The sequence below is a fragment of the Paroedura picta genome, chromosome 5 (genome assembly GCF_049243985.1).
Source record: "Paroedura picta isolate Pp20150507F chromosome 5, Ppicta_v3.0, whole genome shotgun sequence".
Lineage (NCBI taxonomy): Eukaryota > Metazoa > Chordata > Lepidosauria > Squamata > Gekkonidae > Paroedura > Paroedura picta.
The window spans coordinates 89,806,659-89,928,554 of record NC_135373.1 but is presented as its reverse complement, the minus strand read 5'-3'; the positions used below and the strand labels follow the sequence as shown (position 1 = coordinate 89,928,554).

At 41.9% G+C, this 121,896-nt stretch overlaps 1 protein-coding gene across 2 annotated transcripts; it reads left to right on the top strand.

Moving 5' to 3' along the window:
• The first annotated feature begins 20,921 nt into the window (after positions 1-20,921).
• On the top strand, positions 20,922-63,504 carry RASSF9 (Ras association domain family member 9). 2 transcript variants are annotated; one of them, XM_077338965.1, is made up of 2 exons: positions 20,922-21,159; positions 58,911-63,504. In XM_077338965.1, the coding sequence occupies exons 1-2, from the start codon at positions 21,113-21,115 to the stop codon at positions 60,175-60,177; spliced, it is 1,314 nt and encodes a 437-aa protein (XP_077195080.1). In that variant the 5' UTR covers positions 20,922-21,112; the 3' UTR covers positions 60,178-63,504. The 2 variants fall into 2 exon arrangements, with proteins under 2 accessions (XP_077195080.1, XP_077195081.1); XM_077338966.1 differs by lacking the exon at positions 20,922-21,159 and adding an exon at positions 21,561-21,716.
• The last annotated feature ends 58,392 nt before the right edge of the window (positions 63,505-121,896 follow it).

Genomic DNA, 121,896 nt, shown 5'->3' with positions numbered 1-121,896 from the left:
TAGTTGATCTGACAGTAGTTTCACATCTTGTGTAATGAGACCCTTGGGTGGTTCTTCCTTCACTTAATTTGGAGGAAGCCTTCTTTGGCTGAAGAAAGGCTTCTTGAAGGGTGTTTGGATCCACACCATTCGCGAGGTGAGAAAACAGTTGTTTTGTGTTGTAACAAGCTCATGTAGATGTATTTCTGGTTCATTCAAAGCCCCTCCTCTTCCATATTTGCAGACAAATATATTCCCTTTATGATGACCATTTGTAGCAAAATCAGTTTTGTAACTGCATATACTTTCAGATTAAGTTTCTTGTGTTTGGATGGGAGGGCCAGGTATGTTGCTACCCGGAAACAGCATATTCTGTATATCTTCATGTCTGCCAAAAGGCAGACAGGGGTTCTGCAAGATCAATGCAAATCAGTAGGCCTGGCTGACTGAACTAGTTGGTACAGAAACAATATGCTCCCTCTTCCCAATTCCCACAGGTCATGGGGAAGCCTCTCATCTACACACATGGGAAGGAGGGGTAAAGAGTGCAAATCCAGTGAGAGACTCATGTGGTACAAAGCTGTTAGGCTGGAGGATGAAAGCATTCCCACAGCACAACCCTCTGTAGATTCTCACGTGTTTAGTGGATAAGAAACTAGCAAGAAGTATTAAGCAAAATATAAAGTTTGAGTTACCTGTGAAGGAAGAAGAACATGGAAACAACCAGAAATTCTGCCTGAAATCAATATGGTTTGCTTTCGCAGGACAGTGTGAAGATCAAAGCCTTAATTTCACTGACTTTTTCAAAACATCAGCATGCACATCTCAAATGACTCATTCAGTAATGGGCAATACTTGCTCGGAATCTGTTCAAAATTTAGGCACGTTTGCTACATAACTGTTTTGCAAAATTGTGATTTATTATTTCATTACTCATTAGTCAGGAAGGGTGATTAGTCACACAATGTGCATGTTATTTCTTGAATGCTCTTGATTAGATAAAGTGTTGCTGTTATAACTGAAAATAAGATAATGACAAGTCATTACAATGGAGATGAATGTCATCCTTGCCTTCTACCTGGTTTTAATAACCCACCTGTGCCAAGGTAGGGAAGAGTCAGAGTCTTTAAATAATACTCACTGGATACATTTCACAATGTCAGAGAGTGCAAAGATGTTCCAGCCTGCTTGAAGCATTGTGAGAGGTTACTTACTTGCAGATAAGTTACTTACTTGCAGATAACCACTGGAACTCATAGAATTGTATATAAATTGCATAGATGACAGGCTTCTGCTTTAGTAGTTATGAAAAGCATAATGCTAGGTAATACTGGTCACAAAAAAGACACACCTGATCTTGTTTGCACAGATGTTGCACACACAATCACTAGCATGTACATATGTTTTGCAACTCATGATCACTTTGGGTCTCTAGAAGAGAAAAGCTAACCTTGATACTTTGTAAACCTTTCCTTTCTTTATATTCCCAACCTTGTTTGGCTTGGCAAGGAAGGGAGAGTAGTTCATTCAGTCTCCCAAACATCACATCTTTCATGTAAGCAAGTCCATGGTGTTAATAAACCTTTCTCTGGCTCTCAAACCATCACAGCCAGATAGCCCAGCCAGATTTCAGAAGCTAAGCATTGCTGACCTTGGATAGTATTTGGAAGGGAGTTTCAAGAATTTGGATGAAGTTCTTTCCAAGGAACTCTAGGGATGATGCAGAATCAGGAAATGGTAAAACCATCTCCCAGCATCACTTGGCAGGCTGCCAAACATTTCTTGGATCTCTTGGCTACACTGCACACACCATATGATAACAAACTGGCTTTTTATGGTCACTTATTACTGAGCTGGTTATGACCAATATGTCTGGCAAGGTGAGGTGATGAGACTGAAATATATGACCATGCCTCTTTAAAAGTTTTAAATCCATAGAGTCATAGAGTTGGAAGGGGTCATCCAGGCCATCTAGTCCTACCCCCTGCTCAATACAGGGTCAGCCTAAAGCATCCTGAATACGTATCCAGCTGCTGCTTGAAGATCCTTATATACTATGCATGCTCACCCCTGAACAAGGGAATGTTGCATTTAAGGGATATTTGAGCTCAACATATCTGAGAAACACTTGTGCTACGTATAGTGGGAGTATTACATGTGAGCCCTTTGGAAATCCTGCCTTTCAACCACAACTGTCATCTTAATCAGAAATACAGTGTGATATTGTGGTTAAGAGTACCAGCATAATATCTGGGAGACCTGGGCCCATCATGCACACATTGGATAATGCACTTTCAATGCATTTTAGATTATCCTGTTTTACACAGGAAAATCTAGCTGCAAAGGCACATTATCATCATCATCATTATCATCATCATTATTAATTACTTCGATTTATTTCCTGCCACTCCCAATGGCTCGTGGTGGGTTACAATGTCTTAAAACTCCCATTAAAAGACTTTAAACCATCACAACATGGCGGCACAATAACAAAATCCCCTTCCTACCCCCCATTCCTAAAAGGTGCATTATCCATTGTGTGCTCAAATCCCTTTGTCCGGTCACACTCTCTCAGCTGCCCTAAGCTACATCACAAGGTTGTTGCGCAGATAACATGGAGGAAAGGCGAATGATGTAAGTGTCCCCAATTTGGAAAAAGGTGAGTTACAAATGGATTAAATGTATACACATACACACACTCTCTAGTTTGTTCACCAGTAAGAACCCAAAGAACCATGTAACCTCAGCCTCCTCTCCATTTTATCTTCACAATAACAATGAGCTTGTGAGGGGCATGTTAGTCTGAGAGTCACAGGCCCAAGGTCATTCAGCAAGCTTCCATGCCAGGATAGGAATTCGAACCCAGATCTCCCAGATCCTAGCCTGATAACTACTTGCCAAAGGAAGATTGAAAGGTGCTGGGAATGCTCACTATGCATGCTTAAAGACTGAGGCTTGGCACTGAAAGCAGGTTCTAGCCCTAAGGCATAGTTTAAAAAACTCTTCCCCCCACCCCCCATCTCAGAAGGGCAGGGCAAAAATCACAGAGTATGCTAGGTTTCATTGCAGGTGACATGAAGCATAAAACTTTCACTGAATTTAGTGAGCCTGCTATAGCTGCCAGCATTTTTTAGCCATTACACCCTAGTTCCAAACTCAGTTCATACTATTGCCAGCTTTCCCCCTAGAAAACTGTGCCAAGAGGCCTTATCCTCTGCTAAGGTTGTCAACCACCAGGTGGGGCCCAGAGATCTCCAGACTACATGAAAGTCATCTATGTATGTAAAATGTTTATTCCACTTGTCCTGGGTGCCAATTTGGAAGTTGGACTTCATGGCATGATACCCTACTGAGGTCCCTCCCCTCCCTAAACCCCACTCTTCTAGGTTCCGCCATCAAATCTCCAGGTGTTTCTGAACACACTGTTGGCAGCCTTGTCCCACATGCTGCTGACACTGTCCAGGAGTCCCTTTCCCAACCCCACTTCTCTGCACAAGACCATGAAGGTGAAGAAAACTTCCTCAGGCATGCAGGCAGTTAGCCCTATCTTTGTGCCAGTAAGTAACCTGCTGCACAATTTGTGCCAAGGCTAGTTACAGTCTAACCAGTTTGTGGGTCAGGCCCAGCTATTATTAGGCCTGAGATTGGATGCAGGGTAGGTTTACTACAGCCTCCCCATTCCATCCCTACACCTTGAAGTCTCATCCTTACATTCATTCATAAAAAACAGGAAGAAGCATGTAAAAATCCCTCCAATGACTCAAAGGAAATGCCGAGGCAGTCTTTTTTTTAAAGATTGGAGAGTTTTGAGAGTGTTTATGGAACTGAACCATGTACCCATTAATGAGAGCTGTTACTGCAAATACAATCTGGCAAAGGGAGCATAGACTTTCCTGAGGAAGCCTGACTTTGTTCCTGAGTTTACTTTACTGAGACCCACCTTTCCCAAGACAACTTGCACTCCAGTACAAATACCCAAGTGCTTAAAGTATGCATACTATCATAATTATGAGAAGTCCATTTGGAATGGTATATTGCTTTTCCTGCTGGGTATATCCCCGGCCATAACTGGCCTGCCTAACCTGTACCCTGTCCAGGGGAGAGCTAAATGCCTCATTTTTCAAAAGAAGTGCAATCATCATAATAGCCACTTATGGTTGCCAACACCTGGCCTTGAAGGATGTTCTGTACCCTTAATAACTACACTTAAGAGAGAGATCCAGCAAGCCCTCAAGCACTGAGATGGGAGAGCAGTGCCTGGTAAACACTTCCATGTCAGGGGATTATTAGAAGCACAGGAACTTTCTTTAAGGGAATTTTGCAGCCAGTTAGTAAACAAACTTACCACACTGAACGTTTACATTTAACTCTTAATATTTTGTGATTCCTTTGTGGGAATATTTTGTCTTGAATCAATAATTTTTCAGATTCAATTATGATACAGTGGTGTTGGATTTTTATTATAAATATGTTACAAGTCCTGGCACCTTGAATGATGAAATTTGAATTTCACAATCATTCTCTGGAAACTTCCAGCTCAGTTTTCACCAGGTTCAAATAAATCCCTTGGTACACTGAGGTAAATAAAAAGGTTTTTTTTTTCCTTTGGGGTAGATCAGGGAGGACAGTAATGTTCTAAATTTTGTTATTACTGCAGGATATTATCAATTTATGAATATATTAAAACTAAGAAGAAGAAGAGTTGGTTCTTATATGTCGCTTTTCCCTACCCGAAGGAGGCTCAAAGCGGCTTACAGTCGCCTTCCCATTCCTCTCCCCACACAGACACCCTGTGAGGTGGGTGAGGCTGAGAGAGCCCTGATATCACTGCCCGGTCAGAACAGTTTTATCAGTGTCGTGGCGAGCCCAAGGTCACCCAGATGGTTGCATGTGGGGGAGCGCAGAATCGAACCTGGCCAGATTAGAAGTCCGCACTCTTAACCACTACACCAAACTGGCTCTCAGATAATAGTATTCCCCAGAGAATATGGAAGTTGGCTATTTTCCCTTGGAAACTATGATTGTTCACCCTTTCCAAACTAGCTGGTTATATCTCGGCAATCTTACTGTTACTTAAATAAGTACTAACATCATTACTTCTGCAGCCTTTTAAATTATTATCATTTCTCAGGCTAATTGTATGAAGAAATATGTTACCTTTTTGCAATATCTCCCTCTGACGGCTTCTCTGGCATTGACCACCACACTGTGCACACTGGTTGCAGACGGTATGGCTCAGATTCAAGCACTAGAACAAAAGACATAATTACTTCATGAATTAAATACTCATTGAAATCTCTTGGGTTTGAACCACTGGCGCTACAACCAACAGACCGGAAAGCGAATTCCTGGAATCTTGTCCACTTTCATTTATATCTCTCAAGTATGTGTTAACAATCTTGCTATGCAATGCCAAATGCAAATAGAGGTTCTCCCTTTTTCTTAATTACATATTTGGGAGAGTATGTAGTTAATGCACTTGCTATGAACTATTCCACTGTTTAACAGCTGTAAATAATGAAATAAGTGACTAGTTATGTCTATCACATATCAGCACAGATTCCATTTGTTCAAGGTCAAATTTGAGTGAGTCTCTGCAAGAAACAAGTAGGAAAAGTACAGGAGTGAATGGGGAAGAGAAAACAACTGAATAAACATGTCTGAAAGATGTTGGTGTTTTATTTATTTATTTTAAATCTCCTTTTGTAACCCAATATCACATTGGACTTGTGGCCTTGACATGGAACATAGGTGCAACAAGGTGAAATAGTTTCAGTCTAACAGTATTATCCTAAGCAGAGTTACAGAGTAGCTTATACCCTGTCAGGCCACTAGGACCTTGGAAGAACTTTGCTCAGGCCTGTGCTGTATGCAGTAATCCCCAACCCCTGGTCTGGAGACCAGTATCGGTCCTTGGATCAGTCGGTACCGGGCCGTGGCTCTGTCTAAGAAGTTAGGTGCTTCAGCCCACCAACGTCGACCCAACTTTGCAGAAGTCCAGGTCACAAAGCTCCCCTTCTTCATTCCTGCTCTGACTAGGACTCCCTCTGACTAGGACTCCGCCTTATTCCCAGGGCAGCCCACACAACTCCAGGCAACGTTTCTGCCCACTGCCTTCAATGACCACGATGAAAAGAAATAGTGGCCAGTTTGCTCCCCTGTCCTCATCCGTTTGCCCAGTCAGAGGAGCCATAATGACCGCCATACAATGACAGGTCCTCTAGTTAGAACACCCCCCCCCCCGGGCCTCAGTAAAATTGTCAAGCATTGACTGGTGCCCGGTGATAAAAAGGTTGGGGACCACTGCTTATGGTATCTGCAGTAAAGGCTGCCTTCCTCCAGGTGGGAGCAACACAAAAATAGCACTGAGAGTACAAATTCAGATGTGTGGTAATCAAAGATACATTATCAGAAACATGGACTCCACAATAATTGATTATACAAATATGAAGTCCCATGAAAAGCGAAGACTGGCAAACACAAATGCTCTGAAACACTTTGGAAAATATAATATTGTTTAAATATAAATCCACATTTGGCTCTATGGCTTGATAGATATCTCGGGTAATTCAGTCTGTTTCAAATCCCTTTTTCAATTAGTCACAAGAGAGCCAAACAGGCTTCTTACTGTTTCTGATGGACTTGGGCTTTGCACAAGAGTGATGTTACCGCATGCTTCACAGGGTTGACTCTATGGCATCACATGCCTGCTAAGTTCCCCCGTCCCCATCTCTAACCTCCCCAGGCTTTGCACCCAGACTTCCAGAAATTCCGTTATCTGGTGTTGGTAATCCTGCCTGAAGTATTTACCCACTATGATATGAACCTGCCATGATTCTAAGGTGAACTAGCAGTGCCTTGTACTATGAATCTGCATTGTCTGAGGCCAGGCCATATGGAAGTTTACTGCAGATCTATTTCAAAAACAGATTTTAATGCTCTGTGCCCCCCTCCCCTGCAGCTGAAGTTCATATCATGTCAAGGCCTTCTGACATAATTTGAAAAATGTGTTAGTTCTAGAAGGCTTTGGAAATTATTTCAAATGTTATCCTGAGTTTCATCGCGAACAATTAGATTTTAGTGCTGGTTTTGTTTAGGGTATTTGATAGGATCATTTATTGTAGTTATTGATAGCTGAATTGTATATTTTTTTTAGAATGGAAGTAGAAAAAATAAACTTTTATCATACCACATAAATAATTTATTTTCTGGTTAACTTTAGAATCACAGAATTATAGAATCCTAGAGTTAGAAGGAACCTCCAGGGTCATCTAGTCCAACCCTCTGCAGAATGCTGGAAATTCACAACTATCTGCCCACCCACAGTGACCCCAATTCCATGTCTAGATGATGCCCCCACATCATATTGTTGATCCACTGATCCAGTTGATCCAGGAGTGAGGAATCAGTGAGGTGCCCCCCACCATGAACATGGGAACAACCAATAACCTTCTGGTTTATGAACATCCACACTTTCATTGGTTACAGTAGCCCTTGGTGCAGCATGGAGCAATAGATCCTGGCATTGGTCGACCCACCTGACAGTCAATGTACCAACCACATTCCAGCCTGCCTGCTGGGGTATATGGTGGGATGGCAGAATGCATGGGGGCAATCCTCTGTGTGCTTCCACTGCCACGTAACTTGCATTGACACCCCCAAGCTAAGCATGTCTGTCCACTGCAAGCATGCCCACAAAATCCCTTAAGAGGATTCCAAAGATGGGGGAAATGATTATGTAGGCTCAAATAGGCATACATTCCTATCAGAATGGATCCCATGCTGATACCATTTCAAGAGGCAGGCAAGGAATTTGTTTAATTCCTGCCAAAGCTCCCACTCCCTATGTTTGTGTGAAAGACAGATACCTGGAGGGTCTTCATCATCCACAAAGCTGGAAGCAAGAGAGGAGGTGCCAGGGGCCTGATCAATAGCCCAGACAATCCAAAGACTACCCCAGGATTTCCCAACCATGGTACCAGTGTAACATGTGGTACCATGAAGGCCCCTCAATGTTATCATAGTGTTTGGGGGTTCAAAATGGTGGCTGGGGAGAGCCCTGTGAAAGACTAAAGTTTTTAATTTTTTTTTAATTCTACCCTTATCTGGGTAGGTTGACCTGACCACTCCCAAAGAGGCCAATGATGGGCCTGGAGGGCATAGGAAGAGGAGGGAGCCTGGCCATTTAAACCTTTTCCCACTGAGGCTCCTCTTCTGGAGGGGCATGGCTAACTGGCATCACTTCCTGGTACCTTGAAGCCTGGAAAATATTTCAATAATACCACCATGGTCAAAAGGTTGAAAAAAGCTAGTCTGCCCATTCATGAGTGGCCCTGCACTTGAGCATCTTGGTCAGCAACCCTAGAACAAGGGTTCTGAGAACAGCACCCTCTGAATCGTCCTCTAAGGAAGATTCACTTGGGTTTTCCCTACTGTACATGGTGAATGACATCTTCTAGGCCTTCTTCAGTATTTTATGATCTTCTTAGTGGGCTCCAGACTCATGGGACATCCTTCCTCCAGGCTGCTAGAGCTTCCTAGCTAGAGGCAGCCTTTTCGACTTCTACCAATGTGTTGGTTCTCCAATTCTGGTTCTCAAGTTAGCTTCCCCCCCCCCCCCCCCCCGATTTACATGTAAGGAGATCACAGAAGGGAATGACTGGCTTCCAAAGCTGTTTTTAAAAATTATGCATTGTTTTCAGGAAGGTAGTCTGAAGAATCTGGGACTTTTTGATTTAGAAAAGAGATGCCTAAGGAGGAATATTTAGAGGTTTATAAAATTATGCACTAGGTAGAAAGTGTTGATGAAGAGATTTTTTTTCTCTCTCTCAAAATACTAGAACTCGAGGGCATCCAATGCACCTGATGGGTTTAAACTGTCTCTGAGCCAGAGACTGTTTAAAATGTGGAATTTGCTACCAGTGGACGTAGTGATGGCCACAGGAATAATCAGTTTTACAAGAGGATTAGATAGATTCATGGATGATGCCTATCAATGGCTATTAATGGTGGCTGAGGGAAACCACCATATTTTGGGTCCCCAATCCTCTGACTCCCAGGTTTCAGGAAACAACATCAGGGGAAGGTCTCAGCCTCTATGCCCTGTTGTTGGTCATCGAGAAAAACTACTTGGCCACTGTGTGAGTCAGGATGTTGGACCAGATGATGAATTGTCTGATCCATCAGGGCTCTTCTTATGCTCTTATACTGAGCAGTGACACAATATTGTTGTTCACAGCCCTAGATAAACTTGCCTGGCCCCAAGCAGGGCCCGGGCCTTTTCGGCTCTGGCCCCCACCTGGTGGAATGAGCTCCTGAGAGAGCTGAAGGCCCTGCGGGAACTTTTAGCATTCCGCAGAGCCTGCAAAATGGAGCTCTTCCACAAGGTTTATGGCTGAGGCCACGGTTTGAGAGAAAGATCTCCCCCCCCCCGCCCCCAGCATTAAAGGCAGCAGTACACTAAGGGCAGTTATTAGCATCGGGTCAAGGCTCCCTCTCACCACTCCCCCATTTTGCGATGTTCATGGGGGGATGGATAGTTGATTACACCACCATGTTTCTCCTTATGTTGAAAATTGTATGTCCTATTTTTAATTTTAATGGGGTTTTATTGGGGTTTTTAATGGACTATTGTAACCCACCACAAGCCAGCTCTGGGAGTGGCATGGAATAAAAATCTAAATAATAATAATAAGAAGAAAAATAACAACAACAACAACAAATATATTTGAAATGGAACAGAGTTTTTATGCTATTTCCAAGATGTATACATTTTTATTGTAGAAAATATATATCATGCTTTCTACTCAAATGTGTACTCCAGGCAGCTTGCAATAAGAAAATACAATGACCAAATATAAACCAAACACAAGTAAAAATGTTATTGTGCAAACAAAACATTCTATCTGTCAAAAAAAATCTGGCATTATGTCACAGAATAAGGGAAAACGGGGAGTGTTCAGTTTGTGATGACTGATGATAATGTGCATATATTTACTCAGCGAAAGTTATTTTTAATGCCTCTTTTGTAACACTTAATACCTGGATATATTCAATTGGCATCCATTGGCACAATCAGGTGCAGTAACTTATCCAACCTAGCTGCCATTCATAGGTCTATTCAGAAATTATTTATTTGTTTTTACATTTATACCCTGCCCTTCCCCAGAGGCTCAGGGCGGCTCTGTTGCTCAATGGGACTTATTTTCAAGAAAATGTCATTAGGACAGCAGTCACGGTGTATCTAAACACACAACTGACAACATCCAATATGTCTAGAATGTTGTTAGAGCTTTAGATACATTAATTCTTACTTTTATAGCAGGTTAGCATTAGCTCAATGTTGAAGTGGAGATTGTTTCTTACTGAGGCCTAGTTTTCACTGATATACTTGAGTCTTGGCTGTACTACGTTATAGTGCAGAAACGGTACAGTCAGTATAATAAGAACCTGCATGTTTTTCCCCCATTCAATAAGCAGGTAACTTCTGGGACTATTTAAGGTCAAGAAATTAATATGAGTATGGTAAATGTTTCTTCTGCATTAGGTGTCCCCAACATCTTTGAGACTGTGCGCAGCTTTTGGAATTTTGAGAATGTCTACCACAGAAAGTGGAGCTAAACCTAAAATGGCTGCCACAGGAAGCAGAAAGAGTTTTACAAAAGAATTGCAGTAGTAACAAAGCAAACTGAGTAAATAAATTAACAAAGGAACTCATTGGGGAGGAAAGGAAGGTAGAAGGATGAATAAATATAAGGAAAGTTGAAAGGAGAAAGAGAATCACAAACCTGTCCCCCCCCCCTCCAGTCCTTTAGTTGCTGTAACTGCTATTGTAGACATGGAAAACCCTCTCAATTGACTCAGGGCAGTCTAGGATGCCAGTCTCCATGTGGGAAATAGGGTCCTTTGAAATTACAGATAATTTCCTGACTGCAAAGATCAGTTCATCTGGAGAAAATGGATGCTTGGGAGAGTAGAATATTGTACCCTACTGATGGTACAGTACTGACGGGAGGGTATTGTACCCTACTGATGTCCCTGTCCTCCACAGATACCACCCTCAAATCTCTAGTAGTTTTCCATCCTCGAGTTGGTAACACTATTCCCAGTCACTGTCAGAAACCTGGCCACTCTAGGGCAACCAATAATAAGCCACATCTTATAATGGTCCAGCTCACTTACTGAAAACCTCAGCAGGTACCAGAGGAAGAACCAATAGGTGCCATGGTGACATGGTTGGCGATCCCTGCCTTGCAAGTAAGTCCTGATTCAGAATCGTTTTCCTATTTGCCGATAAAAGTGGAGGACTTGGCTACTAACCTCCATCAGCTCTTTCAGGTAACACTGTGCAGTAGGAACTGACTAATTGTAAAAATGTAAGATAAGCTGTAAGTAATGTTATCATTCATCTTCGTAACGAGAGAAACAAAGTGCCATAAAGGAAAACTGCCTGTTGAACCACTCTGCTTATATATATATATAAGGCAGACAAAGAACAAGTGGGGAGCTAATGTGTCTTGGAGAAATTCCCAGCTCTAGAATGAGGTTTCTGTGCCAAAAAAGACTGGCAAGCATTTCAGGTGGTTGCGAAATATTTGTCACCGTTTAACAGACAGGAAATGTCCTCTGGTTGAATTTAAGCCCTAGTCTTGCTATTCCAATAGAAAGATTTTTGTAGAAATACAAAGTGGGAAGCTTTGAGCAATTGCTAAATATAGGAAATATATTTGGTTCTAAATATATTTGGTTCTATATTTTAAAAAAGAAACTAATCACCTTGCTCTAACCTTTATTTTGGTAGTCACAAAATTTATTATCATGGTGCTGGTAGAAAGTATGTAGGGCATTCCCAGGACTTCAGTAATAGGTAATCCATGGAATGAGTTTGAACATTTTTCCCTGGGGGTAGTGAGGAACAACATGGCTAAGTGCTCATTTCTGTCAGATGTCTCAGACAAGAGACCTTTTCATGCAGAAGTTACATTCCTGCCTCCTTCTCCAGATCTCCATATGTATTTACTTAAAAATATATATATTAATGACCTTTTCTTATAAATATTGGACATTAAGTTCAGCCATGAATTAACATATTTTAAAAGAAATCTGAAATATTTTAAAGCATAATAATGTAATTTGCCAGAGTTGTATAACAACCACAATTCCGATTAACATGCTTCAGCAACATACAAAATCTTAATGAAATGTTTAATTATTGAAATGGCCTGGGCTGTTCCACAGCTATAGTGCCACCCTTTCACCCCACCACTGTGGTTCCACCCTTCTCCACACATGCTGGAATACAACAGAGTCCAGTAGCACCTTTAAGACCAACAAAGATTTATTCAGGGCGTGAGCTTTCGAGTACAAGCACACTTTGTCACTTGAAAGCACGCCCTGAATAAATCTCTGTTGGTCTTAAAGGTGCTACTGGACTCTGACTATTGTGCTACTTCAGACCAACACGGCTACCCATTTGAATCTATCATGCTGGAATAAAGTTTCCCAAAAGAAGTAATTAACAGCAAATCTTCTCTATGGAACTAAGTTGCGTGTGAAAGACCCAGTACAGATCTCAACTACAGACACACTCATAAGAACTGCGAAGATTGATTTCTCCATTATGTTCAAGTAAATAGGACTGTAACCTTCCTCTCAGGATTGTTGTAAAGACAAATTATGATTTTCCCCCCAATCACAAATCTGTGGCATCATTTTGGATTAGCTGAACACCAACACCTTAAACAGAACTTACTCATGTGTTACATCTCTTGGTTGCTTCAACAGTGAAACGTTCACGTGTAGTGGTTAGGAAAGTGGACTTCTGGGTGACCTTGGGCTCGCCACAGCACTGAAAAATGTTCTGACTGAGCACTAATATCAAGGCTCTCTCAGCCTCCCCTACCTCACAGGGTGTCTGTTGTGGGGAGAGGAAAGGGAATGCGATTGTAAGCCACTTTGAGACTCCTTCTGGTAGACAAAAGTGGCATATAAGAACCAACTCATCTTCTCCATATGATAGGTCATTTTGTATGAGTAATATACAATGCAGTCTTTAGCAGAGTTATACCCTTCTAAATGAGCCTCTTGTGGTGCAGAGTGGTAAGGCAGCCATCTGAAAACTTTGCCCATGAGGCTGGGAGTTCAATCCCAGCAGCCGGCTCAAGGTTGACTCAGCCTTCCATCCTTCCGAGGTCGGTAAAATGAGTACCCAGCTTGCTGCTGGGGGGTAAATGGTAATGACTGGGGAAGGCACTGGCAAACCACCCTGTATTGAGTCTGCCATGAAAACGCTAGAGGGCGTCACCCCAAGGGTCAGACATGACTCGGTGCTTGCACAGGGGATACCTTTACCCTTCTAAACCTGTTGACTACAGTGGATTTAGAAGGGTGTAACTCTGCTAAGGATGGCACTGTTAATTATAAACTTACATGATGCTGCACACACATTTCTTTGAATTCACTTTCAAAACAAAGCCTCCTTTGAATCCTGTAGGAGAGACTATAAGCAGCAACCGTGGCACAGTGGTCTCACAGAAAATTGACCCGTGTCTGAGGTCTGCATCACATATTGCATAATTTATCATGGAAGGCACTTTGGTTTGATGTGAAGTTCATGGTTAGATAATCATAATTGGATATATTTCTGCACACTAGTTATGCTATTTCCTATATGGAAATGTTTGCAATTTGTGAAGCAGTTCTCTGAGCTAACGAGGCAAAATGTACTTCATGACCCTCCTTTCATGTCAGCAAAGCAACAACAGGAAAAGAAATGATGGAATCTAATTTAAAGCAGTTTTCAGAGTTCAAGTGCTAAGGACGTCTATAAAAGTGACTATAATAATACCTACCAATAAAGCAAAAATTGGTCAAAGCTGAGACAGCTGCCTCCCATTATAATTTTTAGGCTGCTGTTTTTTGCACAAAGAAACAGAAAAAATGTCTTACTTCTGTGTGGTTCAGAACACCCAGTTTCCACAAGGATCCACAAAGGCAGTTTCAGGCCATGTTGGTACCCAGCAGGGAACGGAGGTCAGTAAGGCTGCCAAAGGTGATGAGAACAGAGGCTTAGACAGGCTGTGCCAGGCCTTTTCACTCCAAAGCTGCCCTAACTGTCATGTCAAACTCATAACTTGCTTTTGAGTGTTGAGCTTTTCCTCCTTTACTTCCCTGGCTGCCTATACTCTGGATGAGTTGCACAATGCTGGCTACCAGTTGCACACAACCCGCAAAGACTTGCAGTGAACAACTCATCCCCTGTTTTGCCCTCCCCACCAGCCTCGTTTTAAAGATTCTCGCGGTCCATAGCACCAGAGCCAGTTTAAGGATTTGTGGGGTCTTAGCAAAGCACAACTGGCACAGTTCTTTATGCTGTAACAGCATGGCACGCTTTCCAGGGACAGATGGAACTTTGTAAGCAACTGACAGCTTTTTTAAATTCTTGCAATCCACAAGTCGCATAAGTCTGGTCCCTCCCCACCCCCCAAAAAACAGGCTTTGGCAGAAAAAAAAACCTGACTGCCAAAATATATCGTGCCTTTTAAATTTTTTATTAATTTAAAAAATGGCCATGTTTCTGGAGGCCATGGCTGACTGGTTAAAGCAGAGTCTCCTGAAGCTGAACCCTTCAAAGATCTGTGTCTGGGGTTAGGAGAGGAAGCGTGCTTGCCCCGCCTGAATAGCATGTAGCTTACTGCAGCATAGACTGCCAAGAATCTGAGGAAATACTTGATGCCTCCCTCTCTATGGTGGTGCAAGTCACCAAAGTAGCTCAGTAGGTGTTTTTCCATCTATGCCACGCCAGGCCACTAGCATCCTGATGGTGATGATGTTAGCCATTCAGTTGAGTCTGACTCTTAGCAATCCTATGGCACAACTACAGCTTCAGTTTCCGATCTTGCATCACTTCTTTTAGTTATGTAATGTTCTGGCCAGTGTCCGTTTTGATCATATCTAAATACCATGTTGTCAGCTTGGTTTCCTTTTTCCACTGACTTTCCTAGCACAAATGCTTTCTCCAATGAGTTGGATCGCATGATATGGCCAAAGTAAGTGAGACGGAGTTTCATGATATTGCCTACCAGTGATAGATCGGGCTTTATGGGCTGTCGTATTTCCTTGTTAGTGGCTTTTGCCATCCATGCAACCCCAAGAAGCTTTCTCCAACACCAATGTTCAAAAGAATCGATTCTTCTCTTGTCTGATTTTTCATCATCTAACGTTCACGACCATAAGTGGCTATTGGAAATATGATAAGATCCACCTAATCTACATTTGGTAGTCAGGGTTATGTCCTTGCTTTTCCATGGTTGGTTCAAGCTTGTCATTGATGAGAGACACAGAACAAGCTGACATTTTATTTCCATACTGCAATCACCAGTCTCATCAATTTGTGATCCAAGAAAAATGAATTCTTGAACGCATCAGATCTCTTCACCACCAGTTGTTATTGTGACATGTCTGTTTTTTGCAGTGGTTATTATTTTTGTCTTTTTGGGGTTTAAGAAAAGGCTAAATTTCTTGCTTACTTAATTGACCTTTGTAATCAACTGTTCTAGCATCCTACCTGGCTCTAGATCACTTAGACAGTCATTCATGCAATGGTTACTTCCAAACTGGACTGTACATGCTGCCCTTCTGGGCCATGCACCAGTTACCACTTAATTACAACCCTGACCATGAAGCTGAGACCAAAATGAAAGGCAAGTTCTGAATCAAAGTCCAGTCCAGGAGTCTAGGCCAAGGGAGACAGTTCACCAAGGAGACAGGGCAGGGAGCATAGCCGACACCAGTCTAGGGTTGTTGGCCAGATAGTGACAAAGCCGGACCATGATCAAGTAGCTGGGAACAGAGTTGTAAACCAGACAAGAATTAAGAGCCAGGAGTTGAGTCAAGGAACAAACCAAGGTCAGGAGCCAGGAATGTAGTCAAAAATCAGGCCAAAGACAGGAGTCAGTCAGTCAGAGTTTCGCTGTAGCCAATTAGAACACTGAGCATCTGGGAAGACAGGCTGGAAATGCACATGTTGCATCCATAGAGGACCTTGCCTCCTAAAGTGCACAAGAGCCGCCCTCAGCCAGAGGTGTAGCAGCTGGACCTAATCCCCATCGGAAGAAGGAGTTGCAACTGGCCCCCATCTAGCCTGACAGCAAACTGACAGGCTTGCCAACTTCCTGGCAGTTGTCATGTTGGCCCAATGACACCATCGCTGCTGCTCTAGTGAGTCCTTAGGGCTGGATGGGGTCATGTCCCAGGGTTGGATGTATGCTGGCACATAGGGCTGTGTATTGGCCTGGCTACGGCCAAGTTGTTCATCTTCCAGGGGAACAGGCTGCCCTTGATCCTTAAGAGCAAGGTCTTCAGGTGGCGCCAGGAGAGCACTTAATCTTAGCAGCACCCCTGGGTGGACTACATTCTCCAGAGTGCCCCTGGAGGTTTTGTCAGGAGTGTAACTGGGGTGGGCATAACACTGTAATTCACTCTATGCAGGCCTTTCCTTCCCTGTGGTCCAAAACACAGCTGCCAGTCCTCACTAGAACACTGTGGAGGGTGAAATAAAGAGGACTGCAGTTGGGGAAGATCAGTCACATGCTCACATTTTTGTGGGGTTTCACAAGGCATAATACTCTCCCGCATACTCGTCTGGAACTTTGGGCTGTGTGTCATCAGTATGCTGATGATACCCAACTCTATCGCTTGATGGATGGCTACCCCGACTCCCCTCCGGTTTGGAAGCAGTGAAACTCTGGCTCAGGCAAAGCCACCTGAAACTCAACCCCTCCAAGATGGAAGACCGTTGTTTGGTAGGATAGGGCCGGTCCAGGAAGCATGCTTACCCATCCTAGATGGAGTGCAATTGAAAATCTTGCACCCAAGCCAGGAATTTGGGCATGACTTTCAATGCCTCCCTTTCTATGGAAGTGCAAGTCACCAGAGTAGCCCAGCTGGCAGTTTTCCATCTGTGCTACTAGCACCCTATCTGTCCCAGGAACACCAATGGTGATCCATGCAATGGTCATCTCCAGACTGGATTTCTGTAGATCTGTGCAGGCCTTCCCTTGTTCTTGGCCCAGAAATTGCAGCTAGTCTAAAATGCAGCAGCTAGGATTCTCACTAGAACATCTCAGAGAGCCCACATCCAGCCAGTGCTGAGGCAGCAGCTTTGGTTACCAGTTGTTTACCGGGTCAAGTTCAAGGTTTTGGTGTTGACCTTCAAGACCATTTGTTTTCTGTGCCCAATATATTTGAGTGACCATTTAACTCCCTATACCCTGCAGAAGACATTGTGCTCTGCTAGTGCAAATAGGCTAGTGATCCCTGGACCACCTGAAGCTCATCTGGCTTCAACCAGGGCCAGGGCCTTTTCTGTCCTGGCCCCTACCTATTGGAAAAGGAGAAAAAGATCTATAGCCCCTCCTCTACCATAGGACATCTTTCCTGGATATATGGCAGAAAGGAGGTAGGTTGAGGGTGGGTTGGAGAGCATTGGGATAGATTTTAATGTTATTTTTATCATGCATTTTACTGTTATGAATTATTATTGTTGTGAGACACTGCAAGTTAACTGGCCAAGAGCAGAGGCATGTAAATTGAATAAATAAACAAAAAAAGGTGCTGGTTTTGACCTTTAAGGCCATTTGTGTTTTGAGCCTGGCATACCCAAGGAACCACCTCTCCAAATACGTCCCCGAAGAGTATTACATTCAGCAGGTTCCAACAAGCTGGTGGTTCCTTGCCCACAAGAGATGTATCTAGCCTTGACCAGGGCCACTTCAGTCCTGGCCCCTTCCTGATGGAATGAGCTCCTGGGCCATGTCGGAGTTTACTCAGTTCTGCAGGTCCTGCAAAATGGAGCACTTGGTTGAGGGACTTGGTTTTTCAGGCATTTAGAAAGATGTGTCTTGGCTGTTCCTGGCTCTAGGATCTGGATTTAAGTATCTACAGATTTGGCTAGATTGGGACTTGAATGTATTGAGAAATACACAGATCCTAGTTTATTTATACACAAATCCACATATTCATAAGTAATGAAAGTAGAAGTGCATGTGCATTTTTAGACGGGGGTATGAAGGTGAAATCAGCTATACTTTGTCTTGGTGCACTTTTATCCTAGCCTTGAGCATTGATTTAGAGTGGGACAAAAATGGCGAAAGCAATGGAATACATGGAGGTAATATGTAGGAGGAGTCCAGTTTTAGTTCCCCTCTATTCTATTTATGCTGTTTGAAAGCATTTCTTCAGAGAGATAGGAAGGGGAAACTTTCATACCTTCATAATGGAAAGGACTAGCGACTTACTTTTTTAAATAAAAAAAGAAAGCTAGGATTTCAGTGAACTTGATATACAGATTGTTCTAATGACAATCAATTGCTGCATTTTAAAGTGACATATCATCTACAGATTGCCCTTGCCTACCTACAAATTCCAAATGGGCTGCTGTGTTAGTCTGATTAAAATAAAAGAGAGATTGAGAGAGAAGTATTTGAATTTTCACAAAAGCTCTTTAGGACTTATGACCTTTTGACCCTGCTGTTCCTTTACCTTTGCATGCCTGTGCATATTGTTGCTGAGCAGGGAGACTTACCCATTCCATGAAAAGTACACATACAGACTTGTGTTTGGTAAAGGCCACAGCTTTTATTAACATAACACACATGAGCAAAGGCAAACAAACACCTAGGCCCGCTCCCTTCCTAACTTGCAGCCTAACTTGAAAGGGGAAAAACCCCTTTGGCAGGCTCGCCCACGGGATCTGAGCAACTAGCCTGTTGACCACCCCGTCTCCATCATTCCTGCTGGTCCACTGGGAAGGTGAACCACAGCAGATGCCCATGTGTGGGGCGTCAGCCTCAATCGGGGTCCTTCCCATTCACCTCCTCAAATGTGGCAGCAGCCTCCCCATCCCAGAAGAAGCTGCTGCTCTGGCACATGAGAGGACTCTTAAGGAGGCTCCTGTGACTAGGCAAAGCCTGGCCTACCAGCAAGGGCTTAGCCCCAAAGGTCCTCTTAGTCACCTAGCATCAAAGTTGTGCAACTCCTGGCTAATTTTCAGTTCCTACTAAGTTGCTCTTTTGGAGTCCTGCCCAGCTGCAATCACTTAGGAGGCATTTATGAGAAGGCAAAAGAGGGAGGGCTAAATATAAATCCTCCCAAAACAAACAAACAAACAAAACCCCAAAACCCTCCAAGCCTAGCAATTATGGAGAACTTTCCGAGCAACTAAGTAAGGGAGAGATGGACCGGAACCAATGGGATGAAATTAATTCAAAAGAAATTCAGTCTAAACATCTGGAAAAAGTTCCTGACAGAGCCGTTTCTCAACGAGATCTGAACACAATGGAAAAATGGGCAAATGAGAACAAGATGCAGTTTAATAAAGATAAGTGTAAAGTTCTGCATCTGGGTCAGAAAAATGAAAAGCATGCCTACTGGATGGGGGATATGCTTCTAGGTAACACTGTGTGTGAACGAGACCTTGGGGTACTTGTGGATTGTAAACTACACATGAGCAGGCAGTGTGATGCAGCGGTAAAAAAGGCAAATGCCATTTTGGGCTGTATCAACAGAGGCATCACATCAAAATCACAAGATGTCATAGTCCCATTGTATACGGCGCTGGTCAGACCACACCTGGAGTACTGTGTGCAGTTCTGGAGGCCTCACTTCAAGAAGGACGTCGATAAAATTGAAAGGGTACAGAGGAGAGCGACGAAGATGATCTGGGGCCAAGGGACCAAGCCCTATGAAGATAGGTTGAGGGACTTGGGAATGTTCAGCCTGGAGAAAAGGAGGTTGAGAGGGGACATGATAGCCCTCTTTAAGTATTTGAAAGGTTGTCACTTGGAGGAGGGCAGGATGCTGTTTCTGCTGGCTGCAGAGGAGAGGACATGCAGTAATGGGTTTAAACTTCAAGTACAACGATATAGGCTGGATATTAGGAAAAAAAATTTTCACAGTCAGAGTAGTTCCTCAGTGGAATAGGCTGCCTAAAGAGGTGGTGAACTCCCCCTCACTGGTAGTCTTCAAACAAAAGTTGGATACATACTTTTCTTGGATGCTTTAGGATGCTTTGGGCTGATCCTGCATTGAGCAGGGGGTTTGACTAGATGGCCTGTATGGCCCCTTCCAACTCTATGATTCTATGATAAGGGTGGGAGCAACAAAACTTTAAAATCTCCTGCACCACTGCCCTCCCCCAGCCGCCTTGCTGACTCAGGTGCCCAGTGCTTCCCCCCAAATGTAAGGTGACCAGATTGTCCCACTTTTGGAGGGACATCTGGGGGTACCTGGCAAATTGTACTTATGTTGAAATTAAATATATATATATTACAATACTATTTTTGTGTTCTATACAACTTTTTGTTGCTCCATATAGACCAAATTTTTACTCAAGATCCCCCCCCCCCCCCCCCGTCAATGGTGTTCCGCTTTCCCAATCCGGTCACCTTACCCAAACGTCCCAATGACCACCTGGGGGAGGCACGTGCAATCACTCTCTTTCCTGCTCTGGGGCCCTCATGTGTGTGTGTGTGTGTGGGGGGGGGGGGCGGTGGCACTTGTATGTGCTGGTTTCTAGTCCACATTGCCACTCTCAAATATTTCAGGCGCCACAACACTAGTTTTTGTTTTCGCCGGCGCTTCTCAATGTGCAGCGAACAGAAGGGGGTGTAGCAAGTGGCTTGCCCGATATGGTGGCAGGCTGTGGCCTCCTTTACTGGACCTTGTAAACTTCCAGCAAAAGTCATGCCCACCATCTCTTCTCCCTCTGCTGATCCCTCGCAAGAGTCTCTCCCTTACTTAGTCGCTGGGAAAGTTCTCCACAATCGCTAGGCTTGGAGGGTTTTGGGGGGGGGGGGGATTGTTTTTTATTCGTTTGTTTTGGGAAGATTTGTTTTTAGCCCTCCCCCTTTTGCCTGCTCATAAACGCCTCCTTCGAGGTTGCAGCTGGGCAGGACTCCAAAAGAGCAACTCGGCAGGAGCTGAAAGTTAGCTGCGAGTTGCACAACTTCAACGCTGGGTGACTATTAACAAGCTTGAGTAGCAGCGACTCCGGCAACAGCGGCGAGACGGGGACTTACTTCAGCCTGCCCGGTGGGAAGGTTGTTGATGTTTGCCTTCAGTCCGGGGACTTGCCATGGCCCCCTTTGGAAGGAACCTCTTGAAGACCCGGCACAAAACTAGGTAAGCTGGGGGAGTCGTGTGTGTGTGTTTGTGTTTGGAGGGGTTCTCCAACCACCTTACTGCTTCCTCCAAGGCTTGGGAGATGACTAATGCGGGGGAGCGTTCCTAAAAGCTCATATTTATGTGTCTCTCTTCTCCCCTTCTTACCTGCCTCTGTTTGAGAAACCTGAAGTCATTTTCTTGGACATTAAAAAAAGAAACAAAACTTTCTGTCATCTCCCCCCCCCCCCCCTTGAGGAAACACGTTTCACTTCCAGCAGGCTGACTGCGAAAGAAAATGACTGACATTCCAGCGTAGAAGGTTTCGTGGCTAGGAGTGGGGAATAATTATATTTTCAAAAGCTACAGCGCCCCTTATCTGAAAAGCAAATGAAATTTACTGCACACATACGGGCCGTCTCGGTGCAAAACAGCGGGGACCGGGTTAAGAGAAAGAGTGCTCGACACAGTGAAGTGGCTTGACTGGCGCTGCCTTTTCTCAACTTTCCCAGAAGTTTGGTTGCTGCAGCAAAGCTTCCAGGGATCAGATCTTCTACAGGCGACATTCCCTTTCCACCGTAAGTTTTCTAGGCTAAAGGGAAATGTGTATGTGTAGGAGGATATCTTTTCTATGGGTGCTGGATTTTGAACTGATATTCTGAATTTGGGTATTTTTGAAAGTTCTGCTTGGTTGCTTTTTCAGGGCAGTAGTAGGAGTCACTGCCCCCCCCCAGCGGCTCCCTCCCCCCACAATTGTGCTTATGCTTGCGTCTACGTGATCCCTACCAATATTGGCAGGAGAAAATTATATACTTTGGATTTGTGTAATTATTTTTAACTGGTAGTGTGCCTTTGCAACTTAAGTGTAAGCTTCCTTGGAGGGAACATGATATTTTCCGTCTCTTAGGAAATTGCAGTGTCTCATACATAGTGCTTGAATTTGATATGGATGGCTAAAGTGACTTTAGGAGGTCTCTTTTGTTACATCAGCATGTGTCCTACTGATTTCTGGCATTGTGGTTACAGGTGTTTTCAGCCCTTTCAGAAGAGTCAACTTTTAGCTCATAGCCTCCCAAAGCAAAAGCTCAGTCCTTGCCGTTGCTTTTACTGTAGTGGTTATGAGCATCTTGAGAACTTATCTTAAGAACTATGGTCATGCTTGCAAATAAAAGCCAAATAATCTCTACTCAGGCCACAAAAACACATCTGAAGACCAAAGGATGTTCTTTGTGGCAAATTTATTTTAATGATTGCAGAATTATAACCAACTGAACTAATACCCAGAGGTGTTGGTAGAGAAAGACCCAATAAGATTTGAAGGCCTAGACCCAGATATATCCCCAACATGCCCCTCCCAAAAAGTCTTTTTTACTTTGAGAATATTGGTTGTGCTTTGCATATCTATGATCCAAAACTGCTGGAGAAGAAAAGCAATGGACTGCATCCCCTAAACAGCAATTAAACTGCCTGGAAAAAGAGTGTTAATCGGAAAATCCACTATGGATTTAGCTTGTTCTTACTGGTGCAGTATGGTAATTGAAGTGGTGGAGAGCAAGCCCTGGCACAGGAACAAAGGGGATAAACTGGAAAACAGACAAAGCTATCCTTCATTACAGCCTTGGAACCAAAGGGACAATTGTGTAGTTTGCTCCTGGTGGAGATTTGTGTGCGGTAACTCAACGGCTGTCAAAAGAAATGGAAAATGGATATTGTAGGTCAGAATTCTGCAATGAGATAGGAATAATTATCTTGTGCTTTCTCTGAATGCCTGCTATTTTTGCCAGTGTATCTCAAATTGTGCCCTTATAAGATCTGTCAGTCAAACTTCTAATGGGTACAAAGAGCAGGCCCTACAATTTTGGTTCTCTGTTCCTAGCTCTGTTGCTTAGACTCCACAGTAACAGTCCAAATTAGGCTTTTATAAAGTTTGAGACAAACAAACAACATGGTCATTTGTAATGAAGGCCTGCTTGCTTCTGAAGCTGGAAAGCTCAAGAAACCGCTTTATAGTATCAAGTAACAATTTCTAGTAATGAATAAGAAATACAGTTTGATGTGACCTACAGTGATACAGAAAATCCACAAGGGTCCTTCAGAATGATCTTCCCAAGAACCCTCTTACTATGACAGGCTTAATTTCATTGAAGCTTGCATTGCTAATTCTGTTAAGTCTCAGTACATGGAGATAATTAATTCTAAGTAAAACACGCTGGGATCCGTTCAAGTGGATAGCAGGTTGGAGCCAGCCAACTTTTCATCAGCTGGTGAAAAAGGATTGGAAAGATGGGGGACGTTTTGACTACCCAAAAGGCTGTGTCGAAGAGCATGGGATTTGCATGGACAAAAGTCATTTAGGTCTGAGTTGCAGAAAGAAGTTGAGCTGGGAGAGTCTGAGTGAAAGAACTGGCTGAATCCAACCCATATAAGAGGCTTAACTGGATTGGAACAAAATATCTATCTTTTTCAGCATTTGGTTACTGTTCAGATTGCAGTGGCCAGCCACATGCTCAAGGCAGAAAGGCAGTGGCTTTTCCTCTTGTGAGCCCTCAACATCTGGAATTCAGAAGGAACCTGTAACCATGGGTGGCTTCATTTAGTTTTCATGGTTAATACATAATGCTGCGGTTATACATAGTGTGTGTGGGTATATGAATAAAGGATCAGTGGAGTATTGTTCCCCTTGGAGCTGGCTTGCACATAAGGGCACATCAGCATGTACTTTATGGATGGTTCACATCATTTCTCTAGAGAGTTAAAAGCTAGATGGGTGCAGTTGTCATTTAGGTTGCCAGTTCTGCCTTGGGAAATTCCCAGAGATTTGTGGGCAGTGCCTGGGATGCTGGAGTTCAGCAAGGGTGCTCAACAGGGATGTGATGGCACACAGTCAGCCTTTCAAAGCTGTCATTTCCTCTAGGGGTATTGATCTCTAGAGTCAGGAGTTCAGTTGTAATTTTGGAAGAACTTCAGAAGCCCTTCTTGCGATTGGTAAACCAACTTGTGGCAGTCACTGGTCTTATGCATCTCTCTCTCTCTCTCTTTTTTGTGAGTACACATTGGCATTTGTTTCTTGGTCCACTTTTGGAATACACATGAGGTTGCGATGGCCCATGGTTAGAGCTCTCTTCTTGAAAGTGAGGTACATTTGATGGGTCTGTTGATCAATGTCAGTACATTTCTGTGTCCAAGGGGCCAATATGTTAGGCTATTTCACCTTGCCCAGCAGCATGTGACATAACCAAATTGCACGATCCCTCTGGCTTTATCTTCTTAAAATGCATTCCTTGCCACTAAGGCATTACTAATCCTCTATACCCCTGGTCATCTTCTGATGAACACTGTAATTTGGTTGATCATAGACTGTATTCTTGGATGATCATAGACTGTATTCTTCTTTTGCATGGGCTAATCAGTTAGGAATGTTTGGCTATAGAGGAGTATCCTCCTTATTGCAGGAGACTGCACTAGAAAATATCATCTTTATGGGACTCTTTAAAGCTTTGCTCATGCGTATAAAGCTAAACACTGCAGAAGGTAAATTGGTTCAGATGATCAAACAACCCTAAATATAGTACATTTGTTGAACTTTAGGAAGCCAGTAAAGGAAATTCCACAGGAAAAAAGTGCGTAAAGTATATGGGTGCCTTTCCACAGCTTCCACAAGCGAAGTTTCACATGCACAAAGAAAAAGAATCTGTGCTATCTATATATCTATCTATCTTAAACCTTTTTTGTATGTTTATAATGGTGATACACATGCCTTTTAGGAACAAAATAGCCACTTTCTTTGGGACTAAACCAGGGCATTTAAAACATCATGGGGAGAGGTCCAGAGTGCTCTGCTGGAATTTTGGGAGGGGAGCAGGGGCCCTTCAGTCGCTGTTGCTTGAGCCTGGTCTCAACCTGGCGGAAGAGCTCCTTTTTGCAGGCACTGCGGAACTGTTTAAGCTCCATCAGGGCCCTGAGCATTACCATTACCAAAGGAAAGAATGAGCAGGAGCTCATTCCACCAGGTGGGGGCCCAAGGCCAGGCGGGCTTCTTTAGGGCTTTACGGTTGGAGGTGGCGGAGCGTAGATCTCTTTGAGGGGCATAGGCAGGGAGGCGGTCCCTCAGAACACATATGTTCTTGAAGATAATTACCCAGAAGTGACACATTCTTCCAAATTCTACTGTCTCTGGGCTCTGCCCTGAAAACTCTTGGCATTTGCCATGACAATGTTGGAAACCAAACTTAAAGAAATGGAACTGGCATCTAGGGTTTGTGTGAAAATGGTAGAACCTGTAGAACGAACGGATTCATTGGAAATTCTTTTGGGTCTTCTTTGGACTAGAGAGTAATCTTTAATTCATGGCTGCTATGAAGATAGTGATGGTAAGGTAATTATGGTTGAATCCCCTCTCCTTGATGTTTTATTATGGCAGCTTTTTATGTTCAATAGGAGTGGGCTGGAGGAAAAGGAATTGCAAGCCACCATTGCTTTGGGCACGTCGCGTGAAAGGCAACATTTGCATTTACTGAAAAGAGCAATAGTCATTATCATAATCTTACCATCATTATGACTATTACTATTTTTATTATGCATATGGCACCATCATTGTGCAGAGCAGTTCAGAGCACCATTCTCAATGGGGGGGGGGGGTAGCACGTTTGATGACAGCCACAGACTGAAAAATGTAAGAAGGGGAGATCAAAGGGTTTGGGGGTGGGGTGGTAACTGAACCAATGAAATACCCTCTTTTCACATATGATATAAGTTTTACCATTACCAAAGGAAAGAAAAAGAAATGTGATCTTTTTGTTCGTATGTGAATGAATACATTTGGTTTCTAGAAATCGGTCTCGTGTGTGTATGTATGTATTTATATATACACATACATACATACATACATACATACATACATACATACATACATACATACATACATACATACATACATACATACATACATACATAGGGCCAATCAGGGTGCAGCCAGCAAAGCTTGGCCCTGCCCCTGTAGCTCCTGCCCTTCGCTACTGGACTCTAGCTTCTTTGCTCTCAGACGGGCCTCAGTGCCTGGAGCCAGCAGTAGCTAAGGGGCGAGGGCCCTGGGCAAAGGGTCGTGGTGGAAGGCTTGCTAACGAGGGCCTCTTGGCTTGCTAAGCAGGGCCTGCTAACGAGGGCCTCCCGGCCTACTGACTGCCTGCTAAGGAGCTCAGGCCAGTCCCCACCTGCTCCACTTGATCTGGCCACAAGCTGTGGCCCAAAGCCACCTTACGCTGCCTGGCTAGGGCCCAGGGGAGGAGGCACTTTCAAGGCCCGATCTTAGGAACGGGATTTGAAGCTTGTGTGTGTATGTGCACATACATACATACGTACGTACGTACATTGAGTATAGATATCTCACTCTTAGCTTAGGCCTTTACAGGGGGCCCAAGAACTTGAGAAGAGCTCTAATAGAGTTGTGGCTGAGAATTGCTGCTTTAGAGTTATATGATTGGTCCTTGCTCCAAGGAGTTTGCAATGTAATATTTAAACAAGACATACAACAACATTCGTTAAAATAAATACCAACACCATACCTTGAGATCTCTGGCAAATATAGTTTTGTTAAGTAGGTATGGGTTTCTCACAGAGAGATCTCAGCAACTTAATCAAATGGCAGTTCACAGGAATCATTGAGGAAAACTAATGAGAAATCAGTATAAATTTGTAGTGTAAATATATCCTTACATCCCACGGAGACATGTTGTTATAGAACAAGTCTAACTCTAAATCAATGTTGCTTATGCAAGGCAGTATTTTATTTACATAGGGTTTGCTGACTTATGTACTTTCCATTTGGGTCAGGAAAATCATGCAGAGGGATCCCCCAGCATGGTGCTCACAGACATGGTTCCTGGTGTCCACCAAGTTTTTATAAAGTGGCCCTTCTGAGTGGTCACTAGTGATCCAGTTGGTTGGGTAAATTAAATAAGATTGTTTCAGTGGCAGCTGCCACCACAATGTTGGTTTTATCTCACATGCCTCTTTCCCAGTGTACCTTTTAAAAATTATCCTCCTTTCTCCCCTACAGTTGGGCTGTGTATCTGTTTGTGGCTCTGTCTTTTGCAGTAGCCAATTTGTGGTTGTCCGTAACATCCTGTACGTCCAAAGGTGCTCACAGGCTAAAAAAGTTTTGGGGCCCTGATTTATGTTATGATTCCACTCTGAATATGGCTCCTTTACAACTAGCTTTTAGAGAAAAATAAATGTTGGGACTTCAGTTCATGGAACTCCTATTCTCATGTCTGTCTAAGAGACAAACCAGACTGATGACCCAACCTGAGCTATGCTCAGACATTAGGAGAAAGCTCTCTTTCATTCCAGATGACTTATTTCCAAGTAAAAATACATCTAAATGGATTGTGTGACCCTGAAGCTAACTAGAGGAATGTAATGTAAACTGAAAATATTTATCAAATCAGCTAGACTTCCTAAACATAGACATAATAACTATGGCTGAGGGAACAGAAGTTTGCAGAAAATAATTTTGACAAGGATTATATAACCCAATAATGTCTAGTGTTTGTTTTTTAATCCACAAGGAAATAGTTTTAAGTCTGGTAAAAAAAGGCAGATCTTTTCTACTCTTTTGAAAATACTTCCACCATGGTCTGGAAGTCTATTAATTCTAGATAAAAGACACTACAGTCAAATATTCTTATACATTATAATAGACAAGAGGACATAATGTGTTCTTCGTATAAACTGGAAAACTTTATCCAGACTACTATAACTGAGTCTGCAGAATGCACTATGAAGTTAGGTTGGGGATTCTTACTCATAATGTGGGGCATAGAATCTTAGGACTGTATTTATTTATTTGGAATTAAAGTACAAAATGCGGCTGCTAGCGTCCTCACAAGTGGACCTTGGAGGGCCCACATCCAGCCTGTGCTGAGGCAGCTGCATTGGCTACCAGTTGCTTTCCGGATTTGGTTAAAGGTTTTGGTATTAATCTTTAAGGCCATGTGCGGTCTGGGACCCACATATTTGAGAGACCGCCTCTTGCCCCATGTCCCCTGCAGGGTTTACGCTCTGCGGGTTTGAATTTGTTGGTCATACCCAGCCTCCTGGGAAGTGCGTCTGGCCTCAACTAGGGCCAGGGCCTTCTCGGTCCTGGCCCCACTTGGTGGAATGAGCTCCTGGAAGAGCTATAGGCCCTGCAGGAGCTTTCAACATTCCGCAGGGCCTGCAAGATGGAGCTCTTCTGCGAGGTTTATGGTTGAAGCCGGCGTGCTAGGAAGAGCTGGACCCCACTGGGTCAATCTCAGGCAGGGTATTGATCAATGACCCCTTGCCCTCATGGTGGAGAGTGGGAATGTTTGGTATTAGTCCACCATCATGGACATCGTGGGAACTGTGTGGTATTCGGGTTGTAATTTTATTGGGGTTTTATTGTAGGTTTTATTGTTGTTACCCGCTACTGGGAGTGGTGGGATATAAATCTAATAAATAAACAAACAAACAAACAAACAAATAAATAAATAAATGTGCTCTCCCATGGAAGTTGCTCACACCTATGATTGATTTTGGCATAACCAGACCACAACTTTATTTAAGAACAAACCAGAAGAAGAAGAGTTGGTTCTTGTATGCTGCTTTTCTCTACCCGAAGGAGGCTCAAAGCTGTTTACGGTCGCCTTCCCTTTCCTCTCCCCACAAGAGACACCCTGTGAGGTGGCTGAGGCTGAGAGAACCCTGATATCACTTCTCGGTCAGAACAGTTTTATCAGTGCTGTGGCGAACCCAAGGTCACCCAGCTGGCTGCATGTGTGAGAGTGCAGATTCGAACCCGGCATGCCAGATTAGAAGTCCACACTCCTAACCACTACACCAAACAGGAGTGTTGTTAAGCATAGGAAGGAGTCATACAGCAGTGGTCAACCAACCAGTCCCCCCCTCATGACTCAATCCTGGTGGCCCCCAAAGGAATCCCCCCCTGGTTTCCCAGCCAGGAGCACAGGGTTCTTTTGGCACCTGGATCACCACAAGGAAAGTGTCCCACCCAAGTTATCTCTGGGGATGCATATTTAGCCAACTGGCTGTATGAGCCCCATGCCTTCCCCCAAAGGTCAGGTCCACTCATACCCAGATGCCTCTCAGGAGGCCCCAGGACACTGGCCAGACCTCTCCCCAAAATACAGGCTTCCCCTGGGCCATCCTGCAAACTGTAACAAATATTGAACCAAATACACTGGTAATGTCATAAACCCAAACTTCAGAAACATGAACATCAATATTCAGACATCGTAACCTAAACCCTGGACCGGGTGGGTGGATCAACCATCTGTCACAGGCAGTCCAGCTGAAGGAGGTCAGGCCATGTGGCACTATTTAAGGCCTGGTCTCCACCCCACCCCTGATGTGTACGCATCAAGCCGCTCTCTGACGTGCCTGTGGTATGTCATCTCTTCACTTGGACAATAACATCAATTTTCTAAACATTTTGTAAACTTCAAAAGTAACACGGACTCACAACTCTGGACCCACTAGTAGTTTCCCAGCACATTATTTTATTCTTATAATTTATTGGATGTATTGTTATATAAACTGCACTGAGCCTTCGGGGAGGGCAGTATATAAATCTAAATAAATAAATAAATTATTTTGATGTTACCCGCTCTGAGCCTATGGGGAAGAGTAGCTATAATATTAAAGTTAATGTTATTATTAATTCTCACTGCATTGTTATGAATCAGAAAGGTAAGCATTATCACCTGGAAGCATTTTACAGACTAGCATATTAAGATAAGACACCAAGGATAATTTTTTTTCATTTATTTGTCCTCGTGGGGCTTCCATTGATTCTGGCAGGATTTACTAACTGTGCAATTAATGTTGCTGGTGTAGCATAGTGGTTATGAGTAGAAATCTGAAGATCCCTAGTTTGCTCATAAATTCACTTAGTGACTTTATACAAATTGCTCTAATATAACCACCCCCATTCTGTAAAATGGTGATAATGCTGATGTACCTTACTGGGTTGATGTAGTGAACATAATGATTATATGTGACTAGCTTTCTGCTGTATAAATGATCAGTATTAGTAAGTGCCTATTGAAGACTAAATTCAAATTAAGCCTATTTGGAGTTATGATATAGGAATTCATGCTTTTCAGATACATTTTCAGATAAGTTGATTTTGTAGACACTGCATTTCAGTGTGCTGATCTCAGACACCACCCTGTTCCTGGAAGGGTTAGTCCACTCTTTGTCTATTGATGTCATCATGATGAGAGATAGAGTGCACAGAAATAAAAACTGGAATGGGAAATTTTTTTACACGACCCATGTAATATATGTGCATCAGTACAAATGGTTTCTAGTCAGTGGTCTGCTTTGTGAGTAGCATTTCAGGCTGCTGAATGTTGTTTATGCCTTTTTTGTGCCCCCGCCTTGTTTAGTATAATGCTTACGATTTTTAACTTGGGAATTGCCTTGAGCAGGTCTCCGTTGAGATGGTGTATACAAATTTGTCACTAACTGAAAAAGATACATTCCCTGCCCAACAATATTTAGCCTTCTTTCTTTCCTTCCATAATAGTATCTGTTACAAGGAAGTGCCCTTCCAAAATATTCATCGTAGAGAACTTGTGTATGCAACTTAGTTGACATTTCCGTTCATCCCGATACAGCCATTCAGTTTGACATGATACCAAACAATTGATTAAAAAGAACACCTGGGTTGTTGGGGTGCCTGAATGAGCAAACCATTATTTCCCACAAAACTGAATCAGAACCCATATTTCAAAATTAATCTGCCGATAATAATTTGGTGTGATAGGGTAAGAGAATTGTGAAGCCATAGTGACTGCCTTCAATCATCCTGTTACAGAGCTGTGCAGGCCAGAAACAAGAATGTGAAAAAGCTCCTCAAATTATAGCCTCCTTTGAGTATTCTAATCATGTGTTTTGTTTTGTTTTGTTTATTCTACACTATAAATTATGACTGCTGCAACTCATGGTTTGGTGTGAGGTAGAAACTGAATGAAACAGAAATTTCATCTCATAAAATAGTCCTATTTTTGAAGTTTTTACATAATGATACAAACAGCTTTTTAGCTATGCTTTTATTATTCCTCCTTGTGCAACTTCCTAGTTTGATCAAGTCCACGTGAAGCTGCTTAAGCTGAGATTGGCCACTGAGATTGGCTGACAAAAGATCTCTAAGGCCTCAGATTTTTCTCATCACCTACTACTTGGTCTTGTTAACTGGATTTACCAGGGAGGGATTGAACTCAGGACTTGATGCATGCAAACCCTGTTCTGTAATATCTGAATGCAGGAATCCAGGTGCAATTCTTACTCCCCATAAACTGGTATTCTAAACGTCAGTTTCAAATCTTGGTTCGTGGGGGGAAAAAACAAATCCCAGTTCACTGCTTTTGAGCCTTGTTGGTCAAATATGGAAGTTTTCAATCAGTTATCAATCAAACTGTGCATAAAGGGAGAGAAAGAGAAGGTATTAATTAACTTGGTCTGAATGACTGTAATAAAGTTTGAATTGAATTGAAGGCTTTCATGCCCTATGCTGACAAATCTTTGTGTAAATTCAGTTTGCTGTGCCTCAGTTTGAATCAGGATGCCATGCAGTCTTGCCACCTCGCCAAGTCAGTGAGGTGCAGTACCGGTACGCTTGCCTTCAGTGATGTTTTGTACAACTTGATATTAATCTGAATCCATGTACCAACAGGCAATATTCTGTGCTGTATACTTAAGATTTAGATTTAAGCATGTCGCTGGAAGTGTTGTGATTTGCTGATATGGCCTATATTGTGTCTCTCTGTACTGATAACTGAATTCCCTGTATGTAAATACAATTTATGCTAGAAACACTTTACAAACAAGCTTGTTTTAAGTGGCCTTGTGAAAGTATGTTGGCATTGCTTGCCGTGAAAGTTGGTTGGTTTGTGATGCTCGCCCAGTAAGTCCCAAGTAAAACTGAGGGTGTATCTATCATCTGCTCATACCACTTCTGTTTTCTTGGGATGTCCTAATGCTAGCTATTAATTTACGTGGCAGTACAAAACCAAAATGTAACTCTGAAGATAAAACTAGCTTTAATTATTATTTATATCTGTGTTTCTGGCTGGAAAATATGTGTGAGTCACACCTATCCTGTCTTATGTTTATAATAATTATGATTAAAGGAATTTCCTACATGGATCGAGAACAGCTTCCCAGCGAAGAAGGTGGTAGTTTGCTTTCGCTTCAAAATGAAAAGGAGGTTTGTATTCAATGCATGGCGAATGTTACACATCTCGCTCTAAGGAACAGAACAAAATGTATTAACAATGTCAGCTTTCCGGGGTGGAGTAAAGTTACAGAGACTTATAAGCATTTCAAAGGAAGATTGACTGGATGACCTAGAAAGAGCCATACTGGATCTAAGCCTGAGAAGCCAGTTCTGGTGATTTGTGAAAGAACATTTTCTGTGAGAATGTCTTAGGAATACTTAGGAATAAGAGTTTGATTTAGATTTACATTTAGATTTAGAGCCGGGGTAAAGTAATGACTCTTCTTGAATAAATTGCTTCCTGGTGATTGTCAGCCAGGATTCTGTTATTTGTATCTGCAGTCAAGCTGGTCATAGCCCAGTAGTGTCAGAGTAATTATTAGTTAGGTCGGGGGTCATCAACCCCCGGGCTGCGGCCTACTGCCGGGCCGCGAAAGCCTAAATACCTGTTCAGCTAAAGAACTTTGGGGAGTCCTTATTGGGAGCTATATCAGAAATGTCTATCAGAAACTAAAGAAGGCCTAGTACAGCTTATTACAAAGGTCAATGAAGAAAGAAATTTGAAATTTTCTTGGAACACTAAAAAAACAAAATTGTCAACTACAAAAAACCAGACCTGTCACAATAACAATTGATGGTGAAGAGATCAAGTGCATTCAAGAATTTTCTTGGATCACAAATTGATGAAAGTGGTGATTGCAGAATGGAAATAAAATATCAAATTTCTCTGGGTTGCTCATGAAACTCCAGCTCACTTACTGTGGCCATATCCTGAAATACAACTTAATGGAGAAAGCAATTATGCTGGGATTGGTCAGTGGAAAAAGGAAAACAGGTCAACAAAGAAACACAACACCATAGACACTAGCCAGATCATTACACAACTAAAAGAAGCGGTGCATGATTGAAAATTGTGGCAACAGTTGAGCCATATGATCGCCAAGAGTTGCACTCAACTGAATGGCTAACGTATCATTCATTGGAAGCTAAGAGTCAAATGGAAATTTCTAAAACTAGAAAAACTACTCTTCCAACTCGAACTCTAGTACTCAAAGAAGTCCCATGACTTTCAGATTTAAAATATGTGTGCTTAAAAGAAAGCATCATGCATTTTCTTAGCTGAACATTATATCTGATGAGATGTGGTGAATGAGATGTTCTAAATAAATATACTTCTCTTCATCTTAAAGATAGTGTGATGCTTTTTTCATTACTTAATCAGAACACTTTACTGTTCTTCATGTAGTATATAACAATGTACAGTTCTGTTAAGAGCCTCTTGTGGCGCAGAGTGGTAAGGCAGCCGTCTGAAAACTTTGCCCATGAGGTTGGGAGTTCAATCCCAGCAGCCGGCTCAAGGTTGACTCAGCCTTCCATCCTTCCGAGGTCGGTAAAATGAGTACCCAGCTTGCTGGGGGGTAAATGGTAATGACTGGGGAAGGCACTGGCAAACCACCCCGTATTGAGTCTGCCATGAAAATGCTAGAGGGCGTCACCCCAAGGGTCAGACATGACTCGGTGCTTGCACAGGGGATACCTTTACCTTTACCTTTACAGTTCTGTTATAGCACAGAAACAATCATGTTGAAAAGTACACAGATCATGATGTTGCTTCCTCCAGAGAGTTTTCCTGTGCATGTCATACATCATCTAGATTCTAGAAGTTAAAACATTTTTCATTCTGATCAAAGATGTCATTTAAAAAAATAATGAATTAAATAATGAATTCTGACTTACATAGCATTCCTTTCATAGCAGAGCCTATTTTTGTGTGTCAAGGTGCACTGCTACTAGAGGGAAGTTGGTCTAATAATAGGACTTCCCAACCTACCCCACCCTCCTACTGTAAGCCATTGAGGTACCCTCCCCTGTTCTGCTCCTAGACTGAAGGTCTTCTTCACTCTACTCTTCAGCTGATGAAAAGCCTTCCCCTTCTGGTAACTGCTAGTATACTGATAAAATCGCAGCACCTGTGGACCAACCTCATGTTTTCCAAAAGACTGATGGTGACTTAAGTTGTTGTAAACTAATGTTTTACAGATTACCTCAGATTAGTTTACAAGTGCTCTCTAGATAAGACCGTTGATAAGATAAAGTGGGGAAAAACCATGTTATGTGAGTGGTGTCCTACAAAATTAACCTCTAGTTGCTTAAAAAAATTAAACTGAATTTTAATAACATATTTAATAACACACTGCAACCTTTCACACACAGCCAGCCTCTTCCTGCATTCAGTCAATATGTGGAGGGGGGAGCAGGCATCAGTGTGCTGACCTCATCCCCTTTACGTATAAGTCCTGTTTATGAAGGATTGATTTAAGATTGATGGAGCCCCAAGAAGAAAAGGGTGCCAGTAGCAGAAAGTCAGAGGGAGGCTGAATGTTGCAACTTTTCAAAGGTCTTTGGCCCAAATTCCAGCCTAACCTATGCTACCATCTAAATTGTTCAGGTCTGCATTTTTCTTTATGTTTCAGACTTATTTTTCAAGGTACAGATTTGTTTGGTAAGTTTACCACCAGCTGTTGGCAGGATGATTAGGTTACTTTTAGTTTAAATTATGCACGAACCTATCAACTTTCTTCTTTCACCTTTGATACAATGCATTTTACATAATTAATAGATTCAGAAGTGTCTGGAGGCCAGCCAACTTTTACTGGGTGGGGAAGGAGGCTGGAGTCTGAACAGGTGCATCCGTGCATACCGATCTGGTGTGGGTTTTTTTGCCCTGCTAGGGAAAATGAATTCCAAAGACACTTTGCAGTGTTGAATAACATTGGATCACAGCTCAAAACATGGGGTGCTATTATGAAGATGGCCTAATGTGATCTTGTTCTGGAAACCTGCTTTCTAATGAGGTAACTAGAGACGTGCAGTCTAAGTGATTTTTATCAATAGATGGATATGTACATACAAGTTAGACTGGCTATTATGAACCCAGATAGTCTACCTCCTCTATTTTTATTTATTTATTGTTTATTTATTAATTGGACTTATTGCTCACCACTCCCAGCAAACCAGCTCGTGGTGGGTTACAAATAGGTTCCAATACAAAATCCCCAATAAAACCACATTAAAAACTTAAGTAAAAGACAATAATTAGCAACATGGCAGTAAAAACAACCCCATCCTCCCTGTACTCAGGGAGAATGGTAGTACAGTAACTGGTCATCACCAGAGATGCCAAGAAGTTGGAGGCAGGTGTCTTCCTTTTCTCTGCAACTTTTTCTACCTCAATTCTATTGGATCTAGGGTTTCCAACCCTAGCTTGGAGAATTCCTGGATATTTGGGAGCAGGAGGGGGGGGGGAGTTTATCAGGGATGTATTGCCATAGAGTCCATCTGCTGAAGCAGCTGCTTCTTGCAGGGTAACCAATCTATGCAGTCTGGTGATCAGTTGTAATTTCAGGAGAATTTGATGCCCTGTATGTTAATACAGTGGTCCCCAACCTTTTTATCACCGGGGCCCGGTCAACACTTGACAATTTTACTGAGGCCCGAAGGGGTAGTCTTTTGCTGAGGGACGCCGCTGCCGCCTTAGCCCCTGCTCCGCTTGCTTTCCCACAAGCACCCCTGACTTCCCACCGCCCGCTGGGGGGCGCTGCCAGCTGCTCAATGCCACGCCGAGGGGGAGCCCCAGCCATGGTGGTTGTTGTAGAGCACCAAAGGTGAGCCAGTGGCAGAGTGGCAGGGCAGCCCCTGAGGCAGCAGCCAGGGAGGAGGACAAGGAGGAGCCGCAGCCCAGTACAGACTGATCTACGGACCGGGACCGGTCCCTGGACCGGGGGTTGGGGACCACTGTGTTAATAAACTTGCTTGCCTCTGTCTCCAGTACTCTCCTCCCTTGTACCTATTTATTCTTAGAATCATAGAGTTGGAAAGGGTCTCCAGGGGTATCTAGTCCAGCCCCCTCTTAACTCTGATCCTGTTCTTTGCTGCCGTCATTCCTCTTGGGGCATCTGCTTTCTTCTTCCCTTGTTTCCTTGAATAAAGAAAAAATGCCTTTATCTCTATGGCCCATCTCTAGGTTTGCGCTATGTATTCCATGGGAGTAACCATGTACATAAGTTCAACTGGATGGAGTAAGTTGCTGCATTGGTATGGTTGTAACTTGTTTATTCTAAGCTTCTTTCCAGGTGAAAGGTCTCTGGCTCTATAGTTATTCCCTCCCCCATCTTTGTTTCAGCATCACAATGGTGTCTCTCCTGTATGGTGAGTTCAGGTAAAGGAGGCAGACAGACTAATTAGCATGGGAGATTAAAGTAAAACTTTATATTAAGGGCACCTGAGGAAGGATTTTGCAAGCTACTTGTTTCACTGCTTCTAGAACTTTCTGTGATGTCAATTATTCTTCAAGGGCAGCAGACAGATGTAGACATTTGATTTTTGAGGAAATTCCCATAAAATGACAGCAGGTTTAAGAGGTGTATAATGGTTAGGTTGCTGGATCTATACTGGGAAGACCTAGATTGAAATGCTGCATCATTTCACAAGGTTAATTTTGTGGTAGCCCCTTTCTTTCAAACTTAGCTACATCATATAGTTCATGTAAGATAGAAAAATTGGATTATTTGTTTGTGTATTTTTAACAGAATTCCACAGAAGAGTGGGAATGTAAATTTAATGAATGAAATACACCTGTGAATTGTTTCCCAGAAGATCTTCGTCAATGGCTTGGATCCAATGAAGTATTTCTTTGGATAAAAAGTGGGGTTGTTTTTGCCACTTCCCCTTCCCACTGTAGACCTCCAGCTTCTCCATCACGCTGCCCACTTCTCAGCAGCATTTTGGGATTGGGGGAGGTGAGGAAGTCATGCTTTGTTTATGGAAATCTCCTTTGTTTTTAGAAATTTTCTACTCTAGATCTTCATTAAATATATTTATATGGGGAGGAGGAATACAACGTGCTGCCAGCTTGGTGTAGTGGTTAGGCATGCGGACTTCTAATCTGGTGAGCCCGGTTTGATTCTCCGCTCCCCAACATCTAGCCAGCTGGGTGACCTTGGGCTCACCACAGCACTGATCAAGCTGTTCTGACTGAGCAGTAATATCAGGGCTCTCTCAGCCTCACCTACCTCACAGGGTGTCTGTTGTGGGGAGAGGAAAGGGAAGGCGATTGTAAGCTGATTTGAGACACCTGGTAGAGAAAGGTGCATATAAGAACAAACTCTTCTTCTTCATCTCGTCTAGTCACCAGGTGTTCATATAATACTTTTCACAGATCCTTTACATAAACATATGTAAGGCACTTTCATCCTGCTGTTTACTTGAGGCATAGTTATTCTGAATTAAGTGATCCTACCTATGCATTCTTGTTTAAGAATGTAGGAGACACACTGCTGATTCAAACCAAAGTGTCTCTGGTTCAGCATAAATTGTGAGAATGCTCTCTCCTGGTGGTTCAGCTAAAGGAAACTAGCCTGTAGTACACCTGGAGAAGTGGTATGCTTTTACCTGTTTCTTTGCTAAATTAAATATTAAGGGCACTCCCATCACCCTTTCCACCTCTATTGTGGAATAAGTATTGTCCATGTTCTGTTTTGTTTTTCTTAGTAATGGGCTTTGGCAGTGATACTCAGTGACTTGGGAGTGGCTCTCTAACATTCTACTTCTGGCCCTTTTGAGCATTGTTCCTCATGGCACCCACCCCATGTTCCAGTAAAGTTGGCAGTTTCTTTAAGAATTTAGGAAATGTTATCATTATTATAGCCCCAAGATAAAAGAAATAGCTTTATTTTTAAAATACGACTTGTCTGTGCTGGTTACTTCAAATTTATGAAGGGATAAGGCTACTTATGAAGCTTGTCTGCATATGCAGTTGAATGAGAAGGTGTAAATGGAGCAAAGCACTGTTTAATTCTAGTGCATAAAACTAATCTACTTAAAGTAAAAAACAATACAGCACTACATTAGAAAATGAAGGGGCTATTCAACATAGGGAATAGTCTGTTATATAAAGTCACAGCTGTTATTATTATGCCATAGCAGGCTCAATCTCTGGCATCTTCAGTTAAGGATCAGGAAGATGATGTGTAAGTCCTCTGTCTGAAACCCTGGAGAGCTACTGCCAAATAGAGTTGTGCGCTTTGGCCGCCGAAGCAGCCGTTCGAGCCCAAAGCAGCCAGCACCTTGGCCTGGGGGGGAGGGGCGATGATGGTGGTGGCACGTGGCCCGCGCCCACATGCAGGCGCAGAGCCCTCCCCCCTGTGCCCGCTTTGGCCTTGAATGGCCGCTTTTGAGGCCAAAGCACACAAGTCTAGCTCACCTTGATGGAACCAATGGTTTGCATCAGTATAAAGGCAGTTTTACATGTGTTCCCCCAGTCCAGAGACTCAAGGACTGGCAACGATCCAGTAGTAGTGAAGAGAGACTGCTCACATGCTCAGAGGTATACTGGCAATTATATTTACACAAAGGTAGGAACCCACAAGTTCTCGTGGGAGGAATCTTATTTCCCTCTCCCTCACTATTTCTTCTTCCCCTTTCCTGAAACCCTGGTAGCCCCCCTCTCCTTTTACTACTCTTCCTTGTATCCTTCCCAGTAAAAGTATCACTGATTGACCTGTTAATGATTTATAGTTCTTCCCACCAAGCTAGCTACATATCTTTGTATTATATATAATAATATAATATTACTATATGTATAGTCCTGCTTCATGAACTGCATTTTTATATGTGATAAAACTTGGGACCTACTTGCTCAGCTTAGAAGGTGAAATGGCAGTAACACAGGACTGACACATCATTCCATCGGTCTCTTGGCATACTGCCTTCTTCAGAAGATGAATTTTAGAATGATTGCCAGTTGCCTTACGGATGCTGACAGGTGGTTGTATTTGAGTTTCAGGTAGAAGTTACAGAGAATCGCTACCCTGAGGGTAGTGGATACCTAAAGTAAATAACTTCTGTGACGAGTAACTTAAAGAAGATCATGTTCAGTTGAGCAAAGTCATTACTGCAATGAAGACAATTATAGCATTGGTTCACTCTCGGTTTGTAGCTTCTCTAGACAAGTCATGTTAGCATACTTTAATCAAGAGTAATTTTGATCTGGCACTAGAAAGAAGGAAGTTCCCTGTCTTCTTTTCTAATGTATACTTATATGGTGTAGATTTAGGAGAGTAGCCATGCTGGTATGAAGCAGCAGAACAAAGTCTGAGTCCAGGGGTACCTTTGAGACCAACAAAGTTTTATTCAAGGTATAAGTTTTTGTGTGTAAGCACACTTCTTCAGGCTTATAACTTAAAAAAAAACATTGTTGATCTTAAAATTTATGTGGAGTAGTTCATGGACAAATTTGGACCTGGCTTGGCAGATGTAGGGATGAGTGCAAAAAAAATATTTTATTTTGGAATTTGGCTGGGTGTTGTATTATGTAATGCAGTGATTCCCAACCAGGGGTCCATGGACCCCAGAGGGTCCCTGGCTTTTCCCCTCCTGCTTTAACGGATGCTTTCAAAACATGAAAAACATATGTCTAAAGCAGGCGTTCTCAATGGGAGTTTCAGGAAATCTTGGGGCCTTTTCGCACAGGGATCTTTGTTGCAAATTGTTTGCGGAATGAAAAATCGCCATTTAAAATAGTGGAATTCGTCGTTATGCATACCTGCCTTTGTAGTGGAATCAGTTGCGTTTTTTAGCGTTTCCCACAGGCTTCCGGTCTCGGCAGAAATCGCTAGAAAGGAAGCGCTATTGCCAAGCTCGTCCCGCCCCTGGCCGTCAAGCAGCCAATGGGCAGCCGTTAGCATGCTCCCAAACAGCCCCTTTCCCTTTAAGAAAGGTTTTTAAAAAAAAAAAAACGACCCATAGCAACGAATCTAGGTAGATTCGTTGCTACGGAGAGACCCATCCAGCTGCCTAATGTGAGCTGTCGTTTGATTGTATGATCGTTGGCACGCTGCCTCGAGTGATAAAAAAAAATCCCCCCCCTTCTCACGGGCCCGATTTTCGGCTGAATTTATTTGTAAAAAATAAAGGGACTTTATTTCAGCAAACGGGCTTTTCAGTGGTTTGTGCTTAGTGACTAAAGGTGAAGGACTGAAGCCAGGGAAGCCTCTAAACAGAAAGAGGCTCGCCGGTGCGTTTATCCCCGCTCGCTCGGAGAAAAAAAAATGGCGATCGCTTCGCCGGAAGTTTGGAGGAGAGAGCCAGGGGGAGGGACTTTGAAGAACCAGCAACAATGGTAACGCACAGGTCTTTAGCGCTACTGTTGCAGATTGGTTGCAGGAGTGTATCGCTATCCGGAGGGTGAATCCACTTTTCTGGATTCCCCTGAAAGCGCCACAACGAAGCGCTTTTTGCTGATTGGTTTCAGGATTGTTGCAGATTGTCTACGACGTCGTGGGTTATGGCAAATTAGTAGCGTTTCCAAATAGCGACCATTCTGCTACTTTGAAGCCGTGCGAAATGGCCCTTGGGGTTTCCTGATTGTCCTGGAAGGGTGTCCTTGATTGCGAGGGATAGAATTAATTTTTTAGATTAAAAAAAATTAAACATGTATCATGTAAGAAAATCATATATGGTTATGTCAAACCATCCCTCTCCCCAAATGGCCAATGATGGGCCTGGAGGGGGTGGGGAGAGGAGGGGCCCTGCCCAGAAATATCCTTGCCGGCTGAGGCATGTTGCATGAGTAACAATTAAACTCCAGACAGAGATAAATTGTTTTATTTACTTAATCTTAACTGTGAGTGTTCAGAGATGCAATGAAATTACCAAATGCCCTAAGCATGTACCTAAGTGTTTTTTTTCTGTATAAGTGGGTAGTTGCCATTAACTGTTGTGGAAAAAAGGGAAGCATAGCAATTCGGGATATGGCATTTTGTGAGAACAAAACCTGGTCCTGACATTAGAATAAACCCATAAAGTACAATAGTGTATCTCCTTTGGACTCCTGAAGTATATATTTCTTTCCTCATGCTCATTTTACCATCTTGAGGCTTTTTACTTGAAACAAATCTGGTTAACCATACTTACCACTATATGGCTCTAATATTTGGAAAGAGCCCTACTGGTCAGAGCGTGTCCGGCCTTGGTTTCCTGTGTCTGGCCTCTGTTTCTGGCTGGACACGCTCCATGGACTGATCCATGGACTAGAGGACCCGCCCACACAAGCCGACCATGTGCCGTGTTGGGGCGCTTGCCACCAGACACAGCCTCGCCACTGATGGAGCCAGACCTCCAGTGCCTTGGTGTGATCGCTGTTCATTGCTGCCACCGCCGCATGAGGGGATGGATGGCCTAGGGGCGGCTGCCCTCCTACTTGATGGGGCCAGCCACTGCCTATACATTGATGAGGTATTGCGGCTCCGGTGGCAGGCCAGCCCCCGGTCCAGTACCCATTGCTTCTCTGCAACGGGCAATCAAAATAATATAGTGTTTAGAGTTTTGGAATAGGTCTGAAGAGGCTTGGGTTCAAATCCTCACTGTGCCATGGAATTGTGTGTGATCTTCATTCAATCACTACTTCACAGGACTGAGGATAAAATGTGGGAAGATGTATCCTGCCTTGAGTAGTATGAAAGAAGAGGTGCATAATTATTTATACCTCACCATTCTACCATCATGGGATTCAGGGTTTAGGGGACATGTCCAAGTCAGGTTGTGCGCAACCCTGCCTACACTGTTAATGAGAGAGAAAATTATAATACGCACACACATGCTAATGAGATTGCTGTGAAATGTGGCTCCAGATTATAGCTTTGGACACTTACCATGCTCAAGTTTAAGCTCACTGAAATCACTGGTTTAAACTAGAATAACTGCACAGAATTGTACTGGAAGCATTGCCCACTTATTTTCTGGCTTCCATAAACTTAATATTTAATTATTATGTCTATGAGTTATCTACTATTACCTGTATGTATCTCTTGGTTTTCTATGAACATTCCATGTTTTAAGTCAAAATAACTTAATTATGTTCCTGCAGTTGAAGTACTTCTGTATATGTTTTTAGAAATTCTATTTCAAACAATAGGGCTCACTTCTCAAATGTGCAGGATTAGGGTGAAGGAGTACTTTGACCGACTCTTCCACTAAGTGCTTTGTGTGTGTTCTTTGTTCAGAAAGGGTTGGGTTGAGCAACTAAATTTTCCTGGGTAAATCATATTTGAATTCTCAAAGTGCAAACATGTCAAATTCCTGTCGCGACTGCCCACATAGTAAACCTAAAATGGAGTGTATCCCATCAAAGATCAGTACTTTGTTCCGACTTGCTCTTTTCATCCCAGCTATATGTGTTCAAGCTCCTGCTCAAGGCTCAGTAATAAGACTTGAGGCCATATCTTCTGGTGTTGTAGTGGTGGAGCCTGACTCATTTATGTATTAAGAGTTCTCTGGCTCATTATTTGTTTCCATAGTCTTCTTACAGATCATGCTATTCCCCCACCCCCATGAGGCAGCAGGCTACATTGTTGTAATGATGAAGACCTATTTGATTATTCAGGAAAGGAAACAGATGAACTCAGGAGATCACCAAAATTCAAGGGCAGGAACCCAGTTTAGTATTTATATTTCCACAGAAATGCATTATTTGCCTACAAGCCCCAAATTCACTGTCTGTGGTAGAAATGCAGGTGATGCTTGATTTTGGTAGTTCGTCAGTCTTCATGAGATGGAAACTATTTCTTTTTTTCCTCTCCACATTGAGGTGCCTAAAATGAGTTTGACAAACCTGTCATAGCAATCTTTCTTCCATTTTTGTTAAGCTACATGCACTGAGGGCAGAAAGCAAAGTTAAGGAATGTGTTTACTTGCAGTTCTATCAGATTTGTCAGTGTTGATGTTTATACCTAAAGCATGAAATAATGTTTGAAAATGCAATAAAAATGCCTCGTATCCTTGGGCTTTATCCAGCTGTGTCATAAGCATGGCACTTGAAGATCATGAATTTCCAATGAAATGTAGTCATAACTTGAACACTCTACCCAAGGCTTTTTGATAAATCTATGTTTATTTACATTGCAAAAACAAAAGAAGAAAAGGAAAAGGAAAATCCCTTATTTGAATATGCCTTGGATTTTCATCGATAGCAAACAATAATGATCTTTCTTTTAAGAAACTTACTTTTGAACTTTGGTTTAGCGCTGCCTGTATGTCTAAAAAATCTACTGAGGCTGAAGTATGTATAGAAAGCTGAATCTTCTGATATGATAATAATATTTCCTAATTCTAAGACTATTGATTCTGCCTATGTATTCTCACTGCGGAGGAAAAGACTCCAGTAGCTATCCCATTTCACTTCATTATGTGTAGTGATAGGCAAACTCTCTCAGGCTCAATTTGCTATTAGGCTGGCAATTATACTGACACCAGAGAACACTCAGGGGGAAATGTTCTTGTTTTTCTTCCAGAGAGACTTGGAATTTGCTGATACTTAGTACCCCTGTTGAGAGTCTCAACACCGCTGACCTATGAGCCCTCAATTAAAATTTTACTCCAAGAAGAATTCATAGGGACATAATGCTTGCATGCAGTTACTTTATTGAATGCTAGTATTACAAAATGCCAGGATCTGTATTCTGAACCTGAGAATTAGATTACAAATTTGTATGTTCCAGTATAGAAGCTAACATGATAGGCTTTGCATCAAGTCAATTCTTGGGGCCATTTCGCACGGCTTCAAAATAGCACAATGGTTGCTAATTGGAAACGCTACTAATTTGCCATAACCCAAGACGTCGTAGACAATCTGCAACAATCCTGAAACCGACCCGCAAAAAGCGCTTCGTTGTAGCGCTTTCAGGGGAATCCAGAAAAGTGGATTCACCCTCCGGATAGCGATACACTCCTGCAACCAATCTGCAACAGTAGCGCTAAAGACCTGTGCGTTACCATTGTTGCTGGTTCTTCAAAGTCCCTCCCCCTGGCTCTCTCCTCCAAACTTCCGGCGAAGCGATCGCCATTTTTTTTTCTCCGAGCGAGCGGGGATAAACGCACTAGCGAGCCTCTTTCTGTTTAGAGGCTTCCCTGGCTTCAGTCCTTCACCTTTAGTCACTAAGCACAAACCACGTAAAAGCCCGTTTGCTGAAATAAAGTCCCTTTATTTTTTACACATAAATTCAGCCGAAAATCGGGCCCGTGAGAGGGGGGGGGGATTTTTTTTTTATCACTCGAGGCAGCGTGCAAACGATCATACAATCAAACGACAGCTCACATTAGGCAGCTGGATGGGTCTCTCCGTAGCAACGAATCTACCTAGATTCGTTGCTATGGGTCTGTTTTTTTTTTTTTTTAAAAAAAACCTTTCTTAAAGGGAAAGGGGCTGTTTGGGAGCATGCTAACGGCTGCCCATTGGCTGCTTGATGGCCAGGGGCGGGACGAGCTTGGCAATAGCGCTTCCTTTCTAGCGATTTCTGCCGAGACCGGAAGCCTGTGGGAAACGCTAAAAAACGCAACTGATTCCACTACAAAGGCAGGTATGCATAACGACGAATTCCACTATTTTAAATGGCGATTTTTCATTCCGCAAACAATTTGCAACAAAGATCCCTGCGCGAAAAGGCCCTTGTTTCTGCATATATAAAACCAGCACTTTAGGGAACAGGCTAGGCAAGCACAGTCCTTCTGCCCCAAATGTGCTAATTTTTGAGGTGGAGGTATTGAATTCTATTGGAAAGTCATTTACATGGGAAAGCATATGATTCTCTCCCAATGTCTGTTAATAAATCCTTTGACACTATGGTTATCCTTCTGAAAATATTGTTAACTGAAACAGCTGGCCCTCGAAAGCTCACGCCTTGAATAAATCTTTGTTGGTCTTAAAGGTGCTACTGGACTCTGATTTTATTGTGCTACTTCAGACGAACACGGCTACCCATTTGAATCTGAAACAGCTGTGTAAGAGATACTGATGACACTAATTCTAATGGGGATGTCCTTGCAGTATCAGTTTTCCTTGCATGTTGGTGATACTGGAGATGACAACTTAGGAGGTAGCAGCCAACAGCAACTGCCTCTGTAAGGTTCCTGGAATATCACGGGAAGCCTCTTCAGGTCATTTTTCACATCAGGGTTTCCTCATGGAAGAGCTGTAGCAGCCTTTTCTTTCAGCCCTGTAGCTCCTGTTGAAGCCCTGTAGCTCAACCATGAGTTCTTTTCAGATTCATAACATGGCTGGAAGGTGGCTGTCTACAGTTGTGCTGGGTTTACTTTTGGCCCAAGCCTATTCACTCCCACTTGGATCAGTCCAGCTATCCAGGCCCCTTCCTCCATATTTCTAACAAGCCATTCTAGAGAGCCAGTTTGGTGTAATGGTTAGGAGTGTGGACTTCTAATCTGGCATGCCAGGATCGATTCTGCGTTCCCCCACATGCAGCCAGCTGGGTGACCTTGGGTGACCTGGGTGACCACAGCACTGATAAAAATGTTCTGTCCAGGCAGTGATATCAGGGCTCTCTCAACCTCACCCACCCCACAGGGTGTCTGTTGTGGGGAGAGGAATGGGAAGGCAACTGTAAGCCGCTTTGAGCCTCCTTCGGGTACGGAAAAGCGGCATATAAGAACCAACTCTTCTTCTTCTAATTACATCTGACAAAGCTTAGACTAGGAACTCAAGGTTCCCGGGTTTGAAGAATACCACTGTCTACCTAGTCTTCTAGACTAGCAAACCCCAACCTGTGAGCTTCGGACCACATGTGGTCCGTAGACTAATTGGAGGTGGGCCCCGAAGGACGCCTTCTTCCCCACCCCGGCCCTTTACTTCACCCCCCCCCGGCCCTTTACAACACACTTCGGGTGTCATTGTCTCCCATCACTCCCAGATGGGACTATCTCGTTGCAGAGAAACAAGCTCAGGGTTCCCATTGATTTGTCATTGTCATGAGGTAAAATTTCCATGAAAATAAAATGTTCATTGTTGTGGTGTGTCTATATCTTAAACTACCCCCCCCCCACACCGGGCCTCAGTAAAATTGTCAAGCGTTGAGTGGTCCCCGGTGATAAAAAGGTTGGGGTCCACTATTCTAGATGAAGTGTGCTACAATGAAACAGCTTTATAGGTAGTAAGAGTTCAGGACCTGTACTGCTTCCTGTTTCTGAGTGTCTAATTCTTAAATTGGTCCCTAAATAATAATAGGTTTATTTCAGAATGTCATGAGGTAACTCCATGATAATCATCTTAATTTTGGAAGCTCATTTTTGGACTGAGGACTGAGGGAAAATGTTTATGCTGTTAAATAGTTACTGACAAGCAGAGGCTTGGCTCAGAACATCCTCTTTGGAATATTGGCAGGATTAGAGGTAATTAAGGAATTACGATGCAATTTGCCTGAAAGGACCATATGATATTAGAACTTATTGGCTTAATCTTCTGAAATGTGAGATGACAAAGAACAGATGTTTGTGATATTACAGTTGTATGGCACTGCCTGATGAAATTGAAATTCATAGCTTTGCTGTAGATGAAGGAAATTATAAAGCAAACCAAGTGATATTTAATATACATAGTGACTGATAGCATAGGTATATTCTCATATTAGGCCCACTGGATAGGAGAGGATTGTGCCTAAACAATTGATTCCATCATATTATTATGCTATGTTTGCGGGGAGTGGGGAGCATAATCATTGCTGCACTGTTTGTGTGTTTCATTTATGCTCCTCCTTTATCCACATTGGGGACACAAAGAAGCTCACAACATTCTCCTCTCCTTATTTTACCCTCACAGCAGTCCTGCGTGGTAGATTAGATGGAGAGTGTATGTTGGCGCAATGTCACCCACCAAAGTTTCTATGCCTGGTGGAATATTTCTGAAGTACTTTAATGCTCTAGAAAAATGCCAGTGGTGCTGCACACTAGTTAATTAGGAAAAACACTGGGCAAAATTGATGGCTTGGTGAGAGAGTAGTAGAAATTAATCAAAATTGTATGTCTGCCCGGGGTAGGGGGTCCCACCAGCAATTATGTCCTGCAACAAAAAGGGTAGTTAAATGTAAAATGCTCTCATAGATATTAATGAAAAACCTTTGATAAATATGCTTCCTCTCTCGGTGATATCTTGATGTAATGGCAGACAACACTCCTACTTTCCCTGCAGTCTATTCATAGCATTTTTAAAATCTTGCCAAAAGGATTTCAGGGTGATATGGCTCCCTTTTCTTGACCCCCCCCCCTCACAACAACTTCCTTAGGTAATTTAGACTGAGTGAGTGATTGGCTCATGGTCACCCAGTGAGCTTCCAAGGCAGAGTGAAGATTTGAGTCCAATCTATCTGGTTCTAACCCCTTTGCTATAATTTCTCTCAGTTATCACACATAACTGAATATAAATACAAGTTCAGAAATTCAGGTCACAGGTATCAATATACTGTTTTAGGCCTACACTGAAGGTTGATAGTCTATACCAGTGGTCCGCAACCTTTTTCAGGCTGCAGACCGGCAGCGGCGGGGAAGGTGATTGCCTGCGCGGCCGGGTCACGCATGTGCATTTGCGCCATGCGTGGCCGCAAACGCGCATGTGCGGGGGAGTGCCACGCATGTGTGCCTGTGGGTGCACATATTGCAAACGTGCATGCGTGATCTGGCCGCGCACGCATGCATGCGTGAGAGTGCCATGCATGCGTGTTTGCGGCCACACATGGCACAAATGCGCATGTGCGGACCGGCGGAGGCAGGGAGCCGCGGCCCAGTGCCATGGCCTTTGCGGACCGGCACCGGACCGTGGCCCGGTGGTTGGGGACCACCGGTCTATACAATCTGCAGCTTGATGTTAATGTGTTATTTCATTTTTGTTTTGTTTTAAGTGGTGACTAGAACTTATCCTGTAAAGTGGCTCATGCAAAGTGTTTGACATGAACAACCATTAGGAGTGGGAAACTACTTATCTCTTTCCAGTGTTGCCACACTTTTCTTGTGTTCTAGCAGCGTTCCTATGTTATTCCCTAGTGCTTGATTGACAGATGCAAAGGAATCATGCGCAATGAGGGGGATAAATGCATCTTTTGTCTTGCTCCCTGATCAGCAGCTTTCACAGGCACAAAATGAGAAAACCGGCAATCTCATTATCTCTGATGCTATCCAAGCCAGCTTGGGGTAGTGGTTAGGAGTGCAGACTTCTAATCTGGCAAGCCAGGTTTGATTCCGTGCTCCCAGCTGGGTGACCTTGGGCTCACCACAGCACTGATAAAACTGTTCTGACTGAGCAGTAATATCAGGGCTCTCTCAGCCTCACCCACCTCACAGGGTGTCTGTTGTGGGGAGAGGAAAGGGAAGGTGACTGTAAGCCTCTTTGAGATTCCTTCGAGTCGAGAAAAGTGACTGCTGTTGCCTCTTCCTCCAGAACTCACGTGACAACTGAAGTTCTTCAAAATGAATACAGGAGTGAATATTTCTCCCCAGTTATTAACCAAAGCTGTTTTTGACAGTGAGGCTGAATGGTTCACCACCATATTATACCAGATTGGATAATTGGGAACTTCAATAGAGTGACTAGGAGTTGTATCAATAACTTGTGGCCTCTTGATTTCTTTCCTATAGAGCAGGGGTAGTCAACCTGTGGTCCTCCAGTTGTTTGTGGACTACAATTCTCATGAGCCCCTGCCAGCAAATGCTGGCAGGGGCTCATGGGAATTGTAGTCCATGAACCTCTGGAGGACCACAGGTTGACTACCCCTGCTATAGAGTGAAGGTTGGAGGAATGATTCAGTGGAATGAAAGGCAGAACCTAGTGACATGATGTTGTTAGCCACCCCAAGATGCAAGGGATGGGTGGGATATACGTTTAATAATAATAGTAATAATAAATAATATGTATCCTGATGTATAAGTGAGTCAGATAACTGAGTGAGTCTCTTCAGCCATCATGTGCCAGTCACTGTGATTAGCTGTCATACTGCATCATTGGGTGTGCATTGTTTTCCCAGTCTGCTTCCCGGAAGTTCATTGTCAAGGACTGCGAATACAATTCCACACAAGTTATACATGTTGTTAGCTTCCATGGTGGCCCTTATGAGAACAGAAAGGTGGGATGCACATTTTGTAAAATAATAAAGACCTGTGCTGTTACACTGAGCTGCAAGTCCACAATGAATCCTTTTAACCTCATTCATAGGATGGTTCATATGATTAGTCTCTGTGAGTCTAGACTGGGTGGAGAGGTACATCACAGATTGAGTTCCTTAACTAGAAGTTCTTCTGTGACCCTGTGGCTAGAGTACTATGGTTGTGGTCCTGCTCACCTCCCTTTTTTATCACAAATTATTATTCCTGTCAAGTTGGAAACGTGCTCTGCCATTTTGGTTAGAACTTTCCTAGCAGTGGCAGTCAAACTCCTCTTTTCCACTGAACAACCAGGCAGTTTATGGATTTTGGCTCCTATTAGCTTGCAATTTTAGCTTCCATTTTTTCTTCTCCATGTGGTTTCATGCCCTCTTCCTTGAAAAGAGCTGCTGCTCTTCCATAATTATCACAATTCATGAAATCTATGCTGTGTTTTTAAAATTGCTTTTCTTGGATAAATGGGTTGATTGTTTGCTTCAATTTCCCCAAGATGAACTATTTTCCTAGGAAATTTCTGGATTTGACATCAGTGACCATTAATTAATGGGCTTGGGGAAATTTTGAGAAATAAATGGTACTGTTCTGTGTTCCTATAAGTGTACTTATAGTAACATTTAGATGGAGTGTATATATTGACTATGGTGATAACACATTTTTCCCACTAATGGGAATAATGAATCATGCCTTATCTGCATGAATACCTTGGTAGATGTTTCTAGGAAAACCAGGACTGTCCATTAGTTATGTAGCGGTCTTGCAAGGTGCTTCATGAGGGCTAGTATAAGGCTACTGAAGTTGACTATAAATGTTAGAATAAATAAATGTTGCAGTTTTAGATGGAAATTAACCTGATAGGAAAAGTTTGCTTAGAAAAATTACTGCCATTGAGAAGTAATACATTAGAGAGCTTTGATTATATAACTGAACATACCTGTTCAATTTTTCAGTTTACACGGTAGTCCTGGGGTAGGGAAATGGTGTATGAAAGAATTTGAGATATGAAAGAAAGAAATAACTGTAGGTGCTTATAGGTGCTGTGATGAATGATACATTACTTGAGATGTAAGGGCCATTCAAGTAGAATATTTGTGTAGTAATTACAGTAGAGACTCATGGAATAATATTTTTAAATATTCAATTTTTAACGTTTCAAAATGTTGCATAAACTTTGTTCAGTTACCTTTAAAAATTGTTGTGTATTGGAAAATGCATGCCAAATAATGAACATCAGAGTTGGTCTATAACGTGTTTGTATGTTTTTTCTGTGAACTTTCAGCAGCTTTCGTGTCACAAAGAAGTAGCAGGTGATGCCAATTCCCAAAGAGATACTTACGTTGTAATTTTAAAATGTCTGGTCACAGCAAACAATGCATGTATCTGGGTTAGGTATATTTAGTTGTGGGTGGGGGTTTTTTGTTTTTGTTTTGTTTTTTTGTATTTTTGGGAGTGCCAGCATTTTCTTTGACAGTAAAACTATTGTAAATAAATGCACAATGAAATATAAGCTTGATGCTAGCTAATTGACTCTGAGGTAAGTGCCAAGACTTGGAGGAAAATCAAAAACAACATGGGACTGGAACTCTCACTCTCATCCACACCCCCATATTTTAGCCAAAGCATAACAAGAGAAAGTACAACTTGTGCCTTTGGAACTTTATGTGAATTGACAAAGAACCTGAGGTGAGGGGCTCTTTAAAATTAATCTTAACTGTATGGAAGGTTTTCTTTTGTTTAGTGAATCTTCCACATTTGGAATGTGAACCCAAACAGAATCAGAATAATTTAAATGCCATTCGGGCCTGTGAGAGTCACTCACGGACAAATGAGTTTCTGAGGGTAATGCCTAAAAGGTTCCCCAGTTATAAATGGCCTGGAATTTCAAATCCAGATTTAAATACCAGCTTTCCTTACACTTGACCACTGTTACATGCTATATTCCTGAGAGAAATGCCAGCCTACTTTTGGAGAGCCACTGTTCTTATCTAGTTCTCTTATTAAACAAGGTCAGCTATTTCTCTGAATGCTCTTGTATAGTATTAAATTTACATTGTTCGGGCAGAGAGTGTAGGAGGCTCTCAGCTTCTGGAGTGTCAGCCCTTCTTGGTGAATATTCTACCTCTCTGTCTGCAGGGACAGGCCCTGGTCATTCTTGAGTTCAATTAATAATTTGTCCCATAATCATATTTAGCATTTGTTTCACACTGTTGTTGGGGAGAAAGGATGGCTGATTGTGCTTTGCTTAAGCCCGGCCAGGAGGCACATAAATGAGCTGAGGGCTGAACATTACACCTTCAGTTTGTAGCTTATGTTCTTAATTAGAATTTAACAGTGGAACAGGCAAGCTTTTCTCTGTGTGTGGATTGAATTTTGTCAGTGGAGTACTGCAGTTGTGAGTGCTAAACTCTTTTATCTTGATGTAGTTCGTGGAATTTAAAAAACATAGGACATGGGATGACTAAAATAAATCATGAAAATCCAGGTTTATTTAGGATATATGCTGCTTTGGATAGCATGTAATCATAGAAGTGTAAACTTGAAAGGGGCGAGTGAATCATCTGGCTCAAACCTCTGCCCTGAAGCAGGACATCCTCTGTATAAAGCATTTCCTGACAGATGCATACCCAGCTCTTGCTTGCTATTTCCACTGAAGGCGATTCCCCAGTCTTTGTCGGCAGCTGATCTTGTTTTGCTTCAGAACAGTTCATGAAGAGCTATTTAAGAATTCCACACACATCCTTAAAAGCATGACACACTGCACAGTGAAACTTGTTAACATAAGGAAGCGGTACACTGCGTGTAAGAGAGGGAGGATGCCTGCTTCTATTTCATAATTGACTGCTATTTTCATTCACTTTTTATCTGTTGCCTTGTTTGCTGGGAGAAGTAGCCATTATTGAAGAGTTATTGAAGTTTGTAGAATTTTATTTTGAAATATTTAAAAGCTCAAAAAATTCTGTGAGTAAAATTAATAGCTGGAACTGTCAATTAATAATTTGTGGTTCCAGAGCACGGATCCTGATGCAGCTTCAGGGTTATTACACGCGGTCCACCCCAGTATCACCATCAAATTACATATGCCTATGCCCATAGCTTGTACCACAAAATCAGGGTTCCGTGCTTTCATGGCAACACTACGGAGCAAAATCATGGTTCTAGAGCACGGTTCCCGTTGGACCCTCAGAGTTTTTACACTGGATTACCCCAACATCACCATCAAATCACATATCCATGGCCACAGCTTGCTCCACAAAAAGCATGAATCCACACAGGCAGAAAAATGTTTGATCATCAAAGATTTTCTGGAAAGTACTGCTTTTACTGGTGCACAAATGGAGTCAGGGATAAAGGTGAACTTCATTAGAGAGAGTGTTGAAGAGACTGTGTACCACTGTTGAGACAGCCATTCTGTACAGCCACCCACCATATTTCCAGTAGGGAAGGACCATAAAAAAGGTCATGGGAGGAACATTAAAAGTGCCTTGAGACAGAAGATTGCACAATGTAAGGTCATACAGTCAATAGGACAGGACATCTAATAAGCCAGGAGTCCACAATATGGTGCTATGGGTGGTAGAGAAGGGATGTCTGCCTCAGCATTCTGCCTCTGGGGTGCACAGTTGGTCAACCCCAGTGCAAGGCCACTACTGGTCCTCAGTGATGACTTGGGAGTTGGGTGGTATCAGGCAGGGTAGGCTAGTTCTTGAGAAAGACATGACCAAGGTCATGGTGATAGCGTATCTATCTGAGCCCCCAGCTCAAATCCTCTGGAGTACTGGACACTTAAGGCTGCCATGTGGCCGGACCTCTAGAATCATGCCATGAATCTGCTGTACTGCCTCACCTCCAGTGTGCAGAGTGTTCTCTCTTATGGGAGATATCTGTCCATGCTGCTCATGCCTGAACCTGTGATGTGGGGAGGTGGGTGGGTGACTATCTTCCAGGGGCAAAGAGGAGAAGGGGTGGCCTATACCAAGAAGTCATGTTTACAATGAAGTGATACACTCAGGGGGCTCCACAATGAATTTCATATCTCTAGCACACTGGGAGACTGCATATCACATAACACAACAAACCAAACTGGTCTTGCAAACACAATGTGGATTGTATAAATCTGAGGCTTGTAATGCCCCCCTGCCTGTGGATCCCCACTAACCTCCATTTTTCAAGTTTTTACCCACCTGTAGGCCCTACTGCTCTATCAGGTTTTGACGCCTTCCACCAATTTAAGTGGCTGGAAAGAGACATTTAACTGGGAGGAAGGCTCCTTAGGCTTGAGGAAGGCTCCTTGGGGGATTATTAGATTTAAAGTTCTGCCATTTACAGAATCCTACTTGTAGCTTCAAACAGTTCCAGTACCAACGTAGAGGCTTGAACAACTGTCTTAATGCAAAAGTGGCAGAAGTCAATGCACATATATTATCTGATAACTGGCATGTTTGGAAAACCCTGCTGGATCAGGCCATGTTTTTCAGTATCCTTTCAGGGCAAATGGTACAGATATAAGCATGAGCCTTGGGGCTGCTAGCTCTGGGATGGGAAATACTTGGAGATATTAGGAGTGAAGCCAGATGAGTATGACATTTGGAAGGTGGAGTAACTTCAATGGGATATAATGCCATTGAGTACAGCTTCCAAAACAGCCATTTTCTCCTGGTGTCTTTGTCACCTGGAGATCAGTTGTAATCCTGGGAGGAGATCTGTACTACATAGAGGTTGATAAGCCTAAGAGGCATAGAAGCCAAAACTTGTTTTTGCCTAGCAGTTGGTGTTCAAAGCTGGTAACATGATTATAACAATTGATAAATCTGTTCTCCACACATTTGTTTAATCTGCTTTAAAAGTCACCTTGTTGGAGGCTATCACAATCTCCAGTAGGAGTATAGGACTATAAAGAAAGCTCTGCATAAACATTGATCTTCCTTTCTAACCCAGCATAGGAATTCCCGCTGTCTTGCTGGGAACCAGAATGTGGGAGGTCACCACACTAGAAAATATGGTGTTCCCAGTGACTTTTAATTCAACAGAACTGATGCGGGAAATTTTCTGACAGATTATTCCTTTTTATTTTTATCAACACCTGGCATACTTCCATGTAAAACTTTTGGTTGTACCTGATAACTGTTGTGTTAACGTCTATAATAGTAATAGATTACTTTTGCTTTTTAGTGTACCTGTAAATTACTTAAACACCTTTGATAATGTTTGGTCCCAGTGTGGGTGTTCACGCTGCTACTTAAAACAAATTTACAGTTCAGGGTTTGTTGACATTTCATTGCTGACCTCTGTTACAATCATCATCAGTTCATATATTACTTTAACTGCCAGATGAAGTAAAGAATTCAGTTTCAGTTCACCTTTGGTACTATGTAAACTGAAAAGGTGGCAGATATCCAGTAACACATGCTGAAGAAATGCCATTTGATCTGGGCCTACTCTGATTATTTGTCCCTACCCATGTTTGGAATTCATGCTCATACAATTGGTTTGAGTTTATTGGATGCATTATTGTTTTATAATGTAATCCAGTTCAGTTGCATTGATTGTTATGTATATTCTGGTTGTCTTTTATTGTATAGCTTTTTCATTTTGTAGCTGCCTTCAGTATCAATGAGAAAGATGGACAATACACAAAGTAAAATAAATACCCATGGAAGAGGAGTTAAATCTTATAGTATTTTTAGAATTACAAGTATTTCAATCTATAGGGATACTATTTATTGCAAAAACTTTAGTCACCTTCTTCACCTCAGTTCATCTACACAATGATTCTGTGATCATCAGACTTATAAGAAGTAAATCTGTAAAAGTGGTTCATGTGTTTGAGAGACAGATAGATATCTTTATATACAGATAAACACATAGTAATCTTCAGCACAGGGAATTGTCTTGCCCATATTGGTGCCCAGAAAGTTTGAAAAGCCTTTCTTTTCTCTCTTTATTACTATGTATGCATATGAATAGCAGTTGACAGAAATACCTTGTAAATATGGTGCATAAAGTTGTGCTTTGTCCTGAAACTATTTTGAAATATTAATTTGTACATTGGTTTCATCTTAAATTTCTGTGATTGGTCATACATAGAAAAGTATAGGATATGCATGTTTAGGGACACAAGGAACTTGTAGAAAACACTTTCCCCCACAAAGTAGTAAAGTGAAATCAAATTCCAATTATGCATTAACAGATTTTTTCCTACTTAAGAAAGAAACCTAGAACAGAATCAGGACTGACTAATGAGGAACTCAAAGGTATTCTTATTGTCAGCCTATTAAATCTGCAATCACCTTTCACTGAAGACTGACCAAAATCTGTGTATGCAGACTGACTTTTGGTATTCATCAGGAGTATGGGATAGCACGGGATATGTACAGTAAAATCCCAAATGTGCATATTTAGAAGCAACTACAAACTATTTCAGTTATTTATTTTGCTTCCCAGCTGCTTGGAAGTAGAGGGGGAGCGAAATTGATCCCATCAGAGACTAGGTGGAATGTGGGGTTACCAATGATTAGGGCCCTCATGGAGCTATTACAGTTCTTCAAGACCTGCAAGACTGCTCCTTCCACCAGGCCTGTGGCTGAGGCCAAAGCAATTTAGTGAAAGGGTTTCCCTCTAATCCTTGGGGGAGCAAGCATGGATTTCTAATCTGGCAAACTGGGTTTGATTCCCTGCTCCCCACATGCAGCCAGCTGGGTGACCTTGGGTTTGCCACAGCACTGATAAAGCTGTTCTGACCGAGCAGTAATATCAGGGCTCTCTCAGCCTCACCTCCCTCACAGGGTGTCTGTTGTGGGGAGAGGAAAGGGAAAACGGCTCCCCTGGATCTCAGGAGAAGGTTAATCAATCACCTCCTATCTGACGTTTTTGAGTTGCAATTCTGGAGATTGACTTTGAGATCCAAATACTGTACTATTTTGGTTCCTAGTTGCATTTGTGTGTGAGACTTGGGGGTAAGTTGGAAAAACAACTGTGATTATGCGTCTCTAAACTTCTACTTGTGCCAGGCTCACAGGCTATAATCCCAACATCTTTTAAATCTTGTGATAACAGCATTCACAAGTTTCCACAGTCTCTGGCTACAATGGGAAATTTCCCATTCTAGCTACTTCTACAGATCTTAAAGTATCAAATAAACTCAAGAACCACTGTGGTACAATGTGTTGGTTCTTACTTTTCAATGGCTTGGGACTTAGATGTTGAAGGACTTCTTCTTCTCATATTACTGAGCCCACCACTGTGCTTGTATCTACAGAGGTGTGTTACATAGCACCTTAAGACAGGGCTATTTCAGTGGTGGTCCTTTACCCGTGGACTGCCCTTCCCCTTAAGGTTCACCGGGCACACTTTGAGGCACCAGACTTTCTCAGCCACCACAAGAGTTTTCTGTAGAGAGGTGGCATATATACATTCTGAATTATATAGGAATATATTCCTATTCCTATTCAAACCAAAGTGGCTCTAGGAATGGTGAAGAACATCTCCATACTTTATGCATTAATTGTGTTTATGCTACTGTTCTCCAGCAAATGGACTCTGTTGATGACAGATTTTATACTTAAATACTGCATAGGTGCATTGGGGAACTGTGGCCACATCAGCACATGCTCATGGATAATCCAAGGATCACCATCTAGCACCTATGCTTTGTGCCTGCAATAAATACAATTTATATGAATTGAGGAGGTACCTGAGGTCTTTATTGGTTGTATCCCATAAAATAATTGCACGCAAAACATGGGTTCCTTGACTGCATTTAGTTCTGCAAGAACTGTGCATAATGAGGGTTCCTTGCCTGCATCTAGTTCTGTAAGAGCTGTACAATGAAAACTGGCCAGCACTTTGATTTATTTAACCCTTTCTTGCAATAGGGTTAAGGGTGGAGACAAAGGAGTCATAACAATATTATGGCTTGGTGAAATGTATTGAACTCCCAACTTGATATCTGCATTTTCAGTATCATCAAAACAAGACACCACTAATAACATTTGGAAGTATAGTCATATAATTTATTCACAATCATCTGTAGGCCTGCTCAGTTTCAGCTGAGCCTATTATTGGAGATAATAGCTTTCTGGAGCTGCTGAAAACCATCCATACAATTATTCTATATGACTATTTAATGAAAGGGAGCACCACATCTATGTTAGTTAAAGTAAAGACTCACTGTGACTTTACAATTGAATTTTAGCAATGTTAGGAACTCAAAATGACCAAGTGAGATATATAAAATTCTGAATAGTGATGCCAGCTCCCAAGTGGACCTGGGGATCCCCTGAAATTATAGCTCCTCTCCAGACTAAAGAAATCAGTTCCACTGGAGAAAATGGCTGCTTTGGAGAGTGGACTCCATAGCATCATACCCTACTGAGATCTCTGCTAGCCCCAAATCCAACCCACTCCCGGCTCTACCCCTAAAGTCTCCAGGTATTTTACAACCCTAAATGAGAATGAAACTTGGTTAGCTGGGAACTGTGTGGTTATTTTTGAAACAGTATAAAAGGACACTGTTATTAAGACTTGTAAAAACTGAGTCATTTGTAAAGTAATAAGTAGTATATAAATACTCCCAGGAAATTTATTCAATTATTTATTATATTTTCATTCTATTTTTTCTCCAAGGATGAATGAAACACTCTGCCTCTCAGTCTTAGATCTCTGGGAAGGGTGCCCAGCTGGCAAAGCTCCATCAGATAGCCAGGTTTTCTATACATTCCATTCAAATTAATGAACCTGTCAATGTGCCATCTTGTCCCTTGACTGGTGCCACTTAGTCGAGTCAGTTAGTGCCCTCCAACTCTCTACTACAGTGGTCCACAACCTTTCGGCTGCCATGGACCGCTGCTCCGGTGAGTGGGAATTGGGCGGCCCAGGGGCCTGCGCACACGCGGCAGCCCCAGCGCAAATGGACTGCCGCGCACGCGCGTTTGCGCCCGGCAGGGGCGCAAACACGCGTGCACGGCAGTCCGCGCATGCGCGTTTGTGCCGCCGCCATGCCAAAGCGGCCAATTAGCTTGCGGCTCAGCAAGCTTCTCTTCCCTCCCCCACCCGAAACAAGATGCTTGCCGGGCCGCAAGCTAATTGGCCGCTTCGACGGCCGATTTGCTCACGGCCTGGCGAGCTTCTCGCTTTGGGCGGGGGAGGGAAGAAGCCGCGGCCCGGCGCCAAGGCCTTCACGGCCCAGCACCCGGCCACGAACCGCAGCTTGGGGACCACTGCTCTACTACATGCTCAGGGTAGGTTGTAGTTACTACCTGGTAGATTCTAAATGCCAAGCATAGTTCCTTATCTACAAAAAAATTACTTCTACCAGGAGTTTGTTCTTGTAACTTGATAAGACAATAAACATGAATAGGTATGCATTCCACCAATCATAAACTGTTTTTGAACTCATGTGCTATTTTTGTCTCAATATTGTTCTTAAGTTGGGTGGAGTTCAACCCGTTAAAGTACCTCAAATGAATATTATATTCAGTGGCATAGTGATGCAATTCCTCTGTAATCTTTCTTTTTTACATTCTAGATCTCCAGTGAAAGACATGAGTACTGGTGAGCGAGAAATCACAGTCTGGGTTTGCCAGGAAGAAAAAATTGTGAGTGGATTGACAAAGCGTACTACTTGCACTGATGTAATTGAAGCTTTGCTTGAAGAACATCAAGCCTCTTTGTCAGAAAAGAGGTTTCTCTTTGGACAACCCAAGGATTACTGCATAATAGAGAAATGGAGAGGTTCCGAACGAGTCCTTCCACCTCTCACAAAAATGTTGCGACTCTGGAAAGCTTGGGGGGAAGAACAAACTAATTTGCAGTTTGTGTTGGTGAAGTCAGATGCCTTCCTCCCCTTTCCACTATGGAGGACAGCTGAAGCTAAAATGATACCCAGCCTAGAAAGACAATGGGATCTTAGTCCAGCGAACTACATGAAGATGTTGCCAGTGGACAAGCAAAAAAGAATTGTCAGAAAAACGTTCCGGAAACTGGCAAAACTTAAACAGGAAGGAGTTCTGCAAGAGAGGGATAATATAGAAACCCTCATACACCTGATCCTGTCTCAGGATCACACAATTCACCAGCAAATCAACAGAATGAAGGAACTGGATTTAGAAATTGAAAAGTGTGAGACCAGGTGCCACCTCCATTGGGTTGAAAGTGAGGGGGAAAATTATGTTCAGAAGACTTATTTATTGGCTTCTCCCAGTAATCCTGAGCAGCAAATGGATCTTCCTCACAGTCATCAGCAGGTGCAGGAAAGTCTATGCAAAAATGAGGGGATTTTACAGGTAGAAGAAGGACTAGAACATCACAAGCTTTTGATTGAAAAGCTCTCTGCTCAAATTGAACAAGAGCTTCAGGGGACTAAAACAAATGGGGATACATGGACAGAAGAAGCCCCTAATGGTGAAGTGGAAATTTCTGATTTAGACAGTGTCAAGAATGAATTGGAAAACAGCATGAAAGATGCCTTAAGGATCCATTCACAACTGAACTGCATACAGCAGGAACTAAAATACAGAGACTTGATGCTTCAAAAGAAGGAAAAAGAATATCAACTTCTTGTGGAAGAGCTTAATACACTATATGATAAAGACAAAAGTGAAAGCAGGTACCCACCCAGTGAAGAGCAAGCAAATGGTAATGAACTTGCCCCCAAGACTTTCATGGGGACAGACCTTCTTCTTAAGGTGACAAATTTAGACATAAATGACACAGACTCTGATACTGGAATCAGTTCCACTCATAGTCAAGACTCAGAGACAGCATCAGGAGACACGATATTGTTGGCCACATAGCTGAAAACTCTTACAATTCTACTAAGGAAACAAATATCCCTGAAGGGAAGATGTATCATGAGATGGTATCATATATTGGTCATTCTGCTGATGGTGTTTTATAACTTCTAGGCTAAAGAGACCTCCATCAGACCATAGGAAATAGTAGCTAATTCCTACCTATGAACAGATAAGGATACAGGATTTTTTAAATACTGATATGACTAATGTAGCATCTTATCAAAGTTCATATTGAACATTTCAAATATACTTAATTTTTTAAAAAAGAAATAAGGTTAATCAGATTAGCAGTAACGAACTGAAATATAAGCCCATAAACCAGTAAAACTGACCACCCTATTACTTTCTTTATCCACACTGGGTTCCCTGAGGGAACATTGCTTCTCTTTGTTTTACATACCCATTTACTGATAAATGGCAATGCACTGGAGTCTTACACCTTCAGGAAAGTTGCCCCTGACACTAGTGCGAAATGAAGCTGTATTGGGCCAGGCTTTACAGCTTATTCCTTTTTGAACCACAGACCTTTGAAATGTCAATGAGCTTGTTACTCCTTAAACACCATCTGAAAGTAACTATAGTTTTGAGTTGTACTAGCTCCATTTCACCACTGTTTTCCAGGGCTTCAATCAAATAGTGACCTCTTGATATCATATCTGTCTAAATCTGATGTATGATGATAAGAAACAGTTTCTCTGCAAAACTTTACTAGAGAGTATGAAACATTGCAGCAGTAAATGGGTTTTCTAGTGCCATAGGACTGAATAAGTACCTAATTTCTTTTTTTCCTTATCTCTCTTATTGTTACAAAAAATGTATTCTGCAGGTGCATATTTATAAATATATATATAAAACCATTTTTTTCTAAACTGATCCTATCAAATCTATGGTCCACAGGCACACTTCAACAATGGCTCATCAAGCAGCCATGATTTCACTGTTCTCAGGAGATTCACATGAGAGAGGCCTGTTTCCAATGATGAATAAAAGGGCAGTATTTAAAATGGGTAAATTAGAGTATCCATTTTATTTTTAAGGATGTCCTTTGATGCTGTTCTGTTTCCCCTAAACATCAACTTTTTTAATTTCTGAAAAAGACTCACTCTTTGAACTTATAAATATGACTTGGAATTTTTTTCCTGAACTGTGCAGATTATAAATTCTGGGTGTTTATAAAGACATTTTTTTGTATTCTGATCTCTGTTGTCTGCTTTATTTTTTTTTTAAGTGTGGCTGCATCATTTAATATTCTCTTGAATGTTTCAAGAGAACATTATTCAATTCCAGACTGTTTGCTTGTAGTGGAAACACAAACTAATATCTGAACAACTGTTTTCCTTTTGTAATAATTTATTAATGCTTCTAAACATTTCAATGTTGATGTTTAAAGTAGATTAATGTGTTTGTTTCATTATTTGAAAAATTCCATACTTTTGGTTAAATTTATTTTCAGGCTTCACACCTCTTACGAACACAGGGATTCCATGTGCCCCTTGTGCCCTTTCCATTGCAAATGAAAATTAAATGTAGACCAGACTTGTGAGAGAACTTCTGAGAGTGAATTTGTTATATCATGAGGCTGATTTAACACCTAAGCCTATGCTGATTTACTTAGAAATAAGTTTCACTATGATTAGGGGCCTTCCATCAAGGTAACTGCATAGAATCCCATGTTGCTTTTGTCTGCTTTCCAAGCCTTTGCCCATCTTCTATACATTAAAGCTTATCATTTCTGCCTTCTTGGCCTATTTCTGCATAGACATGCTATATCATGCTATAGCTATAGCTAAACTTTAATGTCATCTTTTTATCCTTTACTCTTTTTCCTGAAGTTATGTATTTCAACAGTTCTTTTTGAATAAGGAATATGGGTGAAGTAGCTTGATAATAATGAAGTGTCAGATTAGACCAAAAAGGACATCTTTTATTGGAAGAATAGAATTTACACCTATCCAATAGCAGCTATCTCTAAAGTTATTGTCTATATTTAGCAAGATCTAGGAAGAAGTTTGCTTTCTACTTTTCATGGAAGTGGCAACAAAATAGGCACGAGTGACTTGTTTTTCTTTCTGTTGCAAGAACTCATTGTACTTGCTTCCACTTCCCTTCTATTAGATCAAAAAATGGGAGGTGGGTGGGAGAGAATGTGAATAATGCAAGCTTCTTCTGTCATCCAATGTCATTCATTCAGGACAAAGTTCTATGAAAGCTAATTGAGCATGTATCCCAATCTAAAGGATACAGATTCATATGTTCTAATAAACATATAGGGTCTTTCTCCCAACTTTCTGAGTATAGAGCTGTGAATATCAGTTTGCAGCCTTAACATTTAACCTATGCATTTTGGTGTCCATAGAACTTAATTGTGACTAGCTTGCATTTGTGCCATTTGTTTTTGAAATAGGGAGTATATGTTTCTGAACAGGCATTGTCAACTGTTAGGGAACATGATGAATTTTCTTAGGGAGTTTGTATTTCAGTACAATACAGTTAAAGGGGGAAAGAAGACCAGTAATGAGTTCCTTACTTTCCCAGATGTGATTTTGCAATCAGGTGCATCTGGTTGCTTCATAAAGGAAACAACCTGCTTCTTGTGGTCTGTGAATTGTGGACAGTCTAGTCAAAGAACATGTAGGCAACAGTGGAATGCTTGGCAAAGTTCAGATTTTTCTGATTTGTATCACACCTTGTATTTTATATGAAAGTAAATTCTACATAATATTGGATAGATATACTAAGCCATAGTACTAGTCTTGCAGCTAAAATGCCAAGTGATTACAAACAGTCACAGATCTTTGGGTGAAAGCAAATGTGGTCAGGAACTGGATTGAGGAAGGACAGTGTTGTTAAAAATTGCTATTACAGGGCAAAGAATGGTGAGAGGGAGGGGGATTCACTAAAACTATTAAATTCTGCAGATACAAAGGCTCCAGTTCTGCTAAGGTGAGTTGAGATTCAGTCCTGTAGGCGGAAAAAAATCAGTGAGGCTTAATTTGGTCAAACAACACATTTTATTAAATTTAACAGGAAGTAAGCTCAAATATCTGTGGAGCATTTGTAACCAGAGGTCAAAACTAGTTCACAAATATCACTTCCTACATCTGCATTCTCCTCTTGGAACATATACAAAACTCCTTAATTTCTCTTTCCAGACTAAAGAGGGATTTAATTTAAAATATTTATGATCACTGACAGATATCCTAAGGGCTTCTTTTTTAATCTAGAATACTGTCAGAACTTAATATCAGTCACAAAGAAATGTACATGAATGTCTAAGTAGAGTTTGTATTATATGTATTTTTCAAAATAAAATGCCTTTAAAAATGAGGTTTCAAGAATTTAATTTTTGTCAAATGATATTTTTGCTTCTTTAACTGTCCTTCAGCTTTGTTCTACAGTGGAAAGTGAATGCTAAAATCAGTTGACTGGGTTGCTTTGCATTTATCTGACTCCCTATTGAGCCAGTAATCTCCCCATCTATTGCCACACCCCTTGAAGGATTGCTGTGGGCAGTTGACAGGCTTTTCCAACAAGGAAGTGTCCTATTATACTGACATAGTGCATATCTGTTGAAGATGTTCACAGTCAAAAGTTACCATTGGTTTCAATCTGACAGTTAATTATTAAACTCTGCCAGTGGTATCAGTTATACTTACAGTGTTTGTAATGGACTAGATCAGGGGTAGTCAACCTGTGGTCCTCCAGATGTTCATGGTCTACAATTCCCATGAGCCCCTGCCAGTGTTCGCTGGCAGGGGCTCATGGGAATTGTAGTCCATGAACATCTGGAGGACCACAGGTTGACTACCCCTGGACTAGATCATGCCCCCATTTTATGGTTGCATCCCCATCTCTCAAACTATTCCTATGACCATTTGATGAGGCAAATCTATGTGCGCAGATGACTCTGGGTTTACAGCATTTAACCCTCCATATATTTAATGATTTCTGATATTTCTGCAAACCTTGGGGGTCTCAGGGGATCAATGGTGTGAGCTAGTGCTCTATTTTATTTCTCTGCATGTGTTCAGTTATATAATACATACAAAAGTATGCACACACTTTGTGTATGAATAAAATGCAGGTACCATTTATATGAACTAGCATTTTACTGAGTCAGCTTCCCCCCCCCCCCCCCATGCTCTCTTGCAAAACCAACTGAACAAGAGCTTGATATACATTCATGTATGTACCCACCTTTCACATGCTGGGCACATTGAGTAGTTAGGCCCTAAGTAATAGCCATAATACAGTTCTCCCCCCCAAAAAATGGGGGGGAGAGTTAAACAGTCCCAAGCCTCATGCCTGGTTTTTCATTTACCTTAGCCAAGTTACATTAAATTCAGTTGGAGGTATTTAACACTATGCTAGATTCTGGCCTGCTTGTTTTTAAATGTATAACTTTAAAAGATTTATTTATTTCAATCCCAGTTAGTTTTCTTACCTTTGATTATATCTAAATAATTTTGTTCATCTTCCTAATATCCCGCTTGGTTACTCTTCTTGACTCATGTTCATCTGCACATTCACTAATCTGGGATAAAGAGATTTCTTTTTTTTTTTTTATAGAAAGTTTTTATTTTATTTTCCAGAATTGAAGAGTTGAAGACAGTAAGATACATGCAATCTACATTGTTAATACAGAAAAGGAGAGCTATACTCTTCATTTGATACACTTGGTTCCCCATTTTTAATCCCTTTTGTAAATAGTTCAGGTAAGGGCCCCATTGTTCTTGAAAGACCTCTTAGTGTCAGTTTGACTATCTTGGTAAGATCAGCTAGTTTATTCACCCAGTCTTCTGTCGAGGGTAGTTCTTACGTTTTCCATTTCTTGGCCAATTCTAGTTTTTCTGCCGTCGTCGCATAGAAGAAGAAGCTCTGTATGTGGGTTAGGAAGCACTGTGGAAAAACATTTTGGTTCCCTGTTTCAATCTTAAAAACCCTCTTCTCTCCATTTAAGATTATAAACTGGCTACAATATTATGGACTTTTACCCAAAGCTTATAGACTTTTTATAGACTTTTTCACGTTTGCACCACATTTAAAAAGAGAAGTCTACCTTGTTACCATCATTTCAACATTTGTTTGCATAGTTTCTGATAGTTTTAACAATCATAAACAGTTTATACTTAACGTAGTCCTAGAGCCCTCCACATTTTCACTAGAAAAAGGGAAAAAGGAAAAAAAAAGAATAAGCCTGCTTAATTGTACAGAAAGAAGAGAAACAAATATGTATAGGTATACATTGTTAATACCAGAAATAATAAAATGGAGTCTTCATTAATTAATAGAATAGATTTTTCGTTAGTTATATTTACACCTCCTCAGTTAAAAACCTTCTTTTAGTTATGCATTAAGTTTAGGCTGAAAGTCACTACAGAGATATGCTAGATAATTCAAATTCAGCTATCATAGGAAATCTAAAACCCCACACTATAATATAAGCCCATTCCATTAGGTGTCTCCTTTTAGTTATGCTTTGATTTTGAGCTAGTAGGCAGTGCGAAATTAGGTTTAATAATACAGATTCAGCTTACTTAAAAGATCTTAGACCCCAGATTAACTTCTTAACTAGTTATATTGCCTATATGGCTACATACAGGAGGTAAAAGAGGAAAGGAATTTCGACCACTGTGTTGCATTTCCATTCCCCAAGCTTCTTAAGGAGGTCTCATTTCGAGGCTTATTACGTCTTGTAGCTCCCGTTGACTAATGTTCTGTCCTATTGGTCTTTGGCTGGGAAAGTACAGTTGTAGTCTTTCCCTCGAAGTATACATCGATAAATCTTGAAGCAGTTGTACCTCCTGGACTCCAATATCAGTACAGATGTTTTTCCATGAAGCTCCTTTCAATCGATTGCTTTCACCGCAGATCCATATGTCTTTCTTGTGTATTGTTGCTTTGGAGTGGCTATATATCTTCTCAGGTAGGGTGTCCTTATCTGAGCTGCAAGACTCTGACATCCCCTTTTCCATCTCCATAATTTCAGATTCCTCTTCTGCTGGTAATTTTCCATCTTGTTTAAAGCTATCATCAGCCACTACCATTGGTTCATCATTCCTGTTAGAGACTTCTTCCTTAATGCCTTTAAACTCCATGAGCATATTTTTAAGTGAACCATTTAGAGATTCTTTCAGTTCTTGTGTTTGTTTATCTAGAAGATATGCAAATTTTTTAAACGAAAACATGTTCCAGGTTTGGAATTTTGTTAATCAATTATGCATATGTTGTTTCCAAAATATATTTGCAATTTTGCAGATAGCCAGTAGAGGTCCTACAGAGTCCTAACGAAAGCAACAGTCTGTTTTGAATTAAAGGAATGTTTCTAGAGCTTAGTTCTCGCGAGATTCCACGGCTCTAATCTCTCTTATCTTCGAAGACCAAAAACAGATATAATACTTATTAGTTTGAGTTGATTTAAGTCCTTCTTCGCTTAGAAAAGAAAATTAGCCTGCCTCATGATGAGGTGGCATCAAGCAGAGCCAGAAACGGGGGGAAAAGTAAAGACGGAGAAGCGGAAAAGCACTTGCGTCTCTGCGTTGATTAATGACTCAATATCTTGGAATTTGGCTGCTTCACCCCCTCAGTGGTAATAAATCCTGTCACTCTGGCTTGTTTGGATTAGCGAGAGCAACTCTCCACGCCGAGAGTTCATTAAGAAAGAGATTTCTTAATGTAACAAACTATCATTAACAACAAAAATTACATATGTGCTGATTTTTTAAGTGTTTTGTTTTTGTTTAGGCACAGGACAAACTGGTTCTTTTGCAACTCTTGCTGATGCTGTCATAGTAGCAAATTGACTAAGGAAGACAGCTGAATCATAATCTATAAACACCTCATCAACAGATCTTCATATCAGACCAGGATTACTTTGAATATTTCCAGGAAAACCAAGGGAAGATGAAAAAGATAGTCTAGAAAGAAAGCTCAAAATTATGTGCTTCGATAAAGGGAAATTGAGCTAGGTGGTGATTGTATACTTCAAAGAATTTGATCATTATCAGAATCCAAATAATTCTTCATGTCCAATGGGACATTTGGTTTGTAATGAACTGTAAGCTGCCATGCCACGTTTCAGGTCTGAAGATAAGCTTTCAAAACCCTGATTGTGTTAGGGTATAGAGGTCTATTCTTTCAAAAAAGCGTTCAAATAGATCTGTGTGCCAAATTCTCTACCTAATCCTTGAATCATGGGTTCATTATAGATTTACCAGGACCAAATTGATCACTCTTTAAAGGTCCAGTTGCTTTTAAGAATGGTACACTATGTATTTGACATTGAATAATCCACTTGTGGCCACTGAGAACTTCAATCACAGTGTGATAGAGAGGATTTATAAAATCAAAATGTGTATGCACAGTTCAGTATAGTTCTCTGTTCACCATAGTTTACAGGCTCTTTACCACATGCAGTCAGGGAGAAACATGTATCTGATATTGGTCTCCATATGAATGTGGGCCCCTTTCCAATCCACAGAAAAGTATATGTCTAAGGAAGAAATCTCATTTAAGCTCCTGGTTTGATTTCCACGCCCAGTTTGAAAAGTACCCCTAATCTGCCATAATCAGCTATAAAGGGATTTGCTGACAAAGTAACCAAATTCAATAGTTGGAAGGAAGAATCTGGATAAAATCATATTTAACCAAGATAAAGTACATGAGAAACAACATGCCTTACCTGATAGCCCTCTGTGGCATAGACCCTAAATAGGGAGCATCCACTCAACCACGAAGGGCCAATGGCAGGTCTGTCCCATCCCCAGTCGCCGCCACCTCCTTCCAGTCAGAAGAACAGCTGGCCTGCTCTGATGGCCCAACTCAGAAAGGTGAGCTGAGCAGAGAGAGGGTGGCTGGGAGGGAGGAAGAGGCTTGGGCCACAGATCAGCCTCGGGGAGCCCAGTGCATTCTCTTCAGCTGCCCACCTGCCTGAGATCCTGGGGTTGGGGGCTAGAAGACAGTGAAAGGCTGCCTGCCAGTGCAATGGGGCCTGGGACAGCTAGAAGGAGGAGGTTCTTATATGCCGCTTTTCTCTACCCAAAGGAGTCTCAAAGCAGCTTACAAACGCCTTCCCTTTCCCCACAACAGACACCCTGTGAGTGGGTGAGGCTGAGAGAGGCCTGATATTACTGCTCAGTCAGAACAACTTTCTCAGTGCTGTGGCGAGCCCCAGGTCACCCTGCTGGCTGCATGTGGGGGAGTGCAGAATCGAACCCGGCTTGCCTGATTAGAAGGCTCCTAACCACTACACCAAGCTGGCTCTCTGTCTCTCTCTTCCAAGCCTCTCCATGGTCCACCCAAATTAAGGGGTGTAGTAGGCCTGGAAATGGCCATGTACTGGCCCTATTGTATGCTAGGCAGCATTCTGAGGCCTCTTCACAGCCCACCTGAGTTTAGTGGGTTGTTGAAGGTCCAGGAAATACCCCCCCCCACACACACACACTGGGCAGCCTGTAGAGGCTTCTCTTCAACTTTTCTGAGTTTGTGGGGGTCACTGCTGCCTTCCTATGCACGAGTCATCACAATATCAAGATAGTTCCTTGGTAATAGAGTTTGTTTTATCCTTGCATGGGGAGGGGGCTTAAAAACCATTTGGCCACCCAGAATGCCACACCTCTTGGGGCATCCAATAGTCATAGATTGTTCAGAAGCCTTTAGGATAGGAGAATCAATCAGGCTATGGATAAAAGGAAAACACACTGCAAAGCTCTGGATAACCAGCCCTACTTTTGCATTGCAAGTATTGTTTCCTTATAGCAAAGTTATGAAAAAATAAAGTTTCAACAATGCCAGGTATGTAATGACCATTGCCACTTTTAAATTTAGCTACAGGTGGTGAGTTCCATCCTTTATCATTGGAATGCATGCTTCTTTCTCTAACGTGACTGTATATACTGCCCCATCCTGTGCCAAGGCTCTGACAGCTGCTGTAATCAATAAAGATGCAGCCACTTTCAATCCAGAAAATTGTGGGTGATTCTTGCATTCATTTGGACATGAGTGTAAGGTGACCAGATTTTAACACTGGTAAAGCGGGACACCATTGACCAGGAGGGTTCTTGATTAAAATTTGGTCTATATGGATCAACAAAAAGTTTCATAGGATGTATAGAATGCAAAAATAGTATTGTAATATATATATTTTAAATTTCAACATAAGTACAATTTGCCAGGTACCCCCAGATATCCCTCAAAAAGTGGGACAATCTGCTCACCTTACATGAGTGGTAACCTTATAATCTTTCCTTTGTCACCAAAATCACAGTTGAAATTATCCTTGGAACTGTACCTGATGCAAGGTGAAGGGATGAACCCCCTCCCTAGTTTTCCCACATGAAATGTCTTAAAAGGAAACTGAATTTTAAAATTCAAATAAACTTTAAATCGGCCTCCAGGTAATTGGCTCTTTGTTTTGACTGCGTCTACACTAGAAGAATTAGGATTTAGGTGTATACTTGTGGTCACTCACAAAGTATTTAGGTTATGCTAGGGAACATGTTTAACTAGTCTTGGATATAACTTTTATTTCTCTTTGTCATTTATGTTTTGCCTGAGTTAGCCAAGCCCCCAATTTAGATTCCACTTATTCCAGATTTAAACTTTTAACTGAAATACTTTTCAGTGAGAACCTTCAATCAGCTCAGCACTGATGCTTCAGGTAATGGGGTTAGGTTTCTTTTGTTTTTGCTACTTGCAAAGTATAGGAGGCAGCTGCTTAAAGTCGGCTGTAATTTTGGCAATCAGGTGAGCAACAGTAAAGCATCTGAAATCCCTTCTGGGTTTGGGGGTGGGGTGTTTCCTGGTTCCTTCCACATTTGGTTAGGTCGCTGCACCCATTCACAAAGTCAGCTCTCAAGGGTGCCAATTTTGCTTTGGAGGAACATCCATTCAAGCCACGTGTTTTTGTTTTGTGGAGACCCAGGAAGATGTTGTTGAGCTGTTTTGGAAAAGTTCATTTAAATGCGTCTACAGTAAATGTCAGAAGTTTCAGAACAAGATGCTAAGGGGAGTGTAGTATTGATGCAGACCCTTTTAGCTTCCAGACTATTGATTATGTCTTAGGTGCTTGCACTAAGGAAAAAATCAAGAGTCAGCAGGGATGGAGATCCTTCATTCTTATCACTAAGAATATTTCCCTGCAGGACAATTTGCATATGTCTTTTCTCGCAAAAGCACCTTACAGTGAACTGCAAGCGATAAAAGATTTGTTTTGTTTTGTCCTTGTTTACTTCCTTGAATTTTAAACTTATTGAAAAATCCATGCCAGTTTGGTAAGCAAAAAAGAGTCACAAATCTATGTGAGGAAAACTCTTACACATTGAAGAACATTCCACAGAGAGAAACTTCTAGTTACTAAGGATGGGTACAAATTGAACTACAAATCAAAATTCATCACAAATTTTGTCCTGTTTGTGGTTTGGAAACAGAAGTCCATGATGGGTTTACTGTTCAGTGCAGTTCATGCAGTTTGTGGTGGTTCACGGATGGAACAAAAAGCCGGGATTTTAAGTAGGGTTGGGCGCTTCGGCACCCAAAGTGATTGGTCTCTCCCGAGCGCCTTTAAACCTCTGCTTTCATTTTCCTGTGAAAGCAAAAACAACTGAGTGATGTGGAGGTGCTCCTTGCCTCTCAGCTATTTTGTTATTTCTTTTGCAGCCCTTTTAAAGTTTAAAGGGACTGCATAAGTCAGTGTGAAAAACAGCTGTGCAGCCGAGAGGCCTAGAAACAAACCACATTCTCCCGATTCGTGCTCATCTCTACTAGTTACACATATGGCTTCATTATATCCCTCCAAGTCTATCTTAACAGTTTTTATAAAACAATTGAAATAATTGGTGATAGTGACAGTACATTACCGAAGAATAGTATTGTTAGGTGCAAAGTCGTGTCCGACCCATCACAACCCCATGGACAATGATCCTCCAGGCCTTCCTGTCCTCTACCATTCCCTGGAGTCCATTTATATAGTATAGTATAGAATAGTATAGCCCCATCAGAACTTATTGTGCCTCATAGAATGGGCTCCTATTAGATGAAAATAGAACTGGGACTCTCTTGATTCATCTAGATCAACAGTTAGGTACTCTTCTCATCACTACTGGAGCTGAAACTTTCACATTTCATAGACAGGAAGAAATACAAAACTTTTAATGATTTAGTTGTATTCTTAATTAACTTATTTAGTTGTGATTCTTAATTATAGATTTAAAGATTTTGGTCACATTGGAGCAGTTATACTGAAAATATATGTAAAAGTGACAGCACAGAGGGAAGGGAAGACAAAGTGAAACCAACCAGCTAGTACCTAAAGTGTGTAAATAGAAGTCTATTAAACTGCTTCATTAAGACATTTAAACTTTCTTCATATCTGGGCAATTTAGATGATAAAATCTGAGTATAAATTATCTCCTGAATTGAAGTTCTAGCTCCTTTAATATTCATAAGCTAATAGGAGTCATCAACTTAAATTTATTTTCCTCCAATTTGTCTTTTGATGGTACTTGTATAAATAACCGACTGCCTCATAAATACATTATCCATTTTGTTTGAGCTCCTCAGAACCTGTTTAGCTATGAGCTCTTACCAATCACAGTTTTGCACCAAAGCATTTCCAGTGCTATGAAGCTTGCAAGCTCTTATTGTTGTCACTGTACTCAATGGAAGATCATCAGACTGAATCCCCCAGAAAAGAATAGTATTAAATCCCATTCATGATGAATCTGGATAAATCCAGTCTTCTTTACAGAATAGTACATTCACTGTGTTGCCTGAGAGGGGGAAAAAAGGCTTTCCTGTATTGGGATCAGACAAGTTGGAGCCAAGATTGTAATTAATAGTTTCCACAAGTACAAGATGTTCCTACTGGTCAGTAGTAAATCACACACAAACTGCAGAAGAACATATCTCACAGTTCTACATAGCTTTTATGGTGCTGTCAAAAAAGAGAAAGAATGTGAGAGAAGGGGAAAGGGATAAAATACAGAAACACCCAGTGTTAAGAAGACTTCCTCAGACAGAAAGAAGGCCCATGTATTTCCCAGAGAGATCATACGCCAAGTTCTGGAAACCACCAGCTCTAGCTTGACACAGCTGATTCTGCAGCTGAAACAAAAAACACACCATGCATAGGGAATGGCATACAACTGGTAAGACGTCAACTTCTGGGTGGTGACCGTTTCTGCATGGAGGCATAAAATGTGCACCATGTCCTGCTTGTGTGATAGTAAACTGTGCATTTGTATGCTTCCTGCGGGAGACCCTTCCCGCATTATCTTGCTGTCTCATGGCTCATTGCCTCCTAATGAGGCAGCAGAGAAGCGAGAAGTGTGGGCAATCCGCAGATTTCCCTCCATTTCTCGGGTTGTCAATCAATGCAAGCCACCAATCCCTTCACAGCAGTTGTTTTGGGGACTCAAAGTCCCCCCCCCCATAAAAGAGTATGTTAAAAAATACACTTCCACCTTGCTATGGGATAATGCCACAACAATAAAAAAATATATATTTTTTCGGGATTCTTTGTATCATGGTCTCTCTTTACATTCGGGTAGATTTTTGATATGGTTATTGAACTGATTGTGTGTTCACAATAAAATTTTAAAATACAGAGCATGGATGCTAACCTAATAGGGAGAGGGCTGCTTCATCACACACACACACACACCCTCTTTTCACGTTCACCCCATAGCCAGAAAATACAAACAGGAATGTGTTTCAGATCGGGTTGCTGCCTGATCCCATTATTACTATTCATGTTGTAGAGAACATGACAGTATATTTTATTTGAACTTAGGGCATGTTCCTTTATAGTCCTGTAGCAATGCCGACTATGCCATTTTTAAAATTGTTATTTTGATTTGGAAATGGAGAGGAGATGGTGGGTGCGAGGGCAGACAAAATGCTGCAGAGACTGTCATTCATTTCTTCTTTCAGATAGGCTGTTTGAGCAACTAACAGCCTGCCCACAGTGACCTCAATTCTATGCCCAAATGATGCCCCCCCCCCCAAAAAAAACCAGAATACCTGGTCAGTCAGGCCTGGAGGAAATTTGCTTTCTGATCCCAAAGTCGGCAATCGGCATTTCCCTGGGCATGAAAGAAGAAGGATCAAGAACCAAGCACTGGCACAACCTTTGCTGCCCTCTCAATCACAACCTGCCTATATTCACAGAATTAGCAATTCTGTCAGAGGTTAGAGCCTCAGGTTAAAAACCTCTAAAGAAGGAAAATTCATAATCTCCCAAGGAAGTCTGTTCCACTGAAGAACTGCTCTGTCAGGAACTTCTTCCGGATGTTTAGCTGAAAATTCTTTTGAATAAATTTCAACCCATTGGTTCTGTTCTGGCCCCCTTGGGGTAACAGAAAACTCTGTTCCATCCCCTATATGACACCTTTTCATATAGTTGGTTATCATATCACCTCTTAGTCATCTTCTCTTCAGGCTAAACAGACCAAGCTCCCTCACCCTTTCCTTATACTACTTGGCCTCCAAACACTTCACCATCTTTGGTGCTCTCCTCTGGACCTGCTCCAGTTTGTCTACATCCTTTCTCAATTGTAATGCCCAAAAATGAAACAGAACACTAAGTCGGGTCTAAACAGAACAGAGTTAAGTTGAACCATCCCTTCGCACAATCTGGACACTATACTACTTTTGACACAGCCCAAAAATCTCCATTTGCCTTTTTAGCCACCAAGTTATACTGCTGACACATGTTCCATGTTTGGTCTATTAAGACCCCCAAAACCTTTTCACACATACTACTGGTAAATGAATTCTCCCCCATCCTATAATGGTGCATTGGATCTTTCCTACATTTATCCCTATTAAAATTCATTTTTCACTTTAGCCCAGTTTTCCAGCCTTTCAAGATCATCCTGTATCGATTGATTGATCAATCAATCTTTATTTTAGAGTCATTAAGGCAAAATTCATCCTGTATCTTGATTCCATCTTCTGCTGTGTTTGCTTAGTATCATCTGCAAATTTAATAAGCACCCCCTCTGTTCCTTCTTTCAGATAAGTTATAAATATGTTGAACAACAGAGGGCCCAGGCCTAAGGCACCCCATTTGTCAATCCTCTCCAAGAGGATAATGAACCATTAACACGCACCCTTTTGTGCTCAAAGTATGTGGGTATGCCTGAATTGAAGACAAATTATAAGATTCTGCTGCCCCAATACTTGTACTGGAATGTTTGCATACACTGATTTTCATGTCAAGATTGAAATACTCATACTCTTTAAATAGTCTACCTGCCACCTTCTGATCATGAATGCCTTGAACAATTTGTTATTACATTTCCCCCAGTGCATAGTTGTTTGATGTTTCTTTCTTATCTAATAACATAGCATCTGTTAACATTGCCAAGAGCAGTGCCAGAGAAAGACCTGCAGACCTTGATATCTTTGCTTTAATTTGTTATTCTATCCACCGGATACAAATGTCTGCTGTGAGTTTTCTTCTGCTCAGTGTTGTTGAGACTCCCACTACCTGCATTCAGGACTATTTTTGGGAGAACAGACATTGAAAAATGTCATTTAAAAATCTGAGAAGTTGTCTGTGATATAACTTTACAAATGTACTTGAAACTGAAGTTTTCTATTTGCTGAAAATCGTAGAGGATTCCTAGCAGCATCCAGTTATTGTATAGTACTCACAAAAATACCAACAGATTTCATCAGATGGCTGTATATTTCACTTATAGTCCTGTTATCTTTTGTACACTATTATAGTGTCAAGGGATGTATGATTTAATGTAACAGTGATTTCCATTATGTAAAAGTAAATTACTCCAAAATAAAGACTACCACAATAATTTTTGGCCACTCTGTGCAGTTTATTTAGCATACTTATATGCTGCTTTTCTCCTGGAACACAGAACTCAAAGTATCAAAAAATGCTGACACCATCGAAAATCTCAGATTAATATAAAATCTGAATACATCAAAATATAGCTTGCTCACACCCTCACTTAAAAACCACCTATAGATACAGAAACAAAATGAAAAACAGCTATGAAGCACTAATATTAAGACAGGAAAAAAAATTTAAGGTGACAATCTCCAGGTCAATGCAATAGCAGCCTCTTCTTTCCCCACTCGTCGATAGCATGTTTTGATATAATTTCAAGGCAAGGATTGAAGTTACAGCTCTGTGAGTGGAGTTGGCAATCTATGGGTCAATATGGTAACCAGTGAGACAGCATTTCACTGAAAACCACAAATAGGGATTAGACTGGATTTCAAAACTTGTTGATTAAAGTACGGATTGGCTGTCATCAATACGTGTGTGACACCCAGCTTTATCTTTATTTGTCTAAATTTCCAGAAATCTCTGTAGATGTCTTGAACTGATGTCTGAAAACTAAGTGGATGAAGGGGAAGAAGCTGAAGCTAAATCCAGAAAAGACAGAAGTGATGGTGGTTTGGAAGGCAGATGAAAAAAGATTAACCTGCCAACCATGAGGTGGGCTTTTGTTGAAGTTCTGGGGATTGATATTAAGCACAAGACAAACCCTTACTAAGCAGAGTGGGGTGGTAGAAGTGTCCTTTCCTCTCAGCTTTTATAAAGTTCTGGATAGTTGTTCTTTTTTCCTCATGAAGAAAATATAGGCAAAAAAGTGGTTTGTGAGTTAGTCCAATTTATCCATTCATCACTTTAAACTCTTCCTTCCTTTTTTGAGAGATTCAGTGCAATTCATATGGATCTCATGGATCTTCTGTCATCAGTTCTGTGTTGGTCTTCAAAGCTATCACTTTTGTGTTCCCCCCACTCGGAGCAGTAATGATATATGGCCAAATGTTGTTGTTTTTTTTCCCCCTGAGCTTCAGAAGTTTGAGTTTTTCAGTACCTGGATTTTGCATATTTATGTTGCTTTCAGGCACTTGCTCAAACAGCTTCTTCTGGCCTCTGGAATCTGTGCTAGATCAAGGGCAAGCTATCAATCAACAACAAATAATGATTGTATTAATGATCAAGGCATGATAATTTGCCTGAAATCCTTTAGGATAATAATCTCAATCAGCAGAAAGCAGAGGAGAGAGCACATCATAAGTAGTCTGAAGCTATTTGTTGGTTGTTTCCAAAATTTACCCGTTTAAAAACATTGTTTGATTTTATACTTTACTTTCCGGAAGCTACTGTACAAGTAAAATCAGTTGGGGGAAGGGGAAAAAAAACTCTGGACAAATTTGTTTTATGGGGAAAATGGTGAGAGATCAGATCTCTAGCTTGTTTTGTAGCAATATTAACCTTTTGGTTTTGTGGAACTGCATGCTGTTACATGCTTTAGGTGGATTTGTGCTGTATGGGGAAGTCACATGTAACAACCTGCATGAGGGGATCCAGTGTATACCGTGTCTAGGGCCAGGTCAAATATTCATTCCCAGAGTAAATTTCCTTTATTCGGAGGATCTAGAGGAGGACCCACAAGGAATTTGGGGGTGGGATCTCATTTATTCCTCTCCCATTTCCTGTTTCTCTTCCCTGGAAGTCCTCAGACCATCTCTTCTTTTCCTAGGAAAAGGTAGCCTATCTTGTTCTCCTATCTCTGTCTTCAGCTTTCCTCCCACTGTAACCTACTCTGGAAAACTTTGGCTAGGTGAGTGATGCGGGTCATTGGACTGAACCAAGTAGTACACTGGGGAATGTGTAGAGACTTGTGGGGGGCACCTCACTTTCTTCTATATCCTATTAGACCCTCACCATGTTATTTAACCTTTTAGGAGTGATCTTTGATGCCTCCTTATCTATGGAGGTTTGGATCATGAAGGTAGCCCAAATGATGGTTTACAATTTTGCCAAGCTAGCACTTTCACTGAGAAACACTAAAAATGACTTTCTGAGCTAAGTTGAATTAAAAAGCTCAAGATCAAAGCTTGAGGTGAGAATGTCTTATGAGCTTCCATTGAATACATTGAAAATGATAGAAAATGTTAAACTGTAGATATGGCATTAAAACAAGTCTATAATAGTGCAATGGTCAGCAAAGAATAACTATTTTGCATCTTATTCAATTTTTCATGGTATTCGTAGGCAGAAGATAAATTGTATGGTAGCCATAATATCAAAATATAATGGTTATTGCTTAAAACAGCATAATATGCAGACTTGGATAGACATTAGACATTCTGTAGATCTGGTTTTAATCTGATGTGCAGTCTATGCAAGGGAGGAGTTCTTGATTCTCTCATAAAGTTCATTGGGATTTCATTAATCTCACTAAAAGTACTAATTTCTAAATTGCACCTAATAACTCTACACTAACCCCAAAGACAGAGTGCAACACATCCCTTTCTACATGAACCAAACAAGCCATAGTAAACTTTGCTTGTATGGTGGAGCCATACTGAATAAGCACACCACATTTTCAGAGATGATGAATTTACATGTGAAGTTTTCTGATACTGACAAGAGCTGGATTTGTAAATGATTTTCAGTACAAATATCACAGTTTACTGGGCTTGTTTCTGGATTTCTTATGAACTTCTTATATTTTTCTGATGCCTCTTTGCTTCCAGCTGAATTTTCAGGATTTCATCACACTTAAAAATACTTGCAGTTTTGAAGAAGCATAAAGAATTCTGTATCTGCTGCTCTTGTCATTCAGCTTTATCATAGCAGGGATGCTCTGAGGATTTTTCCCTAATCTAACTCAGCTTTTCAAGAGATATTTTAGTAGCATATTGTCTAAACAAAGAGCTGATTAGACTTGGAGGGGTGATAAAACCTGGAGCCTAATTCTGAACTCAAAGGAGCTGGCTATACAAAAGACATCATAGTTGTGCCCCTGTGAAATCTGTGCATAAAAGATAAGGCGAAAGCACATAAGAACGTTTCAGGCGAACATCAGGCTCTGTTTTTGTTGATATCAATACAGCACAAAGGCACAGAGCAACTATTCTAGCATCTTAGTATTAAAGGTAACAAGAAATAACCTTTAACAATGCTTTAGAGCACTTTTTAAAAGCTTAACAATAGCAAACCTGGTGTTCTAGGTGAATGCTTAATTTCCTTGTATTGATATATGTACATCTGTCCTACAGTAAAAGAGCATTTGTGACCTAAATCCAGCATCCTTGTTATGAAGACATAACCAACCTCCTCTTGTCTTTATGATCCTTGGGTATAGACACACATGCGAGATGTTCTGTTTGCCTCACATGCCAGTCATTATCTGCAAAGAACAGATATGGTTTCCATTTCCTCTCTTCCCCTCTGTTTCTCTGTAGGGATGAGCTTTAAATAGAAATAAAGTCCAAGTACATGTGAGAGTACATGCCTTGTTCCTCCACGTTCACCCATTCCTTCTCTTTTCCCCTTGTTTCCCCTCTTTCTTTTCTTCTTCCATGGTCTAAATTTGGATTCTAAGATCTCGAGGGCTTGTCTTCTACTTATATTTCTTTGAAAATGTGTCATATTAGATAACTAAATTACTACCATCATGATTAATCTCAGCACAAGTCTGACTTAAAATATTTTGCTTGTATGTTCTTCTCCTTTTAAACCAAACCATGCTACATAGAGGCAATATATCTGAAATCTCTGTAAATTGTATGCAACCCTTAAAGAGGAAGGATCAAGTCTTTCAAAAGTCCTAAAAAGGACTTCAAATATGATTTCATATTTTGGCCTCCAGCCGACAAACATTTGAGGAGAGAAACTCATGACATCAGCGATATTCCATCTAGGGCAGTTTACGTAAGTATTTTTTTTCAGGTCTTTGCAGATGCCTCTGGAGGGGATTTATGCTTAATAATACTTTAGTATTAATTCTGAAGGGAGTGGCACTGGCTAATATCCAGTTGACGTGCAGGAAACCAATTTAAGCATTAAAGGACACTTCAGTATGGTAGAACTATGATAACATTTGGCAAATGATAAGGATACATTGCTTATGAAAATGCTGACATGAGCTCTCTTAGTGCTATGAGATGCAATTCTCCATATGATCTAGGAAAGCTATATCAGTTTTGATCAAGATTATGAAGCATTTGTGCTTGATGGTTTTTGGCCATTCAAAATATATAGAAATTCCATTCTGGGTAGAATTCTGAAGTTCATACCACCCTTTTATTATACACTAAGGCACCAGGGCTAACTGGCATCTAGGATACTGAGAATATATTTAGAATATAATATAGCATAGATATTTGGACAAGATAATGGGATTAAGAAAGCCACTCAACAGCTTTCAAGTTACTGCTCCACACCTATATCAACACTTAGTTCCCAAAGCTCATTAATTTTCTTGCAATGAGAAATGTGGTAGACTGAAATAAAACCAATAAATAAAAGTAGGCTTAACTGTGGGAGAATGAAGTGGAAGAAAACTGAGAATCAGTGAGTGCTTGCACCACAAGTAAATATGATAAATCTAGCTAATAATTTAGTCTTCAATGTGCAGAATGGAGCAGTTAAAACAAGGCCCAATAGGATGTGAATTTCCATCCATGCCTCTTCTTGAGAATTGAACTTGGATGGTTATTAGTGTAAACTGGTCCACAAAATATTTCCCTCATATAGCAGTGTAGTACATGCAGAGGGTTTAAGGTTCAATTCACAGCATCTCCAGTTAAGAGATCAGGAAGTAGGTGATGAAAAAGGGCTCTGCCTGGGACTCTGGAAAGCTGCAGATAGTCAAAGTAGACAATGCATGAAATGGGGTGTTACAAAACTCAATAATGCTACTGAGTGTTCCCATGTTCGCTGTATAATTCATGCCACTAAGACTTTAGCAATACTGTCAGTAGACTACTGTTGCTCCACTGGTGCTTTCCAACTCTTCATCTAGAAATTACGTAAAGGCAAATTCTGTGTTTTACTTTTTCAAAACCAAACTTGATGAGGTACTAAGGTGTCTTTACTTTTTAAAATTAATGAGTTTTATAGCTTAGTGACATTAATTTTATATTCTGGCTTTCCACCTATTAGGGTCTTTGAAATGAAAATTAATTCACACAAGCTGAAAAGAGGCACTTAGAACAGCAAATAATTGTTAAAGTAACAGAAAATAACAGAATCATTAAATTAACATACAGTAGCATGTTTAGCAGCATGTTTGTTGTCTGCAAAGAAGGAATTCTACCATTTTGAGGCCACCATTGGATTTCATTTGGAGACTCACTGCTTGTTGGAATAAGCAAGATCTGTAGTGTAAAACTTATGAAGAATATCGTACAGAGAACATTGGAGGAGATGTTTATTTAGCATAGTTAGATGAGGAACTTCCTGATTTTTTCCCAAATAATCTTCTCTCTATCTTGATTGACTCAGTTGGTGATTTCCTGTTCCCTTGAGCACACATCCTCCCTGCTTGCCTCCAGACAGACTAAATGAAGACAACTGAACAGTTAGACAGTTAGGACTCTCTATTTTCTCTCTTTCTATACAAAGTTGTTTTTCTTTGTAAAGAAACTATTTTATTATTTAAAGCACTCTGCTGCTTTGCTCCTCTTTGCAGATATGTACTCTCTCAACATTGCAGCATTGCAACAATATTTGACGATATTCTGGTCTTGTGAGAGAGCAGCAAAGAACATTCTTGTTCTCCCGCTAAGTTGTTAAACATATCCTAAAGATATATATATATATATATACTGCAAATATTGTAATCACAATAGTCTAGTTATACCTAATTCTATGCATTATTTTGCATTCAGTTATTTACCGATACTTTATAGGAGCTCATTTGTGCATCTTCAGTTGTGTGAAACCCCCTTGCAATCTATACTTGATGTGACCCCTTTCTCAGACCCATGTTAATATAATTCTATGCAAACAGAAATATCATATGTTTGAGCCTGTATTTCACATGGGATGTCTAGCTGAATGATCCACTGATCCACTCTAGTTACTGCAATATGCTGCTTCTGTATTTTACCAGACAAATCTCTTATTATTCTGACAGTAGCTAGGGGGAAAAGGAGGAATGGAAGAATTCTGATATCCCAAAGGAACATTTCTAACAAAAGCAGATTGCAATTTTGTTTATTTGAGTATCTCAGAGTTGCAACGTTATTCTTCAACTTGGAGAGGACAATTCACTTGAGAAATAGCTTCTAATCTAGGTTGCCACTACTTTTAATTAACATCTGTTTAGTTTAGAAATATTTGTAGCTTCATGACATTTTCTTCGCTTTTTAAAAATAATTTCTTCATAAATGTGAAGAAAGCTTAGACAGCAATAGTTCCTGGAAGTGGTTGTGTCTAGGATGGAAAAGATGTTCTCATCCTTTTTATTTATTGTTATGTGGGTACTTTTTGCCCTGAATCCCACCATTCTAGAATTCTGGCTTCCAAATTTCTGAAATTAACTCTAGAAGGGGGCAGAATTAAAACCATTCTGGTTGTCTGCATGGTCCATCTTGTCCCCCAGTTTCATTACTGGTGAGCATATGTGCATTTATAATATTCTGCAAAAAGCCATGACAATGTGATGGAAGTAGGAGTGCATCAAACTTCACTTTGTTAAGTGTGTGACCCATGCCTCCATTCAATTTATTTTATTTATCTTTCAATTTATACCCTACCCCTCGCAGCAAGCTGGCTCAGGGCCGCTTCCAACACTCAACTTAACAACATAATAAAATCAACAACATGATAAAAACACATTTATCTACAATTTAAATTATATAGTAATAAAATAATTTTAAAAATTAAAACCATTGTAGCTACATCACTAAATGATTTGTTGTGGTGCATTGTGATCGTGACCTGACTTCAGATTCAGGGGAGGGATCCATATAGAGGGAGCCCAGCTGATATTTACCCAGTCATTTCAGTGTTCATTGACCCCAACCAAATGCCTAGCAGAAGAGCTCCGTCTTACAGGCCCTGTGGAACTGGTTCTAGAATCAATGAAATTGTTAAATCAGAAAGAAAATGGAGGATAGTGCATGGCCAAAAAAATTTATGCAATAACATGAAAGCAGGAAAATCTTTTAAACCCTCCTATGTGATAGTATAAAGTCTCCTGGTGTCGACCATTCTAGGGAGATTCTTTTGGAAGAAGCTTGCCTAGTTTCTACATAAAATTTCTACAAAAAAAATCGCAGAGGGCATAGAAACTCCTATAATATGCTACCAGACCATAACAGGTCCTCCTTGTTCTACCTTGCTTCTAAATATCTGAATTCTGCATAGGAAAAAGAAGAGCAGGGCTTTGTTGTCAGTCAATCTGTCTTTGTCCATGGCAGGCAGTCTCAGAGACTGTCTGTCTGTATGTCCTCCTCCATTTTGTAGCAGCATGTAAGAACTGTTTTTCCTGTAACTTGCTTAGGTTTGTAGAACCCTGTTTGGCAAGACTGACCAATCAGTGAGTATGATATATCTTGGTATATATCTCAGCAAGTAAACTTCATTGTTCTTAAGCCTCCTCATTTCTGTGTCTTATTTAAGCTACACCTGAAGGATCGAAGGAAAAGCTCTCTCTGGGTGTGCAACAGAGGTGGAACCTTAAGCAACAGGTAGGGCTTTGCACCTCTTGTTATTCTTTGCCAGTGCTTCCATGCTGATTCCGGGCTGAGATGGACCAGGGTCAGGTTCCTGATGAAGAAATATATGATGAGTAGCCTGGGGTCTGCTTCTTTTAAGTCTCTCCCAAGAAAGAGATGAAGTAGCTCTTGACAGGATCTGGAACTTTAACCAGGTCATCAGACAGAGCAAGGATACCATCTTCTAAGCTTGACAACTATGCTGGTTTACGAGCTCCCATAAGGCTTGCTGTTATTACTTTGGCTCCTGCCTGCTTAACTTCTTGCATTGTACCTGTCCTGACAATCACATGGCAACCTGCTCACCATCTGTCCTAATTTTTTGTCAGTCTTCATATGCTCACTAATATCAGACTCTTCTAAGCAGAAGACGGGAAAAAAAAGAAAAATAGTGCCTCAATAGGAGCTCATGATCCAGTGGGTTGGGATCCATGACTCACCCAAAGATCTTGTTTCATCTAGAAGAAGAAGCAGAATTGGATCTTATATGCTGCTTTTCTCTACCTGAAGGAGTCCAAAGCGGCTTACATTCACCTTCTCTTTCCTCTCCCAACAACAGACACTCTGTGAGGTAGGTGAGGCTGAGAGAGCCCTGATATTACTGCTCGGTCAGAACAGCTTTATCAGTGTTGTGGCGAGCCCAAGATCACCCAGCTGGTTGCACGTGGGGGAGCGCAGAATCAAGCCTGGTTTACCAGATTAGAAGTCTGCACTTCTACACCAAGTTAGCTCTGGACCATAACAATGCAGCAAACAATCTAGTGAGTGCCACCAATTTAGATGATCTTTCACACCAGCTATTTAGTGGAGTCAGTGCAAGATGCTTAGAGCTGGAAGCCAATGGGATGAAGCTATCTTTCGGAATTCGGAGCTAGAATTCCAATTAGAACTTTGCCTTTGTATAAGGTAAGATGTCATTTAAGGTCAACTAATTTTGATCATGCACTAAAAAAGAACACCCATGAATTCTTACCTAAAATGATTGTCTCAGCGTTAGCAACTGAGCTTTTAAGATCAGACAAGATTATTAATGTAGAATTAAAGTAATTTGCCATAAGCCTTTGTTGTTTAAATCTCTCCTAAGAAGCTTTGTTGTCTAATCTTTAATTTGCCCCCCAGGGTTTTCTTCATTTCTTTTTTTTTCTGAGGGAATTCTATAATTGATAAAAGCTGGAATATAACAAATCCATAGTGGGAAAGCTGAATGCATATTAAGGCATAAATAAGACTGAATGGCTAAAAGACACCAGGCTACACTCCAGAGAATTTAGGATTAAAATCAAACCAGAAGCACCCCCAGTCTACAGATCCTAAATTCATGGCATTCTTGTCATCCCATTCTAAAAAGCTCCATATCAGTAGATTATTTTAGTGTATTCACTCTTATCAAGTCCATTACCGATTCCAGCCCATACTGGGAGACTATACTGCTATATATGCATCTCATGAAATGTAGGGTTCAGTTGTATCAATATGCTGATATCACCACTTCAAACCTCTGGAGAAACTCTCCCAGTAGATTCTGGGGCAGCTTGGTGTAGTGAGAGCCAGCTTGGTGTAGAGGTTAGGAGCATCGCCTTCTAAACTGGTGAGCTGGGTTTGTTCCCACTGCCCCACATGCAGCCAGCAGGGTTACCTTGGGCCAGTCACAGCACTGATAAAGCTGATCTGACCAAGCAGTAATATCAGGGCTCTCTCAGCCTCATCTACCTCACAGGGTGTCTGTTGTGGAGAGAGGAAAGGAAATCTCTCTCTCTCTCTCTCTCTCTCTCTTTGTGTGTATGTGTATGTGTATGTATATGCATATGCATATGTATACACACACACATACACACACACACACACACATATATACATACACACACACACACACAGAGAGAGAGAGAGAGAGAGAGAGAGAGAGAGAGGGAGAGGGAGAATTATTTTATTTCTGTAAACGGTGATATATCAAAAAGTACTTTACTGGTAAGAAGACTTCAAGTGAATTACAGCTTTTTGAGAGCTCTTCTGTCCAGGCAAACAATTGCTGTATGTATTCTCTTGTTTTTGTTAGGTGTTAAGAGCTTCATACCAGGAACACCCCTTTGTATTTCTTTTTACACATAACCACTTTAATCATTTGTACTGTGCAAATCACTCTTACACATTAAGAGCAATAACACATGGATCAATATTTGTTATATTTCTCTGCTTGTCAAGCTTGCATATTTTTAATAGTTACAATTGACTCATGAGTAGTGGTGGATCATGCCACGATCCTGAGTTCCATAACATTGAATGCCAAGGTTCTTCCAACCTGATGATATCTAGTGGCATTTGGGATTAAGGCTTGCCCAGGGCATTTCTGAATATGAGGTTAATTTAGTTCAAGTCTATTGAAAAGTAGTGAACCAAAACCTCAAACATATGAGATTAGTTTTCTTAAACAACCTATACTGCTTATAAAATCTGCAGCTCCTGTTCATTGCCTCTCTTGTCAAAAGCAGTTTGGGAACATGTTCTCTTTGTAACCTATAATTGTACAATTGGCTCTTACCGTCACTCTCAGCACTGCAGTTAAACTAACACATGAGTATTCAAAACTGTACGGTAGTATTATCCACTCTCCCCTCTTCATTTGTGTACCAAGTCATATCTCACCTTTCCCCTTATAGCATAAAGTGACTCGAAAAATCCATGAGGCAAATCATTACCTTCAGCACTTTTTGCCTACTTGATGTATTAATGTAGCCATTAAGGACTGGATGTGATGAAGAGGATCACTGAGCTTTATTTAGCAAGTACAATTTAAACCCATGGAAACTGGGGCTGGGACCAAGAACATTGACTGTTAGTTCACACCAGAGAGTTTCATGAAATAAATAACCAGACTTTTGTTGTTAGGTGCGATGTCGTGTCCGACCCATTGCGACCCCATGGACAATGATCCTCCAGGCCTTCCTGTCCTCTACGATTCCCCGGAGTCCATTTAAGTTTGCACCTACTGCTTCAGTGACTCCATCCAGCCATCTAATTCTCTGTCGTCCCCTTCTTCTTTTGCCCTCGATCGTTCCCAGCATAAGGCTCTTCTCCAGGGAGTCCTTCCTTCTCATGAGGTGGCCAGAGTATTTGAGTTTCATCTTCAGGACCAGACTAGCCAAGAGCAAATGTTCCCTATTTGAACTCTTTTTCTGTTATGCTTAGTTTTGTATGCATGTTGTGTGGGTTTCATATGCCATTTATACAGTATTTGTACATCATTTACACTAACTCTAGAACTTTCATCTGGCGGAATAAACTTTTACTGGAGGAAAATCATGAGTTAAAATAACTTGATGGGAGGCAATTAACAGCCATCCTTGCCAGATTCAAAGGGCAACAGAACAAATAAACAAACCAGTGCCTTTGACCCATTATGTTACTTCTGGAGAAAACCTGGAAATGACATAGTAGAGAAGGTCGAAGAATCACCAGAAAGTCTATTATTTTCCCCAGAAGTGGCACAGTGGTGTACAGGATGTCACATATCCCTGCCCCCAAACTTTCCATCATTTGCCAGTAGACTCAGGTATTCCTGAGACCTCAAGGCAGCATAGAGGAGCTTCTGAAATAAATGTTCAGGCTTCAAGGACTACTGGAAGTGATGTCAGCTGGTCATACCTCCCTGCCATACTCCTGGAAGTTACACATATTCTTCACCCTCCTTTCAGTCCCTCCCCCCGCCTTTACTACTACTATGGTGGCTCTGCCTCATATAGTTCAGAAAGAAGGTCTGGAGCTAAGAAGACAGACCAGACACCCATACCATGCTGCAGTCTACTCCCCGCTTTGATTTTTATGCCCATGACCATAAGCTCACTGAGTTTTCCAGGTGGAGGTGGCCAGTTCCCTGGCTTGTGGCCAAGTCTTTGAAGGCAGGAGGGGAAAGGCCATGGACCCCCTCTAAAGCTCCTGTGGACCCCTGGTTGGGAATACTTACTGTAAGGTTACAAAAGAAACCATCCATTAACATCTTGACTTCAGTTGTTTCTATTAAAGAATACATTAAACAGCTCTTCATTAGAAGTAAATAAAAGATACAATATAGCTGATTTTGTAAAGCAGATCCACAAACTTTGGGGTAGGATTGGTGTGGGGAAAGAAGCTGTTTATACAGAGAAGCAAGTTTTAGTAGAAGGATTTGAGCCAGATGAATAAAAAGATCCTTTGACGAAAGGGTGAGATGTCCAATTTGTACCCATCTACAGTATAATTGTACCTGCCCTGATCTTATAATTAATGGGAAGCACTCAGTTTATTGAGCTGTACCATTTTTAAGATGGCAAACTACATTTAGCTTTGTCAAAGTAAACTGCTGCACAGAAACTACTGTTCTAAAACCCGCAGAAGAGTTTTATTGTAATGATACTCAAAATCACTTCTAGGAAGTAGCTTCCCAGGCTCACTGAAAGCTCTGGTTTTATGATCACAAAGACTTTGCCTTGTTTTACACTGTAGAAGGAAGATGCAGAGGAATATTTCTCTCATTTTCTTTATGAAATTAAAAAAACAACAACTTCAGAACGCTATACCTTTTGCATTTCTTGTTTACAACACAGGAACATAACCTATATGCTGCTAAACAGCACATTTGACATAAAGTCAAAAGTTAAATGGAAATCAGCCTGGGGTCCTTCATTGATTATGGGACTGACTCCTGAGTTCATGAGCACTCTAGTGTGACATTTTTCCACTTGTAAAGAAAACCTTTTCCTCCCTCTCTGTGATTTCAAAGGCAGATATTAAAGGGAACAAAAGAATCCATTTGTAAATTAAGTGATCACATATCATCTTTGCATTACAATGAATTGCCGCAGTAGAAGTTTTATTATGTGCCTTTTGGTATGGAAATCTGAATATACAGGACATCATGCATATCATGTTCCTCAAGTGGGAGCTTTGGCCAACAAAGCAATGCTGGTTACCTGATCACTAGCAAGGAATAAAATGAATAAAATTTGGCTCCAACTGAAAGAGATTACCTGTGTTTATTTGCTAAAAGGTGTTTATGATAAGATCTTAGCTCTGGAAGTTTTCAAACCCTTGAACAATATAGCTTCAAGCAATTTTTGTTTTCTTTTATCCCAAGTTTCACTGAAATTTCACATACTCTCTTTTTTGTTGTCCATAGGTGCTTTGTAATCCTAAATGATGATATGGTCCCAGAACAAGGGAGTTTACAATGCACATAAGGAAAGCTGTTTGAGTGTAAATAATTATAGCCTACTTCACCTTGCAAAGCACATAAGCATTTTTGTGATCACATGTATGAGTTTGAATAATATATTTCTTGTTAATTGATGGTGCATTGAAGGGCAATGCAGAGGAGATGGCTGCAGCAACTCATCCAGCAGCAACCCATCCAGCAGCAGCATCAGGGACATGGCTGTCTGACCTACCTGACCCTTTGCAGTGTGACCCACCCCAGGAACACAGGGGGGCAGAGGGGATGCTGGGAAGGATGGGGGCTGAATTTCAGTTCAGGGACCATATTGGGCATTCTCTAGAGGTGGAGGCAAAGCCAGGCCTAACAGAAACAGGCTGGCTATGTGGAATGCCCAAGCCATGTGATCCCTCCGCTGGAGCAGCCTCCTTTCCCGCCAACACAGCCGCCCAACCCTGGGCTCCTGTAATGGACCCAGTCACTGCATTGGCAATGCCTTTTTAGTCCCTATAGAGAATGAAATAAATGAAGAATAAATTTAGCTGAAGATGGGAGGCAGATAACAGTCAGGATGATGAATGGCTGAGAAAGAGAGAATGAGGTAGGCAGAGAATATGGGGATTGCCAAGAAGAGGGAAAGAGGCTAGGGCTTTGGGGAGGGGTTTGAGTGATTGAGGAAGGGAGGGATCTCAGAGGGGTGTAACATCAGACTCCAAAGCAGCATTATATTCAGGGGAACTATGGTTGCTTACCTCCAGGTAGGGGATGGTGATTACCCAGAATTACAATTTCTTTCCAGATTGCACAGATCAGTTCCTCTGGAGAAAATGGCTGCAACAGAGTGGGAATTTTATGGCATTATACCGTGCTGAGGTATAATTTCTAAAATTTTCTATAGTCGGAAGTTTTGTTCTGACTCCAGGAGATGTCAACCCCCTACCCAGAGGTTGGCAACCCTAGAAAGAAAGAAGGGAGCAGGAAAAGAGGAGAGTCTATGGGGACTTTCAGGAAAAGGGAAGAGAAGATAGTGGGAGGGGGAGAAGTGAGATACCTCCCACAAGTCCTTGTTGGTTCTCACTTTTCTCATAGAATATCAGAACTGTTTTGTAGTTTCAGGGAAGCACAGGAAGTGAGATGCTAACTAACAACTGATGGTCCGATAGAACTGGCCTCCATACATGGTCCTTCAAATTTTAAAAGCAAAAGGACCAGACTGGGCCCAGGCTTACCATGTCAGCATTGTTTCTGTGGGAGACTTCTTCTCACAGGGGCATCAGGGGCAGCAGAGCCCACCCAAATATCTGAACATGGAGGCCAGACTAGTGAGCTCCTAGGCTGATTCTGCACTTTGTTTATTCTGTTGTGGATCCTCCTGAATCCAGATTGATTTGTACTCGGGTCTTCCTCTCCCCCCACCCTCCCCATTGAAACAGAAAAGTGCTCTGCATCTGGTTAGGGAAGCTCAGAAGGGAGGGGGGAACCAAGCAAAGCCAGAGCCTCTTTCTTTCTTTTCTTGAATGAGGGGGGGGGGGAGAGGACTGGAAACAGCAGAGGAGGGAGAAAAAAAACCAAGAGGCAAATCTCTACCCACAGAAGTTAGGGCTTTTAGAGCTTATGAGAGAGAAAATTAGAGCTTCCCCTTTAAGGCTTACGGCTTACAGCCCTGGCCAATCAGGGCTTCTCTACCATGGAGTCGAAGCAGGCACTGGTTCTGCGTGCTTTCTCATGCTTTCTGAATCCGATTCTTCAAATATTGAGGGTTATTTCCACTCCTAAATATTGCTGGATAAAGGTCACTCCGGATCAATCCTGCTTGTTGCAGAAGGAAAATTTAAATCACCCAAAATCAAAACGGAAATCACATTCTGTGTAGTCAGCAGGGACTGAATTGATTGCAGTAAAAGCTCTGTGCAGCTTACACCCCAGACTCTTGTAAGGCTTACCTGTCTCTTCCCTTACCACTGCTGGCAGCTTTTCATTTTTTTTTTTTAAATTGGCAGTTGTGGCTCAGTTCCTTTCTTTCCCCCCCTGTACCTGTTGTTTGAAAAAAGTGAAGTAAAATAATAATGGTCCCAAATTTCTGGAACACTCTCACCAAATCTCAAATAGACAGCGTGTTTCTGAAAAATCAAGATAATACAAACAATCCCTTACACAAAATCTGGATCTAAAAATATTGTGAAAAGTTTTGAAGGACATATCCCTACTAACCACAACATGCTGGCTTTAGACATGTATCATACAATAGAAAGGCCATGTAATTCAGTTGATTTCTCAGACAATCGTTATCCAACTGAGTGCAAAGTGAGCAAATAAATACACAAGGGTTCATATGTAAACTATTTGGTATGTAACAATTCAAAACCAGAACATCTGAATGCATTTCCCAGGTAGGCCAAGAGGTGTTTGATTAGTCAGATATAGTTTTAAAAGTTAGTTCAAAAACTTATTTTGATAAATAAGACAAAGAAATTGATATTTGTTCTGCATCACCCATTTTCACAGAACATATCAATATACTTAACAAAAAACAACTCCTGCTGTTACTGTGAAGCAAAACTTAAAAACATATTTTATTTGCAAATCTTTTGTATAGAACTTGGTACATTATCTATGAGTTCAAAGACCTGGAATAACTAATTCAGGATCACAGGTAAGGTTTCATCCTAGTTACATATCTGAACTTTTAAAAATCTATTTGCATCCTTTATTGATGCATCTGAAATACCTACCATTATCTGTAAATGCCTCAATAATAGCCTGAATCTCTGGCCCCATATCTTAATGTCACTCAAAAACTTGTCTCAAATACATAATCTGTCCATCAAGTTTCAACCTGACATTTTCTGCATATAAATTGGGATTTTTTTAAATACCAGATAGCATAAGAACACACCTTAGATACAGTTTGGACATGCCCAACAAAATTTCTGCTTTATGATTCTGTTGTGTAAATCAATTTCCATTTTAGGGAATAGTTTGACCTCATTAATTTTTTAATCACAAAGTTGTTATATTTAACCTTTGGATGACAGATGTCACAGATCCCAACAAATGTCACAGATAACCACAATGTTCTTGCTAATGTACTCTAGACTGTAGCAGCATGTTACCTCTGCTGTTGCTAAGAAATCTTGGAGAAAGTTACAAGGGTAGCAGTGTACTCAAGAGGGAGCTACTTCATTGTGGACCAGATTGAGGATAGAGAAAAAATCATTACACAATTACGCCTGGATGCATATCTTAAATTGGCAAATTTGGGCCCAACTGGGATCAAGGTAAGATCGCTCATTTTATTGGATACCACTGATACCATTCTAAAAGTCTGGCAATGGTATTGTTAGAATAATAGAATCATAGAGTTGGAAGGTTCTATACAGGCCATCTAGTCCAACCCCTGCTCAATGCAGGATCATCTTAAAATATCCATGATAAATATCTGTCCAACCACAGCTTAAATACTGCCTGTGATGGGGAGCTTACCACCTCCTTAAGCAGCCTATTCCACTACCAAGCTCCTCTGACTGGGATTTTCTTCCTGATATATAGCTGGCATCATTCCACACATAGTTTAAAGCTATTACTGTGGGTCCTATTCTCTGCCACCAAAAGGAACCACTACCTTCAAGTGACAACCTTTCAGATACTTAAACAGAACATTGCCTGCTTTGGGACAGCACTTTATTATTATTATTATTATTATTATTATTATTATTATTATTATTATTATTATTATTATTATTATTATTATTATTATTCGCCACTCCCAAGTGGTTCGTGGTGGGTTACAACACTTTGTTATAGGAATTGAGAGGTTCCTAGAAATAAAAAGGTGAAAGACAGAAGTAAAATATAAATCTTTATTTTGAATATAGTAGATAGAAAAGCACAATGCAAACCAAAAATCCTATGCTTTCTCTCTCTCACGCACTCTCTCTCTCACAATCACACTAAATGTTTACACCTAACACAACCAATCTCAACTTTTTTACCATTGAGAAACCCCTGAAACATTCTTCAGGCTTTGAGAAACCCCACAAGGGATGTCAGCAGGCCACACCTCTCTGCCATGAACATGCCCACCTGGGTTCTTCTCCTTCCCACCCTTTCTAGGCCCACCTTTAGCCATTTTGAGAGGGATGGGCAGGTCAATATCATCCAATATATATTTAACAGATTTTTAAAAAATACATAAAGAATTAACTAACTCCCACCATCCTGGAAACCCTTCCAGGGCCCTCACAAAATCTTAGCTGAGAAAGCCTGACCTAACACCTAAGCTGTAAACCAATCTCAGTCAAGAACAGAAGAGGTGGGCAAATGAAAACATATGAATCTAACCTGAGGAGAGTGGAAGTCTGAAGAGGAAGAAAGGCACACAGCAGCACTGTGTATTGGGAGGTCCAAAGCAAGGATGAAATGAAACAAAGCAGAGACTGAGACCAGCTCAAGATCTCTGAGGGTCCTGTTTAGTCACAGGGGCAGAAAAGCAGCTGCAAAGTATTGAGAGGGGGACTTAGAAAATGCTGGAAGGGGAATGCTGGAAGGGGTGTAGTCAGTGTACTCCAAGGTGAGGACTGGATTGGAGTCCCCCCCAAAATGAATTTTAGTGGCTTAATAGGGATATAACTGCTATGTGGGAAAATTTTGGTATAGAATTTTTTGACTGTTATAGTTCTTGACTGCTACAGTTCTTGACTGGAATGAACTGGTTACCTGATGGTTCATAAGGCAGACAAAACACCAGGAGTGTCAGGTAGCTGTGTCCGGGGAAAATAATGGACATATGATAAGGGCAATTGCTGGCTGAATCCTTTTGTCCATTAGGGCTTGTTACTGGATTTAATCCTTGAGCCATTGCTAGAATTTTAGGTGGAGAAGTGGCTGATTTAATTTTCTTCAAGAAGAACCGTTTAGGCTGCTTCCCTTTTGTCATGCTAGGAAGTGCCTATGGGATAAGTGGAATTTAATGGGGGTCACATCTTTGTTTTATATGGAATATCACAAACAGTTCTGCAGGGTGTGTAAGACAGAGCTGTTCCACCAGGCTTATGATTGAGGCCTAGAATCATCACCAAGAATGTCTGGCCTCCCTACCTGACACCCTCCTACTGACTATTAAGGATGCACTTTATGTGCCCCTGTCTCTAGAAAAGGAGGCAGCTCTTCTGAAATTTTTGGTTTTTAATTTTTAATTAACTAAATTAGGATTGCATATACTATATTATTGCATTATGTTATACTTATTATTATTGTGATCCACCCTGAGCCCCCAGGGGACGGGCAGTATACAAATGGGAAATGTTAATAACATAAATGAACGTCAGGGGAGCCCGAAGTAGGCTCTAAGGCTGAAGCAGAAATGGAGAGCTCCCTGAGAGAGGGCTCCGTGTATCACATCAATTTCCCTTCCTAGTAACAGTCAGTTTTGAAATATTAGAACAGCCTAACCTGCTGCTATCACCAACCAAATATATTCAGCTAACAGTGTTCCTTTTAGATTTATACTCATATTGATCCATCAGGTCTATTTATCACATGAACACTGCATTAAATGTACATGATCTCCTTAATTCATTGAATGGTATTATTCAAGTGATTCTGGTTTAGCTTCATATTAATCAATTAATGCTGCTTCCATGACACTAATTAGTACACCATCTGTGTGACAGGTTCACTCATCAGAACTGATGCACATTTGTCATTGTCTGTTAACGTGTAATTCTCTTGTTAACTATGTGTATATCTCCAAGTCTGCTCTGTGCTTGCTGACAACCTGACAGGAGTTAAAAGCTTAATTGATCTTTGCTGTCAAAACTGAAACTAAGTAAAGTAAAGCTTGATTGCTGTAGTCAAAGGAAGCTCAAAGGAAATTGTGTTTTCAGACTTCAGCCTTCCCTCCCAGGTGATTTATAGCAAGCTGCCTTTTTTATTCTTCATAATTAAGGCAGCATTAAAATAGAGTGTTTAAATATTTTATATATGCATATACAAACAATCCAATAAACACACATAACCCTGGGAGGAGAGTCAATAGGTTATTTAGATGCTGCTGACCCAGGTATTCCGATCCATGCTACTGTAACCTCCAGAGCAGATTACAGTATCACACTCTGTGGGCCTGCATTGAAGATGTCTTGGAAGCTTCAGGTTGTACTCAAGACACTGAGGATGCCCACTTAGATCCTAATAACACTATAGGGTTATGCCAACTGCATTGGTTGCTTATTTTCTTCTGGGCCTATTTGAAAGTGCTGGTTAATTAATTATATTTATATATGCCACCCTCCCCGGAGGCTCAAAGTGGTTTACATAAAACGTATAAACGATACAAGAAACAATCCATAACATATGAATAACCGTAACATTAACATTACTAAATGATAATTGTAACAATGCAAACAGTGCAATAGTGCAAACCGGTCCAGGAGCAGAGCGCAATGATGGAGTTCTGGAAGAGAGGGAGCAGGGTCCCTTCAGATGTTGATGATTATGTCTGGTCTCAACCAAATGCTTGGTGGAAGAACTCCCTTTTGCAGGCCCAATGGAACTGTTTTAGCTCTGTCAGGGCCCTGGGAGCTCATTCCACCAGGTGGAGGCTAGGACAGAGAAGACTCTGGCCCTGGTCAAGGCTAGGAGGGCTTCTCTAGGACCAGGGACCATTAGCCAGTTGGTGGTGGCAGAGTGTAGAGCTCTTTGAGGGGCATTGGCAGGGAGGTGGTCCCTCAGGTACACTGGGCCCTGACAGCATATGGCCTTGAAGGTAATTACCAAAGCCTTTAACCTGGTCTGGAATTCAACTGGCAGCCATTGCAGTTGGGCCAGATGTGGGACCTCCACCGTATTTGTCAAACGTACAGGAAACTCACAACAAGCTTCTAAGTAAAAGAAAACTTTATTGGAATAGTACTATACGTAAAGGACTGAAAAGTCAAATCTGGCGAAGTCCGGATTTGCCTCAGCTTATCAATACATTTCTCCCACCCAAAACTTGACAGTTCCCAAGGGAGGGGGCACTAGAGAAAAGACATATGTGTTACATAAACAGGATTTCATTCTCACAACCTTGAGGAGGTGACAACAACCCCGTGAGCCCACAACAAGATAAGGTTAGCATAACATCACTATTCATTTTTATAGCTAGGAAAACTACAAGGCCTGGGGCAAGCAGGCGCCAGGCTTAATAAAACAATATAACTGACATGGAGGAACTCAGGCTAATTTATGGCAGAGATTCTACAATCCTGACATCCCTCCGCACTAAAACAAACTTCCCTCCCCCTCTTAGCCCGCATCGACAGGGCGAGGACAGTCGGGGAAAGCTCGATGGAAAGCCCGGAGAAGGCGGGGCGCCTTCACGTGCACAGCCTCAACCCACTCTTTGTCTCCTGAGGGGAAATCCTTCCAATCAACCAAGTACTGGAGACGACCCTTGTGCACACGAGAGTCCAAAATCTGGTTGACCTCATAGTGGGTGTCTTTGTCGACGTATATTGGCACCGGTGTAGCTGGAGGGGGGTGCCACACATCCGGGGTAGGGGCTCTCCGCAGCAGGCTGGAATGAAAAACCGGATGCACATTCCTGTAAGTTTTTGGCAAAGCCAGTTCCACAGTTACAGCATTAATCAGTTTCACAACCTTGAAGGGCCCCACATATTTGGGGCCAAGTTTCTTTGATTTTTGTTGGCAGCGCAAGTTCTTTGTGGACAAATAGGCCAAGTCTCCCACTTTCCATGCGGGCGCAGGTGCCTGTCTTTTGTCTGCCTGGGCTTTGTAAGCCTGTTTTGCATCTTCAAGGCTTGCAACTACTACTGGCCACCCTGCACTAATAGTCTCTGCCCACTTGTTGACTTCAGGAGCTTCGGAGGAATTCAGCTCCCAGGTGGGGGCAGCCACCAAATCAGTACCGTACACCACTTTAAAGGGGGACATACCCGTGGAGGCATGGGCCCCATTATTGTAGGCAAACTCAGCCAGTGGCAACAGGGCAACCCAGTCATCCTGCTGGTGGTTGATAAAGCAGCGCAAGTATTGTTCAAGGATTTGATTCACCCTTTCGGTCTGGCCATTCGACTCCGGGTGATAGCCCGAAGTCAGGGCTTGCTCCATCCCCAACAGTCTCAAGAGCTCCCGCCAGAACTTGGCAACGAACTGGGGGCCCTGATCCGTGAGCAGGCGCCCCAGGATCCCATGTAGGCGTACTATGTGGGTCACAAACAACGAGGCTAATTTGGCCGCCGACAGCAGGCCAGCACAAGGGATGAAATGGGCTTGCTTGGAAAAAGCGTCCACTACTACCCAAATGACGGTTTTACCCTGGCTGGGAGGCAGGTCTGTGATAAAGTCCATTGTGACATCAGTCCACGGACGGGAGGGGGTGGGCTGGGGCTGCAACAATCCCTTTTTCTTCCCACCAGCTGGTTTAGAGACGATGCAAGTGGGGCACCCCTGCACGTATTTTTCCACATCCTTGCGCAGAGTGGGCCACCAGTAATGTCTCCTGATCAGGTGTAAAGTTTTCACAAACCCAAAATGTCCAGCGGTTTTCGCATCATGACAGAGTTTCAAAACGTCTCCGCGCGCCGCCTCTGGGACATAGAGCCGCTCGCCTTTGAAAAACAACCCCCCTTTTTCAGTTAGGTCAGGGCGGAGGGAGTGGAATTCAGCGTCCTGTGACACTTCCTTCTGAACCCAGCCCCCCGGGATGGACGCCCCTTGCTTTGTTTGGCTGCGCGTCACTGCGGCCATCCCAAGCTGGGCGGGGGTAAAAACTGTATCCACCAATGGGTCGCGCTTGCTATTGTACTGGGGCAAGCGCGACAGGGCGTCCGCCAAAAAGTTCATTTTGCCCGGCAGATGCTTAAGGGAGAAGTTGAATCGAGCGAAAAACTCCGCCCACCTCATCTGCTTCGCTGAGAGCGAGCGGGGCTGCTTGAGTGCCTGGAGGTTTTTATGGTCCGTCCACACTACAAAGGGAACCGCGGACCCTTCCAACCAATGTCTCCAGGTGGATAAAGCTAATTTCACTGCGGCCGCCTCTTTTTCCCAAATTGCCCAGTTTCTTTCAGCCCCGGAGAATTTTTTAGACAAATAGGCCAGCGGGTGCAGCTTCCCATCCTCCCCCTCTTGTAGGATCACGGCCCCCATTGCCACATCCGATGAATCTACTTGCACAGTGAATTGCCTAGTGGGGTCGGCATGGGCCAGCACCGGTTCAGAGGTAAACAACAGTTTCAGCCTCTCAAAAGCGTCCTGACACTGGGAGGTCCACTGGAGCGGTGCGCCAGGGCGGCTTGCCGCTTTCCCACCCTGTTTTGTTTTTAACAAGTCAGTAAGAGGCAATGCCACCTTGGCGAAACTGGGGATGAACGTTCTGTAAAAGTTTGCAAATCCTAAAAAACTTTGCAACTGTCTCCTTGTGCGGGGAGGTTCCCAAGTCAATAAATCCCGTACTTTGCCCGGGTCCATCTCAATCCCTGCTTGGGAAACCCGGAAGCCCAGAAACTCCACCGCATCTCGGTGGAACTCACATTTTGACAGTTTGGCAAACAACTGATGCTTCCGCAGGCGGCGGAGCACTTCACGGACCAATTCAGCATGCCTCTCAACATTCTCAGAATACACCAAAATATCATCAATGTACACCAACACCCCCTGATACAATAAATCGTGCATAATTTCATTAATCATATTCATGAACACGCCCGGAGCGCCGGTGAGGCCGAACGGCATTATGCTGTACTCAAATTGACCCAGGGGTGTGTTAAAGGCAGTCAAATATTCATGCCCCTTTTTTATCCGGACCCGGTAGTAGGCTTCCCTCAAGTCAAGTTTTGTGAAAATCCGCGCCTTCCCCAAGTGACCAAGCAAGTCTTTTATCAAAGGCAACGGATAGGCATTACACGTAGAAACAGCATTCAGCCCACGGTAGTCCGTGCAGAGGCGTAACGACCCATCTTTCTTTTTCACGAAAAGGACCGGGGCTGCCAGGGGTGATGTAGCGGGTCTGATGAACCCCCTGGCAAGGTTTTTGTCCAAGAACTCCCTGAGTTCAGCCATCTCTCTCGGGCTCATTGAGTAAAGCTTGGCTTTTGGGAGGGGCTCCCCTTTCTTTAATTCGATGGCACAGTCAGTCTTACGGTGAGGGGGGAGCTGGTTGCACTCAGATTCTGCAAACATGTCTGCAAAGTCCCGGTACTCCGGAGGGAGAGTCCCATCCCCCACGGATCCCAACGCTGCCACGACCCCATTGTCTGGGGAGGGTTGAGGCCGAGCGTGTTGCTTACAACCAGGGGAGGTAAACTCTAAGGTCCCCTCTTTCCACTTTACCGTGGGATCATGCTCCCTCAACCAATCCAGCCCCAAAACACATGGGAATGCAGAGTGGGGCGCTACCAGGGGTTGGATCTGCTCCCAATGTTTCTTAACGTCCAAGTCCATAGGGCGCGTCTTTACTGTGGCCTCCCCCCCGGGAGCACACTTCCCATCCAGTTGGGTGATCGGTAGGGGCTCTCCCAAAGGCACCTTGCCCACCCCCAGAGTCTCGGCCAGTGCTGGGCTCACTAGAGTTTGGGTGCACCCTGAGTCCACAATGCACCGGACTCCCACCGTCTTCCCGGACTTGGGATTGGAGAGGGTGGCAGGTAGTAGTATCAAGGGAGAATCACTCACCACGCATTTGCCCCTTTCGGCGGCCTGCTGGCGGGGCGCCTTTACAGCAGACCGTCTTCGTTTCCCGACTGCTCCCCTGCTTGCTCCTCGCCATCTTGGCCACTGCCCTCCTCCGAATCTTCCACGGCAGTTGCTGCGCCCACCGGCACCAGCAAAGACTTTGCACTCCTCTTCGGGACGGCTTTCTTGGCGGGTTGAGCTTTCGCCGGGGTGCTGCCAGTCGCTCTCGCTCCGGTCACCGTCTTCGAGGGGCATTGCGCGAGGAAATGACCAGCCTGGCCACAGCCCAAGCACAGCCCCTTCTCCATGCCCCGAGTGCGCTCAGTCGGCTCCAACTTCGCTTTCGGCTTGACTTTCACGGGTGTAGAGGTTTTCGCTCCTGCCTTTCCTGCAAGACCCTGGAACACTGCGGCCCTTTCCAGATGATTCTCCATCTCTCCGGCCAGCTGGACCCATCCGGCCACCGTGAGAGGGTCGTCTAAAAGGAGGCATTTGCTGGCCAAGTCCCCTGAGAGACCCCCCATGAACGCGAGCACGCGTTGGGGCTCGGTCCAGTCCGGCACCGAGGAGGAAAGCTCTTTGAATTCTCTGGCGTACTCGGCCACCGACAACTTTCCTTGCTTCAGGGCCTTGAGCTTTTTCTCTGCTGTCTCCCTCTCAAACGGCTCCACGTACATCTGGCGCATGGATCGTAGAAAATGGTTGTAATTACGGATGGCTCGTGGGTTGTAACGGTACAAGTCCATGAACCACTTTGCTGCCTTTCCCTCCAGGGCTTCCCCCACAAAACGCACGCGCTCGGCGTCATCATGAAAAGTGAACCCCATGTCCATCATGTAGGCTTGGAGGTGCACCAAAAACGAGGGAAAAGTTGCGGGGTCCCCCGAAAATTTAGCCTTGAATTTGTAGGTGCTCCGCATCTCCACTCCCCGAAGGTGAGGAGGCAGGCGTCCCTGGCCCCAATCTGCCGGAGCCGGGATTCTCGCGCCACGGCCAACGCCTCGCCCCAATCCTGCTGCCGCTATCGCCTCCGCTGCAGCCCTTGCCGCTTCCGCAGCTCGCGCGGCCGCCGCCTCTCGCGCCGCCGCCGCCGCTTCGGCTCCCGCAACGTCTGCTGCCGCCGCCGCCACTCCGTCCGCTGCTCCCGCGCTGTCGGCCGCCCCGGCTCCGTCCGCCGCACCGCCGGCCCCGGCGCCCTCGCGATCCTCGTCTTCGCCCTCTCTCTGTGCTCTTGCCAGAGCCGCCGCCTCGGCCTCCGTGGCCGCTTGCATCGCTGCTGCCTCGCGTTCCCGCAGGGTGGGCAGACCTCCCGACCTCCGGCCGCTGGGTTCGCGCGCACCGCCGTGCACCTCTCGCAGCAGGCGCTGTGTCTGGCGTTGCTCCTCCAGATCTAGCCGACCCGAGAGGTCCTGCAGCCAATTGGTCACTCTGCCCAGCTTGTACTGCAGGTCCTGCGTCTCACCGGCGGGCTCCAGCCCGTAGCTAGGCATTCCAAGATGATCCGGCCACTGCTCATCCCCTGTTGGGCGGTCATACTTTGATAAACGCCTGCGTTCGGTGACGTGTCTTTCCAAGAAGTCTTCAGGCCCAGGAGTAGCTCCCTCCACGGCCCTGAGCATGCCCGAGCTGTACGGCCCCACGCCGGCACCGTCGCCCTGGGAGAGGTCCCAATCCAGGCCCTCTCCTTGCTCTGTGAAAGTATTTCCTTCGCCCTGCATGATGGCAGGTGAAAGGAGTTGTGAGATTTGACTTAATGTCAAACGTACAGGAAACTCACAACAAGCTTCTAAGTAAAAGAAAACTTTATTGGAATAGTACTATACGTAAAGGACTGAAAAGTCAAATCTGGCGAAGTCCGGATTTGCCTCAGCTTATCAATACATTTCTCCCGCCCAAAACTTGACAGTTCCCAAGGGAGGGGGCACTAGAGAAAAGACATATGTGTTACATAAACAGGATTTCATTCTCACAACCTTGAGGAGGTGACAACAACCCCGTGAGCCCACAACAAGATAAGGTTAGCATAACATCACTATTCATTTTTATAGCTAGGAAAACTACAAGGCCTGGGGCAAGTAGGCGCCAGGCTTAATAAAACAATATAACTGACATGGAGGAACTCAGGCTAATTTATGGCAGAGATTCTACAATCCTGACAGTATTGTTGTGAGGATCCTGGCCGCTGTCAAGGCTAAGGGCAGGCCTGCATAGAGTGAGTTACATAAATCCAGTCTAGAGGTGAGCGTTGCATGGATCACTGTGCCTAGGTGTTCCGGGGCCAGATAGGGTGCTAGTAGCTTGGCTTGGTGGAGATGTTAAAATGGCAGCCATGCTACCTTTGCGACCTGGGCTTCCATTGTGAGGAACACATCCATAATCATGCCGATTCCTGGCGGAGTGAGCTGTAGAGAGCTGCACACCATCCAGGGTGGGCAGATGTACTTCCTCACATGGGCCCTTCCTACCCAATCCACTTTGAAGGATTGAGCTTCAGACAACTTTGCTTGAGCCATCTCATCACTGCTTCTAGACAGCTGGCTAATGCTTCTGGGGGAGAGTCAAGGCGGCCATGCATCAGAGGAAGAGTTGGGTGTCATCTGCATATTGATGACAACCCAGCCCAAACTTTCATACCAGTTGTGCAAGTGGGCGCATGAAGATGTTGAATAGGATAGGAGAGAGGACCGCTCCTTGTGGGACTCCACAAGTAAGTTGTCGGCAGTTGATGTTCTCTCTCCTATTGCAGCCCTCTGTCCATGACTTCAGAGGAAGGAGATCAGCTATTGAAAGACTGTCCCTCATATTCCAGCATCGATGAGGTGGCAAGCTAGAAGTTCATGATTGACTGTGTTGAATGCAGCTGAGAGGTCTAGTAATATCAGCAGTGCTGACCTGCCTCGGTCCAACTGGCGACAGAGGTCATCCGTCAGGTGACTAGCGCTGCCTCTACCCCATGGCCAGGCTGATTGGGATGGGTCTAGATCAAAGCTTCTTCCAGGAATGCCGTTAATTGGTTTCCGACAGGCCTTTCTACCATCTTCCCCAGAAACGCTAGGTGCAAGACAGGTCAGTAATTATCAGTTGTTTATAAGTTATCACTCATAAAGCTCTCTCAAAATGCATCTGCCTGTTGTGTCCCCCACCCAGATTTCTGTCTGAGATGGTAGAGCTCTATATGGAACAGAGAACATTTACAAGCATCCAAAGCAGCCTTTCTCAACCTTTTTACCATTGAGAAACCCCTGAAATATTCTTCAGGCTTTGAGAAACCCCAGAAGTGGCACAATAGTGTAGAATATGGTTGGGAAGCATAGCTGGGTATTCACCCACCCAGAGCCCCTCCCTTTCCTACCTCTTCCAGGTCTATCTTTGGCCATTTTGGAAGGGCAATATATGATAACATCACCTGATAGATATTTAATACATTTAATATATATATATATATATATATATATATATATATATATATATATATATATATATATATATATATATATATGAACTCCCACCCATCCAGGAAACCCTTCCAGGGCTGTCAAGAAACCACAGGGTTTTATTAAACTCTGATTCAGAGTTATAAATTATTTATTAAAAAGAAAACATTTACAAATATACTTTTAGCATAGAACCAGATGAGGTAAAATGCAAAGCCTCTGTTCCTCTCTCTATAAATGTCCTAAGAGATGTTACAGTATAGGACATGCTCCTTTAGCTTAGGAAAATACAGATTTCTGGATCATCTCCGTTACCTTGAAGTTTACTTCATGTCATTCAGAGGAGAATATGGTCAACATTGCTGCCCCAGAACTTAGTTAAGAGTTCTGTCTGCTCTGATGTATCCTGCACAAAGAAGACATTCTTCCTTGCTCTCCTAAATTTTATCGCCTCTCTTTTTCCCACCCACTTTCCACGTCAGAGAAGCTTTTCCTGGAGGTCTCAAGAAATTATTTCTGAAGCATCTCAATTATTTAGAATCTCCAAATCTTTGTTACCTGCTTGAAAAAGGAAACCTGTTGCCTCTAGCTAGACCTATTAGCATTTGTATGAAGATGAGCTAAAGTACATATGGAAAGCAATTAGACTGACTCCCCCCCTCACGTTTTCTGCCCAGAAGGGGGGAAAAAACCTTTAAAAAACCAGTGGACGTGTTGCTCCAGAGAAAAAGGCAGTTCTTCACACTCCCCTATTTATAATACGACCCTTATCCCTTTGGACTGACTTGTCCCATTTCCTATTGGCTTTCTTTCTGGGGTTAGTTTAAAAGCTGCTCTGCCAACCTTTTGATATTAATCACTAGCAGCCTGATACCCATTTTTGTTTAAGTGTAGTCTGTCTCTTTTCTACCGGTTTGGCTTGTTCAAGAAAGTTCCCCAGTTTAATTTAAACCCTGACTCCTGGCACAACTTATTCATCAATACATTGGGATCCCTTGATTTATGCCTGTTTAGCTGATCCCATGTGTGGAACACTTCTGGGACTGCCACTTTTGATGCCCTGGCCTTCAACTTTCTGCATAGTAACCTAAATATTTTCTCCAGGGCCACACAACTACAATTGCCAATGTCACTAGGAGGGATTCCCATGAATGGGCTCATGAACTAAAGATCATCATGAATTTTGGCCAGTTCGTGAAGCCACATACATTAACTGAAGAGCTGCCATGTATTTCCAAGAATTTTGATGCAATTTGTGGCAGCCATCTTTACAAATAACAGCTGAGTGGCTGTTCCTTGGCACTCTTTCATTGCCAATACACATCTAGATGTCCACATTTATTAATTACTCAGTATTTCCCCTTCTTTTCACTCACATTTCAAAGTGGTGTATTAAAAATAAAGTTATACAATAATTATATCCAAGCAATATTCATTTATGCTGCCACTTCCGGGGTTACCAGCTCATGGCAGATGCAATAAAATATATCATACAAAACCCAAAATGAGACAACAACAAAAACTGGTCCTTAAACAGTCTACAGTAAAAGTCACCCTTTGCCTACTATCATATACTTCCAGAATTGATCCAGTCCAACCCAATTTTATTCCTTTATGTTACTGGCAAGAAGATCTAGCACAAGGCCTGACACCTGTATCCCAGCCACTGTACAGGATACTACCAAAAAGAAACAAACAAAAACCACCTTTGGACAACATTGACTCCATTCAGCAGTTGTAATATTTGGAAGGCACTTGTGCTTTAGAGCAATTTGTTTGCATGAAGAATCTCAGCGCCAGCACAGCAGCTACCAGGAACTGTGCTCTGCTGGCACCAAGACTTCACATTGAGTAAGTGGCTTTCAGGGCAATAGCCATTGTGTGAAAACACTGCAGTTAATGAAGAAACATTTCCTAAAGTGTCCCACACCAGTACTTTCAAACTGGGCCTTGTGATTTGAATATATTTAATCCCATTTAATATCCTTAGAAATATTAATATCTACTCTTTGCTGTAATTGATTTTACTGTGGATGTCAATGTCTGCAAATGAGAAACAACTCTGCTTTGAACGTTTTTTGAGAGGAACACAGGCCTAGTTCCCCACTGAGGGGGGGGGGAACATTTGTTTGCAATGTTCCCAGGATTTCTGTCTCTGCTTAGGAAATTCCTGGAGGTTTGGGGGTGGAGCCTGGGGAAGGTGGAGTTTGGGAAAGGGAAAAAGTTGAATAGGGATCTGATGCCATAGATTCCACATCCAGAGCTGACATCTTTTTCTGTAGTATGATCAGTTGTAATTATGTGAGAACTCCCCCCCCACCCCCAATGCCAGAAGGTTGGCAGCCTTAAATATGTGCCCATTCAGACGGCAGAGGGAAGATCATATGACAGAAAGAGAATCAGCACTGTATGTGGTTATCGTGTCTGACTAGCACCTGGGAAATGCAGATTTGAATTTCTGCTCTGCCATGGAAATTTGCTGGGTAATGTTGGACTAGTCACACCTAGCCTAATTACCTCATGGAGTTGCTGTGAGGATGAAATGGAGGAGAGGAGAATCTTGTAACCCACTTTGTCTCCTGACTTTGTTTTATAACATTGTCACAGGGGTGGCAGGAGATTAAAAGTGTTCATTGGGAGAAAGAGACTGTAAAGAGAAAAGGGTGTCTTAATAATCCTCATAAAGATTTTTTAAATTTAAAATTACATTTCCAAACCCTCCTAAGACTGAGAAACATGTAGCATTATATGCTTGTTCAATTATATCATGCTGTTTTTGCTTCCCAACGCACACATTATCTGCACTGCTACCACAGTGAAGTATTTTTTTTTAAATCATTGTGGACAGTAATTGAAAATGACTAGAAGTGAATCAAAATTCTTCAGGAGATTAAAGGGGTCAAAACAGCCCAAGCCTTAATCTTGCCTGTGAGAATAAGTTATTTTCACAACATGAAACAGAAAGTGTTTTATAAAATGCATTAGTCTTTCATAATAAATTAGGCTTTGATTCTACTTGGCAGTGGGTTTTATGATTTTGTAATCTTTTCCATTGTCTCCTTCTACATTGTAATGATCCTCTTTTTCCCATTTTATCCTTCTAACAAACCTGTGAGGAAAGTTAGACTGGTCACCTATGCAGACACCAAGTGCGCTTCCCGGAATAGTAGAAATTGGTATGTCTTCCAAGTCCCAGTTGAGAATTTTGACCATTATAGAACCCTGCTTCAGAGCTGGAAAAACTGAATGTTCATTTACTTTTAGTTCATTTACATAGCCCATTTAGTTAATTTACATAGATGCATGACTGCATGAAGTAATGTTAGCTGACATTTCTTTGACAGAAGTGTTCATTTTCCCAACTGTTATGATAATCAGAATCTCAAAGTCTATTGCCAGGTAAAAAGTACAGTATTTGCTGGCGTATAAGACTACTTCCCCCCCCCTGAAAAACATGCCTGCAAGTGGGGGGGTCGTCCTATATGCCGGGTACACTTCAGTTGGGATAGACATAGCTGCCCATAGTGGCCCATAGTACTGTAATGTAATGTAACAAACTCTATATTTTGAGTGGAAATATTGGGGGGGTCGTTTTATACGCCCAGTCATCTTATACACCGGCAAATACGATAAGTGAGAAAGCACCTTAGAGAAACCCAAATCCTAATATGCTTCAAGCAAAAGAAAGAAGACTTCTTAAAATTTTTTAAATTATTTGATAATAACTATAGTTAGTGCTTCTGATCATTGCTGGGTTATCTTGAAGATGTGCACTATGACTTTGACCTAAATGTGTTTGGGACAGCTTACAGGAAAATATGCACAAATCTTATGAAAGACAACAAGTGGACATATTGTGGTGTTTACCCTGATACTGGCCTGTAAGTACTAAACATGCTGGGTAATTGGTGTATTTCAGTGAAGTTTCTGTGTGCTTGCAGACTGGTGACATAATCAGAACATATTTTAACTGCTGGAAGTATACCTGAATTAGGGAAGTCAGCTGTAAATCTGTAATGCTAGATTTCCACATTTAGCAGAATCATACAGCTACCTTTCAACAGTTAGCAGAAGTCCACAGCTAGATGAATTTATTACAGGATGATTACAGGGTTGCTAGATTCACATTTTAAATGGAGAAAGAAAAGTTGTAACCTGTTAATAGAACAAAGGTCTTCACTCAAAAATTATGGGCTGCCTTGTGCCTTTTGGGGGTAACTATAATAAATTAGTACCAATTCTCAGGAAATTCTTGCATGATTCACCCTATAAATGTTATTCAGACATTCATTTTCACTTTTTATTATAGTGGTTAATTAGTCACTAGGAAAATTAAAGAACTAGATGTGAATTCATACAGATTTATAACCAAGGTGTTGGTAGTCATGTTGGTCTCCCTAATGTAGGAGCCAGCTGAGAAGTCTTAATGCCTTCTTCAGCTTTGAGAGGAAAGCAGGTTGACGATATCATGAGAACACACACTGACTGGTAGGAGGGCAGTCAGTCCCCAATCAGATGCAACAACCGATCTTTTTGGTATTAAACTTGGCCACAGCTTTATTAATTGTACCCTCCAGCCAGAGGGCTGGCCTAGCATGTTGGAGAGGAAGCCTGAACCTGCACAGCCATCTGGCTGCTCCATACCAGGATTCACTGGCAACCTGGGACCCTCTCATTCCCAGCTGAGAGCAGGTCCCTTGCCACCTGGAGTCCCTTACCAGGAGAATGACCTGGATGAGGACCAATGGGCACTCACCCTAAATGGCTGCCCCGGTCACCTGGCTTTGAGCCCCTGGCCTCCAGCTGGGTAGGCTGCACTGTCCCTCAGCCAGCCTCTTATTGAGACTCCCTAAACTCAGAGAGCCCAGTGCACAAACTTGGCTCCCTGCCAACAGGCTCCTCCCCATGCATCAATATCGCCATTTAACAGGGCCCCATCAGCCTCATTCATGCCAATCCTCTTGCAGAAACCCCCATTCCATCAGGGCTGCACATAAATCATGCATGCACATATTACATCCCCAGTCGGACAGGTGTGCCCCATCCTTCCGATACAGTGGGGCCAGGCAAAACAAAATTTCTGGGTGGTTAACAACTCTACTCCTCCCTCCAGAAGGAAGGAGTCTCTGGGTTCTGATGGTATACACCAAAGAGTTCATAGGGAACTCAAATGTGAAATCTAACCAATGTATGTAACCTACCACTAATTTCAGCTACTATATCAGAAGACTGGAGAGTAGCAAATGTGACATCAGTTTTTGAAAAGGGATCCAGGGGAGAACCAGGAAATTACAGGGCAGTCAGCCTAATATTTATCCCAGGCAAATTAGTAGAAACTGTAATCAAAGAGAGAATTATCAAGCAGATTGCTATAAGCTTTGTTCCTATAAACTGGCTAAGGGAAAATTAGCATGAGGGAAGTCCTGCCTCACCAACCTTTAGGAGTTCTTTGAGAAAGTGAGCAATTCATGACTCAGTGGATTAAAAATTGATTAAATGATAGTAAACAAAGAATAGCAATAAATGGATTGTTCTCACAATGGAGGGGAGTAAACAGTAGGGTCTCACAAAGATTGGTATTGGGGCCACTATTATTTCATTTATTGAAAACCTAGGTAGTGTCTTAAATGCCAAGTCTAACCATGGGTCCCCTCTTCTTGACTGTTTGTCAGCTGTCCAAGGTCTCAGGCATAGGTCTTTCCTCAGCAGCCAGAGATATTTTAACAAGGCAATCATTTTTATAATCCTGAGCTTGCAACACGTCAGTTCTATCACTGGGCTACAGCTTCTAGCCCTGGCCACAGTGGGCAAACGTGCTAAGCCAGAAGAATATTTTCTTGAATTGTCATGGAAATAAGTATGTAGCCTGATATAGCAAGAGCTAGCTTGATGTAATGGGAACCAATGTGGTGTAGTGGTTAAGAGTGGTGGCCTCTAATCTGGAGAGCCAGGTTTGATTCCCCAGTCCTCCATATGCAGCCAGCTGGGTGACCTTAGGTTCATCACAGTCCTGATAGAGCTGTTCTCACAAAGCAGTCCTGTCAGAGATCTCTCAGTCCCACCTACCTCAACTGGGTGTCTGTTAGAATCATAGAATCATAGAATCATAGAGTTGGAAGGGGCCATACAGGCCATCTAGTCCAACCCCCTGCTCAACGCAAGATTAGCCCTAAGCATCCTAAATCATCCAAGAAAAGTGTGTATCCAACCTTTGCTTGAAGACTGTTGTGGGAAGAGGAAGAGAAGGTGATTGTAAGTCACTTCAAGACCCCTTTGGGTAGTGAAAAACCAACTCTTCTTTTTCTTCTACCTAGAGGATTAGTAACTCTTTATTATTATGTGTATGTTGGTGCTCACTTCTAGCCATCTCCCTGGTCTTGCTCTTTCTAGCCTGAAACGGTCTCAAGCTGGCATAGCTGGCATGTGTTTGTGTTTCCTAATGGTGGTGAGTGGAGCAAAACAAGAAGACCAAAACTGCCCATAGGGGATCCAGCGTCAGTGAGAGCAGGAGCAGTCTTCACAGCCAATCATCTATAAACTGAATGCTTCTACATGCTCATAGTGGACAATGGAAGCAACTGTGGGAGCCACTAGAAAAGGACTGTAGTGTGAACCATCTTTGGTACTGAAAGCTACCAAAGAAAGAAAGGGCTCTGTGGAAATATAAATGGAAATATAAATGATGTCCTCAAATGAAAAAACTTGGGGCTCTTTACCTTCTCCACATCCATAAGTAGAACAGAGGGATTACTTCACTCGAGAGCTTTGGATACCTGACAAGGAGACCTCTGCAGTGCCTCATCCCAGTGGGAGCTGACAGTTATCTCCCATATTCATGGACTGAACCAAGGTGGTAGCTGTTCACAGGCAAATTATATTAACTGGTATGGAAGTTACTACAGTACCGGTGGGGTACCATCTGTTTCACCATCCAGTCACGTGGTTTAAATAGTTTTTAGGGAAGCAGTAATAGAAGGATCAGAAAGGTCCAAAGTGGAATGTTGTGAGGAAAAGAGGTTTTTTATAAAAGAATTGAGATAAAAGCTGTCTGGAAACACACAAGCTGAGTGATAAGTCACATCAAAGTATCTCCAACTATATTTAGCATGTAAATGGAAGTTTTTCATGTTCCAAAAGACAGGCGATCAATTACATGTTGTCACACATTCAAAAAACCCATAGTAATTAACAAAGGAAAGTGACCTACAAAAGGAAACACATTGCACATTATTAAGAAAGGGCTACTAATGCAACACTTGCTATTGTCTATTAAGTGCTATGATGCCCTGGCTTCAGTTCGTTGCACTGCACTCTGTTTCACAAGAACTAGATTCTAGATTCTATGTGTTCTTACTTTGAACTTGTACAATAGAGAGACTTGCTGGTGGGCATGCGGCATCTGAAAAGCTTGTTGAAATGATAAAGGGAGGTGAAGGACAAAGATTGCTTTATGAACACAGTGAACAATAGAAATGCACCTTGAAATCAAACAGTGACATCAGTTGTGAAGTACTAAAGGCCTTGGACATAAAAATGAATCCCTTCAGAAATATAAAATATATCATGATTCTTGTCCTCACAATGCTTGTTGGGATGTTTAATTTTTATCTTGGAAACTTTCTTCAACATTCTGGACATTGAAAAATCTGAAATGTTGCTTTGTATCATATGCTTCCTCCCCATCCAGCACTTGGTTTCCAATCTTGGCCTATTTCCATGGCTACCTCATTACTGTGGACCAGTTGACCCAATTTTGTCAGACAAGCTCTAATTTCAAAGAGGACTTCTGAAGGCACTTGAGAGTTTAAACGTGTGTTATATCTTGTGATTTGTGATTTCAGCCTCCTTTTATATTTTGGTAAGCCATCTAGAATCCCAATCAGGAAAAAACTAAGACAACAGCTTAAAAACAAGAATAACAGTAATGATATCTGGTATGTCCTATAATTTCATTCTTTAATTAATATTCTCATTTCAGATGTGTACATTCAGGTTTATAAACTTGCTAAAGAGGATAGAGGCTGACATTTTTTTGGATTGGGCAGAAAATGGGGGGAAATTAATATTGAAATTCTATATGTTCTCTAGTGCTGAATCAATTGGATCCTAAACCTACTAAAAATTTTTTTTAATGCATGGGAATCAATAGAAAAAGACTGTTAATTTAAAGAAAAGTTGCTTAGACTCTGGGCATAAAAACATTGTTTTAACTTATACACAAAGCTAAGGAAATTCTAGTCATACCTGATGTGACAATTCATATTGGTAGAACTGTCAGCAATCATAAATGTGTCAGACCTATTGTGTTTCCCAAAACTGACTCCCCAAACTGAAATTCATCATACTCACGACAGTGTGTCAAAAACTAAAGAAAGAAATGATATTCACACATTTTATGACCTCACTGTGACATTCACCCATGAGTAATTTAAGATATTTAAAATTTGATACCATGAGTGACTATATTCATTCTCATAAAAAAACACACAGACCTATGTAATTCATTAACTTATCAGACACATTCTAGCCATAGTTAATCACTTTGAAGTCTCATTTGCTTAAGCATTAAAAGAACTTAAAATTGACTGGATTTTGCAGCCTTTAAAGAAGTTGTTATGGCAAATATATTTTCTGTGTGATTTCTTATGTTAAACAGATGGGATAATAAATCATGGGCAAACACTATTTGAGTGAATCTCATTTTAAAAATCCTATCTATATGATGCATCTCCCACCTGTTGTTATCTCACTTCAGAGTTTATTTCTGACAACCATTGGCTGCCTTGAGAACCCTTAAGGTAAATATTCAGACAGGAACATTCATTTATTTAGGATATCTGCTGTCACCCTTTTCTCTCAGTAGGAGACAAAGCAACTTACACAAAATACCATTTTAAACAAATGTAATAATCAGAATGCAATGCAAACACAAAAAGTACACTAACTATCCTTGTCTGGTCTGCTATCCCCTGGATTCCTTCCCCCAAGCATACACGGGAAGTGTGGCTGTTGCTGTGCATAATGGCCAGGCCCCCTCCACACGCTTTGGTGGGGGCAAGGGGGACGCCCCTGCCGGCTCCATGGCTCCACGGAGCCCGCAGGGGCGAGCGGAGTCCCTACAGGTTGGGGCAACTATGCACAGCATTGGCCTGCCCCAACCCCTGCAGGCACCCGCAGGAGGCCCCTAACATGGGCCATACCGTGGCCCTGGGCCGGGCCGGGCCCTGGATGGCGGCGACAGGCATAATTGGGGATTTTCTCTGAAGTCTTGTTGCCGCCACTTCGGGCATTCCGGCCTGTGCATGATGGGTCTAAGAAAAGCAAAAACTTTCTCATGAGGCCCACTAAGGGTCAAAGCCTGAACCAAAGTTTTATGAACAGGATTTGAATCCACTATTTCACTATACCCTGCCCTCCAAATTCTCTTGGCCTTGAAATGGGCAACCAGCTTATTTGTGATATCCTAGAGCAGGGAGAGGAGGGGTCAGCAAGTACTAGCAAAAGCTTGTCTGAAAGGTGTACAGTTTTCTTATGAAGTCCCATATTATACCTGAACATTGGCTATGAATTTTCAGCCTCACCTATGCCGCCTTATGCCTCAGTTCAAAGAATGGTGCTTGACCATTCTATTGTGTTTAGATCAAGTAGCATTTGTATGAAGGTGAGCAATTGAATGGCCTTCCCTTCCCTGCCCAGTTTCACCCCAGAGGAGAAAAATATTTAAAATGCTCAGTTTAAATATCCACACTATCCAGAGAAGGGTCTTTCAAATGCGCTATTTCAAGCCATGAATAAAATTATTGACTATCAAGTATGTCCAAATAGATGAATATTTAGACCTTCATTAATCTTGTTTGTATTGTTAAAATGCACCATTTATTCTATTGTCTATAGCTTTGTTTTATTATTTGCTAGATTCCTTCAGTGTGCCCTCCCCTTATTTTTTTTATGACAGGACTAGTGGTTCCCTGCTGGGTGCTTTTTGTTTGTAGTAATGGATTTTATTTTTCTTGCTTCAGCAGCTCATTGTCTGCAATAATATTAAACTATTCTATATTATGGTCCAGAAAAGAAAGAATTTTATATCTGTTCATATAGCTTCCACTACCACAAAGCATGCAATTTACAAATTAGATTATCAAGGGTTTTTAAAATATATATGCGATACTTCCATGTCAAGACCAATGACAGAAGCTTCTGCTGAAATATTAAACATTCTGTTTTGTTTGTTGAGCTGATACTCTATAAGTAGAACTTTCAGGGTGATTTAAAGCAAACAAACAATACACAAGAAAACCATGAAAAAAAACACAGCAATAGTGCTGCTGCAAAATCAGTTCAGTCATCAAACATTCCTCAATCCATCAATAAACAAACTAAACTAAAAACCAACCCATTCTTAGTTTTCAAGAGTCCTTTCAAAGGCTGCCATGATCTTCAGTTAATAATGCTGCACTTTTGAGGGCAGGACTACTTGGTCAGAAGCAGAAACAGGGCTACAAACTCCATCTGTTCCTTTGGCAATGAAAGAAGGCTGTTTCTTGGCAGAGAAGTAATGGGTGGGAAGAGTGAAGCACCCCCTCCTGCATACTACAAATTTTCTGTAAATTGACCTATGTTGTCTCCTTGCAGCAGAGAAGGGGCAGTTCTGTGTTTATGTGCTGGTTTCCTTAAGACACTCAGACTTAGAGAAGGCAGGTGCTGGGGCTCATCACCAGACTCCTTGCAGAGCCAATAATGCCTAATGATTTAAGAAAATGAGCCAAGTCTTACCAAGTTAAGGCAACAGCATCCGACAGTATGAATCTATGGGGTGGGAGAGGAATTCCTGCTCTCATTGGATATGTTATTTAGGAAGACATAGTCTCATGTTCTAAAAAAATATCTCCGAAAGAGTCACTAGTTGAGCCTCAGCTAACACGAATCTCTGTCTGTGAGATGTGGAGATTATCATTACTGCATGAGTAACATTTTCTAAAAATGCTTGTGGTAAAAGGGTGGTAGAAAGACCTTGTATCTCTGTGATTTGTAGCAGAAACCAAGCCACATCTCTATTTATGGAAGCTGTAGTCTTTGTGTTTCCAATCAAGCATAGTCTGACATATTAAAATGTCTGGTCAACAGTGTAAGAAATGTCATTAGGCTATGGATTATTGTACATTTGATTTATAAAGCTCTGTCTTGATTGGTGCAAACAATGGCATCCTTCCCATTCATGTTTATTTAGTCATAATATATTTAAGAGTTTTTAAAAATGAATATGACAAGTTTAACTGTTTATGCTGTCAGTTTCAACTATGCCCCCAAATAGGTTGGGTGAAACAGCTCTGATAGCCATTGGTACGCCACATGACCATTACTAGGTTCAGATTCCAACACCAATGCAAAGAAGTAGGTTACAGGATATTTATAGCTTTTCGCTATCAATTCACAGCTGATTTATGATGACCCTGTTGGGCTTTCAATGCAAAAGAGGTGAGTTGCCATTGCTTACTTTCGCAAAATGACCTTGGAATTCCATGGAGGTCTCCCACCCCAAAATTAACTGGGTTGATCCTCCTTAGATCACAAGATCTGGTGAGATCAGGCTAGCCTGGGCTAGTCCAGGATAGCTATAAGAGCTTAGCCACTGAATTCTACTCAGTTAGTGTGAATTAGTAGTTATCAACATATGGAAGTTTGGTACAGAAAATTTGGAAATACAGAGGTGGAAATCTTACTTTGATTGTCTCCAGTGGGCCACTGTTATTATTACAGGTTTGTTTTTTTGTTTTTGTTTTTTAACAAAGTGTGCCTGCTCTAATGGCATCATAGTTGTTGTAATATACAAAGTTCCTGGGTATTTTGGCTTATTTACAGTGCTGAAAACTTATGCCACAACAAATCTCCATATAGACCCAATTTTTAATCAAGAACCCCCCTGGTCAATGGTGTCCCACTTTACCAATGTTAAAATCTGGTCACCTTAACATAGATAGAAGGTATTCATGACATATATAGCTGTAAAACTTTGTACAGGATCCTAAGGCTGAGATATTTTATCATTTTATCACACATAGAAACAGTAAAGGTTGAAACTTACTGCATGTGTGCTTTCCAACATACATAGCCTATCAAGTTCTTGTCTTACACAGCGTAATTTAACCTCTGAATGCACTTGCCTTCTTTATGCTTCCTGTGCATGAACACATAAAGCTGCCTTATTTTGAATCAGACCTTTGGGTCCATCAAGGTCATCACTGTCTACCCAGATTTCCAGCTTCTGTCTGAGGTCTCAGGCAGAGCAAAGTTCTTCACATCACTTGTTATCTCATCCTTTTTGATGTCAAATACAGCAACACTACCTGGGACTCATGTGGTTCTGGAAAATCAGTCTGTAGATGTCAATATCCTTAATGGGAGGATTAGAGAGTAATGCTGAGATAATTGGAGCATCATCTGTGGGAAATTCAATTAGGATAAATCATATGCCAATGGGAAAGAGATGAAAAACAATAATTGAACCACAAATATCAGACAGCCCATTCCCTCCCCAGAGCAGAAGATATCCTGAGAGATGAGTCAGGCGTATATGTAAGGGAAAGGAATTCGTATGGGCAAGATTCTGTCTTTGCAATAAGTATTTTGTCAGCAATGTAAAACAGTGCTATCAAGTCATAACATGAAAGGGTGTGAGGAAATTCTGGAAAAATGAGGACAGAGGAAAAGAGTACAATGTGATCATTTGAATCAACTGCCAATCTAAAAATCTAAGATTTAGTTTCTGAGTAAACATGAATGAGTCCAAGCTGATCCTGCAGTGTGGTATATCTAGCTGCAAAGATTTCAAGACCTAGGAGTCTTAGATTCTAGCCCTACTGAGATTAGCTAGTTGTAGTTACAAGACCCTTGTGAAAGGCACCACAAGAGAAAGTGGATGGCTGATTGGAATCAAGCAAATTACCACATGGAAGGGTATTATTAGTTCCTGTCAGTTTGCATTCAATGTCCAGCTGTGTTCTGCTGTCTTCACTGTCCCCCTTCACACAAACACACACCGCTTCTATGGTAGTCACTTTCCCATCTACTTGGTTGCAGTCTCCTCACATTTGGCTGCAATGTCTCATAGGCCATATCTTCACACGGGAAGGTCTTTCCTCTCAGAACAGATTTCTTTTCTCAGTGTGAAATTACTCAGCGACTTGGCTTAGGAGGTTGCCTTCAAGATAAAAAGATCCTTCCTTCTTTCTACACTTAACTTCCCTTTGGATTCATGTCACTTTTTTCTCCTATATTAAAAGTAGTTGTTAAAGGGGGGGAGCTTCTCATATTGAGATTTTGAAACTTCAGAGTCTTATTGGAGAAAATTGCTACATGGCCTTTTTCTCTGACATGACATATTTTGAGTACTGTGACAAACGTATGTCAGCATCAGACAAAGCCTATTAATATATGATTGACAAACCACAATCCCTTGGGAATTGTCCCAAATGTGTAGCACAGTGCAATGACTTATTGACGATGTTTTTATATGCCATTAAAGGTGTTTTTTTTTTAAATTTGAAATTTGCAATGACTTACGTTTGCTTAGCCCAATTATGCAGATAGTGCTTTCCCACAAAATACCAAGATTGTCTCATTTATAAGCCAAATGGAATTTGAGGGCTGATTATTAGTTACATTCAGTTCTGAACTTTGCAAATGCTTGCAATTAAAACAGATATGAGTATTAACAGTGAGTAGGCTATGCCTACCAAGTTAAAGTTGTACTGAACGGCTGTTCTGTACTTCATTGTCTGTTTCTTTTTAAAATCCATTTGTTACTTCTTGCTCTTCAAATAGAGCTTGATGTTTTAAATAAGGCTCAGCCCAGAAAAGAAACCTTTTAAAAAAATCTTTTCAAAATCTCAAGTAGGTGAGATCTTTCTCTACCTCTTCAAAGTACTGACTTCTCTGAAAAATAGAGCTCTTGTAAAGTCTCATTCTTAGCCTGTAACTTTCATTATAATGATTCATGAAAAGATGATCCCAGCAACATAGGTCATCACCACTTGTACCTTCTGCTCCAAATACCTGGTTGATAGCTACCAGTTCTAACTATGGAGGTTACTACATTTCATCACAAGTGTGGTTGGATTTCTGCTATGGTTTCTTCTCACGTGGTATGTTGCTTTTTCCTAACCATAGTAACAAAATTCAAAATTTCTTTCAGCTTTCCTCCCTAGGGGGTCCTCAGTGCAGCTTACAACAACCCTCTGAGGTAGGTTATGTTGTGAGTATGTAACTGGTCCAAGGTCACTCAGCAATCTTCCACGGCAGGACTGGGGATTCAAACCCTCATCTCACAGCTCATGGTCTGATATTATAACCACTATACTACAATGACTCCCAATATGAATGTGGCCAGAAAAAACTGATGACTGTTTTTGTATCAATTGTATATTAGGCTCAAACATTAGAAATTGGCTGGCGCTACTGGCTAGGTTAAAAAATGCTCTTCCAGCCCATGTAGATTTTTTTAAAGGAAGAAAATGCAACTCTTATACCCCTACAAGTATCAAAGTATCTACCTACAAATCTATGTGGAGATATAAAGAAAAACTCCCTTTCTCCTTCATCCCATGAGATTTTTAGCTCCAGCTTTACCTTCATTATCAATGATACTTTAATGATACGTTTGGTCAGCTGGATATCTCAGATGCAAGATTTTACAATCAGTAAAAGCATAGAATCCTAGCTCAGAACTGAAGTCTGTTATTCAGCCTTCAGTCATGACAGTGTGAAGCATTTCCAGAGGGAAATAAAACATGAAAGAATGCTATGGTACATACCTTAGGTTTCTTTAAGCCTCAAAGTTTAGGTAAGGAATGGGCATTCATATTTGAATATTGAAACTACAGTTGGATGTCAATTTTGAAATATCATGGAAGATGATGGTTTCCAAACTTGTATTATAGGCCTAATAAATTAATTAATGAAATTCACTGTGAATGGCTTTTTCACTTCTTAATCTGAACAGTTTCTAGATCATTAAAAGGCAAATAATACTTGGTCAAGTAACACAGCTGCTGCTAATGCAAAATATTTTGTAAACCTATTACAGAAACCCACCAAAAAGTTTTATTCTTATTTTTACCATTACATTCTGTGAGGCAAAGCACCCCCAAATCCTTCCAAGGATTAATGTGCAGAGTGAGGTCCATCTTGCAGCTTAGGCCTCTCTGTCTCCATGGCTCTTCTTATCCTCTTTAAGGCCAGAGTTAGGGATGAGATAATTGGCTCATTATGAGAATCTGCAGCCCATCGGATGGGAAGGAGGAAATGAACTGTGATGAGGTAATTTGCTAGAGCAACATGTCCTGACTGGGTTGTCAGAATCACTTGATGCCAACTGGGCAAAAAACTATAATTGGGCTAAGAGTGTGGCGAAGAAGGTGAGCTTGGGTTCTGATCAGCTAAAGGCCTGGACCATGATATGTTAATATTGCAATGGACAGCAATATAGAGAATGCTTGAGCCATGGTCTTTGGCTTCGGGACTGTAAGATTGTGCCATCGAACATAGGTTGTAAATGATTTTCTTGGCTTCTTTGCTGTATGGTTTTAGAATAATACTTTGGACACCTCATGAGAAGGAAGGACTCCCTGGAGAAGAGCCTAATGCTGGGAGCAATTGAGGGCAAAAGATGAAGGGGACGACAGAGAATGAGGTGGCTGGAGTCAGTACATGCTTAAATGGACTTCGAGGAATGGTAGAGGACAGGAAGGCCTGGAGAATCATTATCCATGGGGTCACAATGGGTTGGACACGACCGCACCTAACAACAACTGTATTATTTAAATAAATCTCATATTTTAATAAGGCTTGCTTTATTGTGCACGCTAGCTCTAACTAACCATGGTGTTTAGGTGTAGACACATTTGGTGAAAAATTGCTTACATATATATTTCTGTATGTCTAATTTTATTAAGAAATGGTTCATCTAAAATAAATACCCAAGTAAGGATTTATTAGCTATGTTATGTGTTCCTTCTAGCCACAGACAAACTTCACTCTGATTGACTTGAGAGAACACTGGGGAAAAAATAAGTTTAAGCATCATCATCATCCCACATACAAACATGACTGTTCTTCTGACAACCTGCCAGCCCTCAGATTGGGCTCTCAGGGGGGCGGGATCTTCCAGTGAGAGCCAATCAGATGTCTGGCACACTCTCCACTCAGGGCCTCGGCTCCTATTCCCACTTCGCCAGAGGAAGAAGAACTGTTGGGAGATGAATTGGAGAGCTTGGGTTGACCAGCCAGCTGCATTCCACTGTGTCCCCACTAACCCATGCCACTCTCCAATCTTCCAGCTGATGGGAGTGTAGGGAAGCCCATACAGCTGCACTCTGCCTCACCAGCCCCACTCTGCAAAGAAAAGGGCAGGGGTCCATGGACTGAGTGCTAAAAGGCTCCTTCACAGTTGTCTGGATGCTCATGGACCTCCTCACTTATGGTGCTGCACTCTGTCACAGCCCCATGGCCCGCCCTGCTCTGCCAGCTATTTTTAAAATGGGCTCTGTTGTTTGGAAATATATTGTTAAGGAAAAAAAGCAGAAAGTGCCACCTGACATAAGTTTAGGATAGACTGTTTCAAGCAACTGGTATCAGATATTATCCATCAGATAATTTTGATTATTTATGATCCTGTAGATGTTTTGTACACATTCATTTGTGTTTTACAGTTTGGTTTTACTATCTGATTATTTATCACACTGAAAAACACTATTTGGGGTAGAAAGGCAGCATTCCATTTTTTAAAATAAATAAAAATTTCTATTAAGTCCTGTTTTACACCATACTAAATTAAGAAACATATGTTTACATTATATGTTTAACTTTGTTTCTCCTATAGTTCAGACAATAAAAAAATATTTGTCTTATATTTTCAATTTTGTTTCCCCCCATAATGCAGAAAAAGAGGTATGTGCTGAGATCGTATAGCACAGGGGTAGTCAACCTGTGGTCCTCCAGATGTTCATGAACTACAATTCCCATGAGCCCCTGCCAGCAAATGCTGGCAGGGGCTCATGGGAACTGTAGTTCATGAACATCTGGAGGACCACAGGTTGACCACCCCTGGTATAGCACATAGCAATTTTCACCACTTTTTAAAGTCTTGTGGATCAGCATATCTAATCCTGAGCTATGGCCTGGGGTTTAAATTTTTGAAAAGGCAGCGCAGATTTTTCTCAAGCTTTGTGTGTATGAAATATGTGAAAGAAGGAATAAGGGGGGGTACATTAAGGATAGTAGAAGATGGAAGAGAAAGAAAAAGTAGATGTGGGCAAGGGAAGCCAGTTCTCCCACTTTGCTGGTAGGCCTCCAACTGGCTCTTCCTGCCACTATCCAGCTGGGTGGCAGGGAAAAATTCTGGGGGAAATGAGGGGGATAATCTGCATGAAGTTGACATCACAATGTCACTTCCAATGACTTGAAAAGTATGTAATTGAGCCAGACATTATAGCATTTGCTCAGAGCTAGTATGTTCTGTGCTGGAGTGTCACCTCTGTGCACTGACATCAATCCTGGGTTGCACTAGAAGTGACATCATTATATTGCCAGTGCAATTAGTTTTTTTCTTGTAGAATCTTTGAAATATCATAAATAATATGCTAAACTGTACACTTCCATATGCTATCTTACAAGTGAGGCATTCTCTGTAGTTAAAGTAATAAACAGGTTTAGGCTGATTGTTGTTGTTGTTATGTGCAAAGTCGTGTCCGACCCATCGCGACCCCATGGACAATGATCCTCCAGGCCTTCCTGTCCTCTACCATTCCCTGGAGTAAATTTAAGTTTGCACCTACTGCTTCAGTGACTCCATCCAGCCACCTCATTCTCTGTCGTCCCCTTCTTCTTTTGCCCTCGATCGCTCCCAGCATTAGGCTCTTCTCCAGGGAGTCCTTCCTTCTCATGAGGTGGCCAAAGTATTTGAGTTTCATCTTCAGGATCTGGCCTTCTAAAGAGCAGTCAGGGCTGATCTCCTCCTCCGGTTTGTTCGCCTTGCAGTCCAAGGGACTCGCAAGAGTCTTCTCCAGCACCAGAGTTCAAAAGCCTCAATTCTTTGACGCTCGGCCTTCCTTATGGTCCAACTTTCGCAGCCATACATGGCAACTGGGAATACCATAGCCTTGACTAAACGCACTTTTGTTGGCAGGGTGATGTCTCTGCTTTTTAGGATGCTGTCTAGATTTGCCATAGCTTTCCTCCCCAGAAGCAAGCGTCTTTTAATTTCTTTGCTGCAGTCCCCATCTGCAGTGATCTTGGAGCCCAGGAAAATAAAATCTGTCACTATCTCCATTTCTTCCCCATCTATTTGCCAGGAATTGAGAGGGCCGGATGCCATGATCTTTGTTTTCTTGATGTTGAGTTTCAAGCCAACTTTTGCACTCTCCTCCTTCACCCGCATCAACAGGCTCTTTAGTTCCTCTTCACTTTCTGCCATTAGAGTGGTATCATCTGCATATCTGAGGTTGTTGATATTTCTCCCTGCAATCTTGATCCCAATTTGTGACTCCTCTAATCCCGCATTTCTCATGATGTGCTCTGCATACAAGTTAAATAGGCAAGGCGACAGTATACAGCCTTGCCGAACTCCTTTCTCAATTTTGAACCAGTTAGTAATTCCATGTTCAGTTCTCACTGTTGCTTCTTGACCTGCATATAAATTTCTCAAGAGACAAATAAGATGCTCTGGTATTCCCATCTCTTTAAGAACTTGCCACAATTTGTTGTGCTCCACACAATCAAAGGCTTTGGCATAGTCAATGAAGCAGAAGTAGACGTTCTTCTGGTACTCCCTAGCTTTCTCCATGATCCAGCGTATGTTGGCAATTTGATCTCTAGTTCCTCTGCCTCTTCGAAATCCTGCCTGTACTTCTGGAAGTTCTCGGTCCACATATTGCTGGAGCCTAGCTTGTAGGATTTTGAGCATAACTTTGCTAGCATGAGAAATTAGGCTGATAAGAAAGTATTAAACATATTTCCCTTAGCTCCAGATTTTTTGTTTTTTTTTAATCCTAGGGGAAGGTAAGAACAGTTTTTAGTGGCCTAAATATTTCCAGAAATGTTGGCTATTTAGCCAGCACTTATCATTTATGAATTTCTCAAAGTCTCTTTAAATGTCTCAACTAAACTAGCGACTATCATTCCATCTTATGGCACTGAATTTCCTAAGTTAATTGGTTTTTGACTGAAGAATTTTCTCTGACTTTTGTCTCTCAGGTCACCCATCAACATCATTAAGCACCCATGAGTTTTAGTATAATGGGAGAGGGAACAAAGGGTCTTTCAACTGTCTCTCTCTAGTCTCTTTTATGAAGTTCTGTTGCATTCCTCCTTAGTTGCCTTGTCTCTGAAGTCCCTGAACCCCACAGCTTTATGTTGTATAGATAGTCCTTTGATCATTTCAGATGTGCTCTGTGTCTCCTTCAGAGCAATGATATCCTTCTTAAATATAATAAGCAGAACTGTACATAATATTCCAAATGTGACTTTATCACAGATATATACAAGGGCTTTACACTGCTGAATGTTTTCTTTTCAAACCCTTTTCTAATGATCCATGCCATTTTTACTGCTGCTGCATGTTGAGTTGACATTTTCATCAAACTATGCACAAATTTCTTTTCTAGACAATCAGTGCCAGTTCAACATATAGACAGAGTTAGGAATCATTGCTCCAAGGAGTATCAGTTTATATTTATATTGAATTGTAGCTTCTTTTGCACAGTCATATTGTGAATGGAAGTGAAGCCTACTCTGGATACATGAAGAAGAGGGGGATAATCTCCCCACAGCAGACACCCTGTGAGGGAGGTGAGGCTGAGAGAGCCCTGATATTACTACTTGATCAGAACAGCTTTATCAGTGTTGTGGTGAGCCCAAGGTTACCCAGCTGGTTGCATGTGGGGA

What these genes read in the sequence shown, in the direction of transcription:
- RASSF9 (XM_077338965.1), top strand. Translation starts at nt 21,113, where the DNA reads ATGGCCCCCTTTGGAAGGAACCTCTTGAAGACCCGGCACAAAACTAG. An exon ending in AAGACCCGGCACAAAACTAG is followed by an intron (nt 21,160 to 58,910) that starts GTAAGCTGGGGG and finishes TTTACATTCTAG; the next exon opens with ATCTCCAGTGAAAGACATGA.